This window comes from Odontesthes bonariensis, chromosome 16 (genome assembly GCF_027942865.1).
Source record: "Odontesthes bonariensis isolate fOdoBon6 chromosome 16, fOdoBon6.hap1, whole genome shotgun sequence".
In the NCBI taxonomy this organism is placed as follows: Eukaryota; Metazoa; Chordata; class Actinopteri; order Atheriniformes; family Atherinopsidae; genus Odontesthes; species Odontesthes bonariensis.
In genome coordinates this window covers 7,312,889-7,430,399 of record NC_134521.1, presented here as the reverse complement: position 1 = coordinate 7,430,399, position 117,511 = coordinate 7,312,889, and the positions used below count along the sequence as shown (strand labels likewise).

Genomic DNA, 117,511 nt, shown 5'->3' with positions numbered 1-117,511 from the left:
AAAAGATGATCAAAAATAAAACAAGACTACATTTAGTGAGTATTTGTATTCGCCAGCAGAGGACAGCATTTTGTTTGAAAGAGTGAACATTTTCAGCAAATTTCTCTTTCACACCACTCTGGTCAGAGCGTCCCAGCAGTGCCGGGAAAAGTGCTTAAAAAGAGGAACTCTGTTAGAAAAATATCCAACTATGACATCTACAAGACATGATGGAGCTCGGTCATTAAGAGCCAACAATCTTAAATTCTATTCTGACTGAATTTAACAGGGAACCAATGAAAAGAAGCTAAAACTGGAGAAATCTCAGCCCAAAATTAAACAATCAATAAATGCATGGATGGATGGTCCAGTGTGTGGGTGGAAAATATCACCTTCAGCAGCTAACGTGATCAAATGAAAACAGACGGCTTGGTTAACTCACGAAGGAGTGAATAATGAGGTGGAAGAAGAGGAAGGTGAGGACCAACTCAAGGCCACTTTGTTGGTGGAAATCTACATTTTTAGACAGGGACTGAATCTCTAAGGTTTTTTATGGTGTTTAGGCACATTTATTTCATTGTAAAAAGAAAGTACACATCCCTTAATCCTATTATAGCAACAAGATAAGTTATTTTCTCATGTTTTCTTTAGATTTTAAGCGTGTAGACCATGGATAAGAAGGCACTAGTTGTAGGAAGGCACTGTTGGTCCGTTTCTCTGTGTTTTGTTCCATTTTTCAAAGCTAAGATTATGAGCTGTTTACGTTTAACTGGTGTTTAAATTTGTTTTGGGTTTAAATGGCTGTTGCAGATGCTGCGTACAGTGATGCCCACTGCTCCTTGATTCCTAAACTAAAAGGTGCAACTTACCAGATCAGAGAGATGGGGCCAAAAGAAGGAACTAGGACTGGGCTGAGAGGGAAGGCCGGCACCCTTCCCTGCGTTTTTTTCCAGGGACAACTTGCCCTTTTTAAATGGGGATACAGAAGTTGTGGTCATTTGTGTGTGGTCACCCAAATGGTTTCCACTGTCTCTGTTTAAAGCCTGTTTGATCTTCTCTCATGGGGCATCTTAACCCTGAGGAACAGAAGGATAAGGCCGAGTCAGTAAAGGAGAGGAATTGGGATTTAGAATAAATAACGTCGCTCATAATCAGATGCCTTTTGTGTCTTGTATGTAAACAATGTACATCATTCTGTTACTGGGCTTATTCACATCTTATACCAAAACAAGGCCACGTTTCAACTACTTTTCCCTGTTTGTTTTTTCCCCTTGATATCCGTTTCTTCAGTTTAGTGATGTCACCATGACAGACAGATGTGCTGCTGCTGGGTGGCTGAGTGCGCCTCAACATCACGTTTCTCTCAGAGACCCAAAAAATGTCTTCGGAGAAGGCGAGCTGTCCTTGTGGATCTGAGCGTATCTGGAGTGTGGGACATGAGCTGAGGCAGGGAAAGGAAAACTAGATTCAAGATTCTTCTTCTTCTAAATGAAGACTCTAAGTAAAAACAGAACAACCAACATCAAATATGTGGACTGGGAATACAAAAAATACATTTATTAAAAAAAAAAAAGTTAAGTTATTATATACATAAATATAGGATTAAAAAAAGCACTAACAATTATTTGGGAGGCTTTTATTTGTTACACCCTCACAGGAAGTGATATATCTAATTGCGTATCTGCTAGCTTGACAACCTCTTTGAATCCGCCTCTATACTTCCCTCTGGTGGCCATTAGCTGTAACTACACCATGAACGTCAACATGAACATTGAAATGTGGGAAATCTTTATCAAATGAGCTTTTATGATGAAAGAGATCAGTCATATTAATATTTTAACAACACTGTCATATTTAGTTAAGATTATGAATGCTGGAGTTTTACCACAGCTTACATTTCTTATCATTACTCAGTGAAGATAGATAGATAGATAGATAGATAGATAGATAGATAGATAGATAGATAGATAGATAGATAGATAGACCAAATGGTATATACAGAAAAGGTAAAGTTAGAGATTTTGCAAATGACTGACACTTCCGGTGGTACCTTTCAAAATAAAATAACATTAACAGACGTAATATAAAGCTATTTGATCTAATAACAGCGTAAACTTGTTTTATTTACGAGTGACTGAATACAAATAAATACTGCTTAGATGTTGTCCATGAACTGAACTGTCAGATTAAAATATGTCTTCGGAGAAGGAGAGCTGTCCTTCCGGATCTGAGCGTATGACGGATTTACGAATGATGAGTTTGGTCCATCTCAAGAGGATCTGCTGAGGTTTCATATGAATCAGTTCCCATTAGTTTGTGTACATTTGGTCTGCAGACCTAAGGCCTGTGCTCATATTACTCTACAAATGTTGTTTTCGTATTAAAGTCACTGTTGTTTCTGTTTTGTTCTCTGATGTTTGCAACAAATAGGTGTAATTTAACTGAAGTTCAATGGCAGACACAGACACAGGATTTAAGAAAGAGAGTTTGCTCAGGATGTTGGAGCTGTCAGCTGTCAAAGCTCGTGCCTGAAAAATTTAAGAGTGAAATTCTCTTAGATCAGATGATTCAGGATGCCAAGTCTTCTGAGGCAAGTCTGAAGTCAAGTCTCGAGTCTTCTGAGGCAAGTCTGAAGTCAAGTCTCGAGTCTTCTGAGGGCAAGTCTGAAGTCAAGTCTCGAGTCTTCTGAGGCAAGTCTGAAGTCAAGTCTCGAGTCTTCTGAGGCAAGTCTGAAGTCAAGTCTCGAGTCTTCTGAGGCAAGTCTGAAGTCAAGTCTCGAGTCTTCTGAGGCAAGTCTGCAGTGAAGTCTCGAGTCTTTGTTTGTGTGACTTGAGTGCGACTCGAGTCCCCATCTCTGGACAGCCGCTGTTACGCCTTCACCTGAGTCCATGTTCACTGGCGACCAGAAGAGGCCGCTCAGCTGTCCTGGTCAAAGAACTGTGTGTGTCACGTCCACATCCATGGACGTCGGAACTATTTTCTGAGGGGGGGGGGGGGTAAGCATGCACACTTATCAATGATTAAGGATTTGATTGGAAGTTATTTTATGATAGCATGCAGTTATAAGAGAACTAGAATGGATGCATCTTTATTGTTAAGTAAATGAAACTTTTGAAAATGAATCTGTACATGCACAAAAGGCGGCTCCTGACAAATTTCTCAGTGACCCGTTCAATGGGTAAATTAATAAGTAACATGTCAGTTGTCACTATTTGTTTTTTATCTGGTCAACTCCAGGCACGTCACCAGACACTTTTTACCGGGAGCCATTCTTCATGACACTGATTCTCCTAATGAGACTCTACGGGACATCCTATAGAAAACCTACAACATATTCGATGAAATAGACAGTTTGAAAATATTTTGGTCTTTCTGATTTGAAGTACTTCAAATGGAGTTCAAAGTAACTCCAAACAGCTTATATTACATATAAAAATATCCGTATTTTGTTCAAATTTGCACAATGTTTCGGTCAACTCCAGCTGTTTTTTCAAAGCACAGTAAATAAACTTGATTTCATTTACATTATAAACATTCACAATGAAAGACAATCACTTTACCACCTTAGGAATGATTGTACTTATGAATACCTGACTGCGTAATGTCAAATTTAAAAAAAACACAAGACTGCCACCGACAGCTCTGCTGGTACAGTATGTTAGGAATGAGGTCTTCTGAGTACTCTCTGTTCCTGAGGACGGCAGCTGCTCTGGGATCAGCTCCACGCTTTCTAAACACTGCCATGATCGATGGAGGAAGGAATGAAAAACTGGCCTGAGCTCAGAGTTTTGCATGATTGTTGGAGCCCGAAATCCTCTAATGTGGACCATGCAGAACTGACCAAGCCTATAAATAAAGCTCACATATTTTAGAAGGCAAGAACAAAGAACCTGGAGAAAACAAGGGGAAGCGTTGTGGAACACAGGTAGGCTCGAAGCTCTTTAGCTTCTTGAAAAGTATTTGACAACTGTTGAATCGTGTCTATGAAATGTATCAATAATTTCAGACAAACATTCCTGCATGCCAGTTTTCCCTCAAAGTCATGCCAGTGTTGCTGTTGCTGTATCTGGTGTGGCCAGCCATGACCTCTTCTGCACAGCTCTCCGTATGTAGCTTTCACTACTCTTTAAAATATTTTTGTTTTTCTCTAGAGGATGAAATTGTATGTTTTAATCAGTGCAAATCACAGACGTGCCTGTTGAAGAGTTTTCATTCCTGTAGGGTCAGAGAGCCGCCATAAATAAAGCCAATTGTGCCTGAAGGGGCCTTGTGTTTTCAGCGCTTCCTCTTTGGTCACAATTAGCGGTTTAAAAACAAAATGTGATTAAAAAAAAAATAATAATAAATCAAGATGTTTTTCCTCATTCAAGGCAAAAGACTCATGCGGTCCGGAGGTTGTGGCTCTCAGGAGCAACATAAGGAAACTGGAGGGCAAACTGTTGATCAAGACTTGGCAGGTTGAGCACCTGCGGATGCACAAATACTTCCAGCCGTTTCAGCCCGTTGTTGCTGGCAGTAAACCTCAAATCGACACAACTCCGGGTGTGAGCCACAACGACAGCCTAGATAAGACACTGGTGAAACCACTTCCACCAGCTGGCAATCTAATTGTCCACGACAAAGGTAAGAAATAGATCAAAGATGTGTGTTCCTTTTCAGTTTAGTTCCAGTTTAAGTGTAAACGACACACTTCATGCAGTTCATGGATCTCATGGATCCAAAGTGAAATTTACATCCCTGGAGCAACAATCGTAAAGGTGATATTCAGCCATCTCTAAGGCCTCTCTCCAATGCCGTCTTCCCAGACTGCTCCGAACTCTTTGACAGGCTGAAACCATCAAGCGGTTTCTACCGCATAAGACCCAAATTACACCAGGAGCCCTTTTTAGTCTACTGTGATATGGAAGATGGAGGAGGGTGGACAGTGTTTCAAAGACGACGGCATGGAAAAGTTGACTTCAGCAGGTATTTAAGCAGAAACTGTAAAAGTGAGGGATACGTATGCTGACCATGTAGTAGAAGCTTACACTTCCTGAAATATCAGCTTCATTCTCATTTTAGAGACTGGGTGGACTACAGAGACGGCTTTGGTGATTTCAAACTGTGGAATGATGAGTTCTGGCTGGGGAATGAGCACCTATATTCTCTTCTGTCTGAAGGTTAGAAATCATCACAATCCCCAATACAGCTAAAATGAAACGCGTATAAAAACAGCTTGGTAATTTATTTTTCTCTTTATTTTCTTTGTCTCTAAGGCAAAAACCTGGTGAAGATTGACCTGATGGACTGGGAGGGACAAAGAAGCCACGCATTTTATGAAAACCTTCGGATCACGGATGAGGCTGTATGAAAAAGAAGTTTAAGAAACTCCTCTTTTGACTTAAGAGGTATGATTCTCCCCTGAACACCATTTGCTCCCTTCAGGATAAGTATCGCCTACAGTACGGGCAGTACAGCGGGCAAGCTGGAGACGCTCTGAGTGGTGGTGGAGGGATGGTGGAGCAGTGGTCGGCCTGTCTCAGTGGCATGCAGTTCAGCACCAGAGATCAGGTTAGTCATTTCTCCCCGCTGCGTATGGCTGTAAGATTTATTGACTGCGTGCAGATGTTGATCATGACGACCTGTCGACGGTGATTGACAGGACAACGACCGCTTCATTCAGGGAAGCTGTGCCCGGGAGAATAAGGCGGGCTGGTGGTTCAACAGGTAAGCCCTTTAAAAATCACTTCCTCCCTTTCACTCTTTCACAAGCATTAGAGATCAAGTTTCTGAATTTGCAAAAAAAAAAAAAACAACTTATAACCATATTAACCTTCTATTTACAGATGTCACGCAGCCAACCTAAATGGAAAGTTCTACCGCGGGGGGAAGTACAAGGCCCAGAATGACAATGGTGTGGTGTGGGGGACCTGGAAAGGCCTTTGGTATTCCCTTAGACACACCGCCATGAAGGTGCGCCCTTTGGTTTTCTTGGATACAGTCGGAAGCGGAGCAGGGGAAATTTAAAAGAACCACATTCACCTGTCAGGCTAAAAGAGAAGGGCAAAAACTGCCTACCATGTTTCAGTTCTTGATGTTTGAATTTTCTCCCTTTAGTTTGTTATCAAACAGGAATAGTACATACTCGTCTTCTTTATATTTTCCTGTCTTCATTTCTGTCTCAAAGTGTATATTAATCTGACATTAAAACAAACACCATTTCAGCAACTTTGCCTCACTTATGTTCATTTTACTGTCGACAAACACAAGAACAGTCTCATACTATGAATCTATTTTGTGCACATTTCAGAACACGAACAGCTTAGATCCCACATTCAAAATGTCCTTAAACTGTAAACTGTATCATAGTTAGGAGTGATGCACAGCAGGACTTCACAGCATTACTGAAACAGCAGACTGAGCAGCCTACGTTCGTAGGACTAACCCTTTTTTTTACTGTGGCGTTGTGAATTCTGTCCTTGAGGTGACTTGTGTTTAACAGTGCAGACGGATGAAGGCATAAGGTCACGTTCAAAGAAACTTATTTAGTTAAATACTGTACAGGTAGTGGGTATACAGAAGAGAAACTGACAAAACACAGTGATTTACAAAGCTTAGCACAACCTTGAAATTTTTATGCATTAATGCATTTAAAAGATATGAAATAAAAAAGGTCAATACGATATGTATCGCTCCCCTCTTCAAAGATAACTACAGTAATGCAAAACAATAACAATCAAACTTGGAAAGCGTTCGGTGTCAGATTGGGGGAAACAATAAATGCAGTTCCTCACAGATGTGGTGCTACAGACCTGTGTTCTACTCCTCCTCCTGCACATATACCGGGGACAGATCTAAGTCCAGCATCCTCTGCTCTGCCTCACTCAGCCTATACGGAGAGCCACTGCTGCTGCTGTAGTCTCCGGACATCGGCAGAGAGCGACAGCTACCTTTCTTCTGCTCTGACGACGAAACATTAAAGCTGGCGCTGCGCTTCCGCCCCTTGACAGCAGAGCAGGACTGAGCCTCTTTCAGTTTACGCGCCAGGATGTTCCTCTGGATAGGTGATGGGCCACGGCGGTTCCAGTTCTGCTCAGCCCGATCCACACTCAGCTGGGTCACTCCGTGTGACCTGGCGGGCCCTGTGACTGGACCGCCAATCCCTGAGACTGAGACTGAGGGTCCGCCTCCACCTCCCGGCTCACCGGCCTTTTTTCTTTCCAAAGTACCGATGAGATCTGCTTTAGCATGTTTCTCAGCTGCTGAAAAGCTGTTTGTGTTTGTTCCTGTATGTTTGGGTTCGTTATTGTGAGAAGGAACTGTTGTCTCTGTCCAGGGCATCTTCTGGTCGTTTCTCTGGGATCTGACTTTAGACCACTCTAAGACTCCATGCTCTGGAATGGAGTAAGAGTGGTGTGGCTGTCTCTCCCATCCTCTTTTGGTCCAACAACTACCTTCCGGAAGAGTTCGAGATCCCACCTGAGAAGAAAAGCCAGTTGCCACATGTTTATTAGTCCTGACAACAGAGTACACTAATGCAATTTCTGAAATCCACATGAAATGCAACAAAATAAATCTATCAATAAAGGCAGGATGAGTGACCTGGGTCATGCTCCTTTCTCTGAACTGTCTGGACTGAGCCGAGGATGTTGGCTGGAGTCTGGTGTCATTAAAACTGGAGGTCCGCCGGAAGTTTGGATTCTTATGATATGCGTTTCCCATTGCAGCATCTCTTCCTCCTCCTCTGAGACCTGCAAACCCACTCCTCTCCACCATCTCCACCCAGTCGGCAGTGCGGTCACGCCATTTTGAGCTTCCCCCACTTGCATGAGCAGAAACAGGAGGACCTAAGACCAGTTCCACTCTGGGACTCAGCCTGTCTGGAGTGACCCTTGGAGTCTGAGTTTGCAGCTGCGACAGTGGAGTTGCAATACAAAAATGGTTGTGGTTACCATCGTCCTGCGGGCCCAAAGGGAGTCCAGAATGAGCAAATCCAGTGGGTGTAGGAACAGGGGAGTTGGTGGGTGAGGCAGATGTCTCTACCATTGTGTCATGGACAGGGCTTGAAGATACATGGTACAGCAGTGTGGCTTCTTTTAACCCCTTCTTCTTCATCTCCTTCAACTGCTGCTGTGCCAGCCGGTACCTAGAGGGACAAGGTGTTTTACTACTGGGAAGCGACAAATTACAATTGATAATAATGACGGTAAACAAAAATCTGAACGTACCCGAATAGTGGTGGCAACACTTTCTGTCTCGTGGGAGAAAGCCTCTCTGGGTCCTGTGTGAGTGGTAGCACGAGGCTCTGTGAGAGAGGCTGACTTCCTAAAGAAGGCCGGTTTTTCTGGGCACCCATGCCCCCCGATGGGCCATGACCATCAGACAGGCTGGGCCTTTGGAGGCTGTGGCCACAGATGGAAGCCTCATCCGATAGCTTGCGCCCCCCAGGCGAATGCATTGAGCTTCTGCGGACCGAGCTGCACTGAGGGGTCTGGCAAAGCTTTCTCCACACAGTCACCACAACAGTAGCCATAATCACAGCCAAGCAGAGGGAAATACCAACCACAACGATCATGTTTCCACCAAGGGGTGCAGCTCCCACAGGCACAGTCGGAAGCGATGGAGAAGAAGAAGGTGAAACTGAGGAGGAAAGAGAAGCAAACAGTCTTCAAAACAGATGGAGGGAGCTCATCTTAAAACTAAAAGCTGGATGCACAAATGGAAAAAAGACTGCTTATAGTATAGAGTCGTACATTAACGTCTATAGACAAAAAGAAACAATGAACAGTAAAGAGAAATTGAGACCGGATGTGAAGAAACTGACCAGCGCAGTCCTCCAGGGAGCAGAGGGACTGCTCCTTCACCATGCCAGTGCACTGCAGGCCTCGCACACCGGAGGGCAGTAAGCACTCACGCGCTCGCTCCCTCACCCCCTCCCCACAGCTCACACTGCACACACTCCACGGCTGCCAGGGTCCCCATGACTCTGAAGAAAACAGTGAAAATATCAATGTCAGATTAGTTCGTTACAAGACTTAATCTTGCATAGATACTTTCTGAGTCACACAGATGATCTCATGCCAACAACCATAATAAGCTTCAAGTTCAATTAACATTATTAGATTATGTTCTCTTTTTCCTTAAGGCCTGGATTGGTCACAAGAGATTTTTACTGTTTTTAGAGAAAAATATAGAATATTTTAGGTAACTGAGGCAAAATCATTTGAAAGACTATTTTTTTTGGAACAAACAAGCACAAATAATGGAATAACCATAATTGCAAACTAAAAATGAGGTAAAAAAAAATTCACGTTCATCATTCCTCGACGTTCATCTATAAAATTTTCAACAAGCAGCTGAGTTTTTATCCACTGCTGTGTTTAAACTATCAGGGATAAACCGCAGGAACCTCGGAGCAACAAAAATAAGTATGAAGCATGACAAATGTAGTTCTATAAAACCTCACCTGCACTCCTGTACACCACCAGACAAGTCTGCGCTGGACTAGGGGATCGACTGAAGTTGAAAACAAAGCGAAAGCAATACTTATTCCTTCCTGGGTAAAAGACAGAGCAGTTGAATTCTGTCTCATTCTCTCCCTGAGTCAGCCAGTTGTATGCCAGAGGAGGAGAAGAGGGTTCCTCTGCTCCAAACCCCATCGCTGCAGAAGAAAGAGCCACACCTCTTCCAACACCCTTCTCACTGTACAGCAGAACTTTGCCATTGATGTGAGCACATGGCGGAGTTATCATTTTAACAGTCATTGTCCCCTCACAGCCACTCTTGTATGCGCTGGCATTTTCCACCAGCAGTTTATAGGAAAATATACGGGACAGGTAAAGAGGTGCAGAGCTCTTCACCTCCTGTGCTGTATGAGGGGACCGCAGAGCCACTCTTATGAAGTCTCTCTCCGTGAAGGGGAAGGCACAGGACAGCTCAACGCTCTGGGAACGGAGGGGTTCAATTGGTAGCCGTGTGCGAGCTCGAACCTTGTCGATGCTGTTTCGCCCAATCTGGTTGTACTCCATGTAGCTGACTTCTAAGAAGAGAGCAGAGTCCACACCGCTGGTGCAAGCCTGAAAATGTTCATTAGTGGATATTCCAACCTGAAGAGAGACAACAGAAGAGAAGGGCAACAATGAAATTGGTCAGGACCTTCAAAAATAACACAACATTGACAATGGATTTGTCTCACCTGAAAAGATCCTGAGTGATTTCCTGCTCTTTCCACAGCAATGTGAAAGGTGGGCCATTGTACTTGCAGTTCTGAACTCCACCACCAGGTAGAGCTCTCTGTGCGACCGCTGTCTGTTCCATTATTATGAGAAATGGTGGTGATGCTGGTCTGCCTCAGCAGGAACCGGAAAGTTCCTGTGTACAGGAAGCAGGAACAATCGAACTCCACCCTACCGGCCTCTTGGTTGCTGGGGAGAATCCTGCTCAGAACTGTGTGGTTGGTTTCCATGTTGACTAGAGAGAGGGTCGTGTTGCAGATGGTGCTGCTGTTGGATTTAGTGCTGAAGTCCACAAATACACTGCCATTGCTCAGGGCAACATGGAAGGAGGGCCAGATATTGAGCCCTGCAAAAGCTTCAAGAGAGAGTGTACAAAAGTAGAACATGAAAAACACAAAGAAATGAGAAAGCCAGCCATACCCAAAATGTAATGTGTGGCCTGAATGAAAAGTGGAATTCAAATTAGTACTTTTAACTTTAGTTGACAAATCTTTTAAAGCGCACAGAAAGAACAGTAAACTGAGGTTTTCAGTGGATTATTAGTTCAGTTTGCTTGCCACCTCACCAAGGTGGATCAAATGAACTAAAAATAATTCAATAGTAGCACGGACACGGCTGATTCCCACAAGCAGTTAAGAAGCTGTAGTAGTGGGAAGATCCACACATCATGCAGGCAGCAAGGGAAACAGCTATGGCAACTGCTTATCAGTACACGCACAGTGTTTTAAGAGCGACTTTGCTATGGAATATGCAAATCATCACAGAACAAAGATAACAGAAGAGGAAGAGGCTGGCCCTACATTACATTGTATTCACTCACCAACTTTGTCTCTCTGCTCAGCTTTCCCCTACTGATTAAATGTGAGCTCTCAGAGATAGACCTCCTGACCTACAGCATATCAAAACTGGCATGTATCCCTCCTCTGTTGAATTAAGATTATTGCTGTTTACACATGGACTGGTGACACTCACCATATCCCATGAGCGCTAGAAGGAAGGGCAGCAGTGAGACAGCCTGTGGCATTCCGATGTCTGTGCCTCCTTTTACTTCCACACCACATGACCATCTTATTCCACCATCTGTCACAAAAAATCAGGAAGATAACCAAAAGATAAACAAAAAAACAAATATTCCACATGAAGGCTGCATCTTCGGCAAGGAGGTTATTCTGAGGGATGGGAAACGGGAAGGCTAGAGTATGAAACGGTGAACTTGAGTTTTCTGGATTTATAGGTGCGTCTTCCTCTTCCTTTCGTCCTCACAATGGGTACAAGGAGCTGTCGTCATCACACAAGCAAAGTTTCCCAAAGGGGCATTGTTCAAAACAAAGGGCCAAATGTTTGTTTGGTTGGATGCAAATGTTTTGTTATTTTTATTTCCGTTTCCTCCAAAAAAAAACAAATCCCTCAGGGTCAGACAACTGACCGTGTGTCCCCCTACCACCCAACAGAAATGTGGAAGAAGGGGCTTCAATTGGGAAAAGCTGCAATAACATCCAGGATGATACACGTGTGCCTCCTCCTGTAGCATGTCTTTCTTCGTCATTAGGCCTTGGTCTTTATTGACTATCAAAATATGAGTTAGAAGTTCACGCAACCACAAAATCTTTGTAAGGAAACTTCATTCTCCTTCTCATACACGTGCGATCTGTTTATTACTTGTTGCCCTTGATTGATACTAATTTGCTGGGGTCAAAATGTATTGTGTTCTTTGAAGTGGTCGAGATCTATAGTACACGACGCCTGAAAATCATCTCATAGTCAGACATGTGTGACATGAATGTAAAGAAATACTTGAAGAATTCTTGATGTTACACATCTATTGAGATTTCAGATCGACTTAATACACGACTGTCACTTACTTCAGCAAACAAACAAAAAAACAAATGAGGACAGCAAAGAAAACAATGCCTGTCAGTGTGTTGAGTCAGCCGGACTATATCAAATGACGCTTAATGTTCCAACGAAACGTAGCGCCGTGGATTATTACTAATCAGTACCCATGCTCCTCGATTCATTGCTGTAGTTTATCAAAAATAAATAAAAGAAAGTTGAGTAAAATCTCAACCAACAAGTTGGGTTGCGCAAGCTCACTTTTGTTCCCATTCACCAGGTGAATGCGTGTGGGGAGGACTTTCCTCACCTCTCTGGAAACCTGTCGTTTAAAGTGGACCTAATGGTGGTCCTACTTGGAAAATAAAGTTGTTGTACTCACACGTCGAGTTGACTTCTTCTTCACGGTATTTATTCCTCGCAACTTTTCCCAACGCAGCATCAGTGACAGTCACTCCGTGTCCTCGCAGCACATTGTTTCTTCACCCTGGTGGGCTGCCAGCAGCACATTTCAGCACACAGCCAGCGGAACAAACCCAACGGAGCTCCGAAGCGCGCGCAGCTGAGGCACAGAGCGCGTGCAGCCAAGACCCGCGCGCAGACAGTCACTCAACGATACATAGCAGGGCACAGTGAATCTCTTTTTTTATGATATATTCAAAGTGTAGGCTACGTTTGCTTTTTACCCCTCACGTGAACATTTAGTTATTTTAATTCTGCTTTTTTTTTTTTTTTTAATTACCCATCAGAAAAAATGGATTTTGCGTGAGAAAACTGTTGCACAAAGGCATTATTAACTTTTCTTGTTCCAGCAATTCAAACATTGCGTGATAAGAAGTCACTCATTCAGGAGATTATCAGTTTTACTAGCAGACACTTTGATCATCTTCAGGCGGTGCCTGAGGAAAATGAATGAAATAAGAAATATGCTAAATGCAACTATGTGGTATGAGGTTCAAGTCTGTAAGCTACACTTATCATATTTTCTCACAAATTTACTTGTTGATCTACATAGAAAAATAACTGGGATATTTAAAACGTTCAGCAGATGAGGTGATTCACACAGGAAAGTAAGATAACAATTTTTATAGAATATTCCCCCCACAGAATCAGATTCCTCTCATAAAAGACGACTGATGAGATTTTTTTTAATATACATATAAAACAGACAACATAAAAAGTTGATTTATGAAATAACATTCAGGATGTGAATTCATTTTTAATGCGACACAGAAGCAGCAAAATGATACATTTTGTACCAAAAAAAAAAGGTTCACGAGAAGTTCAACGCCATGCACGAACCCTTGTTCACGACGAGCAGACCTGCCTCAACTTGGCTCTCACGATTTCCTGAGCCAATTGAGTTCATCTACTGTCAATAAGTGAACCACATGGCAGGGTAATCTAATCAGCTCTGCAGGCTTCATTTTTCCTTTGGGGAGAGCCAGAAGAAAACAGGAAGCTTGTCTGGAGATGAAACATCATTTACTGCACAGCTCAGTTCACAGTAGGGAAAAATAACCCTTCTACTGTGTTTGTCAAAGCCTCTCCAGTGATAAAAAAGCACAAAAGCAGCACGCTGAACAGAATGCATATAATTTAGATGTGATCCTTTGATACAAAAAATGCTACAAAGATGCTCACACATTCATTACTTATCATGCTTCATCATATCAGTTGATATGAAGAGTTGCTCTCAAGTCAGCTTTCCAACAACCATGACTGGTATGCTTCTAATATGACTGCCTGACATTTAGCACTGTGTCCAATTATAAATGTGCAATGAGCCTGACTGACCAGAAAGTATTCCATGAAATTATTCCTGAAAGACCAACATGGAAACATGCACATATTGACATGTTCGCACACTCCTCAAAAGATAAGACAGGAGGGCGAGCTTCACCTCTTAACCGTTTATTATAGAAACGTTTGACTTTGGGAAATCTGATCTACTGTAAAAATCAGTAGATGTGAACCTTTCATAGCAGAATGCACTACTTGTAAAGAGATGTTTGAAACCAGCATGACTGCAGTAAATAAATAGGAACTATAGGTCCTTTAGTGGATATAGTGAAATCCATTTATTGCTACACACACACAATGGCTGCTGTACTAGGCCGATACATCTTTGACCGGTTGCTTTATATACAGTATTTTAAGTGTTACTTAATAATGTATGGGATCTGAAGACAGAAGCAAGTCCTGCTTTGATATTAATATAAAAAAAAAATTAAAAAGTCACCAGAAGAAGAATTAGATATGTCAACCAGGCTGAATTTCATACGAGGTGGAAAACACTTTTCGGATGATTGTTTTAATGCACCCTGTAGCTGAAGAGATGTTGCAACATGGTTCTGACACAACAATATTGACTGTAAACAGGTCAAAACAGGTTTGGGTAGAATCTCAAACCCTCAACAGAATCATCTCTACACAGGTGGCCCATCTTCTCAGCCAGCAACAACCTAAGGATGAGGAGGGAATGAACACAAAGAAATTAGGAAAAGGAAAACAAATGACGAAAAATGCATTTACAAATGAATTATCTAAAATTAGATAAGACACTGAGTGGATCACGCCGTTTCAACAATGTTGCCTGATATAGCAGAGAGAAATGATAGCATTTGCTGTTCAAGGATGAGATGGCTCACCGCTCTTTAGACAGGAGAACTGAGAGACCCAAAAGCTTTGCAAACTCCTCTGCTGTCAAAGAGCCTTTCTCCGACACCTGGCAGCGATTTATCCCCACCAAAACAAAAGAGAGAAAAGAAAAAATATTAACAACTGCCTTCTAAACCGAGTGGAACATGCTGTCGTATTATGTTTGTGAAGGTTACAGCTTACGTTATCCAAAGCTGAGGCTATCATTCCCTCCTCACTGTGAGACTGCAGCTGGACCACCATCACGCCGCTGTCAAACACGCGCAGCCTAAACAGAAGACGAGACGCATGAGGGAAAGGGAGTGGGCGCAACACGTCACCGAACTCACTTAGGAGCACGAGAAGGAACCGTCAAGAAAAAAGCAGAATGATAAAACATGTCCATCTGCAAGACATTAGGAAAACACGCAATATGCTCATATCATTGTTAAATACTGTGACGATTATATGACTTGCAATCTTAAGATCTTCTGCACTTGAGCGTCCTACTCCAAGTCAAAATTTCTTTGTTTTACTGATATTGCACATGTTGATATTGCAATAACAATACACGTTCAATATATTGCGCAACCCTACAGTGGATCACGAAGTAAGAACTACCATGAAATGCAAATAAATATATATATATTCTACAGCCTGCATTGAATTCACCATTTCAGCTGCTGATTTTCCCAGTCTCCAAATTGTACGTACAAATGAACAAGAGTTTCCATACAGGTGCTCACAAGCTTCTGTCAAGTTTTTTTCATCCCGACTTTTGCATGGGAAGTGGCCTCTCTCAGGTCCAACTTTCTGTTTACGCAACAATTATAAATGAGGTCCCATGTCAACAAGTTTTAAACTGAGATGCTGTTTGATCGAGCTAACAGTTTAAGGGCACTCGGATCAGCAAAGCAGGCCAATGGGGAAACAGGCCAGTGTTTCTTCTGAATCTCTGGGAAGTAACAGGAAATGACAGCTGCAGTGGCCCTTCCAACAACAGGAAGCCAGGCAGGAAGAGCCTGGCCTCTGTGAGGCAAGCACAAGCCCAACCCTATATAATAAACACATAGCTTGGTTCATAATCACATGAGCGTCGCGCACGCAGACACGTATTTGAACAATACAATGCAAACAAAAATCAAACTCACCTCAGTGGGAGCTTTAGTTGCTCAAACATTTTGCACGCGTTTACCAAATCTTCTGGAGATAAAAGCTGAGGAGAGTGGAAAAACACATAACTAAAAGGCATATGTGTGTGCCATGAATGTGCAGATTGCCACATTGTGTCATATTACTGATCCAGCAATCAATCGAATAAATTCTTATTTTATTTTGTGTGCATATTTAAGGGCGCATCACCTCCATCCCTCTCGCACGGTTGACGAGACAATACACCTCTGTAAGAGCCATCATACCTCCCCGCTCCTGAGAAAGCAGGGAACGGTGGGAAGAGCGATGTGAAGTAATGAAGGGATGAAAGTGGAAGAGAAAGGAGGTCAGAATTATTTAAACTAGCTTCAACACTTTGCAGATGTTGAACACACAATGAATGAAAGATCGCACCCACCTCTAGAGGTGCCTGCAGCATATCTCCCAGTTGTTTAGCCAGTTGCATATGATAATGCGTCCCTGATCCATGCGTTTCCCTGGTAACGGGGTTAGCAATACCCATGCTCAGAAGGTAGGACTTAAACCGGATCGTCTATAACAGAGAACATCACTGCTCATCAAAATCAAGCTAATGTGTGGACATGAAAGGATAAAAACTGTCGTTCAGCACCATGATTATATATCCGATTGCAATTTTACCAGCGTCTTAGATCTCTGACGTGTGTGACAGTTAGTTACGGGCTTTGAACACTCGCTGAACTTTGTTTTTCTTAGTTGAAGTCTTACCTCGTCTTCTGTTATGTCTCCCTGCTTTTCTTTGATCTTGTTGGCGATGGATCTGGACACCTCTACCATCTCTTTGGCCTGCCAGTTAAGAGAGCCATTTAGCAAACTGCACTGTAAGAATCCCACGTCTGGTACTCATTAGCTGGGACGTGTAAACAATAAATTTAGCATGACTAAACAAACTAATTGATCGGTCAAGAATGGTCAAGAATTCGATAGAAAAACAAGGATACGTAAAAATGAAAGCTTCTTTTACCTTCACCATCAGCTTACTGAGGTCCTCAAAGGCCTGACAAACAGACACCAAAGGGTTAATGGAGCTAAAAAATTTTCAGAATTAAGCACACCACAAATACTCCATGGCTACAGATAATATTTAAATATCATTCCATAGAACCCACACCGCATCCTTAGCTGGCTCATGTTGTTGTTGTCAAACTTTTTCCAACAGCCATAAATCGTCTTTTACTTTAATACCATCGGTTTTATGTTGGTAAATCTCTGTTGTTAATAGAACTCAACACATAATCATGACAAACATCAATATATGCAACAGGAGTGTTATAAACGTACTAAAGCTTCCCAATTACCTTAGAAGTGTCACAGTGGTTGAGCTTGAATTCGTGCCTTACAACAAATTCTAATGTGGAAAGTTTTTTATTCAGCAAAATTAAAGACAACATTTCAAAAGCTCATAACGTCTTTTTAAACTACACCAGTCTGTATTCCTGGTAGATTCCAAAGTAATTTTAGTCACAACGACCAAGCTGCAGCTCGATGCTGTGAAGGGGGCCATGACACTGTAAATGAATATAACTTTGTTCGTATTCAACTCTGTGACTCAGTGTCAGAGTGACACCTCCATGGTTTCACTGCCGACTCCTTCCTCGGCCTTTCAGAACTCACTTCAGAAATGTTTTTGTCTGTTTCTTTCCTCTTCTCCTCTATTTTCCTCTCAATGCCAACAATCCCCACCGCGCGTGTCCTTCCTGCCTACATGACCACGAAGGAAAGAAAAACACACACACAGTCAGACGCAAAAGCAGTTGGTAAGGTTGGTAACAAACCTCAAAGGAGGAGGAAGAAAGATGAACGGCGGGGAGAGAGCAACTTTAGTCAATAACTGTTGTGGCAAAAAAGTGAAATCTGATTTTTTACTTTATGGTGGTTTTTCTATTTTTTTTAACAACAAGGAGAAATGTAATTTCATTTTGAGACACGAGACCAAATGCAAGTGAAGTGACCACCAACCCAAAGACATATTCTAACAGACTGTGTAAATAAGAGTCCTACTGCTGTGGAAAACTAATCCTAATTTGATGCATATGGATACTGGAGCAATTTTTGAAGGGCAAAATCGCATTAGAATAAAGTGATAACACTGCCACCCAGTGGTACATAATTTAAACTGTCTGTAACACCCACGTAAAGCACAATAACTACTAAGTTTAGCTGGTACAGTTTGACATTAAAACAGTTCCTATTACCTTCTGACGACAGTGGGAAAGAATAGATTACAATAAAAAGTGGAAGATTGCTTGTTCTGCTTCTGACCTGAGGTCCAGTTCCTGTGGGGATGGGTTGTGAAACTGGTGTACTCTCCCACCTTTTCTGGGTCATCTCCTCTGTTAGTCTCCTGTAAAACTACGAGGAAAAAAATACAACACATCATTTCCGGGTACCCAAGGAGAAAACGTCAAAGAAAGTAACAGAGAAAGACAGCGAAATCCAAAAGCTATTAAGCTTTGTGCATAAGCAGGACTACCTCTATCTGGCCGTGTTCCTTAAAGGACAGCTTGATGAAGGAGTACTTGCTGTTCTGGTAGGGACCTGGCTCCTTGTTGGCTGGTGATGGATGCAGGTGGATGACTATTTTTGCACTTCGGTATAACAGAGAGCAGTAGAAAGAAGAGGTGTTTTAATTCTCATGAACTGAAATGTTTGGGCTTTTTAATAGAAGTTCAATCTGGACTTTGTGTTATCACAAGAAAAAAAAAAATCAGGACTCCAAGTCCATCACATTTCTTGTTCTTTTTTTTTTTTTTTTTTACATAAAGCAAAAAAATAGATATTTTAGTCTAAAATATAATGGATGACAGGGTTGGAGTGCTGCTAAAACCTAAAAATCTTAACTCTGTTGGTAGAAGGACAACCCAGATCCATGTACCTCTTTCCTATTCCTCCAGCCTGCTCCTCAAAGTAGAGGACCTGAGGGAGGGGCATGGCTATGCAGCAGTCCTATAAGATGGGGGAAAAAAATGCAGAAGTCATAAAAGTCAAAGTCAGCTTTATTTGTCAGATCTGTATACGTACAGGACATACACAGGCTTGAAATGACGTTTCTCTCTAGCTCAATAGTTCAGCGCGGCGGTTGCATTTAACTTAAGTTAACACTTTAACACAATAAACTAAACTATGGTGACCGGTAATCAGAGTGACAGCACAATGTGGATATATATATATACAAGGTCTCTGATATTGACATCAGAGTAAAGTGGCGTAGGCAGAAGTAAGTAAAATAAAATAAAATAAATTAAATATGTTTATGTGCTAATATATACAGGATGAGGTTAGAAAGGCAGAGCAGGGAGTTGATCCTCCTGACTGGCTGGTGAACGAAGCTGTCCCTCAGTCTGCTGGTTCTGGCTCGGAGGCTCCTCAGTCTCCTCCCTGATGGCAGCAGGCTGAAGAAGCCGTACAGAGGGTGTGTAAGATCGCCCGCTATGCTGAGGGCCTTTCGAGTGAGGCGGGTCTTATGAAGGTCCTGAAGAGAAGGGAATGAGGTGCCGACAATCTTCTCAGCTGCTCTCACAATGCGCTGGAGGGACTTGCGACAGGATGCTGTGCAGTTGCCGTACCACACTGTGATGCAGCTGGTCATGATGCTCTCGATGGCACCTTTGTAAAAGGTGCACAAGATGGAGGTTGGAGCTCTGGCTCTTTTCAGCTTGCGGAAAAAGTAAAGGCGCTGGTGGGCCTTCTTGGCCAGTGATGCAGTGTTCATACTCCAGGACAGGTCCTCCGAGATGTCTACACCCAGGAACCTGGTGCTACTCACTCTCTCCACAGCAGTACCATTGATGGTTAGAGGAGCATGCTGGGAGGGCAGCTTCCTGAAGTGCACAACCATCTCCTTTGTTTTTTCCACATTCAGAGAAAGATTGTTGTGTCCACACCACTGGACCAGGCGGCTCACCTCACTCCTGTTGTTTGTCTCGTCGTTTTTGTTTATGAGACCCACCACAGTCGTATCGTCCGCAAACTTGAAGAAGAAGTTGGAGCTGTTTGTTGGAGTGCAGTCATGTGTCAGCAGAGTGAATAGAAGGGGGCTCAGCACGCATCCTTGGGGTGCCCCTGTGTTTAACACGATGGTACTGGATGAGTTGCTGCCGACCCGTACTGCCTGTGGTCTTCCAGTCCGAAAGTCTAACAGCCAGTTGCACATTGAGGCACTGAGCCCTAGACTGTCCAGTTTCTGAATAAGTTGTTGGGGAATGATAGTGTTAAATGCCGAGCTGAAATCAATAAATAGCATTCTGACATAAGAGTCCTTAGTGTCTAAATGAGTGAGAGCTGTGTGTAGGGCAGTTGAGATGGCATCATCGTGGAACGATTTGGCCGATATGCAAATTGGAAAGGATCCAGAGTGGCAGGAAGGACGGATTTGATGTGTTGCATGACTAGTCTTTCAAAGCACTTCATGGCGATGGGGGTGAGTGCTACTGGCCGATAGTCATTCAGAGAGGAGGGTGATGCCTTCTTCAGTATAGGGATGATGGTGGTGAATTTAAAGCAGGTGGGGACGATGGTCTGACTCAGCGAGATATTGAAAATGTCTGTGAAGACAGCTGCTAGTTCCCCTGCACAGTCCTTTAACACCCGGCCCGGTATGTTGTCAGGGCCAGGAGCTTTTCGGGCGTTGATCTTGCTGAAAAATCGCCTCACACTGTCTGTGGACAGCATCAGTGCATCAGTGACACAGAACACCATTGTCTTCAACTGCTGACAAACAATTTGTAGGTTTAAACTAGGATCTTTGTTTGGACTGCTCCTCTTTGACAATGCTCTCTTTGAGGTTTGCCATCACCCTTGTCTTTAGTTTCTAACTGATTTTTATAGCCTTCAGGTCAGGACCCTGCAAGCTCTAAATGTTTAAGGTGTTCTGTATTAACCCTGATCCGAGGCATAGTTTTTATCAAAATTTCCTTCAGTTTTATTATAGTGCCCTATTACATGGATCATTTGAGATCTAATGGTAACCGTCGAGGCCATCCTGATGAAATTAAGCGATGGCAGGACCAATATTTCAAGATGGACACCTCATTAGGCTGGTGTCTAACAGCTCTGACCAAGGAGGACTCACTTCTCCAGGAATAGAAAGGCTGGCCGTCTAGGCTGTCTATACGAAAGCTCATCTAGACTAACAGGAAAGCTTTTGTTCATCAACTCTCAAGTTTGATGAGATAAAAAAAATTAGTTGTTTGGAAACAGGGACATGACTATTCTTTGTTGGAGCATTCGGTTCCAGGAACACCATTACTCAATCATAGTGATCTCAGTGGTTTGTTTTTGTATCTTTGTTTATTTATTTTTAAGGGAGAGGGTCTGTCACACTTAAAATCCCCTTTTCAATCAAAATCGAGAATTAGCATGAATAGTTTTAGCCGTATAGCCTACGTTTTTTTTTTTTTTTTGTTGTTGTTGTTTTTTTACTGGTTTCTTACATGATTCTTTATGTCCCTCCAGATCAGCCGATGGGTGCTCAACAATGCAACTCCAACATCCAGTTTTGCCTGTTAAATGATGGGAAGGAAATACAAGTTATTATTAGCTTGTGATAAATTCCTGATTCACAATTACTTCAGACAACACATGTAACCACCTGATTTTATCAACAAATTATGTGTGTGGTCAATATTTCAGTGATGCTGAACTTTCTTTTTATAATCAATATTTCCTATTAGCGGCCATACTGTTTGTCTCAGGGCAAAAATAATAACTATTAGTAAACCAAAGTTTACCTTATCATCACCGTCATATAGTCTGACACCTCGCTGCTGGATCACTAAAGTTTCATTAATTTCTAAGAGGCCATTTGACCACGAAAACCGGTCCATTTTTATTCCTGCAAAAAATATTTTGCTCCGGTCCAACATTCATTTCGTATTTACTTCCTGTACGCTGTTCAAGACTGGCCTAACTCTGCCTGTAGGGAATAACTAAAATGTGATTTAATTTACAAAATATTTCGAATTCTAAAAAAAATTAATGCTTTTATTTTACTATAAATTCAGTCTTTTTGCAGATAATAGAACTAAAACTGACAGCAATTTGTTGTAATTTTATAGAATTTAAACAGGATTTGTTTTCTGACCAGCTACGTTAGAGGGGTCCTTTTGTTGTTGACGTAGTTAGCGCCAGCTGTCAAAAGCTAGCGAGACTTGCATCCGTCCGTGCAAGTTATTATTTTATATGTTTTCATTTTTATTTGTGAAATACTACAATCTGTGATGTGGTATTGGAGGCAAATTATTTGAGCGAAGCTTGAAAAATTTTGCAAATATTTGTTTAACTTATTTCTCCGTCTTTTTGTCTCGCTGTGCCCAGGACAGAGTTGGCTGTAGCTAGCTAGCTTGTTGTTAGCCGACGACAAATCTGGTGCGGACAGGTTTTCCTCTGCAGACAGCTTCTCGTGTTTGGGAATCATTGTTCCTGTTTAGGAAACTTAGTAACTAAAGTAACTAAGGGACTATCCATTTCTTAAATAGTTTACTGCAAATAGATATTGCTTTAAATCATGCTTTTGTGTAATTACGATTTTTTAGTCAGAGATTGGGGTCGGTAAAAATTATCTAGATTTAAAGTCGAATGCATGTTATTTTACCCGACATTATCTGTTGGATTATAGACGGTATTTTTTTTTCTTACTATATACGTGGTATAGTAAGCAGTCATTGTCAGAGAGGTTTGTTTCAACAACAAACATGGATAAGAAATCATTTGACATCGTGTTGGATGAGATAAGAAAGGTACTACAATGTCCGTCTTGTCTAATTTTGGAAATCGTTCCTCTTCAGTCTCTCTTACACTTCACCCTGTGTTTTAGTGCGTCCTGACCGACCAGCGGACCAGAGCCATAGAGCAAGTGCATGGATATTTTTCCAGTGAGCAGGTACTGTCCAGACACCAGCACTATCGTGTAACGTTAGATGTGTTTTTTGCAAATTGTTGTTTTTATTACAACTGACAGGAGAATCCATTTTTTGGGGGGGAAATCATACTGTACCTCACCCTTATCAATTCAAGATGTTTTCAAAATGTTCATGGTCGTCTATTCTTTTGTGCTGCTACAGGTGATTGAAATTCTGAAGTACTTCTCATGGGCAGAGCCGCAGACCAAAGCGGTGAAAGCTCTGCAGCATGTAAGTCACAACAGTTTTGGAGGGTGTAGCCTGACAGCTTATTGTTTGTATTATTACATTTTCTGATATTTTCTTTTAATTATATATATTTCTATAAATATGTGTGTGTGTTTGCGCGTGAATGCATATATTGCCACCTTGTCACTGGCAAGCTCTTATTGTTATTTTTCTTATTGTGTGTGTTTTTCTCCTTCAGAAAATGGTTGCAATTTCTACAATCAATGTTGCCAACATCCTGAACTGCTTCACCTTCTCAAAGGATAGACTTGTTGTCCTGGAACTGATAGCTTTGTGAGTTCAATTTAAAATGCATATGAGTGGCCAGAAGTTGCTTTCTTTTTTTCTTTTTCTTTTTTTCACACCATCAAATGTTGTATTTGAAATAGTCTTGTTTCAGCTGACAGTTTGAGTTGAGCATGGAGTATGTCTGTGTCCACACAGGAACATTTTAGACGCACAAAATTATCGTCCGGTGGAGGACCTTTTTCGTATACACGCGTCTGAGAAGAAGCGTGCTCGAAGAATACTGGAGCAGGTAGGTACACCTTTTTCAGAAAAACCTCTTTGTGTTGTTGTTTATGGTCTATAAAGGATCCGTATCATAAATTCAATAAAGTCACACTGCTTCGTGACTGTGAGATGTGATTTATCCAGTTAAAGATTAAATGGTAAGAGCCTAAAGTTATCATTTTAATGTAAACACTGTGTGTGTTTTGGTTATTTAGCACTTTACAAGCTTAGTTCGATGAGTACTAATATATCGGTGCCCTTAGGTTTGTAAGGTTGGATGCAAGGCACCGATAGAAATGATCTCATCCTGCGGAATGATACCAGGAAATCCATACCCTAAAGGCAGACCCAGCTTGGTCACTGGCACATTCCCTGTAAGTCGACTCTATTCTGAACTTCCTTGACTACAGTAGTACTCTTTTTATCAGTCTATAAGTCTTCCATTCTTTTCAGTTGCAAATTTTTTGGAATGGCAGTACACTTATTTACCTTGTGATTTTTGTTGAAGTAGATGTTGAAAATGTTAAATTGGTATTATAATAAAAAAAAAAAAGCCTGGCTATTTTGTTTTAGAAATGGAATTTGCTTGTGATCACAGGGAATTCCTCCTGTTAAAAAAGAAGGTGAGAAGAAAGAGGACTCCTCGAGCAACATGGAAGGGAAAGGAATTGCTTCCCGGATTGTGGGACCATTCAAACCTGTGAGTGCTAAGATGGGAATTATCGACTGGGAGAATGTATTGGTGCCAGGATGCCCCAAGACAAGACTCATAATGGAGAGACAAGTCCATTAATTACATTACTTACAGTGATTAAACTACAGCCCACGTGTGAAGCCTTGTTATATTAGGAAATGATTGGCACAAGCTCTAAATGGACTTGCTTATGAGTGTTACAGTTTTTTCTATATAATGTAGATATATTAAGGACTGATAATGGCTAATGACCATTCAAAGCAGTTATTTGGTTTTATCATATTTAAAAAAAATTGCATTGCAGACTAATTAGAAACTCATCAGTTCATCAGTGTTTTGTATCTTCGGTCTTTTCTTTTTGTAGTTTCCTTCCACCTACAACCCCCATCGGCCCGTTCCTTATCCTATACCGCCATGCCGACCTCATGCCACCATCGCTCCGAGTAAGAAGCAACCGTAAAACACACTTCAGTCTACCATTACCTGCCGTAGATAATTCTGAAAATATCAAAGATAAGAAAAAACAAAACAAATAACAACTGAGGTATAAATGTGGTTTGTAGTGGTGCACATGATCATAGCAGGACATATTTTATTGCTGCCATCTTGGGATTGGTTTAGATACAGTTAGTAGTGGGATGAGGTGTGTGGTTCTACTGTATGTCTGTGAATGAACGGTGGACACCTTTTAATATTTGCAACTGCTACTCAGGTGCGTACAACAACGCAGGCCTTGTTTCTATGGGAGGGGTAATAACAGCCTGCGTGGCCCCTCCCCCCTACAGCGCTACCCACAAAGTAGCAGGTATGATTCAGTTAAAGCAAGTGTGTGCTTGTGTGTTTGATATCAAATAGACTTCTTGAAGCTTGCAGCCTAACTCGTTGGCATGCTGCTTACCTATGCTTCTCTAGTTCACATCTTTATCAGCTGACAAATTTCATTTTTACATCCATTGGAGCACACTGATTGACCAGAAAAGCACACTGTGCTATTTCACGAGTGTAGATATAGTTCACTCCTCATGATACACGAATAGCATTTTCTGCTTAGTATATTTGTTTTTTTGTAGTAATTCTCCTCCTCAAGATGTGTTTGACTACTGTAAATAATGTTGAAATAAGCAATGCAGTACAAACGCCACCGCGTATTACAAGCTCAGAAGGTGTTCTGGAACAGGGCCAACACATCAACACACAGCTAAATGAGTAGCCTCAATATCCAATCTGTCCCTTTAGACATGCTCTTTCAGATTTTTCTGTTTTCTGGTCAGTCAGTAGATTTTATTTTGGTGATTTGTGAGGATGAGTTTGGGGTTATTATTGGACCAAAAAGAAATCAAACTAATATCAGTAGTCTTTTACTCTGGATTCATGCTTTGTGTTGGCATTTAACCTGCATCGCTTGGGATAACATTGCTGCTTTTTTTTCCTTTTTTTCCCCGCTCTGTTTGAATGCATTGCCTAATTATTTTTTACTATAGAAATACAACCTTGTTTCCAAAAAAGTTGGGACTCTGTGCAATATTTAAAAGAAGGGGAAAAATAACCCCGATAAAACTGCAAACAATTTAACAGTACAAAGATAACATATTAAATGTTAGTTGTTTTTTTGTTTTTTTTTGCCACACAAATCTGTGTCTTTCTTATTTTGACTAATCGAACACAGCAGCGGTCCGCTTTCTCTTTGTCCACTTCAAATGAACTTTGGTTCAGAGGAGGGCGGCGTGTTCACCAAAAGTGGTTTTCGTAGCTGTTTTTGAGGCAGCAACAAGAATTTTTTTTTTCATCGTGGAATCAATTAGGTTTTTGATTCAGTGCAGACTGAAGCCTTCGAGCGCGGAAAGATTCCTCACATTATCACATTGGATTCTTTGCCCTGACCCTTCTTAGCAAGCTGGTTGTATTTACATCTCATTTAACTTGGTGTTAAATGAGAGAATATATTTATTTCTAACTTATATTAAATGAAGAATGAATAAGAATAAAATAATTAAAACACCTTTCCTTAAATTTTTGGAGAAGTCGGACAGCCCTTACCATGGGCCACTACATAGTTGTATGGTATTATTTTCAATTAGATAGGCAATTTAAGATGAGATGCAAATGATTGCTTTCTGTTTCTCTGTCCATTCAACAAAAACCCCTGCTTTTTATGAATATGGAGCTTTATGTCATTTTCTAAACAAGATATCAGGATGAGACTGGCTTAGAGTTAATTTGAAGCTAGCATACCAAATACGTTGTATCAACATTTCCCAAAAGGTAAGGAGATACTGTAATGCAGTAGGTTGCACGTAGGAATGCTCTCTGGCTGTTCCGCCTTGCTCTTTCTTTTCTTCTTTGTATGCAAGTGGATTGGCTCTCTTAGCTTGTTGTGCTTTAATCTATCCTGCAAATGTCCTGGAATGAAATGTGTGTTTAACAATACATTATTGATCATCAAAAAAGGCAGTGAGTTAGTACCAATTTATTTATTTATTTATTTATTTATTTCTCTTTTTGAAATCATATGATTTTCTTAGTTCATTTTAACACTACAGCACATACTAGTCAGAATTTTAGATTTATTAATTCGTTCATCCATTCATTACTTACTTGCTTGTTTTCTTAATTACCTACTAGGTCTAATCTACTTTTACCTCCAGGTTACACCAAACCAGGCAATCCACAGCACACCACACCTGGAGTCAACAGTGGGCCCCTTCTAATTCCTCATGGGTCCACGCCCTCGACTCCTGTTCCAAACCAGTCTTCACCTGCTCATCCGACTCCCACAACCCCCATCACACCAGTTTTCCCTGGCATGATCCCCTCACACAATCCCAATGCCCCCTCACCCTCACCAGCCCCATCTCCATCTGTGATCAAAGTGGGACCACAGACCCCCACTGGTCATGTCACACCTACTCCCCTGTCTGTCATTAAACCCCACACCCCCTCAGGCACCCCTTGCGGAACCCCCTCTTCCCCCTTCAACGCCCTTTCTCGACCAGGCACCCCTGCTACTTCCCGCAGCAACCAAGACTCTCTTTCTCAGACAAACTCCATCGGCTCAGCTCAGCAAAGGGGTTTTTCTCAGTCCACAGACCACCAGTCAGGACTCAACTTCCCTGGCATGCACCCACAAGCAGGTAACCTTTCTGGGTCCGTGATCCGAAGTTACACACCCTCTGGACTGTCATCTCTCACTCCTGGATCTTCCACCCCAGTTATTCAGAACTGTTCCACCCCAGGACTCAGTCCAAAACCCTCCCCTGTTCATCCTGCTCAGGTTGTCATGGTCGGAGCCCTGAATAGACACTCTGGGGGTAGTAACAGTGGCAGTAACAGTCCTGTACCCTCAGCTTTCAAGGGCACCTCTCGTTCACCATCACTTGGCTCACTTGTGGCGCCAGGCTCCGCTCAGGCCGCCCTGGCGCGTTCACTGGGTCTGTCAAACAGCTCAGGTTCTTCCCAAGTCTCTCTCCCTAGTCCCGTTGCTATCGCTGGCCTCCAAGCACTGTCCTCCAGCCCAGCACAATCTCATTATCCGGGCCTCTCCCCATTTCCAACCCTGTCTTCCTCTCTCCCTCCTGCCTCCATCCCTTCATCCATGCCTGTGGTGTCTCCCACCACCAGCATTTCTAACCACCCACCAACCTCCATGTACCCAGGGTTGGCTCCCAATGCTGTCCCCAGTGCAGGCTCCCCTTTTGGTTTAGGCCTCACCTCTGCTCCCTCTATATTCCCAGGCCTTCCGCCTGGGCCTAGCTCCTCTGCATTCCCTGGGCTGGGCGTGTCAGGGGGGCATGGTTCTGGGAGCCCTGTGTTGTCTTCATTCATGGGACTGTCAGGAGTCACTCCGTCATCAGTAGCATCGGTGGCCCCACTACAGGCAGCGGCAGCAGCGGCTGCAGTTGGAGTTCCATCATCATCACCAGTGTTACCCGGTTTTGCGTCTGCCTTCAGCTCCAGTTTCCAGCCCGGGTATGTAAACTTTAAATATTTAATGGCCCACATGAAGACATTATGTAATTATCTCATATAAACAAAATTATCTCTTCATAATGTCCTAAAATAAATTTCATTAGATTTACACAAATTTGAAGAGCAGTTATGTTTGATTTTAGAGCAATTCTATTCTTTCAGTCTTTTCATAGTAATGCCATAGTATAGTAAATGGTGATAAGATACTAGGTCATGTAACATGTGACACTCATTTCGTCTTGCTTTACAAAGGGTGTCATAAATTATATTATATTCATTTTCCAGTTGTGTTTTTGTGTGAGAAGTCAAACGCGAGACACGCGGTGCAAAGTCCTCGTGTTCCGCTACTCTGTGTGTCAGATGTAGACTTTGATTTGTGTTGTCTCTAAAAGGTCATTACCGTCAGTCATATATGTAGTCATATATGTAGTGTAACGTGTGGTGTTATCTTGTAAATTAACAAGTGTTTATTGGAGAATATTCCAGTTTGTGTTAAATGGTATCAACTTTGATGAAACGTACGCATAATTACTGTTGCATATAGTTCTCGGTTGAAATTAGAGGTCTTTTGATGACGTGATCGTGTTGCCCGCCTGTTCTCTTCTGTGGTCATGGCATATCATCTAAAATGGTTTTTCGCAATCATTTGTATGGCAGACAATTTTCTACTAAAATTTCATAATTGTGATAGCCCAAGTAATGCTTTGTACATTATGAACACAGACTGGTAGAAGTAAGAAAATGTGGAGGAGCAAAATGTGTTCATTGCTCCCCTGGAAGAGGAAGATGAGAGCAGCAAGTTCCTGGAACATCTGCTGGTTGTCTGGTAACTGCTCAGTTGTAAAGCAGCAAATTCGTCTTCAAAACAACAAACGTCGTATTTTTTAATGTCAGGTTTAGTATAGATTAAACAACCAAGGTATTACACGTTGATTAATGGGCTTGAAAGCTAAACTATCAATATCAATGGACAGATAGTGGAATCAGTCATCTTACTATTTATTAGTCTTACCCATAATGTTAAAATGTCTATTTAGAAGGCAAGGCAAGTTTATTTGTATAGCACAATTCAACAACAAGGTGATTCAAAGTGCTTTACAGATACATTAAAACAGTAGAAATAAAAAGCATGATTTAAATTTTAAACAAAAAAGAAATAAATAAGAACAATCGATAAAATCAGGAGTTAAAATATGATTAAGTTTTGAAACTCAAGCTTCAGATTTGGAGCTTTATTCAAATGCAGCTGAAAATAGGTGTGTCTTCAACCTAGACTTAAACACACTGAGTGTTTCAGCTGATCTGAGGCTTTCTGGGAGTTTGTTCCACACATGTGGAGCATAGAAGCTGAATGCAGCTTCTCCATGTCTGGTTCTGACTCTGGGAACTGATAGAAGACCGGATCCAGATGTCCTGAGGGGTTTGGAAGGTTCATACTGGGTATGAACCTCCAACAGAGACAATAGTTAACAAGTTCTGTGTGGTGTGACGGCACTTCAATGTGTTCCAGGTTAGGCAGCGGACTCCAGCCTCCGGGAAGTAGTGGGTTTCCTGGATTGCTGTCGTTCCCTGCGGTAGCAGGCTTCTCTCCCTCTGCCGGCCCCGCTGCTCTCGGTGGCCTCCATAACCCGACCATCCAATCCGCTCTGCTGCAGGTAGTTATATACTCGCATTATGTTCTGGTCGAGTTAAGAGCACTTTCATGTCAGCTTGGCAAACTGCTATAAAAACTGCTTTTTTTTTTCTTGAGGCGCATCCTACATCGGCTTTGGAGAGCTTTCCTCCTCAACCCAACAGTTTCACCAACTACCCTCCAGGCCCAGGAAACCCCTTCCCACTCCAACCAGGACTACACCCTCAGCTGGGCTGGCAGTGAAACCTACACTCAGACTTTGACACATTCAGTAGACTTGCCCACTGACTCCTGTGTGTCCACCCTGCCTCACCTGTCAGTGGGTGTGAGGTTGTTTTGCCTTGAATCCTGAATCGCAGAGTTTCATTACTTAAAATGTTACAGGAAAGAAACGGCTTCAAAATATGAGAGACATTACCCTGGATAAGTACATGCTTGTAAATATCAGCTGTCAAAGTTGTTAGGTTTTACAGATGGACTGTGTCTGGTTGTAACGTTAGCTCGGCTTGCCTATTCTTTTTTTAATCATGCTTATGAACATTTATTAATGAATGATGAATTGTAGAGAATCTGAAAATGACATGAAAACACTGAAAATTGACTGTACTCACGACGTACTATTTGATGTCCTGTTGCACAGGAAAGGAAAGAGCAAATTAATGAATAGCCCTGAATTTATGGTTCTACTGTGACATGAACTTTTTCACTGACTTACAGGTTACTATGTATAGTTGCATTTTGACGTGAATATACCATAGATATTTTTAATTGATGTGTCAGGGGTGTAACTGTTCTTAGAGATTGCATTTTGGCAGCTTCTCTCGTGTTTTTCTTCTCTGGTTGAACACATATTTGGCTTCGAGCCGTTTACTGTGATTCCCATTTTGTCTGTTTACAAATTTGACAGCTGTGACACCCCTCATTGTTCCTGCGGTAATTGATTAGACGCACTGTACTGTATGAGGCTGTCTCCTTCTACGCAGTTCATCCTTTTACTGATACGTGGGCATGAAATATACAGTAGTATAAAGCTATATTCCTCAGTTATTTCTGACCCGAGTGAAAACTGTACTTATGCTGAATTTGTAGTACACCTCAATTGTACAGGGATGAACTCAGGTACTGTTACCTGATTGTTTGAGTGTAATAGTCCTTTTGTTTTGTTTTGTTTCCTTTTTGTATTTGCACCCATTTTTATATCCCAGTGAACTGCTGGTTGCTGTAGGTATTACTGTATTTGTAGTCCATGTGAAGCCCTGGCTGCCAGGCACCTCTTAGATAAAATGACTGGGGCTGGATGAATTGTAGAAACAAAGCCTCTTTAAATCACTGAGAATTATGACGGCAACCAGGTGCGCAGATCCCAGATCATGTTTGTCTTTGAAGATTTAAGAATAAAAGAAGGAAAATGTAACCGGCTGAACTGTTTTGTGTAAATTTCTTATAAAATGAACATTAACGCCACAAAGGGACATTCCCTTTGAAATGTGTTAGATAAATAAAGAAGGCTGAAACATGAAGTCAGACATAAGTAACAGACATGATAGGTGATAAATATTATAAACCACAGCATTAAAAATGAACATATAATTGATTCCTATTTGCTGAAGGCCAATATCGCCATAAGTGATTTACACACGTTTACTTTTCATTGTCATCTTTTTACCCAACCATCAGTATGAATAGTTTTACAACCAACTGATTGTTGCCTTAGTGCTTTGTGCTGCGCTTATCATGAACATCTATGTTATTGCTCAACACATAGGTGATCAGTCATGTGTAAATTAGTCATGTAATAAGCCGGTCACAAGATCCCGCTGGAGCAGTTTCCATTTATTCATATTTTCCCAATTCTGTTCCCAATAGCTTCATCAAACCTATCGAGTTATTATCTGGAGTCTCTGATCAGTAGTGCACGTGGGTTTTCAGTTGTTGCAAAATCTGAAAACAGAACATATTTCGTGTTGAGGAACATTGTTTTTTTTTCTAATTGTTGCATGCTTGATATGATATATCAATCCCAAAACCAAAGAAAAGCTCGACTATTGCTATAACACTGAATAGTTGATTATTAATACTTGAATTATTTCTCAACTGAACCCTTCAATTTCTAAAATAAATAAATAAATAAAATACTGACTTTTCCTGTTGTTTGTACCAAAAAATGAGACTTTTTCCCCTTTCCTTGGTTTTGTGCTTTGGTCTCAAAAAGTTATTAAAAAATAGAAAATGAACCCCGTTGTCTGAGGGTTTTAAGATGTTCGCCACAGATGTTGGGATTTCTGAATCGGAATCAGAAACACATGAGTCTCAGTAGGGAACTGTCAAAGTTCAAATGATTCCTCTTTTAGTGGGAAGTGAAATTAGGAAAAGTGAACTGTTTTTTAATGACGAACACCATCAGCATTTCTTTAGAAATGCTCCATTTCTAGGGGGTATCCTGACAGGATACAGGATATCTTGTATCCTGTCAAATACAAGATATTTTCAGTATTTTAGATTATTATATCTAGAGTCCGGTTGACAGGATTTTTTTTTCTATATTACATACACAAAATGTACTCACACACTGACTATTTATCATTTTACAACTTCTTAAATGTTCCATTGCTTGTTAACATCTTGACGAAGGCACTTTGTTGATGATCAACTCAGTGTAATGGCCACACCTACACTATGAGCCACATTATATTGCAGCATTACTGCTTTAAAAGGTTGGGTCACTTCCTCTTGGTTAGGCACACTTCGACAGATACACTTACTGGGAGTACTCACAGCTCTAACCGATACATGGAAATGGAGGACCAAATGGAAAGCCAGAAGACAAGGAGAACCCAGAGCAGTGATGACCTGATATGTAAGCCTCAACGCTTCTCTTTTTTTCTTCTTTTTAGCTCTAGTGTGACACGGCCAGGTGTGTTACTCAGTCAACTATCACTACCAAGATATTTAGTTTTACGTGTACATTAACAGAGGAGCTGTTTACTTTTTCCTTAACCACAAGCTCCGTGTTCAAAGTTTTACTGTCAGTAATAAGATGATTTATGGTTTATTTTTGGTTTATCATGCTTTCTGTAGAGACAACATCACACCTGTGCAGATAGAAAGCAACCACAGAGGCTGGGGCACAATATAACTTCATCGTCATAGCGACTGAAGTCACATGCCACAGAGATAAACAGTCCCAAAAGCATATGACACTAAGTGTTTGTGTGTGTCTGCTTTCATTTTGGTGTCTGTTTACATGGTCAAGTCGAGTAAAAAGGGAGAGCTGCTGACGTTGAACAGCGTGGCCTGTGTGTAAAACCTAGATGCCTAGATTGACCATATTTTCATGTGGAACTGTTGGATAATATCATGTGACATAGTCAGCAGTTCACACATCATTTGCATGCATTTTCAGCCCACATCAATAAAACAGCAATTACTTGCACGGATTACATCATACTTTGTAAATATTAAAAATGGAACAATCCAGAACAATCTCCCAGAAAAGAAAATCATCGAAAAACATACCAAATATAAAGAAGTTTTTCTCAGTATAGGCTCTGATTTTATTAACAGGGAAGTTCACAAGCTTGAAATGACATACCTTTGACTTTTCCTATTAAAAACAATTCATAAAATAAACCAGCAACCTTGGATTTTTAAGGCCTACGATGCAAAATGATTCTTCTTAAGAGATTTTTAGGCAAATGTGTTACTCATTGCAGCTAAACAACAGGAAGCTGGTACTTGTTGTTTTGCTGATTTCCTGTGGTTTGACCCAGAAAGAGTGTTTTTTTTTATATTATATATATCACCACAGGACACAGGAAATAATAACAAAAGTATGACAGTAAATAGGATCAGTGATTGAAATTGAAATTTTATTTTCATCCTCTCAAAGTGTAATATTGCTCTAAAGTGAGGTGTCATTGTATAATAGATTTTCTACAACACAGAATGAGACAAACATGCTCCCCTCATTTCATTTTCTTTAGTAAGAAAGTGACCACACCACAGATCATGGTGCGCGAGTAAACATATTTCTATTTGCATTGTATGGGAGAGTTTCTCTGCATGGAAAACCTCAAGTGCTCTGTTGTGATGTCAAGGATAATGTAAGTACAGCTGTTGACACACCTATTATTAACCATATCAAATGAGCTGATGTGCTCTGCTGTACAACTATACACTTTTCAAAGCTGTGTTGGTATTCTAAGCAGATTGATGATTGAAATATGTCCTTAATATTTCATCCCTTCCACTTCAAAAGGGGTATGAATTAAATTCAAACTTGGTTCTAATTAGTCACCTGCTCTATATAAATATATATATCTATATATATATATATACACAAATATTCATATTTCTCCTCATCGGGATCCAAAGATTCAGATTTATTCAAACAGGCAAACATAACCATAAAAACATTTACATATCTATGTTTACTACAACAAGGAAGCTTTTATTTAATTTAATTAGTTTATGGTCATCGGTTTCACAGGATGTATGATTGAACTGAAGTGAACTGAATTAAACACATTCAAACACACACTGTTGTCTCCATCTTTTGCCTGTAGCTGAACGGACTGGGTCTTTGGGATGTGTTGGCTGGTTTATAGTCATACTGTCTGGCCTCTTCACGTTCATCCTCTTCCCCTTCACAATCTGGTTTTGTTTGAAGGTGAGTGAGCACAGTGGGCTAAAGAGCAGAAGCCACAATGTCATTTCCGCAGATGCGAGCTAACAGTGTGTTGTTTGTGGTTTGCAGATTGTTCAAGAGTATGAGCGATCTGTCATATTCAGACTGGGCCGCATCACAGACAGGAAGGCTAAAGGACCAGGTGCAGTAACAGATCTTTGTTTTTTCTTTTTGGTTAACTGTAAAAAAATATATTTCCTTTTCTCATTTAAAAAAAAAGATGTTTAGATGTGTTTTATTCCCATTTTTGTCCACAGGAATCTTTTTCGTTTTGCCATGCACCGATTCCTTTGTGAAAGTGGATCTGAGAACAGTTTCGTTTGACATCCCCCCACAAGAGGTACTGTATATGGCACATAGAACAGACATGTTTGAATAAAATGTGGACTTACAGCTTTATGAAATGATTTGTTAAAAGTCAAATATCTATTTCTTCTCCAGATTCTGACTAAGGATTCCGTTACCGTTTCTGTGGATGGTGTGGTTTACTTCCGCGTCAGTGACCCCATCGCATCTGTGGCAAACGTGGCAAATGCTGACTTTTCCACCCGACTGCTGGCCCAGACCACCCTCAGAAATGTCCTGGGTACTAAGAACCTCGCTGAAGTCTTATCTGACCGAGAGGGCATCGCTCACAGCATGCAGGTACAGATTCAAAATCAAAGAGATCACATAAGGAATTTTAGCTGTATTGCTTTCTTTATTACTTTTACCTATTTAAATCACTGTGTATTACATTTGAATGTTTGACATTTAAACATGGAATTTATGTATTTTCAAGCAATTTTTTTCCTTGGATAAGGGCTGTTGACTGTGTGCGGTGTGATCCAATATATTGGCATTAAACATGACAGGGATCTCTTTTGATCTCTTGACACTTTTCTGCACAGTACTATACTATATAATCTGCTAGAGTGCCTTGACTATTCATTTGCCATATTATTGGTGTGTGGATTATTGCCTCTGCTTCCCTCCAAATGCAATGCAGAAATCCCAAAGACACCATGCATTACATTAGAAGTTACAGGTGTAGATCATCCTTTTTTCTATCTTTTCCAGTCCAGCTTGGATGAAGCCACAGACAACTGGGGGATCAAGGTGGAGCGTGTGGAGATAAAAGATGTAAAACTGCCACATCAACTGCAGAGAGCCATGGCTGCTGAGGCAGAGGCTTCACGAGAAGCCAGGGCTAAGGTCAGGACAGCTAACGTCACACAGTGTTACAGATACCAATGTGCTCACCCAAGAATTGTTACCTACAGAGAGACACTTATTTGGAATTGTGCACCTTTGGTTTATAATTGCCCTTTGTCTGGATCTGTAACTAGGTGATTGCAGCTGAGGGTGAGATGAATGCATCGAGGGCCCTGAAGGAGGCATCTCTTGTGATTGCAGAGTCTCCTTCGGCCCTGCAGCTTCGCTACCTGCAGACTCTCAACACCATTGCAGCAGAGAAGAACTCCACCATCATCTTCCCGCTGCCCATGGATGTCATATCTCACTTCATGAGGAAGTGAGGCTGCTGAAGCCTCAGTCTGCTGAAGGGGAAGGTGTGCGGATACATTTCTGCTCAGTCAGCATGCAGCACATAACTAAAAATATGTGGGTTTTATCATAAGCAATCATGGGAACATCTTTATTGTTTATATAGTCAAGCTGTGACCAGGCCAGGCCTTTTTAACGAATGCGATTTGGATTGAATCTAGAATCGTTTGTATGTTATTGAGTTAAAATTCTGTAATAAATTATGTCTCATTCATGTTATATAATGAATTCAAATTTGTTGGAACGTTTTAATAAGTCTAAAACAATAAAACAAACAAACTTGAAAAGGTGACTGAATACAAGCTTTGCTTACATTTTCTTCAAAGTTTTATTAGTGTTCTCCTCAGACAGTACAAATAATAGCATCAACATATTGTGCTTACATTACATTGATGGACTTTTTTCTTCCTCGTCTTCTAAGTCTCCTACCCTACAGTTACATTTCAACCGTCACAGATGCAGAGAAGTAAAAGAAGAGAAAGGGAGAACACGAAACAGCAAAGGCAGAGAAAACATGCTTCTATTACTCTGTTAGTGCACTAAGACACAACTCATGTTGTAAATGTATTTACATTCATACGTACAATTGGTGCCAGAACGTACAAAGCTTGTCCCTGGGCCAAAATTCAAAAGGAACAATAGTACAGATTACCTCCATGGGTTCAAATTCTAGAGCCAAAAGTTACAAGCCATCGAAACATTTGCTACGACGGGATTTAAATATCAATACAGGTGTATTTTCCCCTAAAAAAAATGACATGAATTACCCTTGTTATTCTGTGGGGAGGCTCGTTCAAATGCTACGTATTTAATGGCTGCTACAAAGTGGTCAGACAAGAAGTCCTTCAATATTAGACAAAATCACATGAATGACTTGTATAAAATGCAGTTGTGTTACATTTTTAACATTCAGCGCATAGTGAGACAAATATGTCCACAGGACACATTGAAGGGTCATTACAATACCAGTTCACTGTTTAGAAACTGTTGTCCATTCAAAAGTGTATTAATTAATTCAAAATTGAGTTTAGAACTTCACGCTGTCGTTTGTAAACAATAGATTTGTTGCATCCTTGTAGACGGTATTTTTTTGCAACTGAGGTGACCTTTAGGAGAAGCCTAAGGAACTCTTCAGTAATGTGGGTGAACTTTAATCCAAAACATCTGAAAACACAGTGTCTTTCTGACTGGTATATTCTTACAATTGGTCAAAAGACATTCTTAATATCAACGGTGTAGATACAAAATCAGTGACAGTTTAGATACAATTCTCCTCCGCTGTACTTGACATTCTTTTGTTTAAGAGCATTTAACCCTGTGTAAGCATCATACAAAAGGAGTTGAAGGTTCGTGTAAAGACTTCTTTTTTTTTTTTAAATATTTTTAACAAGACCATCAAAAGTGCTGGTGGAGCAGTTGCCAACCGACGTAAAAGTTTGGCGCTGAAAAAACGGGGAACTCAAAATCGCTATTCTCTACATGTTGCTGACCCACTGGGGTGTTTAACATTCGAAGCAGGAGTGCTGGTAAATTTAACTTTGCAGATTAAGCAACCAGGGGAGTTTCAAAATAATTTGAAGGATCTGTGCCACGGCCTCGACAATGAAGCTCCACAGTGCACTTACTTCTTATGCATCTATTGAACTAATAACACTACTTCATTGTTGTTATCCCTAAGTCATGCTCCTATTCACGATTTAACTGCCAACACAGACTTACTCACATTCTTCCTCTCTGACATAGTCTATTTACAGTAGTATATCTCATGTATACTTTAAACAGCTTTAGTTTTGTGAACATATGACTTTATTACACTCTAGACTGTAGCTTTTAATAGTGACTTGTTTAAAGCCAGGGGAAAGAGACCCTGAGGGTTGGTTAGTCAGCAGAGTACAGTACAGGAGGCAGCTAAGACATACTGTATGCATTAAAATAACAATTTCTTTTATATACCAATGGTTGGTCTCTCTGGTGTATTTTACAGAGGTGAACTATTATTTCAGGTCGTATCTTGACAGTGTTTATACTCTGTTGAGCAGCTACACTAAAGAAAATTAAAAGTATTTCTAATCGATAAAAATTTAGAAAAGAACTCCCTGAAAATATCTGTTGTTGCACACCAAGAAGTCGGTGTTGTCTGCAGAAGTACAAATAAAGAGTACAAAAGATCAGTCAGATAAACAAACCCGGATCGTCAGAGGATATCATAATGAGGTTAAGAAAGGTTTAGGGAGGACTACACTAATTTAGTACATGACAAGGAGGTAAACAGAGAGTTAACCTGCTTTTTAAAAACTTACATAGCTTATAGGAACACATATCACTCCACAGTCCTCCGAGCATCATCTGAGCACAGTTATATGCAAACGTTTGTGCATCCATGAACAATTTACATTCATTTGACAAGTAATTTCTTTCATCAAACTACTAAGAATACATACATTTTTCAATTCGGGGCAATTTTTGCTGCCGGGGGTTGTATCCACTTCTTTTCATTTCAATAAATCCGGTAGTTTGTCCAGGGGTGCCAAATGTTTGCATGTAACTGCAAGTGTGACGACAACGCCTTTGGATTATTTGCTTTCTCCAGGGTTTCATCACGTGTTCCGCTTGTGTCCCATGAGAGATATTTTCAAAGTTACAAACACCATTTATTTTCTTCAAGCCTCAAGCTTAATAAATAGATCACAGCAATAAGTTTCACATTTAAACTGGAAGACTTTCACAGTACATGCCTGCTTGAGTTACAAAACACACATAATAAATAAATTAGATAGAAACATCACATTATAAAGAAATGCACAACATTTAAAACAGTGACTCCTGTGCTAGGTTCCCCCCTTAGCGTTGAGCTTCCTCGTATCTGTGTGATTTTGTTGTTGCTGTTGAGACACAACAGACTGCACATTCCCACTGAGGTAAATACAAGATGCCAGGCATAGTTTTTGCAAGTTGACCTGAGGGGTTCCCAGAAGTAAAGAGTAGCTCGTGTAGTATAGGAAGACCTGGCAAGGTTTTAAAAAACAGTAAGTTCTTTGTATTTAGCAGGTAAAATGGCTGGGGATCCAAGTAGGGTTGTTCCATATTTCAGTACTGAACTAATTAGAAGATGGTGAATAGACCTTAAGAAGGCTAAGAAACGCAATTTGATTTGATTTGCAAACCAATTCTTGATCAACTGTCCTGTATAAATAAAACATTGGTCGCTCTCTGCTGGTGAGGTGGCAGGACCGAGAATAAGGCGCTTTGTTAGGGATTTCTCCAAGTGGCAAAAGAGAACTGAGAATAAGAAATGAATCCAAATGACAGGATATAGCTTATTTTTACCAAAGACATGAGTGCGGTTTTACCACACCAGAGTTTCAAATTCCAGTGAAAAAGAGTGTGCTCCTTTCCATCTCTACCATTCTACTGTGTAGGACTCATGAGGATCCATGCAGTGCAGGTCCATCTATCAACACTAGATGTGCCACTATCATACGTTATATACAGTCTACACTGAAAGACTAGATTAATAAAAATGCGTATGGGGGGCAAAGATGCAAAGACAGTATATTTCCCAATTATTGTATTTCTATGTATCACATGATGGGCTAGGGAGCTTCAAGACTGTGTTACCTCAGAACTTTGACAGTGTCTGTACAGTTTGTCCTGTGATGACAGGAAAGCACAGTCTTGATACTTGAGACATGTTTTGCAGTTCATGCTCAAATAGGAAGTGGAATGAGGGCGAAAGGAAAAAGGATTTTAACTCTGCAAAGAGGTAACACAAGTATTTGAGTTACAGCGACCGGCCGATGGTCTGTGAGTGGGTGTTCCCGGGCCGGGGGAGTAATTATGATGAACAGCGGCCCTGTGAGTGGGCGTGGCTGGTCCAGGGGAGAGATTTTGATTGGTGGTAGCTCTGTGGGAAGGGGAGCAATACTGAGCCTGCTGGGGGAAGCCGTGGCAGTGGGTGGGGGAGTCGCACCCTGCGACAGGTGAGGAGGAGAATAAAGAGGAAGAGGGCACGGGGGAGGATGAGAAGGAGCGGTGCAGTGGGGAGGAGGCGGGGGACATGAGGGGGCTGGTCTGGAGACGCCACAGCAGCTCATCGTTATTCCGACTCAGACGCTTCTTCTCAGTGCTCTCCTTCTCGACAGAGCCCTGCAGGTTGGCGTTCTCCTCTGACAGTTGCCTGCAAGAGACACAGCATAGAGAAACTTTTCATGTTTTTGTTGTTGTGTTTTGTCAAACTTAATTTTGCACCATACATACTGTCTTATGGCTCAAAATGCATGTCCACTTTAAGGATCAATTTGACAGAAACCCTACTTATAGTGTGGCATGTATGAAGTACCTAAAGTCTGCAAATGGTTATAAGAACAATTTAAATGATGACACAGATGACTGGGTGTGTCTCACCTGGACAAGACGAGGTTCATTTCAATACGAGCTTTCAGATCTTCATTCTGCTGCTGCAGAACCTGGACCTTCTCCTCAAGGAACACATTCTTTTGGGCCTGCTCAAAAGCAGAGTACGACAACAGCACAATCTTTCATTCACCAGACACACTGACCAATTACGTGTATCTAGAAAAGTGTGCATGTGTGTTTTTTTGTACATGTGGTAGCAAAGATCGTGGACAGATGGCTTATTTGAGCCTACCACTTTCTCCAAGTCAGAGATCTTCTTCTCCTGTTGATGTATCTGCTGGTTCTTCATTTCAACAACTTCCTTCAGGCTCTTCAGGTCTTGCTCAATGTGTTGGTATGGAGCTAAAGCATCCTATTATCAACATGTACATTCACAAGAAGAAATACAGCAACACAGTGTGAGAATACTTACATACACAGGACTGTAGGGACTGCTTTGATTACATACATGATGTAAAGCATTGGTTTTAATGTTGTGGCTGATTAGAGATTAGGCTGATTTTACTCACAATGATCTGGTCATCCGTACTCCTCCTCAAAGCCTCCTCAAAGCGTTTGGCTTTCTCCCTTAAACTCTGGTTTTGAAACGTAAGAGTGTCCACTTGATCCTGAGCACGAGCACACACACACACACACACACACACACACACACACACACACACACACACACACAGAGCAATCTTTATCAAACCAGTATAGGTCTATTTGTAGAAACCAAAGGAAATGTTAAAGTATATTTTCTTTCTAGAAATAATACCTGTAGAGAAAGTCTGAGTTTCTCAAAGTCCTCCTCTAGAAGGGCCTTCTGTTGCTCATGAGCTTTCCTGATGTCTACACACCGATTTGAACAAAAAGAGAGTTAATGCTATTCCAGCAGTGCCTGCACCATAATACTATTTTTCAAATGAGGCCCAGAACTGTACCTCTCATGGTTCGGGCGTGCTCTTCATGCAGTGTTGCCATGGTGATATTATGCATGTCTCTAAGCTCTTGAATGGCTGTCTGGTGGTTGACTGTCATCTCCTCCATCTAACACATCCACAAATACATACATGCAGACACATTGAAGCCATCTGGTGACAGATCAGATGTCTCGTTGAAAATCAGATGTCATCCCATGATGCATCTCTCCCACCTGCTCCTGCTGCTGAGTCCTCAGCTCCTCCATCTCTGACCAATGCTCTGCCTTCAGGTGCTCTGTCTCTGTCATGTGACACTTCCTTAGCCCCTCTTCAATGGCAGCCAGCTCTGCCTCTTGCTGTAGCTGGAGCTCCTGCAGTTCTCTCTCAAACGCCACCTCCAGCGCTGTTTTGTCCCTCTGGAGTCTCTCCCAACGCACTGAGTTAGAAGCTGCACACCCAGAATATTAAATGTTGTAACATTATGTTGTTGGGGATGCAGTATATTCAGAGCTTTTATGCTTGTGCCTCCATGGCTTATTCAGGCCTGTATTGCTATCGTTACCCATTCCTTTTAATTCTAAACATTTAAAATCAACATTTCCATTTACAAGTCAGTGAATGTATTCACTTAATGTAATTAATTCATAAAAGAATAAGAAATCAGCTCTCTAAATCTATTAAACTCATTGTAAATAGTAAATATTTAATCTCTTCGGGGACATATGGGTAGAATGGAGCCCAAGTTATGACATGTGTCTTATTTTAAATTTCTTTATTTTTTACTTAGATGGATACTGCTTTTATACCCAATACTGACACCCTCACATGTCACCAGTAAATCTGCTGATAGTAGAATCATCTAGAACAGTGTTATTTATTGTTATTGGTATTATTTTCTATAAATATTTCTGTCTTTCTTTAATTGTCTCCCAAATTTTGAGTAAGTTACATGCACATTTCTTTTGCTACTATCATTCTTTTAAATGTTATAAATAAATAAAAAATAAGTTTGATATTGAAGACTTTGGATTTGTGTCTCTGACAGATTCAAAGAAAATAGAAATTTTAAACATAAGCTTTGATTGCATTTTAGAAAATGTCCCAATTTTTAAGAAAAGGAGGAGTATCAAAAATGAACTTGAGGAATTCAACTTATCTTTTTCGTAATACTGATTAATGTAATTAGTAACAAGTTTGCCTTTGGTAGAGGTTCATGAACAAATAAGCAGTAAAAAAGAGGTGTCTTGATATTTGCGCTCACTCACCCATCTCTTCTCTGATCTTTTGTATTTCCAAGGACAGTTTCCTTTGACTTTCATCTACACTGTCATTCTGAAAATGAGAAATGAGCATCAGTTCGACAAAGTGCATCATCCAAGCACCATTCATACGATTCATTCCACCTGGGATGAACAATGAAACTGCTGATAACTGTTCGGGATCATATAGCAAGATGAAAGCAAAGACCTCTTTCATCATGTCCACAATAATACATACATGTTGATATTAATGTTTAAAACACAATACAATGAAAAAAAAAAACAATGATTAAAAACGTCCTAAATGAACCTAATCGCCTAAGCTTTAAAAAAATAAAAAAGGAAACCAGAGGATCACAGTACATGACATGGTTTTGAAACTAAATGTGTATTCTGCATGAGCAGCTTAAGCAAAACCCTTGAGTAGATGTAGTTTATTGGCTTTACAGTTGTGTGTGCTTGATGCCAGCAGAGGGGGCCCGACACCAATCAACAGGGCCCACATTTCCACTATCTCTTTTCACTCCTGTATATATGCCCTGTTTGGCCAGTGAGAGCAGCACTCAGACAATGACCATAAAAAAGTCAGACAGTCCCTCGACAGTCTCGAGGCGGTATCGCAGCTTTAGTGCCTCTAAGGCTAAATCGTCCCATCAAAATCAGAGCTGAATGAAACCGGCTAGGTGACACACTGAACTCTTGAAGACCGTTTCCACAGTCACAATCAGTCTTGCGCACCATGCTGAATCTTACCTCACGGTGTTTAATACTGCATGTGTCCTTGAGTTCATGTGTGTGCGCACTGTGTGTGTGTGTCAAACAATCCAGGCTCAAAGTGAATGGAAAGGATGAGGCATTATGTTGTGACTGTACGCAGGATCACAGACAAACCACTAGACAGCCTCTTGTTAATTAGAGGTCACAAATGAATAATGGTGAGGTTGACATTGATGGCGATGGTTTATCGTCTCCAGTGAGGAGCACTTGTTCTGTTTTAGGCAACATAAATGCTGATTAAAAAAACACCCTGAACGCAAGAGCCACTGAGCAAGGAAGCATTGTTATTATGCTGGTATTGAGGTGTTTAAATTTAATGTTAAATTTAATACACTGTATTTTTCCCAATTTGCTACCTTGAGGCAGTAATGCTGAGTCGTGATGATAAAAGCTTCTAGACCTAGAGACGTCTTCCTCAGCTCATTTCTCAGAACTTTCAGCTGCCTCTCCTGCTTTTCACAGCGTCCCTGCAGCCTTTGGACCTGAGAGACAAATGATAAAATAGAATAGAAAAGAAGTACACAGACTCCAAGTAGAGAGGCAGATGTTCTTTTCTCATAACTCACCTCCTCCCTCTCTTCCTCCTTTTCTCTTTCCTCTGCTTGCCTTTCTCTCTCTTTCTGTTGAGCCTCCTCCTTCTCCCTCTGCAGGCTCTCCTGCTGTTCTTGCTGCAGCCTCAGGGGGGCCACGCGGCGAGGTGACCCCGATGGAGCCGAACCTCGCACTGCCGCTGCAGGCCTCTGCCCCGTCTGGACTGTGATGAGAAGAAGGGCAAACAAAGAAAATTACATTAGGATAAAAATGGTCATGTACATGCACGTCCTAATTTCTCAATTCACCTAATAATGGAGCTGATGAGTATTAAATCAAAGGAGGTTTGACCTGACCCACTGTTAACAATGAGTTCACATGATAAATGATACTAAGTTAATTGAATCTTTTCTCCAGAGGAAGCCTTGTGGTTGTTCCTAGTCTGGTGTTACTCCTGATGGACCATGTAATCTCATAATAAATGTTGCTGGTATCAAACTGCAGTCAATACAATTACAATAAACATGGATTACATAATTTATTTAAAAACATGAGTGTAAGTAAAGGCTTCATCCATTAACAATGGAGATGGAACACTTGAAAGCAAATTTTCCATTGATGGGATACAGGCAGCCCATTAACCTCTGTGTGTGTCAGCTTGTAATGTGGTGTGAACCTATTCTACAATACTTAGACATGCAACACCTTTTGAATACACAACATTCTTTTAAAAATTCATGCTCTGTATTTTCACACAGACTGCAGAACCACCCCGTGTGCCTGAACGTCTGCACACACGAAATTAAATCGCTGCACCTCCGCTTCACCTGCCTAAATCATATCATTCAGGCCTACTGAAGCATGGAGGAGCGGTTTCCATGACAACATGAGACAGGGCTTGGGGTGCAGGGTCCCAGGTAATGAGTAAGGAATTGGTTGGAAGAGGGTGGGATTGGGGGATGAAATGAGCTGCTGTGAGATAAACAGAGAAAAGAGTTGACCAATAATACTGAGTAAGGGGCATACTGTATGTGGGCTGGGGCACTTAATCATTGTCATGGTGATAGACTAAAGATGGGAGAATTTCTCCGTGATAAAAGAAAGAACTGAACTTGGCAAGATAAAAAAGGTCAAATAATAATCCTGACGTGGCTTCTAAAATGTGCAAAGCTGCACATTTTGGCAAATATTTCAGGGTTTTCTTTTGGATTTCCCATTTTCTATTCCTCTGTCAATTATGCCAACCTGTCATGCAAACACACACACATGTGCACACATACCTGGACATCAGCATGTTTCATCGAAAAGGTCACAGAGAGGATGCCGAATACTAAATGAGTGTGAAGACGGGATGCAGATGATTGCAGAGGGGTTGATGGATGTGGAATACCAATGCAGACAATGATAAAAGATGTTGGTAGATCTTCTGGGGAGCACACACTGTAGCTGTTTGTTTTATAGAGCGCCCTTAAAGGGACTGAGGCTGAGATATTCCTAAAGCAACTATCAGTTTGTATCAAACACACTGGCATTTTGCTGGCACACAGACCAGAACAACCACAAGTGCAAACACAGATCAATATCTTTAAATCTCAGCAGACAAAAGCTAATGCTGCAATGTTGGGATATAGAAAGAAATTTGAAAAGCAAATGAAGATAAAGTGAGATGCAGAGAGGGGTAAACAGTAAGATTCAAGCGAACCTGCTTTAGAGGTCTGCTGCAATCCCACGAAAAAAATTATTTTACCGGCTGAGGGAGGAAACTGTATGACCAGTGCTCTAATTTTCTTTATTACAGCTTTTGCTGAACTTGCATTGTTTGTTATTGGGCAAATCAGGATAAAGAATTGTTGTCCTTACTATTTTACATGATATGTTTAGGTAATGAAGGGAAGCTTACCTGGGGACTGAGGCTTGGGAGGAACCACTGCCAGTCTCTTTGGGGAAGATGGGAGGGAGCGTGTGACCTCTGAACTCCGCTGAAACTCCTTCCTGCCAACTGTCAATACACAAGGATAATAAATCACGAGATGTCAATATCCTCAGAAAATCCCACAACACTTAACTGGTCCTCACGACTCTAAAATTCAGTGCCTTGCAAAAGAAATCACTCACACATCATTCTTGGCACTTCCGCCCATTTTGTTGCATTATTACTTGCAATTCAAATGGACGCATCTCTGGATTTCATGTGATGGTCCTACACAGAATAGCTCAAATTGGTGGAGAGAAATCATAAGAAGAAAATTCTCAAGAACGTTTCCGGGCCTGAGGAATTGGTTGGAATTGAAGGAATGGGAGGGGTGGTGCTAAGTACTGGCAAATACTCGTCTCCCAGGGAATTGAGACAGAAGCAGACATTCTGCATGGAAACAATCCAAATGATACTGCTAAATACTGCGCTGAAGTGGTTTAGGAAGAAACATTTAAATGTCTTTGAGTTTTGCCTCTGGATACAGACAAAAATCTCAGAGGCTGGACATGCCAGATGTACAAAAATACTCCAAGAGGCTCGCAGCTTCAATTTCAAAGTGGGACCGAAAGTACTGACTTTGGATTGCATGAGTACTTATGCATGCTGAAATTTTCTGTACAAGTTTTTTGATTATTACAGTTGAAAATTATTTTGAACTTTCAAAGGTTTAGCTGATCAAAGGATACCAAAAACTTAAAAAGCAGCAACAAAATATGAAAAATACCAAAGGGGGAGGTGTTGCAAGGCACTGTGCACTCCCAAACTTCAAATCAGCCATCTATCCCTTCCTTCTATTTTTTTTTTCTTTCCATTTATTTGCAGTTTCTTCCTCTCTCCTGACATTTTTTCAATCTTCCTGCCACGCTTTTCCTTTCATCTCTTGTTATCCCCCCTTCTGTGTGGTATAACTATGTCCTTGAGGACCATCTGTCAAAGAGAGCAGAGCATACATGGGACGATGTGCCCATCACCTCTTTGCTCTTTGTGACATTAAAAACTTTATAGTCAATATGGGCAATAATCAGGATTTCTGCATATTTTGGTAATATAAGTTTTGTGCTTACATGTGTTCTCCTGTGTTACATTATGTCTCTTGTGCAGTTGGTGAGGTGTGTGCAGATAAAACGCATGTAGGCTACAACAGCTGATTTGAATGAACTAATGTTAGATGTGTTGCACGGCAACTCAGAATGACGAAAAGTACGGAGGGGGGAAAAACACTGTGAAGAACAAAAAGGTGATGCAAATAAAATTGGAAGTAGAAGGGAAGTAAGTTTCAAGCCTTGAAAAGAAACTAATTAGACCTGTTTTTTGGGGAAAAAAGCCTCTGATCCAAACAAAACCCAATCTAACCCTGGAGAGATGCTTCAGGCCTGCAGAGACACCATTTGTTTCTTCTCTGCATGTGTGTTCCACCGTGCATGTTTTGGTGGAAATCTGTCTCTTAGAGTGACTCATCCACTCAGTGCACACATACTGTCAAACCACACCACTAAAGTGTTACTAAAACTCAGCCCGACTGCCTCAAATTTATCTTTAACATTGGATGGACAACGGGTGTCTGGAGTGGCTCAGAGCATGGTGTTATCATATGTAAAACTATTTTGGATATCACAGCAGAATGATTGCCATTATTGTCAACTTCCCATAATGGTATGTCGTCATATGCTAACATTTTGATGTTAACCAGACCTCACGTCAAAGATTTGCTTTTTCTGGCCAGGACTGCGGGTGTGAGGCAAATGATGTGCATCTCTTTTGTGGACGCATGCAGAAGTTAATTTGAGGGGGATTGAGGAGAATGCCATCCCCACTTATTACAGCAAATAACCAGTTGCTTGATAACCTGCCACAGGCCCACCAAAGCGTTGTTCAGCTGAATATATAAGTGTATATTTTTTACAACTGTACATTCTTCTCTCAGTCCTGCCCCTCAGTCAGTTTTGGATCCACGTTATCAGCTACAAATTGTCAGTTCCATGCAACTGCTTTCCTATATACCCATGGTGACACATTTTTGATTTTGATCAAAGTGACAAGCAGATTCATGTAGCAGCAGATCATAGAGACAGATTGTTGCATATAATTTTCCCATGACATGCATTGATCCAGTAATATAATGCTGAAAATACACCTAGACCCAAGTCATCCTTTTGAAAAAAAATCCCAAAGGGATGTCTACAGCTACATTTCTTTAATCAAACATGAGTTGAGCAGTTAAAAAAAATTGTTATAGCAGTTATACTATCAAACTTTCATTTAAGTTTGATAAATGAGCATTAAAGAATAAGCGTACAGAAATAGTTGCAGCTGCAATTATGAAATCAAGATTTTGGATAATCATGCAGGTCTGATATAAAGTTACCACACAGAAGCATGTTTGGATGAGTTTAATGATGCACATCCGTCAAACAAAAATCAACTCTACCGAGCTACATGGACAAAAACTAAATATATCGCTGGCCGTAAAAGTGCAGGATCTGTAAGATAGCAGGGAATTTCCTCATCAATAATTTAGAACACTTTCAACATCAGCTCAGGGCAAACAAGGTGACAGAAACTCTTTTACTACTACTACGCTGTCTGCATCCTTGATACAAACGGAGAAAACAAAAATTGTTCAGTGAAAGCGCTGTTTGCTCTGTTTTGCTGTACAAAAGCACATTGTTCATATTACATTATAGAAAATATGACAGAATTCTGTGCACATTTTTTCAGTCACAGGCAATGTAAAAGTTTAAACACATCCAAACAAATGTGATTGAGTGAAGTGTGATACTATAGGGCCTCTGGTGTTAGCTCTATGTGTGAAAATACAACTGGGTGTGAAAACCATCACATACTGGTGTTAACCAAGTCAGGTGTGACCCGACAAGAGCCTCACGTTTATATTTCACTGCTCTGTAGCTTCAAAATATAATATTTTGTTGAAGCCTAATCTTTGCATTTCAATATTTCCTAGAAAAGGGGGAAATGCTGTCATCAGGAAGAGCGACACAGCAGAATAAATGGCTGAAGGGAAGGCTTGAAAGGCAGTTCCCCTTTTGGATGTGTGTGAAGTGTCACAGTATCACCCAAAATGACGTTCAACAACCCAAGAGGTGCTCAGTAAGTTGCTGATGAAGCAGGTAATAGCTGAAAACAACACTGGAATAGTTTATGACAGCATTGCAGTGTTCCAAGAGTGTCTCTTCTATCCTGATTTTCCTCACTATTTTTGGCACATTACTCTGTCTATTGATCACACATGGCAATACCACTGTAACCACTGAACAGTGCTCCTCTTTCTGTATCATGTAAATCCGGCCGTTCCTGCCAATACTGAAATGCTGCTGTATTTTTTACAAACTTCCACTGACCTCCGGGGGAGCTCCTCGGCTGGGGTGGCAGGTATCTGCGGGGCAGGGCGGGGGTAGAGGGAGGCTGGAGGCTGGTGTTGCGACATGGTGCCCCTCTCTGAGGATCTGTGGACTGGCCCGTGGTCACTCTGTGAAGAGGAGGCTCCTCGCTCACACTCAGACCTGGAACACATCAAATTACACTTTCACTTTTACTCACTACAGTTTCCCACATGACATTTATGTCAAAATGTGCTCCATGTCTGTTTCCTTCTAATTCTTCTTCTCATAATCATATTTTTTCCCCACAGGACTGTGTAGGCCCACATTATGTCTGAATTTAGGCGCACTGGACTGAGAAATGGTTTGTGACCTCTGTGTCTCGCTGCTGTTTACATAAGTTCAGTTCCACTTGAGCACATACACTGGAAAATACAATGCAAACACATACATTGATCATTGCTCATCCTGGTCTTTAGTGCAGCAATTCTTCCCTATTAAACCACTGGCGGACAGTTTACATTCACCCTAACACACTGCTCTAATACACTGCGTATGTCCTGCTCATCTCCCCACCACTGATCAATAATGACACAACAGATTGCTTGTGCGTATGTGACAAACAGAGATGAGCAATCCAGTGTAAGGCTGCTTGACAGAGGCCATGAGACTGTGAAAAAGCCATATAAGCCAGCTAGAATCTTTCTGCGTCTCTACTGGTGTGAAGACTTGAAAAAAGCAAATACTGTAGTAATTTAGTGCTAAAGAATGTCCTTAGTTCTGAATTGTCTGATGTTGTGCCAAAACCCCAAGGTAATGAGGATTAGGAAGCCTCATCTACTTTGGAGCGTCAATGCCAGGGAACAGTTTTAATTTTTGGTGAGCTGGTGATTCTACCACCTTGTGCTTATTGATGACTGATGATTTTTCTACCTCCCACAGATACTATGCATTGTAGCAATAAAGTGTAAATTTGACAATGCATGTCAGAATGCCTTTGTCAGAGCCCAATGTTAAACTGTTCCTGAAAATGGCAACGAAATATAAATATTAGAAAAGTGAACGTCCAGTCATGTGAAAAAGAAAGTACACCCTCTTTCATTTCTAAGATTTACATATCAGGACATGATAAAGATAATCCGATCTTTACCAGGTCTTAAAATTGGGTAAATATGACCTCAGGTGAGCAGAACATGACTTCACACTGTGTTGTTGTTTATTTAACAAGAACTAAGCCATAATACAGAAGCAGAGTGTGAAAAAGCAGCCAAGTGCTGCTTGTCAAATACCCTTCAATAATCGATCACTAGCAGGTGTGAGCACCTCTACAAAAGTTGAAGTTTTGTCTATTTGCTGGTCTGGAGAAGAGATAGATTAAAAGACATAAGTGAAAATAGCTACCATACAAAATGAAAATGAAAAGGTTACAGCAACTTATGTGCAATAACATACCACAGGTAAGAGAGCTGTGACCATACTGTGTTTATAGAGTCATTTCAGACATGAAAGACCTGATGTTGTTCTGAAAAGTTCAAAAGCAATGTTTTGCAGAACCGTCGCCCATATTAAATAGTAATACATTCCCAAGCCTTTTTGATTTATTTGCAGGATTGAATATGCTATTTGCAACCTAAAAGAACTGCATGCATTTGCTTGTGAAATTTGAGAAGTTCGGGTAACATCTTTTACATATCTGATATGTTTCAATCAATCTTTCATCACGTAGAGCTTGAGTTGAGGCAAAACACTTTTATTTTTCAAAGTTGTAATATCAATACTACATTCATGCTCACATTTACATCGCCACACTGTTGATGTATGTACTTCCCAGAGCTCCTCCACGGGCTGATTGCTGAGGTCATTAACAGTAGTGAGCCCTCATTAACCAGTTCAGGCCAGATATCATCTTGGTAATAGCTCTGCACAAACACCTCTGTAACAACAACTATTCTATGTGGTGACTGCTAGACTTTTAAAGTTGGGAACTGCATGTAGAGAAATAAGAAAATACACAAATTAAATGTTTTTAAGGAGAGAAGTGAAGAAAAAATAATTGACTGCTGCTCTATGACCTGAACTGACACAGATCAACTGGCCGGTTAGACGTGCTCATTTGGCAAAGGTCAAGTGAATGCCGAGAGCACTGAGCAAGGAGGCGAGACAGGAGGAGCACATGATGAGGTTGGGTTGTCAGAGACACAAGATTGAGGGATGCCGGGAATTAAAAGATAGAGGCTGTAATTCATGGGCTTGGGTAAAGAGAGAATGCTTTTCATTGCTGCTGAAAGGCAGCTGATATGCATCTCTGATTGGCAAGCTGCCAGCCGACGATGGACGACAGAGACGGAAGGAAGGAAGAGGCAGGCTGAAAGGAATGAAACAAAGGCTAAGAAACTATTACAAAACTAAGTTAATGAATGGCGTCACACTGGAGCTTGTGGAAGGCTTAGCATATTTGGAGGGCTGATGAAAGATACTGATGATATCAAAAAGGACCATGAAAAGAGCAAAGCAAACAGCTGAGACCAAGAGAAAGGTGGTATTTTACACCTCTGAGGGTGGTCATTTTATTGGAGCAGCTTGCGCCTCTAAGCTAAACTAATACCAGTAGAAAAAGACTGTCTTACAGTATCATAGCCCTCATTTGTTGAGGAGGAAAAAGAAATAGAAAAGTCCCTGTACAATCTCATTATTTGCACTCAGTTGGAAAAATTTAATTATACTTGTTATATTTGGTAAAAAAAAAAAAAAAGGGGGGAAATTCTAATCTTAAAGTTGTTATTTTTCTGCTTGTCAGCTGCATCAGAACATTTACAGTCAGCAAAAGAAACTCGCAAGCTGTGACCTAAAGGAATTGATCAAATCCATCTTAGCTGAATTCAGCAAAAGCAGAACAAATCCAGGTGCACAAACATGCAACACATCTGTTGAAATGAATCCCTGCACAGCTAGCAGTGCTGATGTGCCAAAGAAAAAAAAAAAAAGCGCTTACTCTTCAGTACGTATTCCCTTAGGGAAAAAAGCTATTTTTCCAAATCATATTGTTTATAAACTAAAGCAGCAGCATCTATTAATAATGGACATATTCAAGGAATAGGTTTGGAGGTGCATTTGATGTAGAGGATTGGGGAAGTAAGAGAGGACTTGATTCATTCAGCTATGTTTTATTCGCATTTTTAGATTTATACCAAAAAAAAGATCTCAGATATTCCATTTTAAGTCTGAAACTCAATATTGCACTTGTGCATGGACAACATACTACAAGTAAAAAGATATGATCCCGGATGTGAAGCCCTTTACTAATACTGTTGCGAGTCATTGTGGAGCTAACGCTATCTTATGAAAAGCTTTTTCTTTTGAATGAGTTGACTGAATGTGTTATCATCGCAAGTAATCCTGAAATACTTGAGCCCTAAAATCCTTGAAATGCCAAAAACCTGTTGTTCAGTTCAGTCATAGAGTGTGAAAGTAGAATAGAGGGGCCTTTTTTTTTCTTTTGTACTGTTTTTGCAGTACAAATCAAAATAAAATAGAAAATAGTATTTTTTCTTGTATACCGGTACAATCATTTTAAAGAGTAACAAAGAGTATTTTTCCACACTCCACAAACATTTCACAATGAGTACATTATAAAAAACAGAATGAGAAAATAATAATTGTCACAGATTATTATTATTTTGCTTTTTGAATTAGACCACATATTCCCAAAGACAGATGTCAGCTCTGTTCAGTGCTGCTGAGTGCAACAGACAGTGCGTGTAATTAAGCTTGAAGATTGAATCCATCAGAAACCATCATTTGTTCTGCTTATTAACCGCTGCTTCCTCTCATTTGTTTGAGGCTGGCATTGGAACTGTCTGTCACTTTTCATCCATAAGTCATTAAAGAACAGGCTGCTATTTTGCCACTCAACTTCCAAATGCGTTGCCTGCTCAGATTTAATGTACACATCATGTTGGACGCAGTGTGTTTTGTGCTGTCTACAGAAATATGGAAGCATGTCATGTTGACTCTCATAACTCTTTAATCTGAATTACAGTTGCCCCATTTTGACTACTTGTACTGTTTGTGTGGCCTGAACAGAGGCCTGCAGTAGTTTTAAAGCTATCTTCAACCAGAAAGATAGCAAACTATACTAATTGTAAAAGACGCTGCAGCTGACAGCAGCAGTATCAGTGCTCCTCTCTTCTATTAGGACCCACATATGAAGATATCTAAAAGGTTTATTCCAACTAAAGGGACACAAAGTATATTTTATATCATAATCACACAAGAGAGCGATGCTCCCTAATGACCAACAAGCAATTACAAGAACTAAGTACATTTGCAAACATGTATGGTGGCTGGACAAGAACACAACTTAAAAGAAAGATTAATCTAAATTAGGATTAGCGTAAATTGGTTACTTGTTGAACTGTGTCTTTGAAGTGCCTTGAGATGACACGTGTTGTAATACGACACGATCTAAAGAAAACTGAACTGCATCGGACAATAATGAGAAGTATACATTAGTTCTGGGATTTACATATAGGGCAGCAAGGGACGTACGGAGGTGGCCATCTGTTGGTCACACAGTTTGGGTGCAAAACTCAGCGACAGCCAGAATCATCCCTGCTGAAGTGTCGCTGAACAAGGCACCAACGCCAGATTTACAAACTGCTGTGTGAAAGCTACGGGACATTCTTTCAGTGTGTGGTCACAATCTGTACACAATAATCATCTCAGTTGATGAGGTAACAGCTCACTGTATAAAAAGTGAGTACAAGCAACCTGCATTTATTTTGATTACTGCTTTGTCTCTGTGTGAGTCTCCACTCACAGAGGCTTCCACAGATTAGGCTCATATTCCTCTCACCTGTGAGGGGTAAATGCAATAAAATACTCGCATAACATTAAGTAGACAATTTACTTCTCCAGACAGAACAAAACAAAGCCTGAAAATGTTTTGAAAAGAGAAAAAATAAAATAGATAATTTTTTTATTTTTATTTTTTTAATTCAAAACCTTACATTTGCTGCCACCAGTAAAATTGCACTGTCATCGAGTACTGTCAATTCACATTAGATTAGTGTGATGCTTTTATGTTCCATTTATATTTTTTTGTATTATCATTCAGACAATCTCTCTCAGCTCTGCCATGAAAAGGATATTTACAGATGCCACAAGCTTGTTTTGAAGAAGACACCTGAACCATTTGTAAAATAAATTCTAGTACTGTGAGAAGTTACATGAAGGCTAAATGTGAACGGATTCAAACAAATCTGTTTGTGCTTTTGTGATAAAACAACCGAGAACTGAGATTGAGAATGCGAGCAGTAAGAAAATAAAAAGCCTGCTGTAAATGTGAGTATTTTATTGGAAATAGATAGTAAGGTTGCTCTGCCGAGGATAGAAAAAAAGGGATTTTGTCTCCTGAATATGTAGAAAACTTTGGATCATTTCAAGAAATGCAAAACGAGTGAGTAGACAAAATCAGGATATCATTGTTAGGTGATCCAAAGAGCAAGAAAAGCCTTGCTGGAGCATACACTCCTCTCTGCACTGAGGTTTATCTGTTATCGATCCACGTCCTCTTTGTCAGTGTGAGCCATCAGTTAAGCTCATAAACTCTGATGAACAGCGAGTCGTATGAAAAACACTGAGCGTTTAACAGTTAATGAACAGGCCCATTGAGCCCATCTTCACTGTCTCAGCTTTGCTGCTTTAAAAAGCCTCCGTCTTTCTCAACTGCCACAGAATGGCAGCCATATCTAATTGGCCCATCTAATTCTCTGCTGGTGTGTGTTTGTGTATGTGTACAGTACATACATGTTCGCGTACGACTGTGTGGGCACATGCACCGCAGAAACCATCTGTTCACATTGAGCTGGCATGAGTCACAGACCAGATCTGAGCCTTGCATGGCATCTGGGGTATGGCACCCACTCTCCTCTCTGAACCGATGCTTTTCTTTCCGCTCTTTTTCCCCTTTCACATTCTCCCTCCTTCTCTCCTCGTTGCTCATTTTGACTAATTGAATTAGCTTTTATAGCTGCATCCTTCTCCACCTCCCTCTCCCCGCAGCTGTCTGCTCGGCTCTCCCTTTCATTCGTTTGATTTCTTCCATGATTGCATTATCGCCTAAAAAGAGGACAGATAAGGGCGATGATGCTCAGTTTTTGTTTTGGAAATTGAGTTTCCAACGCGGAGTCGGTGTGGCTCAAAGGCACAGGCTTCATCAGCTGGATTCTCCTTGCAGCTGTGTCTGTCAGCCACAGTGAAATGATCAAAGCGGCCCCATTTGTACTGCATGGATACTGCCACTCTAATGCACACAAACATCCATGCAAAACCCTCAGGAGGTGTCAACAACTGGGCTAAATTGAGCATTTGTTTTAATGAGTAATCAACTGCATACAAGGCCCTGCTTACCTCCATTTGTGGGTCATGACTCATGTGTCTTCCCATATACGAAAATGTACAATTAACTCCAATGCTACCCTGTAATGCAAGTATTGGTGATATCATCCTGGTTTTGTAAATATAGTGTTCAAATTAAATTTATTGTTTTGTTTACAGTTTTGTGTTTTCCTTGACATAAACGTGCACGTCATCACTGTATTCTTGAAAATGTACTTCAGTTACAGTATGTAAACTTTTTTTTTTTTACTTGACAGTATCTTGTTTGAGAGTTGATTTTACGAGCCAACGTAAAATTGAGAGTTAAGCTTATATAGCATGTCTTTGGGCGCTTTCAGAGAGAACTGGTGCAGGCAAAGGAGGAACAGCCAAACGCAGCAATGGATTGCTGTAAACCAATTCTATAAAAAGTCCCACAACCATCTATTTCTTCCACAGATTACGATGCAGTTTACATTATGACACTGCATGACAATACTATAGCGGAATCCTGCAGATTTCACTGAAAATTCACATCAAAGACTGTTTTCACAGGGAATACTTTCTAAAATACTCCTGCCCCATTCCGCTTTCATTCTAGACACACAGCGCACGCATGCACACATGTAACACACTGATCACAGCAGGTTGATGTATAAACTCAAGGGATTTTCTTCTAACCCACTTTACTGGAGCCTTATCGTTTCATCCCTCCTCTCTGCTCCTTAATGATTTCTTCTGTCTCTATCATCCACAGGCCTACAGGAGTCCGTTTTGCCAGCTGATCAACGGGGAAAACGAGCAACTGAGTGTGACCTTTCTTTTCTGTGCACGAGGAGGTAATGGGCGAGCTGCTGCTGTTGCTCCCCTGACATCCTTGATAGCAGAATATGGGAAAACTCAGCTGTCATTCTATCTGTGCTTTGATCCATGTTGGAGCATGTTGAGAAGACGCGAAGATATCCGATTGGAGGAGGAAAACAAGGTATCACAAAAAAAGCATGCAATGGACACAGAACTCTTGGAAATAAGAAAATCACTTATTTACCACTCCCATGGCTGCTCCATCTTACTTCTAATCACATGACTTTTTAAATGGGTGACTACAGTCACATTACAGTTTTTCTCATAGTGCCCCGTTCTGTATAAGGACTTTAAAATGTAATTATTCTTGCATGAAATTTACAAAATTTGAAATTCACATCAAGGGAAGACTCTAAATTCAATGCCAATAGCTGGTAGTGAGCCTGTTTTTTTTTGTTTGTTTGTTTTTCTAACAGTAGCTGACATTTTAGGCCACAAGGTTAATAGTCAAATGCATGAAAACTCAACCCAGGTCCAGAAACATCAAGAACTAACACAGCATTAAAAACTTTCCAAGAGGGCTTAGGCAAAAGGACATCAGACAGACCTGTTTTGAAGGCTCATGGGGGGGGGTTCCAACACCTCACACTTAAAGGTCACACGTAACACAAAGAGTCAAAAACAAAGGTAAACATTCATGCTTTCTTCCTCTGCCCCCTTTAATATCCAACACACACACATAAACCCACACAAACAGAAATGAGCATCAAAGACTCAATCTTTTGCCTCTCATGTCCGTCATCCTTGATCCTGTTTCGGTACCTCTGAGCTGCAGCAGTTTAGCACCAGGGAGCGGAACATTCTGCTGCGGGCTCTGCTTTAAAAAAACATCTGGTCCTCTGTTCGCTGCTGGCAGGCGTTTCTGTTTGCAGGTGTGATATTCAGAAAGTCGGGAAAATTTTACTTTTGAACTACAGGTTGTACGACACCGGGATGGATTTGCACATTAATACTGAAAGCTGCTCATACAGAAACCCTGTTGACAAGGTAGTGGGTAGCTTTGTGTAACATTGACATTGTGTAACATATTAAGCTCAATACGTACAGTGCAGGTGTACGTACAAGTCTTTTTTTCATGAATTCTTGACTTTGGTACTTGTGTGTTCATTATTTGAAAAAATATAGAGCAAACAATGTTGTTATGTCAGAGAATGGGAAGATAATATTGTTTACATTTTTCATGCAGTATGATGTTACTGTACACATACAGGAAAACTACAACATACTACTACTGTACTACTACAGTAGTGTAGCGTACTGTATGTGTACAGTAGCATTAGGAGCTGATGGTGCTCTACAAGCACCAAAGTACGATGAAAGTGTTTTTACACATTAATGTTTGATTTTTGCATATTTATTTTGTTAACAGAAGGTATTTTTGAGCAACTAATGAAATTATCAGAGAAGGGGATTAATAAAGATTCAGAAGAACAAAAGGAAGAAAAAGTTAGAAACAGAAAAAGAGTAAAATATGAAAAAGAAAGAAGACACGAATAAAAAAAAGAATATGTGCACTGTATTTGGCAAGTGGTGAACATCAAAGGCTCTCACAAACAGTTATTTTTCATCATTATTTCAATATCATTAAACGACTGACTGTTTGGTCACAAAAAGCCAAAAACTGCACAATTTATCATAATTTTATCAGACCCCAAGATTCAAACTCATGGCTTGCCTTTTCTGATCTTAACTTCAAATCTCCAAAATATCGGATGGTGATTATTCGATAAGTATTTGCATTAGAAGCTGGGACTACTGAATGTTTAGATTTTTGCTTTTTAACTAAATTAAACTATGTTAAAATAAATAGCTGCCATTTAATGAATGCACATACATATATATATATAGGAACCCACTTTGTCAAATAAAGTACTGTTCACCAATTAATATAGAGAACTGTTTACAGCCAGGATAAGAAGGTCAGTGCTACTATATGAAATAGTTGTGAAAAGCTTTAAATCGATAGAAATCTACCCTTGTATTTCAAAGAAAGAGGTTGTCTCTTTCTTTGAAATACAATTTTAGTTCTTTCCAGCATAGACCATTTTTCCCCTACATCACGCCTCTCAAACACTGCCACCCCAACAACACCAGGCGGTTCATGATCATTTTCAACCAATGAGAGTGAAAATAGGCAGATTTTAAAAAAAATGTATCAGCACAGAAGGGGGGAATGAGGGAAAGCAGCGATGACATAACAGGGGGCCCGTTGTGCGTGAGCCGAGAGTGGAGGTGCTTACGTCAACTGTAACTGGGAGAGCACGAGCAAGCGTTCCCTATGTAGGTCACATTAAATACACATGCAGCTAAAACAAAATTCAGCCAAGTAACTGAGCAGCCTGCCAAGCTGCACTGACATCACAGCTGTGAAGAATTCACAGTCAAGTATTCTGTTATCTCTGTGAATGCTGACATAGCTGCTGCACAAATCTAGTTAGCAGCTTGTTAAATTACTGATGAGTCCAGGGAATGACAACACGTGCCTGTTTTAGTTTTTCTTTTAAACATAAAGTCAAGATCTGCGAAAGCAGGGCCACTTGGATCAGTGGGGATCTGTTTTAACTGTGGGAATGTATGTTATATACGTTTTGTACTGTCCTAAGGTCCCTGCACTCCTGTCTGTAGTACCACACCAACCACTCTATCACTCTTCTGCTGTTCAAAACTCTAGTCCTAAAATCTTTATGGTTTTGACTTTCCAAAATCAAGATCATCAATCAATAATTTGTGACATACACACACACAGTGAAACAGCACAGCAGTAAAACTTTGCCTAATGATAGTACCCAATAATTAATTACACAATCGTATAGTGTTGGTAATCTCTATCACCAGAGATTTCTCAATAATGCCTGGCAACTGCAGCACAGCAGCTGTTAATCACATGAAATGAGAGTATGAAAATGCAGGGTGAAGAATAAATTTTAGCTAAGGTGGAGTTTACTAGGGAAAGCAAAGTGTAATATAATGAATGTAGGAGGGAGCTGTTTATGCTAACTGTATTCATGAGGGGAATACATGAAGGTAATAAAAACTGTTGTTTAACTGAACTGTTATGTCTAAGGGACAGAAATTGGACAAAAACCTAGGTAAACAGAGGGAATCAAATTTCACTTCTAGTACGGGGAGTGTCATAATTTTGGACTCACGATGTGCGGTCCTGCAGGGGTCACTCTGTGTGCTGTCAGCCGAGTGGGCTGAGGAGACAGAGGAGACGCTGGAGCTCCTGACGAACCCAAAGGCAGCAAGGCGGCCTGCGGGGAGACGGCTGGAGCTGAAGCCTGGGGGCCGCAGGCCTGTCTGGCTGGCTTTGGGAAGCAGAGACCTGGAGGATGTGGACTGAGGCTGAGGTGCTGCTGTTGAAACAGGAGGAGGAGGAGCGGGATCATGATGGCTGACAGCCTGGTCATCTGATGATAAACCACAATGGGCAGAAAATCATGTTAAATACTGCAATTCGTAAACTCATTAAACAAAGTTTATGCAGAAGACCTAACATGGCTATCTTCTTTCTTTCCCGTGTGCATCACTCATCATCATGTGTTGACGACGCTGTTCTCTGCTTGCCACAGCAAGTAAATACATTAACTACAACAACCTATAACAGCTGTGTTTGGCTCTGTTTGTACTGGGCTGATAGCCAGCAGTCTCTAATGCAATTATCACTTTCAATATGACACTGACAGTTGAGGACATGGGTGAAATATCTTTGTAATACATGAACGGCATTTGAAATTTGCCCTTATACTATGAACAATTCCTTGTTATTGTAGGCATTGTTGTGGACTAGTCATCCAAAAATAGAATGTTGAAATGAAACCTGTATTACAAAGGAGGAGAAAATGAAGGAGGAGAAAGGAGGAGAAAGAAAAAAAAACAAGGAATCAAGAGTGGATGAAAAACGTAATCATGGCTCCATAATGGCCGCTATCGTCAAAGAACAAAGGGGAAGCATCCTACTGCTCGGTAATCTATCGTTTCCAACTGCAAAAACAGAAGAACTGTACAGGCACGAAAGATTAAACCAACACACACACAGTATGCAGTGGGCAAATCCCCAGGCCTTGGATAAAAGCCCCATCTTGGCTACCCCTGCCTGCAGAACAAGGTCGAGATCCTGCATAGGCGAAAAGCATTTTCCCCTGCTGGCTGCAGAGATAAGGTAGGCAGCTTTCCTTTCCTTTCCATTTGACACAGATATAAAATTCTGAGCATGCTATGGGGAAACCACCACATCAGGACAAGAGCAAAAAACAAAACGTTTGAGAGGGAGAATCCAAGGGCTGTTGGTAGAAAGAAAAAGTCAAACAAAAACAGGAGGAAAAGTCTCTGGTGTAGCTCCCCTTGAGCATCATCAGAACTGCTGCTCACAGTTATCACATCTTTCCTCTATCCCTAATATCTGCATGTGTGCCATACAGTCTTTTTATGAGATTCGAGCTGGCTCCTCTTGAGTGAGAATGTCAGAATCATTAAGGATAAATGTCCTCATTTCCATGTTGCCCTTCCCACCCCCACTGTTTACTCTATCCATCACCTCGGATAGACCAGGCAGGGAAGTAAGCCTACAAAAGCATTCACTTTAGCCTAGATATGACTACAAGTTCCTTGTAATGAAAGTGCACAATATTTATAGGAACCTGAAAGGAAACAGGAAGATTGAATAGATAAAATAACATCCTGTCCGTCTCTCTTTTTGCATCTCACTGTATTCTGTTTGTCCCTCTTCCTAATCCTTTCTTATACGTTTGTCTCTTTTTTTAATGTTGTATGACACCTATTAGAAAATGCTCAATAAATCATAAAGCACAAGTGTTGCATTGGGCCTCAGCCATATTAAAGGTCCTAAACATTATCATTCACAAGCTTTAAGAGAAAGCAAGTCCATTCGCTTTAGATGAATAATGTAAATGAGCCTAGAAAAGTCAATAGGACATGCAGTAGGGATAAGCACTAATGATTCTAATCACAGCCCAAGGTGAGATGCCACAGCCTACATGGATTTCCAGCACATGGTCTTAAATTGCATGTTATCAAATGTAATACTTGAGTGCAAAGTAATAACTGCAGCAGTACCAGAGCAAAGTATGTACTTCGCTGCTATGGAAAAGAGTAGATGAGGGCATGAACATGCTGCTCCAGTACCTTCTACATAATTGTCTTGCCTTTTAAAAAGCTGATCCTTATTGTAATACAGAACTTAAAATCTGCAGTGTAATTATCTGAGCAGTTTGACAGCTACACAAAAGCCATTTCGTACATTTGCCATTATGGGTGCCTGCCAGACAGATATTTTCATTCGCCAAAAGCTAAAAAAAAGTTGTGATTCACAGCGAGAAAATTGAATATTAAGAAAAATAAAAAATAAAATAAAAATGAATATTATGGCTCAGATTTATTCTGAAAAAAAAGGAGGCTATTTATCATACAGGAAATCCCTAAAATACACAAAGGCAAACACTGACGCACACAGTGTTGACCAATGTTATATGAATAATATTTCAGCAGGAGCTTAGCTAGTACGATTCCAGTGAGAAGATATTGGCGTTACTTTGGTGTTAATTGCTTTGCACTTCAAAGCTTATAGAGTTCCCAGAGGGGCAAAAAGTACAGAGACATCATACGTGCATTAGTAAGGATTATGATAACGAGGCCTGGCACATCATAACAGCATACTGATCAATTCTGTATGTGCAGTTTTGGGCCATGTGTGTGTACATTAGTGTACATGTGCACATGTCTGCGTCTCTGTACTTTCACCGTGTGTCCAGGTTATTGCACTCACGGAGTGAGCAGATCAAATATACATGGAAGTGACAAATGCTTCCAGCAGTGTGAAGGGTGATGAGAAAACGTTATACTTCCATATTTCATTGACAGCTGAGCAGTAGTGTAAATCTGAGTTCAGCAGTCTGAGGGGTGATCAGACTCAGAAATCTGTGAGGGATCTATTATTTATTCATTTTTCGTTCGTAAATTTCAGCCTTCTGGAGCAGAATAAGTCCCCTCTGAGAATCTTCCGCAGTCCTCCAATCAGATCTGCCAAAATTAATCTCAGAGAATGCATTTTAATAAGCTGCCTTCATCTCAAGCCAAGCCAAAGGGGGAATAAGTCCCACAACTGCTTGTTGCTGCATGGAGAAAACAGACGAGGCAGCCCTCTATGTAGTAAAAATTTGGGTAGCTGATAGAAAATCTGATGCATACCAAAATTTCAAGAGGTCACATCCATCTGCCATTCTAACTATGAAAACCTACTCAGAGACATAACATAAGGAAAAGTTTTAACTACCTGTGTTCTCTTGGCCTCTTTGGCTAGCTGCTGGGCTGACAGGTTGGACAGGCTGGCTGAAGACCAGTGCTGACCTTTGTCCTTGACTGGGTACTTTGCTCTTGTCTGAGCCTGCAGCTGTCCTGGTGACAGCCCCCAGGCCAAGACGCATACCTCTGCCAGAGCGCAGGAGACTGCCGCTCCCCCCGGCCTGCACAGCTGTCCGGCCCTGCAAGGCATCTTGAGCAGAGCTGCCTTTGAAACTGAGGGATCTTCCCACCTAGAAATCAGAATAATTGAATATACTTACAGGTGCCAAAAGATAATGGACTCAAGTTTTTTTTTTAGTTCAGTAGCACACATAATTATGTACAATTAAATCAAACAGGGGCTTTGAGACTTGTTTTTTAAATATGTATGCATTTGCCACAACTGTGGCCCAAAAAAGAGCGTGAGCATTTATTGAGATTTTCTGCTGGCATGTATTTGTCAACAATATCAAAAACATGTTTTATACTATGAGTGGAGGCAATACACAGTTACATGAAGCACTTGTAGAAGCCTCATGGAGTGGAAATAAAGGCAGAATATCAGGTCAATAATGGATAATTAGCTATGCTGGATCAATAAAATGAAAAGAGAAGCTTTAACGTGGTACGTAATATATATGACACACTATATATCATACAGTCATTACGTGCTGTTTATTGACGAAGGAACCAAAATATACTCCTGACAGTCGATTACACTGGATTGTTTTCTGACTAAAAATGAGAGCGTTGGAAAACTATGATATCAATCAGAATACAAGCTTGATCATCATAAAAATGTGATGTCTGATGCTTTAAATAAAGCCTGTGCGTTACACTTACCTCTGATGGTGCCCTGTAGAAGTTGTCTGCTTTGCTGCCCAGTTTCGGGGGAGCAGTATGGCTGTGTGCATGTGCAGGGGGAACTGTGTTTGTGTGTCCAGGAGCCCTAATACTCCTGCTCTGCATGCCTGATGAGAAGATGTTCACCTGCATCTCTTGGCGGTATTTGTCATAAAGCAGATTGGAGGCACTAAGCACTGGGGCTCCTCGGGTCTCTACATCAGGCTTGGACAGATCTTTAGAGGCATCTTTGCTAGAAGTGGGTGTTTGGCTGTGGGTGTATGTTGAAAGCCTGGATGGCAGAGAAGATACCTGATAAGGACCATCGGCAGCCTGGGGCTTAAACTGGGGATTCTTCCGGACATAGGTAATGATTTTTGGGCGAACTCCTTTAGGTTTAAGTTTAGGCGACGGGGAGCTCTCTTTGGGATTTGAGTTGTGGGAGCTCTGCTGGTTGTTAAGAGGCGCTTTAGGGATTCCACTTGTGCTTATATTAGTTTTAACTGCTGCTCTCAAGCAACTGTTGCCCTGAGCAGATGTCAGTGCAGCAGGGTTGCATCCTGTTGGGATGTGCCTGGTCACTCCAGAGACATTCCTGGAAAGAAGGAACAAGGAGGGTTGCCTGCGCGGTGAGCCCTGGGGTGTCCTGAGAGGGGAGTGGGGAGGGGTAGATGACCTGGATTCAACCCCAGTCCTGCTAGGACTGGAGCAATTCCTTCTGTACGTGAGCTGAGTCTGTGGTCTCCTCTCTATGGTGGTAGGATTTGAGGGACCAGATCTATGTTGTGCAGTTGTAGTTTGCTGTTTTTCCACTGGTGGAACCTCCCTCTGGTATGCCTGGTTGGGCTGTGTCACCTGGAAGACTTCAGCTGCGTGGTACAGGTGGGAGAAATCCGATGGTTCCCGCAAAGATGACTTTGTGAACTTTCCGTTTGATCCATTCATTTGTGATTCTGGAGAGAGATCGAGAGACGAGGGCTGCACAGTCTCAGTTTGCCTTGTTCTATACTCTATTAGGTTCTTCTCTCTTCCCATCTCTGTCTGGCAGAGGGGCCTGACAAGCTGTTGCCGTCGAGGTGGCAACACCCTTTCTTCAAATCCAGCCTTTCTCCTTTGGCCAAGGACACCATCAGAGGACTGACCACTTCTTTCATGACTCATCTCTAGTCTTTGATCCTGGCTGCAGTATTGAGGACTGCCATGTCTCACTTGAGGATGCATCAATGGGGAGTTCTGACTGGCATGTACTGGGGCTGCACTTCTGCTGGACTGGGCTGAGGTAGTGTTTTTGGTATTGGGATAAGGATTGATCTTCGAGCTGGACAGAGAGATGGGCGGTACTTCTCCACTAGAATCCAGGGCACTAGACAGGCTTCCAGTGAGGGAAACAGCCAACAGACTGGAGACGAACACATTTGTCTCAGACTTGGACTCCTTAAGACCTCCCTTTTGTCTATCCCTGCCTGATCTGATGTCCCTTTTCTCTACTGAATATGTCACACATTTGTCCAGGTCTTCAGTGCTGTGACAGGCTATCCTCTTCTCTTTGCCCCTCTCAATTCTGCCTTCAACTTTGTTACTGTCGTTGTCGTTTCTCTTCATGCCAATTGAAATAGAGCTGGCTGTTGAACTCGAGGATATGGACATGGGACCATCATCTTTTCCATCTCTAATACTTCCTCCTTCATCTTCCTCCTCTTCAGTCTCCTCCTGATTCATATTTCCCAAGAATGTATGTATCTCCTGACGCTCCAAAAGCTGAAACTCTCTGAGCTCAGGCTCCATGCATTGCTGCTCTGAACCCCAGATCACCAATTTGTCTGGAGTTTCATTCTGAGAGACCAGTGGAGGAATGGAGCTTGCACTGTACCCTGTGTCTCCAATTAAGTTGCTTCCTTCTTGATGAATTACTGAAGTTAATTGATTTGCATTATTATCACCAGAAGGGATGAATGGGATACTGGTTTTACTTCCAATCTTTTCCTCTTTGTCAACATTGACCCTCAGTCCTTGGAAACTAGTTGGAATGCTCATGTTTGACTGCGTTTTTATGCAAGCTCAGCTGCCGAGGCCATTTGTGGAGTTACAAAAGGATTTTCCTCTTCTTCTTCCTCTTCCAGGTCTATTTGATCAAGGCCCCTCTGTTGAACAATCCAGGGATGAAATAACATCTTTTTTCACTTCAGCTCACAAATGATCTTGCATTTACAGTGGGTTAGCGAAGCTATCTTTGATTGACGTTTGTTCATCTGAAACAAAAGAAAACAAAAAAACTGTAAGAGAGAGCAACGGATATGACTAAAATGCAGCCACTTTAAGGAATCTATTCCCTTTTTGCCTCCTCAGAGCCACTCAAGATGATGGATATTCAGTCTGGTCAGGGAAGCAACAGTTTGTGAAATTTCTGTGTAGCCTACCATCTTGTGTGGATGATCACTTGAAACAAGAGTGGCTATTTATGGGACATAAGGAAACTTCAAGACGTGCGAGTGGCAGGACTACCTTGTTTCTATTTTAGCTGCATCTTTTACTGATACATGCAAATGCTAAGGACATTTTCAATTAAATCATGTGTTAAGTATAAAAAATGATCTGACAGGTAATTGAATGTACAAAAATAATGTATGTTCACTTTACAGCTAAAAGAAAATATATGGAGTGCAGGAATATATGTATTTCCACCGCATGTGCAGGCAGTGGATACTGTATACTTAGGGTCATTATGAATTATGACTGAATGTCAGATATGTGTCATCAACCACAACACAAAGTTTGAATAGATCTCCCACTTTCTAATTACATATGCAGCAGGAGTGCCTGTTCTCATTAGCAGGTGGCCTCTATGTGTTTCTGGTGGCAGCCGTTGCAGTGAACTCACCACTAATATGGCAGCTCCTACTGCCAGTGGCTTATTTGATACAGCTCAAAATGTGCAGAGCTGAATTCTCCCCAAATGCAGTGGAAAGACAAACGAGAATATAATTCTTTATTTCCCGAAGGCCAGTAGCTTTAGGGAACTCAGTGAGCTGAATGTGGTGAAAAGTATTCCTGTATTTAAAGATTGTTGTTTCGAAACCAGTGGTCAAAAAATGTTTAATTGCTGTGAGATCATTATTTATCATAACAGCAGTTTGTTTGCTTGGGATCAAAGTTTATTAAGAAACAAGGAAATTCATTATGCCCGACAAACAGACAAACAACATGTGAAGCAGTACACCCACTGTCAGCCCCACGCTGCCTCTGGGTACACTGCTGAGATTACTCTTAGACTGGCGCACACAATCAAATAATTAGCTGGTTATAAAACACACAAGGGAAATTCAAAGTGGTGGAAAAGGAAAGTCTTGGGAGACAGAGGAACAGTCGTGTTACGGAGCGAGAGTATTCTCTAAGTGGACACGGTGGCAGATCGATTAAGCCACTGATGTAGTACCGAAGCCTGTGCTGATGACAGCAATATTGGGAGGCTGGGCGCTAACCTCGGTCACAGTGGCTGAACCAGAATAACTGCCATTTTGGCGAACTGTGAGGCTGACAAAATCAATTTGGTACAACCACTAACGCAAGAGGACAAAGAGGGGAAAAACCTGTCTGACTATTTGAATAAATGTTACTTGTGGTGACAAAAAGCAAAAGCAGAAGGTGACATATGCTACAATGCTATCAGTAAAAAAGATCACTTGGGAATGAGTGTTTGGAAGCAGATTTTAGGTTCCCTTTGGCAGGCACATAGATCATGAAGTTAAAAATATAAATAATGGAATGGAAATTAGATCAGCCTGTTTACTAATATGCCACAAACCCCTGCTTCTTCAGAAACCTTTGATGTCGACACAGTACCGCTTCCCTTTGGCATCTTTATTTCATTTCCAGGTTACATTTTGAAAAGTTATTTGCCAAACCGTAATATAGTTTTTTTAAACTAGTTTTAGGGCCAAAATGCAATTGAATAAGTTGTAAAATTTAGGAGAACAAAAGATTTTTACTTAGTAATGGAATCTGGAGCATACAACATCAAACAATGGTGATATAATTGTTGCAGGTATGGACAGAAAATAAGATTTTGGACTGGAATGTGTGGGCATGTATGGAATGGACTTTGTTTTCTGAGAAAAAAACACAGGACAGAATTTTACATTCAGAAACACATTTCAGAGGATACAACATTTAAACACACTAAGAAAAAAAACTGTAAGAAAAAAGATAACATTTCAGAAACCCAATAAAACAAAAAACATAAAGATTTCACAAGAAAGGTTGTTTCGCTTTGAAGGTGGGTAGTGTTTTCTTCTTCTATTTAATTTCAGTGTTTCTGGATTTCTCACTGTGTTCTTTGAAATGTTGTTGTTATGAATATTTTTCCGGTATCTGAAATGAAATGTTGTTGTGTTCTTGTTTTGTAGTGTTCCTGGGTCTGTTGCTGTTTTGCACCTCAGAGCCACCTTTAAAACAACTGAAATTATACAACCAGTATTAGTAATCATGAAAATGGCGTAAGCTGGAAAGTAGAGGTCACACGTCCCATTAGGGGAAATGATTGAGAACCGTAGTGCTTTGAAGGTCAGTTTCATGCTTTCACAGCCACAAATAAAGCATACATTCTGCCGTGTGGAACTTTCACATATGAACTCATGGATGAAAATAAGCATGCACACACAGACACAACGTTCACAAAATTCCCACACCACAACAAATAGTTGAGTAAAGAAGCAATCACATCCCTGCAAATGGGTGTATGGAGGCACACATACTCAAATACTGAGAACATAAGGCAGGAGAAGATTACACCTCAGGAGTAATCAGGTTCTGTGAAGGACTTTTGGATTGGACAATTTGTGATATTCACCATGGGCTCTTAACCTATCAAGTGCATCATTTAAGGACAGAGAGCATCTCTCAGAAAGTGGTAAATGACAAGATGAGAACAGTTTGAGCTGAGTTATCTCACTGAAATTTGAAGAAAATTCCTTTTTTTATTTTACTTTACTTTTACTTTTTAAAAAATTATTACTCTGAGAGTGAGGAATCAGTCTGTGTGGGTGAGAGTCTGACACACAGTCCTGACGTGGGAGGGATGAGACATGCAGATGGACACAGAAGAGAAAATAATTGTTGCAGATTTCTAACAAGGCAGATGGGGGGGAAATACGCCATATGAACTTTCCTAGCCCTGAAACACACTATGTTCATCTCTCTAGCCCTGTTTCTGATGAGATATTCAAATATAAAAACAAGACAGGAAAGCTAAATTATCATAGGAAATCCCTCACCAGAAACAATTCTAATTTCTTATGAATTGCTCACATGCTTGCATGTGAAATTGGGAACATGTAATTCCATCTTGTGAATTTATTTTCTCAAGATAGACATAAGTAAATCTAATGGCAGAAGTAATGACACAATCTACGGAAACCTTGTTCTTCTGTTGCGTCCCTAACAGAGTAACAAGCTTTTGGGACAACAGCTGTACTGCTTTGATACTGCAGGAATAGTGATATTCAAAATAACTGAGAAACAGCAGTGAGACAAAAAAAAGTTAGGGGTTTATTTAGCTGTTCATCATTCAGAAAGAGAGAATGTAGCTGAATTCAACATGTTATATTTCTTAGGAATATTTAAGATAGGAACAAGGCAGAGGAGCAGTCCCCAAGACAATAACAAAATCATTTGAAAGTTTTGGTGTTTAACATAGTACAAAAAAAAAAGAAAGAAAGAAAAGTAAAGAAAGAAAAAAATACTCTTATAAATTCCCTGAAAGTCAGTTAGGAACTGAAACACATTTTCTTATCTTATTCCATTGCTAAGTTGGTTTATATTTTCATATATAAATGTAGACCAGACAATGCAAAGGCAGTCACCTGCATGGACACGCACTCATGCCTATAGATGCCTTTCCTCAACATCTTTGTTGTTGGTCCAGCAATACATGTGGCTTTTACAGAAGCCATTTGTCTTTGGCACTTTGCTTTATTCTTCTCCTCCCCCACTGGAGAGCAGACAGGTTTTACTGCTCTGTGGTTCCCAGAGGACACCAGCAACACATGCACACATATAGACGTATTACCCCTGTCCCATGTCTTTCATCCACACATACTTGTACAGAGATCTGAATTCCAGCACTAGAATAGAAGCAAAACAGATGACACAAAGCAATTATGAGCACGTGAGCATAATTCATACGATTAGATTTAGCGCCTGATTCACAATAAAAGGCATTTTTAGCAGTTTTCCAAGAGAAACAGAAAAAACTCTACTTCTTGCTCTACTGCAAGAAGCTGGCTCTTTTCATGTTTATGATAAAGCTGACATTACCCTCGTGCATGTTTTTGTGCGAGAGTGAACATATAAAATCATCCAGCAAAAAAAAGCTTAGAGTGAAATTCTATTCACATATAAGCTAAGCTTCAGTCCTCCCATCTCGCTCCTCCCATCTCTGTCGGCAAGACAACACAGACGGAAGTAGCTGTGAAATGAGCTAAGTGCTTCATTTTCACAAGACACAAAAGATACCCTGCAGACAGAATCTCTCAAGATCATTCACTCTTGTGTTTCTGAGTGTTTGTATGGTTAAACCAAACGATAACTCGTGCTCAGCAAAGGGATTAGCAGTGCACTGATAAAGGCAGTGCTGCAAAACTCCTAAAAATATTCATCCTGTTGCTTGATTTGCACTGATTTTTTTTCTGACCACTTATGAACAACCTTTGCTTCTCCGACAGCATCGCACTATAACCCACAACAGTAATCAGCGAAGCTTTGTGCCGTCAGTGATTCCCACTGTGTTATACCTTCCAAAAAATATCTTTTGTTGCTTCATCCCCACTGCTCCGTCCTTTCATTACCTCCACCTCAATAATACAGTGTTTATAAGGGCAGGGGGAGGTAATCAATCCTATTTCCATCCTCATAGGTGGCACATTAGCAGACTAGAGCTGCCCAAATAATCCCCTCTCAGCTCTCCCCCTCTGCCTATCTGTCTCACTGCACTCCCACGCACACACACACACACACACACACACACACACACACACACACACACACACACACACACACACACACACACACTCTTTGTACCCCAGGGGGAGTCTTTCTGTATCACAAGGGGAACTGTAACAGGATTTCTGCAGGTTCTTGGGCCAGAGTGGGTGGTCATACCTAAATGAATAAAAAGAACACAGAAATCAGATCATCTGCAATAAAAGCCCCTTTATTTTTCTTCTTGCGTGCAAGCACGCTGTCTGTGTTTCCTACCTGCTCAGAAACTCACTGAAAATCACAATATGCCAGTAATGAGATTTATTAGCCGAAGCAAAATTGAAAAATGGCCAAACACAGTCGCACGTTCACATGCGCAGCCGTCCATCAACACGTTCACGCATGAGCTTTGTTTTCACGTCATTCACTGAGCTGATAGGCTGAAATCAGGAAAAGCAACAAACAAAAAGCATCCATAAGCACTGAGACTAGCACTAGTTTCTGCCTTAAGTGTGCCTTCTGTGTCCATATAATTAAACACAAAACATGAGTATCTCTAAACTACAACACACACTCAGGCAGTTACAATCACTGCAGCAGGGGCGCAGACAAAGAGAAACCCCCTCTCAGTGAGAGAAAATCAGACTTAATGATCAAATTTACTCTCTCCAAGCTATTTTTTTTTTCTGTCTCGCTTTTAGCAAGTTCTAGGAATCTGTGTCATTAATATGTGGCTCTGCTTCATAGTTGTTGCTTTTTTTTTTTTTTTGCGCTGTTGCTTGTAAGGATGGAGAATTAAACGCAAAGGTACACGAATAGAAAAGATAAATTACAATAGGGATAAGTTATTAAGGCAGACCAAAGAGGAAATGTAGAAGAGACCAGCATGAGTAAATGAAACAAACTGACTCGTCTGGTCGGGAGGAGATAATGATAAGAAGAGAGACTGCAGTTTAAACACAGGCTAACACATATCCACACAGGGGTGGCATAAAGGAGAGGAGAGAAGAGGGTGTCTGTCCACGCTGGCTGCTGGTAGCACTGCATTGTTATTAGCAAAGCCCCTCCACCCACTACCCTAATGCCTGTCGCAGAGAAAAAAATGTTAACTCTTGCATGGCTGATGACACTGTATGAGGTGGGACAAAGAGGAGAGGAGTTCATTTCACATGCAAAGCTGTGCAGACCCACCCCCCTAAAAAAGAAGAAAATCGAAAAAATTGAAAAGAGTGAATTCTGAGTGGGACTGTGAAGAAGTTGCTCATCAGAACCCAGAGAGACATAAAGAGTCAGACATAATGCTGGAAAGGTGAGACAGCCCAGACAAAGAAAAGCTGAGCGCAACTCAGACCGACTGAGTCACCTCTGTTTATTTTAAGAAAACATGGAAATAGACACAAATAATGCTGCAGAGAGCAAGAAGGAGGTGGGACATTAAAAGGGGTGTGAGAGGATTCTAGTTTGTAATGAAATGTGTTAAATGTGAATGTGTAATGTGCAAACCCCAAGGGTGTGTGGGGGAGGGAGAACAGGCAAGGATCAGCAAGAGGTGACCGAAGAATTGAGCGAATTGAGGGTTCTGGGATGGTGGCGGAGAAAAAAAGTGTAATAAATTAAACTGTCTGTAAAAAACGACTGCTTTTATGCCGTGGACAAAAAAAGGCCGGAGAGTGCTGAACAGGCCAAAGAACTCCTTTGGGATGAGGTTTCGTGTGCTGCTGTTCTGACGAGGGGTTTATTTTTGGGAGCGTGGACAAGGCTGAGAAAGAATGTGAATGTACATTCTGAAGAAATTGCATGAAATGTCAATCGTGTGGACTTCACTAAAGTTAAAAAAAATATATATATATATTGTTGCTCTATGAAGCATGCCTTCACAGTGATTTTCCAGATAAGATAAGTTTACTGATTTAATCTGAATTAATCTAACAAAGCAAACATACATTTGCATACAGAAAAATCTGTAGCACTAGCCTTAAACCAACGAGCAATTTTTCAGCAAAAGGTCATATGCAGGTACAAAAGCAATAAAACAGCTCTCAGATTTACTCCCCACAGGACAGCGACATGTCTGTGTGTGCATGTGTGTGTGTGTCATGAGTGGAGGCGTGCCTCTCTGTTCAAGCTCCGATGTCTTGTCCATGACTGCAGGGGAGGAGCTACAACAGGCTCCCGGGCACCATCCAGACAAAAGCTGCGTGAATTCGAAAACACATGTATTCATGTGTGTTGATGCTTTATTCGCAGACAAGTGCATTCTCACGTGTCTCTATCATACTGAGCAAAGAGGTCTCTTACCTTTTTTTCATTTACGAGCGATCACAACAAAAGGTGATCAAAATAAAAGTAAAAGTTATCTTAACTTATCGGTCCAAGCAAGAGGAAAAGATGGAGCTTGGAACATATTACTGAGAGGCACACTGACATAGTTTTCCTTCACTTTCCTTCAAGTAATTTTTTCCCCCTTCCCCTTTTCCTCCTGTGCTCTGTCCTATAAAATGGGCTTGAAGGTTGAAGCTGTGAGCTGCTCTCATGGGCTTTATGACGAGCTGACTTACCTGCAGAAACACACACACACACACACACACAAATACGGTACACAGCCACTTGAAACCAATCGGTAAAACACACAAAGATACACACACGTGCTGCTATGAGTGGGTTTTCCTAGCAGAGATCTACTTAATTGATCGCTGCTCAGACATCGCTGAGGTCAGATGTAATGAATCAATCACACATGCATCAGCATCTAGAACAGAAACTACAGCAGACTGAGTACAGTTGAAAAGCCATGGGATCTACCACCCTGCTTCGATGCAGTGTCAACCTCCACGTTAACGGGACTGGGAGGCATTGGCAAGATTGAGCAAAATAGACTGTAAGATCCACAAATGTGGGAAGTCTCTGATACTGGGATCAATACCGACAGCAGACAATCTCAACAACACCTTGAAGAGACACACTTCCCACACATATTTTATGTAGAGCATGTTAGTAGAGCAGTTCGGGCAGACCCTAAACAATGTGAAAAGATGCATGGCTGCAAGGCTGAAATTGTTAGAAGTATGACAACTGTGGTTAAGTTGCCTGGATAAAGAGCTTACCTCAAATAAAAACCAGCAAATAACTGTTCTCAGCAGTCTCAAGGACAACCTGCACACCAGACGCTAATCAATTACAATGCGAAATACGCCAATATGAAAGACAGTCACTCAACCTTCATTTGTACCTTCTAACATAATAGTGAGGATGAGCATGTGGGAAGGGTTGGAAATGTGACAAACACACATAGAAATTCTGCTATTTTTTCTTGGGATTCCCCTGGTGTTCCATAAAAGAAGACTGAAATTAGGTCTTATTGAGTGTATTCGGCAAGCACATCCTTCTTTGATAACATGGGTAAAATCATAAATTAGAATAAAAATATTTTCCCAAGGTAAATTTCAAACTTCAAACTCGTTTACATCAAGATAAAACGACAGCACTACAATATAAACCAAGAAAAAGAAAATAAAAAATGGCAAATCTACCAAAGAACTGGGCCATAAAACAACAGACATTTTGTAGGTTTTGGAATCTGACAAAAAAATGCGCCAAATATTTATCAATTAGTAACACTTCGCGAATAGTCAATAAAAAAATCCTTCAAACCCTCTTGGATGTCACCTCTCGATGGAGTGGATCATGGCTTGAGTCTAAAAGTCTAAATCCTATAATCTGTGTTTGATCATTGGCAACACACACACAGACACATGCACCGAGCTTTGACCTGCTCCATCCATCACACCAACCTGTTCTTCTGACCTCACTTTCTCTCTTTCACCACCATTACTTACCCTATTTAAAACCTGCGGCTCAACTTTCATAATATATGCATAAAAAAAAAATGGGGAAAAAAAGCTATTAAAAAAAACAAGATAAAATGTCACGAAACGCCCATCGAAAACGTATCGATCGGATATATGTTTAGCTGAAAACGCGAGTCGGCAGCAAAACCCATTGAAACTGCCAAGCAAATAAATGTGCGACACTTCTTCTGGAGAGCAACGCTGGCCTCCGGAGCATCGCTGTAAAATCGCGACATGGTGTTTTCAGTGGTGCCACTTACTTCCAGGTTTTTCTGCGGCTGATTCGTTGGAGAAACTCGCTGAAAACACTGGAGTTGCACAAGGCAACACGGGCGCATGGCTCGGCTCCCTCCTCGCGCTCTATCTCTCTCTGGCTGGCACAAACGATGCAAGGAGAGAGGTACTGCAGGCAGGAGGAGGAGGAGGAGCGGTGCTGATGCTGCAGCCGACACCTGGCAGGGTATGCTCACACTCAGACGTCCGGTTTTTTAATCCTTCTTTTGCACGTTTGCGCCCTCTGCTGGATCACGTGAGAAGCTGCAGTATAATACCTGGATTTCAGCAAAAACACGCGAACACCCCAAAAAAGGGTTTTAGAAAGCTCTTTATTTACAGGATGATACATGACACACACATACGAATACTTTCCCAAGGTACAGAGGCAAACATATTTATTTCACCTTTTGAGTGTTATTAAACTTTAATGTTGGTATATACAACCAGTTTCTAAGTCTATAAGTTGTTTTTTTCCTTTTCCTTTTTTGGGATAAAACATAGGACAAGTTTGGAAGAACTCACGCTCTGATACAGCCAACAGATGACGCCATGGTTTTGCTTTTCATTGTAAAAAATAGTCCACACTGCATGTTTCAGAGCATGGAAAACTCACTGGTTCATGTGGATACAAACAGCCTGGAGCTATTAAGCAACCCAGAGCTGTGAAAGCTCCAGTTGGAAGCCCCCGGCCTAAAAGATAGATAATGGAACTTGAAATTTGCAAGAGCAATACTTAATATTAACATGATATCTAGTTCTGATGACTGACCTAGTGGAGTGACCACAACAGAGTCAAAGAATGGCAAGACAGAAATAGCAACAAAAAGAACAGACAGAGTGGTGTGATTGCAGCAGAATAACAAGGCTGCAGCTCTGAAGAAGCATCAATGCATCACTCATTTATACAGGTATGTTTACACGTTTATTTAAAAAGTAAACATTGATGTCTGAGTCTGACTCATCATGGAGGACATAACCAGCAGAGAGCTTTTAAATACACTATTCCTTTGCACACTGCGATAATAAGACAGCCTATCTTTCAAACAGGTACAGTTATGAGAAACTGTGTTTTTCAAGTGCTTTGACTGTCTGTGAGGCAAATGAAAAAAAACATCTAGAGCTCAGGTTTAGGTAAATTACAACTTAGTGTAAAAACAAAACCAATCCATGTTCAAGCATGTGTGAGAAGCCTGTCATGTATAGTGGATTATCTAAACATATCTAAAGGGATAGCGATGTCACAGATAGTCACAATATATCTGCTGCATTTTACAGACAGCCCACTATGAGCCACAGTCAAGGCGACGTTGCAAATTTCTTGTTTGATAATTAACTTTTTTTTGTGCGATACCAGTATTAAAAAAAAAGTGAGAAAAGAGAGATTAAGGCATAACTTTAGTCAACCCTGAGTATATCCTGATTTACAATGATCATGTAAACATAACATGAGGCACGCAATAGTTGACCCAAAAAATGAACCTGTAGGCTGAAGAGCCTACACACAACTGCAAGTCATTCAACCACACAAAGCATTTTCTTCAATTTACAAATAATTTACTGCAAGAAATATACACAACATCTTATATACACAGTTCTGATTATACACGTCTCTACTTATTGACCACTACTTTGTTTGACAGGCTTCCCAAAATCACTTAAGAATTGAAAGGATGAGATGAGATCACCTGTTAACACCAGGTTCTGTTTACAAATGCACAGTGGTGCAGAAAAAGTTGCAGGCGGGAGATGCAAAAAAAAAAAGTACAATAGATTGCCTCATGTGCGTCACTTGGGTCAGAGTCCTTCAAGCTTGACTCCCCTATTTCTGTTTAGGCTACATTAACTTGCTAAATTATGGGAGTACACCCTCAAATTCATGAAAATAGACAAGCAAAAAGATATTTACAAGTATTAGATAACTAAATGAACCCCAGTCCCACCCGGTAAAAAAAAAAAAAAATAGAATAGAAATAAATGTCAAGGTGTACCAAATTCTTTAGTTGTTTTTCTTTTAATGTAACTACTACTGGACATTGAGTTAGATTTCAAATTTGAAAAACACTTTTGAAATTACTATGTCTTAGGAAGCGGGTAATAACAACACATCAGTATTCACAGAAAAGGAAGCACAAACATTGAGAACAAAGATATTCCTCTAAACAGGCATACTAAAAACAAACATACATGGTTTTTTTTAAAGAGAAGTTAAATGTTACAAGATGCAAAGACACACAGCATCCAGCACTGTGAAAATCCACAATCATCTATTGTAACCTTACCTGATAATCACCAAATATCAGTTTTTCATCTTCAGTACGAATCAGGATTCAGAAATGAGATTTCTCCCAAATAAGAGTGTATTTTAGCAGCTGTCATCATTCAGACCTATCATAATGTAAAGTCAGAATGTTCTTATTAGGGTTCAGACCAGATTATATGCTCTGCCTGTCTGTGTGAAAATGAGTAGGTTTCTCTTTAAACGGAAATCTGAACGTGAATATCCAGAATCTGTTAGCAAGGGACAGCACATTTGCGCACAAAGCTTTCTGGTTTTGGTTCTTATTTGTTTGTCGTCTAAGTAGAATTTAGCAATCATGCTTGAAAAGTTCAAGTTAAATCTACATAAACAGTCGAGTGGAGAACAAAAGACCTCTTTGACTTTGACCGAAAGCCACTGAAACCACTTTCTATCGTTTGATGACAGCTTTTCTGTTTGTTATTTGTTTTTTAAATTTGTCCTTGTGCAATCATTGAACAGCCCACAGAGTGGGAAGTCTTGGTGTGTGTATCCTTCATCCAGTACCTGGAAAGCTGCTGGCAACTTTGGGAGAGCCAAAACATTGGCCATTGCCCCCTAAAGGTTAAGCCAATACAAAGAAAAAAACATCTTTTACTGCTGAACTTCCTGGCAACCAGACATCAGCTATTGCTTAGTTCTACCGACAGCCATGTAACCCAGACATACTCCAAAGAAGTAAACACTACCCCACATGAATAGTAATCTAACATTGTCCCGCCTTATCTCGGAACCTCCATTAAACATTAGCATATTTCACGTCTCCAGCATGAGCCCTCCCTCCACACAGCCAAGCAACAGAAAGCAGTTGAATCTTCAGGCAAGTTAATGGAGCAACAACCCGCAACATACTGACATTGCAGCACATGTCTATTATGAATTTAGAAGCCTGTTTTTGCATGAGAATTATCACCAGCTATCTGTGTTCACCTCTTGTGCAGTTGAGAAGGGAAAGACAAAGGTTACAAATTTTGGGTTGTTTTTTCTTTATCAGCTTTCCCCAGAAAGAACATCGGCACAGAAGGAGTGGGAGTTACACTGACGAAAACATCCCCACACAGACAGACTATTGTCCGGGCGCGCTGACATGAAGCTGCATGTTCTAAAGCTTCCTACAAATCTTCGTCGTGTTCTTCACTGGCGTCAACGCCATTGCGGAGAAAGGCCTCTTTCTCTGTTGACATGGCTTCTAATTTGCGATCGAGCTTGAAGCCGTTCATCTCTGTCTCTACAGATGAGCGAGCCGTAGCTGCCTCAGCGCTGTGATGGATACCGTAGCAGAAGTAGATCACTAAACCTGCAAGGGAGGAGCGAGACACAACATCGCTTATGAATTATTACATCCATTGCAAGTTTATTCCAAGTTTGTGAAACGTCAAGCCAGTTATTTTGTCCACTGATGTTAGCAGGCTGAGCTTTAACCTGGGGCCTGTACCTTAAAACAGGATTAGCGGCTTAGTGAATTAACATCAGGTTCAGCTCCGGATTATGTGTATCACAAAGCTGATTCACTTACCGGTTTGGAGCAGGTCTCCAGTACAGATAAGACATGAAGATATATAAAAGCACCACCCCCAGACCAATAACTTCTCTTAGAAAATTCAAAACTTAGAAAGAGCTCAGTGGACAATAAGAGTCTCTATCCAACTTGCTTTAAGTCGAAAACTGACTACGCTGTTAGACTTTCACTGAGAAGATTCTTCATGAGAGATATGGCAGCAGAAGAGATTACTCCTCCTCAAACAGAGATTCACTTCAAACAGTTCCTGATGACTTTGAAAGATGTTGAGATAACTTTATTTATTAAAACAATCGCTGAACTATAAATGATTTACTTGCTGTTTTCCCTAAAAGTGAATCTGCAGAGTATCCAACTCACCAAGCGCACGTTTCGTTTTTTAAAAAAAATGCTTTAAAACTAAGCAACAAAACCTTTTTGTTATATAAGTCTAGAGCCTGGAGGATAAAAGAAAATGAACAGCTTTTTCTGTTCATTCTTTATCTAAACTAAAGAGCAACTTAAACAGCCATTATTATAATAATAATAATTACACAAAGATACACACACGTGCAAGCAGTAGTTGGTGCTTAAAATGGCTATTTGGTTATTTCTATGTGGGAAAATCAGTATTATGACCATGCATGATGAGTAATGGAGTGTAGCTACCTATAGCCATCCAAATGGAAAACCTAATCCAAGTGCCTCTGTCCAGCTGCATCATCAGGTAGACATTGACAAACATGCTGATCACTGGAAGGAAGGGCAGCAGGGGGACCTAGGAGGAGAAGCAGGCTTGGGTTAACAAACAGCAAATGTGAACTGTAAGGGGTCTGAGGTAGTGGCGGAAATTTCTCAAATCAAACCTTGAAGGAGAGCTTTGTCTTGCTCTCAGGCTGCCTCCAGATGATGAAGACGAGGAGGAGACACACCATGAAGATGACGCTTAGGGCTACCATGTTCCAGGCAACTATGCCTCCCTGCACCGCCAGTATACTGAATGTCAGGATCAACATTCCTGCAGAGGGACGTTCAACAAGTTTTATGAATTCATGTATAATTCTGCACAAGAGCAAGGCAAATAAAGACTTTTTTTTAAACTTCTCCCATGGCACTACTATATCAGGGGCTCTTTGAGAGTTGCATTTCATGGAACATGGTGCAAAGGCGGAGAGTAGGCGGCAAAGTAGCCTCTTAAAAAATGTTGGTTTGGAATCAGAGTCCCTTTGTTAAAACTGTAAAATCCGTCACTGGGCTTGCCAGTGGCTGCAGTACAGGAGTTACTACTATTTATTGTAAGTAATGACTGTTGTGGTGCTTATGTCTTTTTAATAAAACAGTATCCAGCCCAACAATAAAACCAAGAATTTATTTGTTGTATTGTACGTATTTTAAAGAAAACAATCACTTCTGTGGATATCACGGCGCTGCATCAAACAAAACATTCTCCTGACTGTTGAATTCCAGCATAGTTGATCCTGTTTGGTGAGCAGAGCCTGCTCAGGTCTGTGGAGCTCATCAATCAGAGCACACTGGCCTTTTCTGGAGCAGCTTCTCTATTCTCTGATTTTATAGCAAACACTAAATATGCAGAGGCAAACGGCTTTCTGCCAACTCTTTTCATGGGAACTTTAAAGAAGTTAAAGAAGCACGAAAACGTACCCATGACAGAGGTACAGACGTTGACAGTGAAGCCTGACAGTGTGGATGGCTCAGGATTGCCTGGAAACAGCAGAGCCTGGAAGCTGAACCTCTCCTCCACACCAGGCAGGATGTCCATGCTCGGAACACTAATGCCGTCGCTCATGTCTGCCTCATCTAGGTTATTGGCTATCTGGTATACTGCTGTGGGCTGCTCGGGCTGGTACCTGAAACAACAAACACAAACTCACTAACATGTTTGTCCGTTGCAACCTTTCTCATTACTCCCACCACCAGTCACAATAGCTGATGCCATGCAGTGGAAATGCAGTAATAAAGACGATATACTGAAACAACAATGAACTTTAAAAGCTTAAGTAATGTCCATCAAAATCAACTCTGAGGCCAGCTTTTCAGAAATATTAGTACAGTTCAGTTATAATTTGTGTGGAAACTAAATTATGAGTGAATGAAAACTGCTTTAAATATGAGTGTAACACTGAGTTTTATCGTTCCAAAGAAGAGACAAAAACATACAATAAGAAGGCAGTAAGATGTGTAATGGTAGAATTATTCATTGGAGGTAGACATTCTTCAAATTGCAAATAAAAAAATTCTTTCACAAATTTGATGGGCCAATTTTGGAGTAACAATGATTCAAAACACGCCGAAATGAAACGAAGACACCAGTTTAGACTACATCAACAAAGTCCACTGTCACATGTGCTGAGTTGTTTTGTTCCTATAATCCCTTCATGATTCAGTATGTGCTAACCTGATCACAAATATCATACAGTTCATGCACGAACAAGCACAGGCCAGTTCCAAACCAGTATGTCAAGTTAAACTCAGACTAACCTGAGCACCAGCACACAGGCAGCCACTAACGTGTAGGCCAGCAGGGTGCCGATAGACATGAGGTCCACAAGGTCCTTCAGTTCAAACAGAAATGCCATGATCGCTTCAGTTTTCAAGAAAGAGAAAAAAAAGAGAAATGGAAAGATTAGAGTGCACATTTGATGATGACATTTGTTCCAAAAAAAGAAATGGGGACTTGATGTGTTTCACAATAGTAAATCTGAGTAACATCACCATGTCAGAATGGTCACGGTGATCGTGGAAGATTGCTGCAGTAGTACTGGGACTGCTGTGCAAAGAAATAACACAAGGCTAGCACGGATGAAAACATTTTGTGGTGAGCCTAAAGATCTCTATCATGACATAAACGGGATGTTATGATGTTCTACAGGTTTCTGTTTTGTTCTTTGTTTTAGTTTCGTCATCGGTTTACCTTTTGCACTGAAGTTACTTTAGTTCCTGTTTTATTTTGAAGAGATTTCCAATTTGTGTATTCTGTTGAGTTAGCTGCAAGTTCCACCTTCACACCAGGTCCTTGTTTACTGAATGCCACAGCTACTTTGCTTTTGTCATTCTTCTCCTCAGTATTTATTCACCTACTTTTACTTTGTTTGCCCTCATGCAAGACATTGCCCACGTCAAGTAAGTTACGTTTAGTTCCTCTTTGGATTTACTCTTCGCAGACTTCCTGCATCTTACATTAGGTTTGAATAAAAGTTCTATCATTTCTACACCTGCCTACCTCTTGTCTGCTTTTGTCTGCTTTTGGGTCCTGTTTCTACACAGGTAAACAAGTGATGCAACTCAAAACTAGAGCATGACAAGAATTGGCAGCTAACTTTATTAAACTTTAACACACAACTCTTTACAAATAGAGAGGCATCCATCCATTTTCTATACTCGCTTAATTCAATTCAGGTTCATGGGGGGACTGGAACCTATCCCAGCTGCCATTGGGAGAGAGGCAGGATACACAAGATTTTATTTTATTTTCTAAAAGCTGAAACTGCTCCTGCTTTAATTTGCATCCTTAATTGGCAGTCTGTGGAATGCAGATGGATTTCCAAAATGAATAATGCAGACTGCAATCCCTTTACTTCAATTTAACTTTCACCATTGTTTCATAACTTTTCTCTCCAGCACACATTATTCTCCCTCTCAAACAAACATTCTTTTTCTTATCTCTTCATATTTTACATTCCCTCCTCTTCCTCTTACCAGACATCACCCCGGCTGCAAAAGTGGACGTTACAGGGGCTTTCCTCTCGCTGATTTGGGCCAAGAAGGAGAAGAGCAGGCCATCCCGCGCCATGGCAAAGATGATACGGGGTAGGGGGAACATGGAACCCAACAGACTGGGGAAGAGCGAAGAGGAAAATATCAGATTGGGATGAGAGTTGTGTAGGCAGATGAACAAGGACAAGGGGAAAGGAATGGCTGAGGTCAAGATGGGCCAGGAGAAAAATTTGAGAAAGGAGATGAAAATAGCAAGCAAGGTATGAGTCGCAGACTTGAGGCAGAAGAATGTGAAACTGGATACCAGACTGGCAGCAAACAGGGACAAAATGCTGGGCCAAGGGTCTTTTAATGTCAGCATGCAATGGTACATATGCTGCACATGCTGTTACTCTCCGTTCCAAGCTGAAATGTTGGTTGCATTAATTGTGCGGTTTTGCTTGGTGTTTTTCCTATTACAAGATGCAGGTGGAAAATAGTCCTTCAGTTTCCGGTTGAAGTTACCGTTTGGCGCTCGCATGCTAGAGGGATAACTAAACAAGTACCTGGCCATGAGACAGTTAATATGGCCCTTTTTATGCTCAGGGCTTTTGATTTCTGCTAGGTCACTGAAAAAGACTTTTAAAATAGAACCTGCAAACTAGCAAGACAGAACAATAACCCCAGCAGAGTTCAGTCCTGCAGCATGAACACGTTTCAAGACATGCGTGTTAGTGTCTCACCTGCCCCTGTGCCAGAGGCGAGGGTTGCAATTAGCGGGGTTTTGGTGCGGGGACTGATCTCGGCCATGAACTTGAAAAGCAGCCCATCGTCAGCCATAGCCCAGATCACACGGGGCATAGGGGACATAGCACCCAGCAGGCTACCATGGGAAGGAGACCAGGATATATAGTATCCACACTTGCATCCAAGAGAATGCCGTGAGACATACATGAACAGAGACAGCCGCTCACATATACAAGGAGTATCATACGGAATAAAGCCACTTGATATCAAAACCTTAGAACATAATTGATGGTACACTGAGCACAACATAAGCAGGAACATGCAAAAACATAAAAAACAGTTCAAAAACATTCACCTGACTTTATATATACTACATGTGCATAAGAAATAATAATAATGCATATAATAAATTTAAACATTATAACTTATCACAATAACAATCATTTAAATAATGTGAAATGTACTATAATACCACTAAGTGATTGTTTTATGAACTCATGTTATATAATCACATACACTGATGGTATAAATCATATTCTCAGCTGTGCTTTTATTAAGGGTAAATAAGTCAAATTCCTTCTTAAGTTAATTAAATAGACTCACACAGATTAAAAAAAAAAAAAAAACACTCATACAGATAAACGTCTATACATGTGCATGTCTGCGAGTTTTCTCGAAGAGGGGACAAGAGCGCACGAGCATGCAGAGCAGCTGCGGTGTTAAGTGTCTCAGTGCTTACCTGGTCGACAGAGCACAAAGAGAGCCTACAGCTACAGCATATTTGGCTCCTCCCCAGCCCACATAGTTAAAAGCTACAGGCAGAGGACTGTTGCTGTCCAGAAGATAGTACGGCATCATGAGGGTGAGGGCAGCGGAAACGCCAAAGTAAGCGACGAAGCAGATCAGGAGCGAGGAAACGATGCCGATGGGAATGGCTCTCTGTGGGTTCTTCACCTCTTCACCTAGGGTGCAGACAGAGAACAGACATAAAACTTCACCAGGTGTTATAATATCTTTCATTGGCAACTATTTCAGGGATTCCATTAGATTTTTTTGAAAGGATCAAAATCCTGTTGGGTGGGTTTATAGAGCTAAACATGTCACCAGCTGCTCAGTAAGCAAACATGTCTTATGAAAAGCCAAAAGGACACTTTTAGTAGTAGATTTAATGAACGGAGACAGTCCTCATCTATTAATGCAATCTGCAAGGTGTCCAATATTGTCACTTAAAAAAAACAAAAAACACACATTCTATGAGGGAAATGCCAAAAATTTCAATTTAGACAGGAATTTTCACTCAGAATTGCGCATTTAACTTGATAGTGTTGGCACTATATTCAGACACCAATCGGCAGCAAAATGTAGAAGTTCAAGTTGTCATGATCAACTACGGCCACATTTTCTGCAGTGTCACACAAAACTGCACTGGTTGCATGAATAAATACTTGACAAATTTTTCATAAAGTAACACCATGTTTTTGACGGAGCTTGTAAACAGTGACAGAGGAATACAGAAATCGTTTTGACACAATCACTTGTATGCAACCGTTATTACTTCAGTCTACAATGCCTGCAACAGCTGCTGTTCCTCTGTTGGTAAATAACTTATTTCCACACTGATATCATTCCAGCCAACATATAAAACTCTCCAAACAGCTGTGTTCAAGGCACATTTTCTGTGGTATTTGAACACATAGCTTAGATTCCCTGTGGACCAACCAGCGAAAAACCCAGCTGCAGGCGATTGTGCAACAGAAGTCCTCGGGCAAACATTCAACTCTTTTTTTGCAATGAAATCGCACTGCAATGCAGAAGGATCTATAAGAGATCAATACGTATGTGTTTTTGGGAAGCAAAGGTACGTCTGATTGGCCCAAATAGTTGTAACATAAGGGGGTTTGTAAGCAAGGTGAGGATGTATGTATGTGTACCTGAGTGTGTGTGTGTGTGTGTGTGTGTGTGTGTGTGTGTGTGTGTGTGTGTGAGAAGGTTAGGGGTTTGAGGAGGGTCGAATGGTTTCATGCCTATGGAACTCTAGACAATTATATAACAGCGTAGGGATTCCTGTGAGGGTGGGTCACAGACATGTCTCTACAAGTCAGATTCAAGCAATTGTTTCTGGGTAAACTTCATCTTAGCCAATTAAAATTCAGGAAAAAAGGGGGTGGGGAAAAGCCTGAGGGACAGTGAGCAAGCAAGATGAAAGAAACGTGTAAACTATCCCTTTATTACAACTGAGAGGCCTTAAACCAGTTACAGAGAAAACGTGTGAAGATGAATAGATAGTGCTATTCACAGCCAGTGATTTACACAAATCAGAAGCCTCATATCATCATTTACTCCCCAAACCTGCGTCACAGTGTTTGGCTTTCTGCCATGAGAAGAAGTGGGCCAAATGCATTAAAGTGCAGCTTTTCTTTCTGCCTTGATCCTCTTATGTAATAGTTTTGGAAGTTCAGACAAGCTAAAGACCGAAACAGCTCCAACTCCAGATTAAGTTTCACCCTCACCCCACCCCACCCCAAAACTGAAACATACCCAAGAGGCACTCAAGAGGATCTGTGAAATGCAACAAGGGGGATAAGCCCAGTCACCACAGCAAAACGCTGCCATTTTGCATTTCCTTTAGGTGGAATATGAATTTCTATTTTAATGTGGTGGACTTTTTTTTTTTTTTAATCAATTTCTAAACCAGGAAAATGCTGTTATAACTTGTCAAAAAAAAAATCCTCTGATATCATTCTGTTAATTTTCGGTGAAATTGTCTAAATGCATAATGCTGCCTTTTCTTTGCCAGTATCAGACTACGTTAGCATGCACAGCTAAGCAAAGCTTGACCAGGCCACTGAACAGGACACTTGTCTTTGTTCCAATATAGAAGCGCGGAATGGGAATAGATTTGCTGAATAATGTTTGCCCAACTCTGTGACCACAGGGGAAACATTCTCCCTTTCAGCTTGTTGGTATTCGGCTGTTTCCCTTTTTCCAGTTGAACTGTTATGTAAGAGATGTAGAGATAAATAACTGACATGAGGCTGGTGGCAAATTAGTACTGTGTATAGTGGTGAACTGGACAGCTTTAAACCTGTACGTCATGTCAGTGCAGCATTTGTTTATTTCTTCTTCTTGTTTGTCTTTTTTTTTTTTTTAAATGAGTACATGCCATCTCTTTCGGTAATTTTCTGTTGTTACCAACTTTTTTGTTGCTTCTGGGTCAAAGCCCAGGACAGGAACTGCAGAGCATGTGCAGCGTGCCTCAGTCATTTTGGGTCCAACTGGACACACGGGAGTAAATCTTCTCCCAACTGCATTATCTGTGTGTTACGCCCCATGAATTTTTGTGTTTGGTTTAAGGACTATGTGATAACCAAGCGAGAGACTTGCAAGAGACTGAACTCGCAGTGTGCAAGGCAAAAAAAAAAAACAATCTCACACTGGAGTCAAATTAGATATCTGGGGTAAAGACAAGACAACCTATTAGCCAGCCTTCTAACCATCAAATGCAGACTTGTTTGGTGATTGAAAGACACACATTTGCTGCTGCATTTTAACAAACATACAGAACGGTACAAATAAGCATTTCTAGAAACACAAATAGCAACATTTTAGTGTTTTAAGAGTAGAAAATAAGCAACAGAGTGAGTGTTTGGGGGTTTCATCTATCACTGACCTGTAGTGGCAATGCAGTCAAATCCCACAAAGGCATAGAAACAAGTAGCCGCTCCCGAGAGGACACCAGTGAAACCAAACGGCATGAAGCCCCCCAGTCCTACACTCTCCTTGGTTGGCAGAGTGTCAGTCAGACTGGACAGGGGAAGAAAAGAATAACCATAAAAAAACAACAAAAAGTTAAGCTCCACTCGATGACTAAACTTCTTCGGAGTCAGTTCACCCAAATTGAAATATTGATTAACAAGAGTTGGACACCCTCTTTCATTTTGAAGGTTTTAACTGTCAGGACATGATAGAAAATCATCTGGCCCTCCAGTCCACGTATTAGAACGTCTCAATTAATTCAATAAAAACAACGCCAAAAAACGCAGCAGGAGTGTGCAAACGACTAAGTAGCCCAATAATAAAATAGCTTGTAGAACAACCTTTAGCAGCAATGATTTAAAGTAACTGATTTCATGTGATTGTGGAGGAATTTTAGCCTATTCATCTTTGAAACACTGCTTCAGTTCATTGTGGATTCTCTATTTCTGTCATTTTATCGTGGATTTGCTGCTGTTCTTCGGATTAGTGCCCTGTTGAATTACCTAGTTTGAGTCAAGCTTTAAATGTCTGACGGATGGACTCATGTTTGAATCTAGAATACTTTTGTACACAGAGGAGTTTGTGGTTGACCCAATTAATGCAAGGTGTCCAGGTCCCGTGGCTTCAAAAACAGGCCCAAATCATCATCGGCCACCACCGTGCTTGACAGTTGGCATGAAGTGTTTGTGTTGATATGCAGAGTTTGGTTTTCACCAAACATAGTCCTGCTTTGTCCTGACGAAACATCTCTAATCCTTGCCAACGTCTATATTTTTCCCAAAAGAGATTTTTCCAGAAGACCTGCAGCAACTTTGTAAACCTAATCTGTGCTGCCAGGTTTGTTTTAGAGAGAAGAACCTTTAACACAAGTCATTCTTGTACAATCTTTTTCTAACCATACACTCATTGACTTTAACATTTAACAATGCTAACTGAGGCCTGTATAGTCTGAGCCATAGTTCTTGTATATTTTGCAGTTTCACTGAGCATTGCACAGTCTAATCTTGGGGCAAACTTGCTGGGACATCTACTCCCAGGAAGATTGACAACTACCTTAAATGTTTTCCATTTGTGAAAAATCTTCCTCACTGTCGTGATGGATTCCAAATTGTTTTGGAATGTCCTTAAGACCCTTCCCAGACTGATGGGCAGGAACAACTGCTTTCACTAAGATCATGCCTCTCCTCCTTGGCTGTGTATTGTAAGTGTTGGCTGTCCTCTCCCCTCCCTGATGGACATCTACTCCACCCGGTGCCTCAGCAGAGCTTGCAACATCACCAAGGACAGTTCAAATCCCGGTTCTCAGCTGTTTGAGCTGTTGCCGTCTGGTAGGCGCCACAAATGCTTACAAGCAAGAACAAACAGACTGAGAAACCGTTTCTTTCCTAAAGCCATCAACACCCTGAACTCTCACATGTAAATAATATGCACCGTTACATGAAAACTGCTGCTGCTGTTCTCATTGAGCACTGTGTGCAATACTTTTTAAATACTGTCCACTCTGACATTATCATTGTACAAATCTGTACTTTTTTTTTCTTTTACTTATAATTGTTTTGCACTGAGCACAGGAGAAGCTCTCCAATTTCGTTATACAATGTATAATGACAATAAAGAGCATTCATTTCTATTTTATTCTAAATCTGATTAGCAGCACATGGCTGCTACTTACCCTCTAAATTGATTAAATGATTTTTGGCAAATGAAGCTGTGGTTATGAACTTTTAAGCATTTTATCAGAGCAGCGCGACAGTCTTTAAATTATTTAAACAACCGCCAGCTGTCACATAGTCACAACTTCTGACAGATTTAGGTGTCTGAGAAAAGAAACTGAGAAAAGAAATGAGAGCAACTTCATTGGGAATTAATTTGTATACATTTCTACTTAAAAGATACAAAAAGATGGAATTGGAGGAATTTGAGTGGCATACATACAGGCTTAAATCAAGCTACAACTGAATCATCTGATTGTGTTAGTCTGGTTTGTCAAAACTTGATTTTGTACAATTTCAGCGTGAATAATATGTTTGCATGCATTTCAAAAGTCAGTTTTTATTTGTCACGCTAAAACAATTTTTTTTTCTAGTTCCGTGTAAACGTGCTTACAGATTTTGGCAAACCTAATCTTGACACCTGTTGATGAGTAATTGGTTTTTCATTATGTCCTGATTCGCAAACCTTAAATATGAAAGAGGATGAATCTACTTTTTACCATTACTGTACATCAAAACAGCTTGTCAAAACAACTTGAAAATGTGAAAGCAGAGTGATAATATCTTACTTGTGACTCGAGCTATTTGTATTATTAACACGTAGGACCTCCTCAGGGTCTATCTGCCAGTTTTTCATTGTGCCTTTGACGAGGCCAGAGACCACCATGAACAACAGGACGAGAACGTTGACACACGTAAAAACCTTGTTCACCATCGCTGACTCTTTCACTCCAAATGCAAGCAGACCTTGGAATTGGAGAGAAAAGAACAAAGCAAATAATTAGAATTTTCTCATCCAACAAAGGCTCAAAAAGCCCAACTTTTCATACCTCCCCCTGAAGGAAAATAAGTGTGACAATTGATCAAAGATCACATGTTGGTAACAAGCATAACATGCTCAATGTGCAACACATACATATTATATAGGGCTGGGCAACTATTAAAATGTTTAATCTAATTAATCACATGATTTCCCTGATTAATCACGATTAATCGCATTTGTACGGAAAATCCAAAAATTAATTCAAAAGTAGTGTATAGCTTTTAGCATTTAGTTTTATTTTAAATGTACTACCATATGAATGAAAGTGCCATAACATTTGTTGTGCAAACACACTTTTAACATCAGCATCTTTCTGTAGTTTTTATGTAGAAGCCTCGCTCCACTGTCTGTTTCCTTGAATGACTTGCTGCTATCAGTTGTGTGTTTTGCCTTTAAGTGATATTTTAGACTGGAACTACTACGCTGAGAAGACAATTCAACTTGGCAGTGTTTACAGATGACTTTGGTTCTGTCGACTCCGCCGTCTGGAAGAACTTTAAAATGAAAATGGCCGAGTAAAAGTTCCGTACCCTTCTCCATGTTTGGTGGATCCGCCGATTACTTTCTTTTCCGGTTCCACAGCAGACAGCAACAGACTTTTACAAAATAAAAGCCTGTGTCATTCCCCCTCTCTCTGCCCCCTGCTCCTGTCTCTCTGAACTTTCCTATCCATTAAAGGCACAAAAGCCCACAAATTTTAAATTTTCTTAAATTTAAAAATAAATAAATAAAACCTGCGTTTAATGTGCGATAAAATATTTATCAGTGTTAAATAATTAATGACTTAACGCAATAATAATGAGTTAACTCGCCCAGCCCTAATATTATACAAACGAAAGGGCATGCAGAAAGAGAGAGATTTTCTTACCTGTAAGAGTGAATATGATGAGAACAGCAAACATGTCAGGGTACTCCGCCAATACACCCGGAGCATTCATAGCCATGTGCTCTCTGCAGAACTGCTCTATGCGCTTTCCCACCAACTCATCAAAGGTGGCGCTCCACGCACGGGCCACACTAGAGGTACCTGGCAAGTGCAAGCATCAGCACTCTTTGTGTTCTCCAAAATAAAAGCAACTTCCTGTAGATTAAAGAAAAACTGTTTACCAATGATGTAGGAGAGGATGAGGTTCCATCCAGTGATGAAGGCCCAGAGTTCTCCTACTGTCACATAGGAGTAAAGATAAGCTGAGCCTGTCTTGGGGACACGGGCTCCAAACTCAGCATAGCAAAGACCAGCCAACACTGAGGCTAAGGCAGCTATCAGGAAAGACAGCACAATAGCGGGACCTGGGGTGGCAAAGAAGAGCATACATATGAATAAAAGCTTAAAACGGTCTCTATTTTCTCATCAGCTCCAGAAATGTTAAATCACCAGAATTGTCTCGTGCAACAGCGCCAGCTAGCACGTAAACCCCAGCGCCCAACGTGCTGCCCACACCCAGGGCTACCAGGTCAAACGTGTTGAGACATCGGGACAGGCGGGAGTCCTCTGAGTTACAGTTCACCACTTTCACCCGTAGCAACCGCTTCCCGAAGCGCAGAAGAGTCTCCAGTGCCATGGAGGGGAGAGAAGTTCTTCTGGGGTTCAGAGGTCACAGTTTAGAAGGTGAGAAGCCACACACACCCTAAAAGGGGGCACAGAGGGCGAAAGATAAAGAGTAGTAAATGTAAGTAAACATTTTTTACACACTTATTTTTTCATTGTAGTTTTTTTTCATAACTAGTCTGTATTTGCTGTGGTCAAACCAACCCTGTCTGTTCTACCAAAACATTCAGGTTTATCATTATTATTATTCTTATAAATCTAAAATGTGACACAGGAGTATGTCATGTGTCTGTGTGAATATGTAAAGAGTACCTTTGCAATCACGTCTATAAATACTAAATGCTAGGACATACGTTTAGTGTTACAGATCTAAGAAATGGGTCCATCTATAGATGATAGACTTGCAAGAACAACATGGTTTCCTGGTGTTACGTAATGCAACCCTAATCCGCTATGTGTGCCAACAAAAACATGAGTCTATACAGATAATCCCTCTTACTGCTGGATATTTTGCTGCTGTATTTTACAGAATAGAACACAACTCACAGGAGAGAAGGAAAAGCCCTTGAACAGAAAAATAGAATGATAAAACATGACTGAGACATTTTTCTGATACATGCTTTGGAAGCCCTACAGTTTGCACCATAGTAGATAACCATAAAAATATACTGTAGGAGTATACACCACTGTACAATCTATCTTATACTCTAAATGATTCAAAACTTTATCACCTTTGCATTAATTACTCTGGGTCAAATTCTGAAGAACTCTAAAGTCAACTACCACAGCTATGCAGATGACACACAGATATATCTCACACTGTCTCCGGATGACTGCAGTCCTATAGAGTCATTGTGCGACTGCTTAGAGCAAGTCAAAAAGTGGATGAACCAAAATTTCCTTCAGTTCAATCAAGAAAAAACTGAGGTCATTGTGTCTGGCAACAAAGAGAAGAGGTTTGCTGTCAGTAAACACCTTGAGTCACTGTCTCTAGAAACTAAAGACCAAGTCCGGAACCTCGGCGTGCTGATAGACTCAGACCTGACCTTCAACAATCATATCAAATCAGTCACCAAATCAGCCTTTTATCAACTTAAGAACATATCCAGAATTAAGGGTTTCATGTCCCAAACAGATCAGGAGAAGCCGATTCATGTTTTCATCTCCAGCAGACTTGACTACTGTAACGGTCTTCTGACTGGACTCCCCCAAAAGAGTCTCAAACAGCTGCAGCTCATTCAGAACGCTGCAGCCCGAGTTTTAACCAGAACAAAGAGATCAAATCACATCACCCCAGTTCTCAAGTCTTTACATTGGCTCCCGGTCAGATACAGAATAGATTTTAAAGTTCTGCTACTCGTCTACAAATCACAGAATGGTTTAGGTCCAGAATACATGAACGACATGCTAGCAGAGTATAAACCCAGCAGAGCTCTGAGATCTGCTGACTCAGGTCAGATAGTGGAGCCCAGAGTTCAAACTAGACCCGGTGAAGCAGCTTTTAGCTGTTATGCTGCACACAACTGGAACAAACTACCAGCAGAACTGAAATCAGCCACAACTGTAAGCGCTTTTAAATCCAGGTTAAAAACATTTCTCTTTCGGTGTGCTTATGGTTGAGTTTATAGCTTTCTTTTTCCCCTCTTCTTTGATTGCTTTTAACTGTGTTTTTAATTTATTTTTTTTCTCTTTAAATTGCTGCTTTATGCTGTTCTTTTAAATGCCTTGTCTTTATGTAAAGCACATTGAGTTGCCTGTGGTATGAAATGCGCTATATAAATAAAGATGCCTTGCCTTGCCTTGCCTTACTTCAAAGGTAAATATTATGTTATATCTCCTAATGTGAAAAAAAAAAAACTAAAAAGTAGCAGGTTTTCCATAGCTGAGATTAGTTTTTTTTCACAATACTTCACGTGCCTTTCTTCATTTTCAAAGTAAGACTCAAGCCTCCTTAAAATGGAGAATAAAACCGTTTCTAGAGAAATGATCTGCCATTCTGACGTTTTCTTGAAATACACCATTAGTATCCAATTGCATTTATATCACATGATTGGCTAGCAGATAATGTTTAAACTATTCGTCTTTACAAGTTCATGTGCTTTTGGCAGTGTGCTGTGGATTACACTGGAATATTCTTCTCCCCCAAAACCTCTGGAGACAGTCGTCTTATAACCCCACATTTTGCTTATTTATATCATCAGTTTGGTTCAGAATTTAACTGATTTCAAATGTACTGGGTGGGTGAAATTCTGGTGTATATTGAAAGTTAATCTAAAAAAAACAACAACAACAAAAAAATAAATTATCAGGTTTAGAATTTTGCTGAAATTCAAAGTGTACAGACCAGTCACTACTGAACCAATGCAGGCTGATTTTTTTTTCTCCAAAATCATCAGATTCTTCAAATTCCAAAGACAATAAATCTGCAGTGTCTTTCATTCAATAATCTCCATCCTTTCTAAATGTCATCTTTTATGTCCTCATGTCCTTTTAATAAGCACTTTAACCAGTGAGAGTCATAAGGCTGAAGTTCAGACTCACCACAACTGAACGAGTGAGTGAGCAAGACTCAACAGGTTATCCCCACTATGACTGATTGAGATACCTGAACATGATAAAGACAGAAGTACACAGCCTAGTGCTGTTCTATTGAGTCGGTGAACAAATCTCAGTGAATACATTAAGAGATCTGAATCAAGGGAAATATGTCAAAAATAAATCCTTTTAGTTTTTTAGTATTGTTTTCCAAAGCTGCTCTGGGGTTAAAAAAAATAAAAAATAAAAAATAAAAAAACAGCAGGATAGCTATCACTCCAAATAAGGAATAAACTGGACTTCAAGTGTGAAATCACTGCAGTTGTGCTTTATATCAAAGATGCTGCAATTCTCGACTGGAGCATGCTTATCACTAGTACTACGTCTACCATCACCATCTTTTTAAAGTAAAAGAACATAAAGAACAACAGTAAAACTGTGAAACACTGAAAACAATCAAAAACACAAGGTGAACACACGTAAAATGCATGGTAAAGTTTTGTGTGATAGTGGAGGCTGTTCAGCTTTAGCAGCAGTTACAGCAAAGGCCCAATCTCCTCTACCCTTAATCTGATCCTTGGGACAACCAAATTAAAAAATGATTGAGCCAGGAACAAACAGAAGAAGTAGAAGTAATGGGAAGCCAATGTAGAGAAGACAGTCAAGTAGAAATGTGGTCTCACTAGCATGTGTGTACTAGGAGCTGAGTGACAAAAAACTCTTTCTTAGATGGTTGTTGAGCACATTCTCTTGGTTACTAGTTTGTCCAACATGTCATGCACATTTCTTTGTGCTGAACTCAAAGACTGATATCTAAGAGGAGGAAAAAAATATGGACTCCAGATGAAGAAATTGGAAGAGGGGAAAAAAGAAGGGATGTGGCATAAACAATGTCTTCCAGCAAATAATGTTAGGTTGCAGCAGTCCAACTGAAGGCCATGACATGACCTAGAAAGAAAAAGACTGGGATGAGGTGAGTGACATGTCGCAGCACAACACTATGACACTGGTAGATAATGGCAATTTGTCAGAACCCTCTGACATGAGGACATAAACCCCAAAGAGGTCATGTGGACAGTGCAACAGTCATTTTACACCTCATGGAAACTTCCACATAGGGGGGAGCAAGGGTAACCGTGTAGTCTTTTCTATTGCTTCCAGGAAAACATTCAGGCTCAGATACAATTTTCCATCCTGATCTATTGGAACACATATTGGGAAATGTTACTAAAGTAATTCATGTTGTAAAATATCCGATGAATATAGCTGCAAATAAACATCTGATCCACGGCAGGTTAAGTGCATTGTCTTGGGTTTTCTAGAAAGGCATCAGAGATTAAATCTTGATAGATTAAATCTATCAAGAAATGGAATCATAAGGTGTTTGTCTAATATAAAGGAAAGTGACACCCAATACAATTCTGACATCTGGAAATACTGGAAAAGCCAATTGTATGTGGGCCTATCCCCAATCCGATTTTTATGAAATGATTGTCTCTGTCTGTGTGTGTGTGTGTGTGTGTGTGGGGCGGGGGGTGTATGTCTTTTAATGTCTAATTATTATTATCACACGGAACATACAGATGTGGCTGAACTTAAGTCTTGTCTGATATATCAAATAAAAGAATACAAGCTGGATTAGGGCCGAACTCACAGTACTGCCACAGTACTCATGTCAAAAAAAAAAAAAAAGCAACGGTGATTTTTGCTGAACAAAATAGTACACCACTATTATGTATTACAACCAAAATTACACAAGTCACAATACATTAAAGTCAGTTTCTTGCACTTGCAAACGTATATTCAGGTCACTAACTGTTTACATGGCGCCACTTATAATGAATAGTGTTGCAAGTCAGCAGGGAAGCAAGCTCGATGTTCTTATAAGTAATGTGGAAAGAATTACACAGGTGCAAGCTCTCTTATTACCTGGCATTAACCGACTAAAACATCTGCCTGTGAACACCACACAATCACATTGAGAAAATGATACCAGCAGAGTCAGTCAATTAATAGGAGTCATATTTGTTGACTTATTTACTGCCTAAAGCGAGTATTGGACACTGATAGGTTCAAACCTTTTTGTTTCGGTCATGACACGTGGTACTAACATGAAAGACCTGCTTTGGGTTAACAGGCATTCACATCCCTTTGAAATTGCTCACATAAGATTTAAATTGATCCGAAATTGAAAGTGGAGGCAGGTATAATACTAACTGAGTTTTGCATTAAGTGGGGGGGCGGCCGTGGCTCAGTGACAAGAGTGGATGGTCCAATAACCTGGCGGTTCGATTCCCTGCTCTCACTTCTAAAAGATTGGTGGACTGACAGCTGGTACGGTGACAGTCCGCCTCCTTGCCCTGGCCGAGGTGCCCTTAAGCAAGGCACCGTTCCTCCCAACATCTGCTCCCCGGGCGCTCTAGTGAATATAGTATCTGTCTCTATAAGTGTGTGACCCTGTGCGTGTGCCTGTGTGTGTTCAACAGGTGCCAACCTGGATGGGTTAAATGCGGAGGAGTAATTTCGTGTATCTCTACATGACAATAAAAGTTTCAACTTAACTTAAAACAGTGACGTGAATGTTTAGGAGGTGAAAAAGTACATTAAATACCACGGCTGAATATATAAAGATATAAATATATGACTATATCTTTTACACAAATAATCCACGGTTAAATACTGGAGTGAACCAGCAATGGTAAGACTGCAGAGCTAGTTCTTAATGCTCTGTTCTGCACATTATAACAAGCAGCTGATTATTTCAGCAGCTTACATGCCGCATTATTGTAAAATCTAGGAAGTCTGCAAAAAAAAAAAGCTCAGATCAACATACAATCATATATTCATGGGCAAGTCAGAAAGCTCTTACTGAAAAAACCCCGCACAAACACAGAAGAGAGTAGCCTACACAAACCACGTGACCCCTCATTGACCTGAGTGCACAGGTTATGGAATTGCTGAAGTTTTCTACCAATTCAAGTAACCAAGACCAAAAGAAATACCTCCAGCAAAGAAAACGTGACAACTTAAAGCAACCTTCAGTGTTTGAAGCAACACACATAGTGAGTTACACCTACAGCGAATCATGTCAAAACCCACAATAACCCATTCCTGCATTTGCAAAAGAAGACAGTACTTACTTGAAAGCCCCTACAGCTGTTCAACTGTTGATCAACGTGGAAACTTTAAAAGGTGGAAAATAAACAAAAAGGATTAAAAAGCGTATTTGCTAACTATTCTTTGAGCTGCTGTGAGGACTGCGGAGCGTTTGACCATCAGCGTACTGAAATAGTATATGGAAGAATCACATGGCTAGGCTATTCCAAGCAGCACACACTCATACACGAACTTGCAGAGTCAAAACGTTGTCTCATAAAACCAGTTTATCTACAAGAGGAGCTACATTTTTTTCTTTTTCTTTTTTTACAACAGAAATGCACAGTAGCAACCTATGGTAGCTCCAGGAGAGCTGCTTTTGTTACGTGTGCATGCAAGAGCAAACAGTAATATATCTACAGTTTATTGGAAGTCACTGCAATAAAATGATTCCTTTTAGAGGGCTGGCATAAAAGTAAATATCAGAGTTGCAAAGTGTAGGGATTACAGAAAGCCTGCAAAATGCTGTTTTAGAAAGAATAATCCATTATTATCTTAAAGGGACACTGTGTAATTTCTTCCCCCATCTAGTGGTGCAATTTTATTTTGAAAGGTCGAATGAATGTGCTCTCTAGCGCCTCGCGTTTTCAAATGTGCGTTGCAACTTGTTGAACTACGGCAGGCGGTATGTGTCAAGATTCTCTTTTTCGCTTTTTTGGCGACGAGGATCCCTTCTCCTGTGGCGTGGCATAACTATGGTCTTCCATTGCGAACAAAAGTGCAGGCCGTTCAGGCTGGTTTATACTACAGAATGTCTAATGGCGTAGACTGGCTCTGTTTATACCTGCGTGCAAACATGACGTCAAAATGACGTCATTTCCGCTTGCAGGCCTGGCGTTGAGGAAATCGCGATTTCATTTTCATAGACCGGAAGGACATGGCAGCCTCCATAGAGCTTGCCCGCTCTATGTAGATACAGAGAAGTTATTCTTCGCTCAGGAGGATAAGTGAGATTGTTGACAGAGATAATTTTACACCAATGAGGACTAACTTATGAATGAATATGTTGATTTGAGCTAATAAATGACTTCATATATTACACAGTGTCCCTTTAATGTAAGCACACAGATTCACACACAACCCACAGTAAATGAGATGTCATGACAGACGAGGTAATGCCCATCAGTGAGAGGGTGTAGTTGAACAGGAGAGGGGGTGTGATCCCACGTAGCCAATCAAAACAGTCAGTGCATTTGACATAGTTTGACATTCAGAGAGGTTATCTAATGGTAAAAACAGATTCAAGTTCAACACTACATATAGACAAGTTTACTCTCAGAATAAATTCATCACATTAAAAATCTAATCAATAACTGATGGAGGATCTAAACAGATCATAGTAGATTTATAGGGCTATATTTCAGAGGATCAGTTGGGGTTTCCACTCGTCTCAGTCAGATCTAAAAGTAGGACAATGCAAACACTCACTCATTCCACTGATATGCTTTCTTCTTACGCATACTGATGAAAAGAATTACGAACAGCCAAATTGGTGTAAGAGATACGGCTGCGTACTAAAAGTAAATCATGATCTGTAACTGCCAACAAGCGCACGGCTAAAACACGAAAGAGAGCTTTTACAACCCGTTTCCATCCCAGTGTGTACTTAACTCTGGTAATTAGACATGACTTTATTAAAAGCTTAATCGCTTTTAAGAGAGTAAGTGCTTTCCTGGTGTCACCTTAGGACGCTTCCATAGGTTTTATCCTTTGGTCTATACCAACACCTGTAAACAAAATGTGTTTCTGTCTGACTAACTGAGATCACAGAAGTTTATAGAGAGCTCCACTGGGTCACCTTCAATTCGTCAGATGCGTTGTGCTGAACACTGTATGTGACTCAATAAATCAGTTGGTCGGTCTGTAAGAAGACAAAGTCATAGCCTTCACCTCCTGCATGGACAAAACGGAACAATAGTTTATGAGTGAAGCGCGGAATAAATGTGTCAGGTAATAATGTTTCCTAAATAAACAGGCTGTGTCAACATGACAGGCAAATATGTCCGCAGTGCCTGTGGAGAGCATTCTTAGTTTAGCATGTTTTACCTCGGTAAACTCAAACCTTAATTTAGATCGTGAGATAGTCGCTTCACTGGCGGCCAATTAGTAAATAGAAAAACCAGAACTGTTTCATGGTTCAAAACGTAGTTCGGACGAAAGAAAAGGGGAAGAAAACGTGAAGTTCCTTCTACCTCTCCAAACAAAGAACAATCCAGCAATCTCACCGAAAACAGCAACAAACAAAGCTCGAAGATATAACATATTTTGGGAAACAAAAGCTTGACCCTTGACCTTTACCTCCGTTCACTTCAACCACAAGGACTCCTCTCCGACAACGCTTCAAACTTACAAGTGAACGCAAGAATGAGAAATTCAAAGGCATTTCATTTTGATAATACAGTGAACTTGCGGTGTACATTTGGCTTTTCATTTGAGTGTATTGAAATCAGAAAAGCAATTGCTTAACGGACTAACATATTTTTTAACAATATTGTGACAATTTTCATTTCGAGCAGTTAAAACAGTTTTCTGCTTTTACCCTAAACAAAAAATACCATTTTAATTCAATTAAAAAATGTGCTAAAATGTTTCATTGTCCTAATCTAGACTCCCCTGAGAGAATATGTACATATATTACATTGAAAATAAAGCTGTACGTGTATATGACAGTGTAGCATATCTGTGTGTACTGATTCTGACGGGTTTTTATACCGTTAATTATCAGTTTTCTTTATAAGAGCTCCGTCCATGAAGTGACAGTACGAGTGTGACAACAAAAAGTCTTCTTTCTCAGAAAGTTCTTTCTCAGACCTTGAATCTCTTTCAATTGCAGCAAAGCATAGACCTAAATACAGTGAGCATGTGTTGCAACATCAACTTTGCCGAGATGAAATATGAAGCCGGGAATCTCAGTGAACCTGGAAAGCTCCCGCACACACACAATCCTCTCAGCATTTGTGTGGAACACACACACAGCCCTGTGTTCAGCATCTTGCCCACTACTGACCTACTTTCAGACCAGCTAAAGTTAGACTGACTGAAGCTGGTCAGAACTATTACTATCCAGATCCAAAAGGTCAACTCTGACTCATTCTGTAAAAGGCTGACAGTTTACACTACTCTTGTGGACTGCATGTAGTCGACTTGGCCACACTGTTTCAGATGAATACAACACAACGGACAGACTTTGCAGCTGGAACTTTAATCTCTGTGCGAGACCTCATCTCCCCCTCCCCTCCCCGATTCCCATGTTCATGGCACATATTTTTCTACTTTATGGAGATTTTCTGCCTTGAAAATGCAATTCAAGTGCTGATTTTTCTAATTTAGCAAGCTGTCTTGCAGGCTGCAATCTTCTGACCAAATCTGTCCTCACTTTTTGTAAATGCAACACGAAAGCTTGCAAGTGAAATCAGTAATTTGAACCTGAAAAGCAGCTCCTTGTACAATATTCTGCACATTACTTCAAATGCAACTCACATTTAACATTTAAGGGTTGCATGTATTTACTTTTTGGTACATACTGGGACTACCTTTTTCCCACTACTTCAGATTTACTACATTGGCTTCTGCTAGGCAGCATCTGCTCAGTGAGCACATGTTGCTCTCACTCCGCTGCATATTGCATTCACCCCCAGCCCCGCACAGCAGGGTGCAAAAGTACTCAGACGTGTTTCCAGAGCAGTCCAGCACAGTAGCAGCCCTATTTAAATGTTACTGCTGCCCAGCTGCTTCAGCTGAGTGAAGCTGACACCCCACCCACGTGAAAAATTCAAGCAAATAGATTGATCGGTTAGTGCTCCGTTTGTGCAGGTTTGTGCCGTTAAAATTTTCGTTTGTGCTGCTTTGGTTTCTGAGATATTAAAGATTATTTTTTAAGTCATCCAAAGGTCACCATCCCCCCATATTACTCCAAAACAAACCAGAGTGGTCTACTTTTTTAGTGCTCCGTTTGTGCTGGTTTGTGCCGTTAAACTACAACACATGTTTTCACTATATTGATCAGGAGGCAATGAATTTCATCTGCTGCCGGTTGTAGTCGTTCTGTTTTGTTCCAGTAAGTTCCTTTCGCCAATTCAGTCAGTGGGAAGTTGTCGGATATGTTGCTAACGCAGGAGAGAACAGAATGAACACATATAACCCTTGAGTGACATTCAGTGACGGTAATGCACCAATTTCCTTGCCAACCATCAATAAACTAAATAAAAAAATACTGACTCCGTAAAATACATATAACTTCATTATCAGGCTAATGTCACTGTTATTTGCAGAAAGGGATTTTAAAAAACAAACTTACCTTCTGTTCTCTCCTGCCTTAGCAACATATCCGACAACTTCCCACTGACTAAATTGGCGAAAGGAACTTACTGGAACAAAACAGAACGACCACAACCTGCAGCAGATGAAATTCATTGCCTCCTGATCAATATAGTGAAAACATGTTATCAACTGAAAGTAAAACGTAACTCGGAGACGAAAGCAGCACAAACGCCAGTTTTAACGGCACAAACCTGCACTAAAAAAGTAGACCACTCTGGTTTGTTTTGGAGTAATATGGGGGGATGGTGACGTCATCGGCCGAAATTATAATTCATAATATCTCAGAAACCAAAGCAGCACAAACGAAAACTTAAACGGCACAAACCAGCACAAACGGAGCACTAACCGATCAATCTATTTGCTTGAATTTTTCACGTGGGTGAGGTGTCAGCTTCACTCAGCTTTCTGATTCACAAGCACCACTGTTCCTCTGTGCATACCGCACACAGTAGTCTCCCCTGTTAGCGGCAAATGCATTTAAAGTACCCTCTAGATGCAGAAACAGCCATGCCGAACTGCAAGTACTGGTGTAAGGTACGTAGTAGGAACTTATGTAATTCAGCAGTGGCATTCCTGCGGCTCAGGTCGCACATATAGGCACACTGCAGGAAATAAGTGCATATAACATGGGGTAGGACACAAACAACAATGAGCTTTCAGGGTGCTTTTAGTTGTGGACAAGAAGCGACAAAGGCGCAAATTCTCCTGCTGATGCGCACGACCAGGGGAGTAATCAAACATGACATGTAGTTCCCAACTATGTAAGCGCACGCTGTACAGCAAGTATGCATGAAGATGTAGCGGCACTAAGTTACTTTACCTTGCCAAATCACCGTCAGCGCGCAAGAGATCCAAGATACGATTTCCCTGTGGTCTGTGAATCCAAAAAACCGCATCGACGCAACTATTAGAGGAAGGATGTGCACCCTTGAAGGTGTTAAAGAATAACATATGGTTCAGTGTTGCCCTGTAAATCGCGTTTAGATGGAGGAGGGGGATACATGTGGATGAAAACGTGCAGCTCCGCCCTTTCCTTCCAGTTGAGCAATACCCACCAGACTTTAAGTACTGTACTGGTGTGGTGTACTGGTGACTGAAAACAGTCCCACCTTTATTCAAATGTACAACCGAAAGAATTTAGAACACAGAGCAATAAATAACTCAGAAATATCCATTAAGTCACACCAGTGATGGGTACTGCAGACTACAGGGGAGTTCATTTAGCTATCTTTAGATTGTATAACATAGGAGTAGAATTACTTACCGGTAAATTTAGATTGCTCTTTATATAATCATAGACTTACAGACTTCCTCATGAGGCAGACTTTTCACGCGATTAAAAAAAAAAAAGGAAGAAAAAAAGACAGTCGTAATTACAATTTATATTTTATTCACAGGCAAAAACACTACTAAAACGTATAACTTACAAATCTGTATGGTCAACAGAGCATCCTGGTGTGGCAGAATGAGGCAGAGAACTATTCTATCCATCCCCACACAGACTGCCATTAGACACGTGGAAAGCCAGACGGTGCGCGCGTGCGTGCGACTTCTGCCTTTTGGCACATACGGAAAACATTTGTCTGTGAAACAAGTGCGGGTGGTCAAGCATATTTTACAGTCTGGTTGTGTCTGATGAAAAATGAGGGAAAGGTTGTTTTCAAAAACTTAATCCATGTCAACCAATTTTTCCTCCTGATAAATAAAGCGTTTTAAAATATTGCCGGCACATACTTTTACATAGAAGTCGTTGTGAGCTGACAATACAAGGCCTCTTTTCAGCATCAGTCAGTGTTGACAGCTGTATGACCACACTTTTATAAACATTATTCACAATATTTACAAAAAGAAAAAAAAAAAAAAAAAGAGTCTTGCTAATCCTCTACTTCTCTAAGTCGCGGTTACGACTGCTGAGTTTCATTCCAAGTGCACCGACGCACATTTTATTTTCTCCAGGATCTCCTTCTGGATCTCTCAGCTTCAGATGTGCAGAACAGAACAAAACGTCTATAAAGGTTGCCTCTGTCTGGTCTTCCTCTATGATTTGACTTCCATGAGTAGTTTGATGTCTTTAATGCCATGCTCTGCTGCGACAGCGATGATGTGGTCCAAGGCGTTCATGTTGCCCAACATCTTCACAACGTCTCTGACTTGCTCCCTGTTGACAGGGAGATATACCAGTGACAATACGGACAAAACCCATCACGTCACAACAGTCGCTAATTTGGAACATAGTCATTTTCATGAAGCCATTCCAGCAGGTGGACCTATATGCAAATCAAAGAGCTTCTTACTTTGAGGTGCGTCGCTCAAAATCGGACCCCCCTAAGCCGCTGCGGTGCAGCGACTTCCCCAAGTGCGCAAGGTAGCGACACAGTGGCTCCAACTGAGGCAACGTCTGCTGGCCCTTCAGTCCAGAGAACCAGTGCAATGGCAAACACTCTACCACCTGAGAGGGGGTACAAGAACGACTTCTGTGTGACTGTTTCAATAAATCACTATCTGCAGTAAATTTATCAGCTGCGTAGGTGTGTTTATAAGGTTAAAACTGCAGGCTGTAAACGGCAACGGGAAGTAGTGGGCAGCCAATCACATTATCCGGCACTGACAACGCACATCAGAAATGCAACACATCTCATCAATTGACTAGAAAGTATTATTATTTTTGTCTCTCTGTGTGTGTGTGTGTATATATATATATATATATATATACACACACATATTCGAGTCGCTTTTAAGAAGCCAACGGAACAACAACTGCAAGATAACAAATGTTTTGACATGGTAAGCACAACATGTACCATTAAATGAAGGCCTGCATAAAGAGAAGGGGAAATGGGAATCTCTTAGGAAGAGACGTGCACATTTGTTTACAGGGCTGGTGTCACATGTTTTCCTTTCAACAGAACGATCTGACTGAACAACATCCGTGCCGCTCTCATGATTACAAATACAATGCATAAAGTGTAAGGTGGAGCCAAAGAAATGGGAGTGTCGTGACTCCTGCATGTGGCATGTGAGCGTGCAGGAGCAAATAAAGGTATGTCAGATTTACAGCGAGAATGGTATGTACCAGGATGTACATTGAGCTGACAATGCTGACTCTCCAACTGACTTCCGCCCAAACAATGTACAAAGAAGTGGCAGCAAAAAAACAATATCAATACTATATTTAATAATGTATGTCATAATACATTGTTCACATTCCTAAAATTCATGAGATCTACCCCCAAATTACCTTCTGGCACTTTAGAACATTATCCTCTCCCGTATCTGTGGTCTGCAGTGCAGAGAGGATGTATCTATTGAGAGTGCTGTCCAAAGCCAGGTCCTTCAGACAGGAAGTGGATAAGATACCTTCCCATTGTATGATGTTGCCCAGCAGCTATGATCAGAGGAGACAACAGGGAAATTGTACTTATATGGGGAAGGGGAGCAACTGAAGGGCATATACATGTAATATAGTTCTACTAGCTGTGAATGTTCCAATCTCCTGTTACTGAACAAACTGGCACACGGAGAACATTCCATGCGTTCAAAGAAGCAGAGCATCCAGCATGGCTCAGCAGTTACAAGTCGAGCCACAAATTACATGAGATTATTCCATCAATTAGTCAAATTAGTCTAAATTAATTCCTTGAAAGACAACATGACCCTTGCACACACCTTCACGCATGACCAGAACTGCCGTTGGTAGAATAAGTAGGCACTGCTGTTCTTGTTCTCCATCACACTGTACAGAAGAAAAAGAAAGTTCATTTCAAGCAGCGTTTAGACTTAAAGATGCATTTGTAGTTCTAATAACCATCCAACACACTTTTTAGGATAGAGTGGAAGGAAGACGTCTTCATCCAGAGTCCGCCTGGTTCTTAAGACAGTCGTTTTCAAAAGTTCCTAAAACACAGAATTTGAAACCATGAAGGTTCTGCCAGAAAGGACACGAACAGACAACCTACTTTGCTGAGAGAGCATATTAAGGACAACACGTGTAACACAGAAGGGAAAGTGTCCTACCTGCGTGTAGCTGTTGTCCCCATGCAGCACAGTGGGGTAACCTTTCATGAGTCTGCGAATGAAGCCCACCAGCCCGGCTGTCTGACTGCTGGACAGAGGGTCCCACACTTGCTCTGCCAACACTAACACAAGCACAAGAATACGTGACACATTTTGTACTTGCCTTTATCCCAAGGGAATCTTTCTCGGTATGCTAGATGCAGCTGTGTAGGTTTCAGTACCTGATAATTTGGAAAGGATGACCTTCTCTACAATGGCCGGGAGTAATCCGATATCCCCATCTCCACTCTGCAACGTGCTGTGCTCCTCAAAACCGTAAAACAGCAGCGACTCAAACCAGAGCATGTATTCAAAGTTTGCACACTGTCCCTGCGTAGCAGAAAAAAAAACAAAACACCAAACGGGTTTAAAAATGCACCATCCACGAGTATTCTGTCTCCAACAGCTAAGAAAAAAAAAGTTACTCTGAAAACGTGCACATGCCCCACCTCGAGCGGATTCCATGTAATGAGCTGCAGACGGACTAAGGGGTTGAAGAGCTTGGGCAAACAGAGGCCGATGTAAGCATCCCGGTAGCAGTCGGGGTATTCTCTTCTCCACACTTCAAAATGGGATTTGATGCAGTCAAGAGAATGAAAGTCCTCCACCACATCCTCAAACACCTTCTTAGATTCCCGGATGATGCGATCTGGACGGGACCAAAGGCTTTAATCAGACATGAGCTATTGAATACATAAAATAATGTCATCTCTGTTTTTTGACATTTCGATTCACATCATTCTGTTTGATATCATTTTTTTTTTTTTACAGCATTTCTACGGCATTATCTTTTTACAGCAAATCAGTCATGCACCTTTCTCCATGTTAAAGCTGGTGATGTCAGTGGAGGTTTCCTCATCATCAGATGATAAGCCTTCTTTATGCTCAGCCCTCTTTCCATTTTGCTCTCTAGCTTGTCGCCGCCGCGTTCTGTAACCAGACACAAAGGCAAAAACAGCGGGACTGAAAACGAGAGCTGCGATGGTCGGTTTTTTCCAGCTCGACACCAAAATGCCGCCCGAACAGCCAGAACTTTAAATGTCTTGCAAAGCAAACCTGCTTTGCAAGACATTTAAACCTGAGACCTCAAAAAACTGAGCAGCAGATTGATCAAATGCAGCTTATCCACTTATGCAAAGAACCAGAGGATGATTAGTAAGCTTCATACCGCCGCGCTTCTCTTTCAGCTATCCTCCTCTGACGGCTGTTCTCTTGGTATGCGGCACGGTCTCGACCGAATGAGTCCAGATTAGGAGCCATGACAGCTTTATCTGCAAGAGAGAGGATCGATGTTAAAATGAATACCGACAAGCTAAGACAGCCCGTTACTCAAAAAAAAAACTAATTTTACACATTAAACAAGATTAATCCAATTTAAAATAGTCCAAAATGCTAAAAAAAAAAAAAAAAAAAAAAAACACAAACAAAAAAATAAACATAAGTAACAATCTCTGTATTAACTTACTTATGTACAAGGTAAAACCAGCATTTTTACATAGAATTGAAATTTGAGCATCATTCACTTTCTAGTAACTTACCTGGACGTAACTTCAGACATATTACAGTGAAAGTGACAGATGGCAAGTCACTCTTTTTTTTTTGCCATCTTTACATAGTGGCACATTACTGGAGCCGAGTTACAAACACCCAGCTGTGAGACTAAGTAGCTCAAACAGCTCCTCCAATAAAACATTCCCTATATGCGTACATGCCCACTCAAACAAAATCATGTCATTTGACCTTAATCGTACTCATGAGGGGACTGTAATGGGGTATGTGGGTAATGTAAGGTACGAACATGAGCCACACACACACAAACACACGCTCAGAGAACTATTGAGGCCGTTCAAATAAATCATAAAAACCTTCAAGATGGACTGACTTGAAAGGCTTGCAAACTCCGACGATTCATCTTTAATATCATCCTGTCTTCTCTGGACAAGTCGTGCCGCCCGTTGCCTTAGTAACTGGTGCATGGCAGCCTCCAGCTCCAGGACAGCAGGGACCTGAAAGATATGATGCCTTTTGTGACCTCTGACCCAACAAAAGTGGGACTCCGAGTCACTGGGGTGTCTTGCTGGAGGAATAAAAGGAGCATGACGGACAGCACAACACTGGAGCAAGCTATCACTGTTCTCAAGTGAAAACCTGCCATCTCTAAAATTTCTAAAGCTTGAACATTGCAGACTCCAGTTTAGCTGATAACTTAAACTTGAAAAACAAAGTCAAAGACAAGTTAAATGTCTTGTATAATGAATGCACAGGAGTGAAAGACTTACTCAACACTGACAATACACAACACAATCCAACCATGTTTACACTACATTAAACGACTCCATACTAAGGCATGCTGACACGTTTAGTGTGCTGTATTAATCACAATGTTCTGTGCACTGATTAGTTGTGGAAACACATGCTGACAGCTGGAAGGCCAGTTCTCTCTCCGTTCCGTGTAGGTTTCTGGTCTGCTGCTGCAAGATCAAGTCTACGTTATTCTATCTGGACATGCATGACGCTGCAGATGTATAACAATATAACGTGTGTCCAGGGCATCATCTAATTTTATTCGCCTTTCTGGACACATCATCTTTGTTAAGACAGAGCACCCTAAAAGGTGCAATGACTTATTGTACACTGGTATAAATTAAATCTGTTTGGCAGCTGAAAATGTTTTCAAAATGTCAACAATTATGAATTAAGAGCATTGCCTTAGTTAAAACCATCTTGTTGACATAGCAAAAGTTGAATTTCTGACAAGCACGTGACGTGATCTCCAGGTGACAAAGACTTGCCAGCACTGCAAACTAGCCTTAATAAGAACAGGCTCTTTCTTCTTGGCTGTGCTAAATAATGTTGCAAAACACTTTCCCTCTAAAAAAAGTCACATAAGTTTTTAAGATCACAGACACAAAACAGCTAATCAGACCACGTACAAATTCTCCCTTACCTTTTCACTGAAACACTCAAGCAAGTCTCCAACATACCCTCGCATCTCTTGCAAGAATTTATATTGATCTGCATTGTCATTGGATGAACCCTCCAGCTGCTGTATGGTACTCTCAGAGGCAGCTAGGTCTTCCTTGATCTGTTCGTAGCGTTTGGCATTTGAGTTGTGGCCTGCATGCATCTGGGTGAGCCTACAAACACACGACATAGTAGGTAGAACAAGTAACGGTGAGTTAGAGGGGACACAATTCACAATCGGCATACAGTTAACAGAAATTAATATCTTTAGTCGTGCCACCAATAATAATCATTAAAACTGAGGCAAATTTGGCCTCTCTGGCCCTTAGGTGTGTAGGAAAACTGTGCTGGCTCCTCAGGACCATTGCTCACTGAGATGACAGCAGCCGAGCTGAGGACTGATATTAGACGTTGCTGCACTCTTCCACTGAACCTACCTATCCAGCAGGCGCTTCTTTACCAGATCAATGGATACCGGGGTTAGATCACATATAGGGGCCCCGTAGTGAAGGGAGCCATTGTCGGGGTGGCCGGGTAGCTTCCCAGTCTGTGGAGTCACTGTGCTGTAGGTGAAAGGCATGCTGTATCCGGCGCCATAAGGCTGGGTCTCGTAGCTGTTCTGGTAGTAGATGGTGTTGTCCTCTGGCTGGGTGCTTTGGACCTGATCATTAAAAACGAGGCAAATACAGAACACTTTTACACCACAGCAAAAACTGATATCGCTGCTGCAGTTCAACTCGTGGTAACAGACTAACAATTCATCAGTAAGAAAATCATTTTTAAGTGGACGTCACCACTTTGTTTGTTAGACTGACAGTTCAATTTCAAACTATATCAAACATGGCTGGAGATCAGCCAAAATGGCATTTTGTGGGATAAACGACTATCTAACAATAATGTAATCAAGTTGCAGAAAAGCATATATCGTTTTAGTTTACCTGGGGTATGCTGATTCCTTTCCTGATCTGCTCTTGCTCCCAACGGCTCACCTCTTCATCCTGACCTGTATCCAGAGCCTCGTCATCACTACCCTCAATACCTGTGCGCATGAGAAGGGGGTGTTTGTGTCTCACACACAACTGACCGAGAACAATGCAATATAATCAATGCGCAGTTCGAGCAACATTTGAGTACGGTACCTATCTCCTCAGCTATCTTCTGCCTCTGGCTTTTGTTCTTTACTCCACTGAAGCGTATCCTCTTCTCTTCCTCATCTTCATCATCGCTAGCGTCTTGGTCGTCGCACGCCAGCCGTTTCTTGGGAGTCTCCGTCTCCACCAGGGGAGCATCTCCCCCAAGCTCTCTTGCCAGTTGTCTGCGCTTTCTGGCAGCATGGATAAATGCTGCATCGGGGATCTCCCCTGGTGACATGAGAGACACAGGGCATCAGCAAAGCGTTAGCGCAGTTGCACACGACTTACAAAAGGTCTTTCAGGTACGGAGTATTTAAACAAATGTTGTAGGCTGTTATTCCTGAGAGGGTTTGCAGAATTCGGCGTTTAAAACGTATGACATACAAATTCACCATCTTCTGTAACATTAAACCACCGGACAAGTACAGTGATATCAATAAGACAAGAGTCACTTTCTATGAGAGTCGACTGCACCAGTGATCATAGCTGCATTACTGAACAAGCGCTTCCCTCTGAAAGTATCCACACAATACCTGGTTTCAAGCTGCCGAGGGACGACAGTGTGTTGAATGCTGATCCCATGTTGTTGCCCCTGGATACTTGACCATGGGCTTGACCACCATGACTCCGTGCCTCTTCCACCTGTTCATCAGCACTGTCCACCTCCATCTCCTCCTCTCCGTGGTCACTGCTCGCTCTGCTGGTAGCTTCTTCTTTAATGGTGACTGCAGCCTGAGGTGGAGCATCTGAGGGAGAAGATGGTGAAGCAAGTGGGGAGAATGATCAAGAAACTTACTCTGGAATTACGTTACAGTCATTCAGCTATCATAGTAAATAGTAAAACTGTACAACTGCATTACAATCTGCCTTCAGGGTATTTGGGGAGATTAATGGTATCAATAAAGGATCCTTAATGGCTGTCGTGACCTCTGTCCAATCACCAGGACAGATCTATCATGTGTTTTTTAGCCTAAGAAGGACGTGACGTCTTCATACCAAGGAAGCATCTTTGACTTTGAGGAACACCAATAGTCTACTGTCAGAATTAAAGGGCAGTCTTTCCTTAAAAACTGCAGCTACAAACTCAATTAAGAGTCCTAGAGAATGCAGTATTATCATGTTTGCAGATGTGACATAGTTTATCGACAAACTCACCTGATCTGATTTCCTGTTTGACACTTCCAGTTCTCTCCAAATCCTCCTTGTATTCTTTCTTCAGCTGCTTGACAATCTTCTTGCTGTGATTGGGTTTCTTCACTCGGAACACTTCGGATCCTTCTGTTCATACAACAAGAGTCAGAGATGAGTCAAGACCGTGTGCAACATCCGATTTTAAGCTTGGGGTCACAGGTAGGATTTCCAGACAAAGAAAGTTTAAAGTTCACTTCAATAACTGTGGTACAATAAAACTAAAACAAATGATCGTCTTTGAACTACCAGAACGACACAGATTCTTCAGCTAACGTCACCTGTCTAGTTATCTTAGCATTGGTTTAGCAAGTTACCTTCTTCATCGTCGAAACTCAGCAAGCTAGCTTTCGTCGGTGGAGGCACAGGCACTGGATCTTTTGCCTTCTTTTCCTTCTTGACAGCTCTTACATTGATAAGATTTGCCAGAAAACCGTTACTGTGACTACTGTCCGTGCTGCTCGGTGCACTGGTAGGGGTGTTTATGGAAGTCTCCATAAACGGGATTTCAACGACAGGCCCAAACGATGTGGGCGCCAGCGACTGCGGCTGCGGCTTGGTCTCCTCATGCTCATCCTCGTCAGACTCATTCCTCCGTCGAAAGTTCGCTCTTTTCGCTTTTTTAAACATAATGTATTTCTGTCAAAAATAATAGAGCATGCGCAAGCGTTGGACAACATAAAATTGTGCTTAGAGTCGAGAGATATTGAAGCCACACTGCATGTCGGCCATTTTCTTAAAGGGGATTATTCGTCTCTTTTTCGTTTTCAAAATGAAAAGCGGAGTGCATGTATCGTTGGCACTATACTGCCTCCTACTGGTCAAAATAGATACAGCTGAACCTTACCTATCACGTGGGAGTTACAACAAAATAAAATTAAATAAAATTAAATAAGATTAAATGAAGGCCTTGTGGTGGCAACTGGATGACCCACTGGTAGACATGAGTGATGCCGGAAGGCAAGGTGAAGAAGGAGGTAGAGTAGAGTACTATTTATTAAAGGATAAGACCGTTTTTTTGACATTGGGCCCTTGATTTCACATTATAACATGATGTTCTACTCACCCCTGCTTGTTGTTGAACATTTGGAGCTGTTCCGAAGATATTCGAGAGGCGTCTGGCTGCTCTCTTGAGATATTCGGCCATGAAACGGTTTCCTATGGGCAAGCTTATACAGGCACAAACTATGCTGTTTATAATTTATTAATTACTGTACACTAGCACTGATAACGTGGAGGTGCGTCGCTTACTTAAAAAAATCCGGGTTACTAATTTTGAATTTTAGCCGAATGAATAAATAGGCAGCAGGTCTGTGGGCTGTCTGTGGCAGTAGCACGACGAGGACGTCAGTAACACCCACTTTACGACAAAAAAATCAAAATTACAATAACCCGGATTTTTTTAAGTAAGCGACGCACCTCCACGTTATCAGTGCTAATGTACAGTAATTAATAAATTATAAATAGCATAGTTTGTGCCTGTATAAGCTTGCCCATAGGAAACCGTTTCATGGCCGAATATCTCAAGAGAGCAGCCAGACGCCTCGCGAATATCTTCGGAACAGCTCCAAATGTTCAACAACAAGCAGGGGTGAGTAGAACATCATGTTATAATGTGAGATCAAGGGCTCAATGTCAAAAAACCGGTCTTATCCTTTAATCCCGAAGGAAATTAAGGTGTCCACTAGCATATAAACATATACATATATAAACATATACACATATAAACAAGGCACTATTCACAACATTGCACATATAACAGCCATATAACTCTCCATACATTCATCAAAAAGGCAGATCTCACACACACACACACATACACAGTATGTATATATTGTCCATAGTGAAGAGCAGTAAAAAGAGAAATTGTTCCTGGTTATTGGGGGGGGGGGGGGGGGATTATGCCGTTCAAACACCTATGGCAGTCCCTTTCTGTGTGGTGTTGAACAGCTGGATTGCCCTGGGGACAAAGGACCTCCGTAGCCTGTCTGTCCTGCAGGGAATGGTGCGGAACCTGTAGCTGAACAGGCTTCTCTGGTTGGCAAACACAGGTATTCTTGGCTTGATTGTTCAGTGGGTCACCAGAAGTAGCAGAAGTAGCAAAAGTTAAAACACGAGAGTGGGAAAATTCGGCAAGGTCAATGGGTAGGACTTTTGGTTGGTCACAGTGACATTCCCTCAAACAGTTTAGCGGCTCAGAAAGGGACAGCACCGCTCATTCCAGGTTGTAGCTGGTCAGGATGAACACTTTGAGGCTTTCCTCAATGCGCCCATCACTTGGCAGAGATTGCTGAGGTAAATAAGACACTTTCTGGTGGGTGCCTTGGATGGATGCCCCTTACAACAGAGTCAAACTTGTTTAACTCATCTGCTAGAGAGAGAGAGAGCCCATATTACTCCAGTCTTAAAATCTCTACATTGGCTTCCTGTGTGTTTCCGGATTAATTTTAAAATTCTTTTACTAGTTTTAAGCTCTTAATGGTTTTAGTCCAAAGTGTTTCCCTGACTTGCTTTTAGTTTATGAGCCTCCCAGAGCACTCAGGTCATCGGGGGCTGGTCTCTTATTTATTCTTAAAGCGGGGACTAAAACATATGGAGAAGCCTCTTTTAGTTTTTATGGTCCTCACTTGTGAAACAGCCTTCCTGAAGACCTGAGGGCAGCTGGGAGTGTTGATATTTTTAAGAAAACTTAAGACCTACCTTTTTAATCAAGCTTTTAAAGGGATAGTTCGCCTCTTTTGACATGACGTTGTATGACATCTCATATTAGCAATATCATTTATGAACATTTTCTTACCCCCCGCTGCATCCTGTGAGCAGAGTTCCAGCCTCGTTTTGGCGTCCACGAAGGTAGTCCAGCTAGTTGGCTAGGGTCGCAAAAAAAAAGTTTTTTGCTTCTTAAAACAATATGCGTTCAAAAGAGTAATACATTTGCATCACAAAATCGTTATCCAGAAAAAGTCAGACCTCACAATCGCTTGGCGCTATTTTTGCCTCCCTTCATATCAATGCGTACAGCCACCTAGCGATAGCCGCACCTGTTACGGTGTTTACTGCTCGGAAGCACGGTTTACATAGCCCGTAGTGATACGAAGGAAGAGAGAAATAGCGGCAAGCAATTGTGAGGTCTGACTTTTTCTGGAGAATGATTTTGTGATGCAAATGTATTACTCTTTTGAACGCATATTGTTTTGAAAACGCTTCATTTTCGCGACCCCAGCCAAGTAGCCGGACTACCTTCGTCAACGCCAAAACGAGGCTGGAACTCGGCTCACAGGACGCCGCAGGGGGTAAGTCAATGTTCATAAATGATGTTGCTAATATGGGATGTCATACAGCTTCATGTCAAAAGAGGCGAACTATCCCTTTAATTGAATACCTTTTATTAGTATTCATAGTCAAGTTCAATATTTTACTTACATTTATTTCCTCCTAAACGCTCCTAAAATGGCAGCTATACAGATACTTTCAGGTCATTTAACTCAGTTAGGGTTCCAAAGCCAAATAGACTCTGTCAGGCCCTCCAAATCAATGCACATGGTTCCCAACTGAAAAGGGATAAAACCGTTGACAGAATTCAGTTTTTCAGCTTTGGTTCTTTCTGGGATGACTTTCAAAGGCACTTAGATATTCATCTAGCTCATCTCTTCATTTCCGCTCACTTTCATTCACATTTCATTATCTTTAGCCTATTTCTTCCACTAATGTGACTTCCAAAAGCTTTTTATTTTTCTATTTTTGAACAATCACAGACACATATTGGTACCTCTGAAATTGCACCTGTATGCTACACTACGTACTGCATGTTGGCGTGTTACACACACTTTGGACAACAAGAACTGAGAGGAGCATATGTCTGTGCTAATAGGAATAGATGACATGCATTCTGGACTTCGACAATCGCCTGTGTCTCACAATAGCCAAACGTGGGCCTCCGTTTGCGTGGCTCATCACGGAGCCATTACAGAGACTCAGTGTAGTCGAAGCTGAGGCAGTGATAATAACTGCTGAATTAAAGTGTCACCACAGATGAAGCTGGAGAGATATGCCCTGATTAATTAACAAAAAGATGACCCTGTGCCACTAAGATGATAATTTGGAGATAAATATCTTCCCATTAAGGATAGCATTTAAGTTTTCAAAGCCCTATCTTTCTCCATCATCGAAGCCACAAACATATTCCCATCCGGTTGGGATGTAGTGAGGACTGAGAGGGCTGTCACAGTCGCAAGTGATAAAGGTAGAATAGTCTGGATGATATTTTTGATTATGTTCTGATAACATTGTAAAATAAGCACATACTGTATCTGTCATTGTTTGAAAGCATAATGTGAACATGTTCATTTTTAGAAACTTATTTTGTAAGTATTTTGTGTATTCACGATCAATTCAACTAAAAATAACCAAACCAATCTCTTAAAAAAAAATAAAATAACAGGCAACTATAATGAGAAACCCACTAATGTATTGTACTGGTCATGGATGTACAGCTAATGTGGAACACTTTGTCTGTAATTTCCCAGCTTGGGATCAATAAAGTATATCTATCTTACATTAAAGGGCCTATCTTATGGAGCTGCACATTGACACTTGATCACAGTTTCATAAGAGTTCTCTGTGGCATGAAGAAGACACTGCAACATGTCTGAGTGTGTACAGTTAGATATAAAGTAATATTTCAACAGCTTTCAACAGTAGCAATTTGGATATATCCTATTAAATCCAACAATGTAAGTGGTTCTCCTTTCTTAGGTTGGGCAGTAAAGATCCATTAACTTGTGTTTTAGTGGCCTGATAGTGGTACAGCCTTATACAAATTAAGTAGTCTCAGCAGATGAAACCTTGCCAGAGGGACAACAGTGCGTTTTCCTATGTTCCTTAAAAGTAAAAAAAAAATAAACCAAAAGTAGTCTGATTGCTCTTTTGTGTTTCAATGAAACTCGCCCTTTATCTAAAAACCACTTGGGGGCACTGTGTCACCTTGTCGGAGAGAGACTTGTTTGTGGCTAAGGCTGCTCATAGTTCACTCATGTATAAATGCTAATGAAATACAATGACATTTCCTGATCCATTGAATGTATCTGAAACAAGCCGGGATGAATATAGATGGCATCAATGCTTGCTACTCAAAGGTTTGTGGGGCTCATCAAATCATTTCTCTCATTTTTAAAAGGAAGCTGTTGCTATGTGACTGTTTCAGGTGATTGTTTAAGCGAGAATAAATGCAATAGTTGTTGCAGTTGTTGAGTCATATATCATACCTTGTTTATTTGTTTGTGTGTGCATGATTAAAGAAAGCAGTCTGTGTCTGCCGTCTATAAGTCGAGCAGCAGGAGGCATGTTTAATTGTTCCGGCAGGCGACAGTAATTGTAGATGGCAGCCATAGTTTCAGTGGCACAAACATCAGGGTTGCATGACAGAACTTACTGAATGTTAAAAGAAGACAAGACTTGAACTAAAAAGAGGTGTTATAATAGAAAGACATAAGGATCATACTTTTCACCTTTTACTGATGACTTAATCCAAAGCTGTGAATTCAACACTTTTCAAGGGAAACATTTCATCCCTGTTTGCTTTTGCTTTCATAAATTCAGTCGTACTTTTAACATTAGAAAAAGCCCATTTTATCAAAACTTGGAATTGCACTTGTATATATCCTTCTGCTCTCAGATGATAATTTCCTTTTAAGGCAGACGTCCTTCGAATGAAGGAGGGATTTTGAATTCCCTCATGATCGAGTGAGTTGTGTTGTCAATGATCTCCCAAGGCAACCTGGTCCCATGGGAGGGGCCAGACCAATACGATTCAAAGACCTCGATAGAGAAACACCAGTCAGAGAAAATCCATGATTTCCCTTTTAACTGGGAGAAGGTTTCCAGAGAAGGTAAACCGGGGCAGCCCCTGGAGAGGGGCCTGTGGGGGGGGGGCTTATCTGGCCTTGCCCCAGGAGCCAAGGCTTGGCTGGGGTCATGTAGATGAAGCCACAGGAGGCCACCTCCATGTGTGCTCACCACTTGCAGGGAGGAAAATCAAGGTTGGCTGCTGTCTGCACTTGACGGCAGGCAAAGGCAAGGCATGGGTATGTTGACTTCCGGTGTCTCATACAGGCACTTAGAATGTGCAATATCACCTCACTGTCAAGAGAGAGGCCTGAGGTGGTATGTGAGGTGTAACAGTACCAACTAGATCTAGTTGGATTTACTTGATGTGTCAGATGTGGGGGTATTCAAAAGCCCCCAGTTTAGTGCCTTAGTGTTTTTTTGTTCTCCACAGTGAGACAAAAATTTCTGCTCCATCAATGCTCCAACCTTCACTTATGTTCACAAGATTTAGGCAGTGACGGATAGAATGAGATCTCAGACTCAAGCAGCTGGAAATAGTTTCCTTTGGAGGGTGGCAATGGCTCAGCTATAGAGATGAGGTGGGAAACTCAAATATCTGGGGAGAACAAGGAGTAGAGCCGCTGGTCCTTTGCATAGAAAAATGTTGGCATTTAATTATGTCATTTTAATTATTATACATTTAATTTTTGAATTTCCCCCATTGGGGGATGAAATAAAGTATTTTTCTATTTTCTATTTCTATTTCTATGTCACCTCCCCTTTGAAGGTATTGGGGCATGAACAACTGGGAAGAGACTCCAAATCACAGCCAAAATCCACTGTAATTGCGACATATCCATTAAGGCCCGGAATCATCATGGGATGCCCAAGAGGCGATGAAGAGGGTCGATTGGAAGAGGGATGCCTGGGTTTCCCTCCACAAACTGTTGCCTCCACGACCCAACCACGAATAAGCAGAAGAAAATGGATTCATGGTTGCATCGTATAAACCAAATCTTTTTTTTATTTTTTATTTTTTTGAACCCCTTGACCTGTTCAGCATTATGGCAGCAGAATTGTAATCTAAATACCGTTTATGCCAAACATTTGCTATGCCAAGGGAAGCTTTATGAATGTAAAGCTCCCCTTGATGCCCATCAACTCCTTATTTATTTATTTATTTATGTATGTTACAATACTTAACATGTGATAGTGCCGAACCGGAGCGGGGGACAGAGAGAGAGGGAGAGCGAAGAAGGGAAAAAAAAAGGAACAGAAGTAGGAAGAGACAAACATAGAAAACAATGAAAAATCAAACAACCAGCTGCTACACCTGTAAAAACAAAACTGAAGATAAACCACGGCTTTTGTATAAACCAAATCTAATTGCTCAGTCAATGATGACAAGCTGCCCCCATCCAGAAGCAGCAAAAAATGATCAAGCCATGGAAGTACTACCATCATGTTTCACAAATGGGATAAGGTTTGGAAGACTCTCCACCTGTTGAGCCTCATCAACTTTTATTTGTCTGAGGTTCTT

At 40.9% G+C, this 117,511-nt stretch overlaps 8 protein-coding genes across 12 annotated transcripts; 3 read left to right on the top strand and 5 right to left on the bottom strand.

The window, feature by feature from the left end:
- Nucleotides 1–3,874: 3,874 nt before the first annotated feature.
- Nucleotides 3,875–6,139, top strand: fgl1b (fibrinogen like 1B). Its single transcript, XM_075487579.1, has 9 exons — nucleotides 3,875–3,904; nucleotides 3,986–4,084; nucleotides 4,350–4,602; nucleotides 4,785–4,944; nucleotides 5,041–5,138; nucleotides 5,235–5,323; nucleotides 5,404–5,529; nucleotides 5,621–5,685; nucleotides 5,805–6,139. Exons 2-9 carry the CDS (start codon nucleotides 4,022–4,024, stop codon nucleotides 5,983–5,985), a joined length of 1,035 nt encoding a protein of 344 aa, XP_075343694.1. The 5' UTR covers nucleotides 3,875–3,904; nucleotides 3,986–4,021; the 3' UTR covers nucleotides 5,986–6,139.
- Nucleotides 6,140–6,483: 344 nt separating this feature from the next.
- thsd1 (thrombospondin, type I, domain containing 1) lies at nucleotides 6,484–12,558 on the bottom strand. Its single transcript, XM_075487578.1, has 8 exons — nucleotides 12,409–12,558; nucleotides 11,166–11,273; nucleotides 10,154–10,548; nucleotides 9,425–10,064; nucleotides 8,783–8,944; nucleotides 8,187–8,598; nucleotides 7,561–8,104; nucleotides 6,484–7,437 (listed from the first exon to the last, which is right to left on the bottom strand). The coding sequence occupies exons 2-8, from the start codon at nucleotides 11,215–11,217 to the stop codon at nucleotides 6,778–6,780; spliced, it is 2,865 nt and encodes a 954-aa protein (XP_075343693.1). The 5' UTR covers nucleotides 11,218–11,273; nucleotides 12,409–12,558; the 3' UTR covers nucleotides 6,484–6,777.
- A 601-nt stretch (nucleotides 12,559–13,159) lies between these two features.
- Nucleotides 13,160–21,741, bottom strand: vps36 (vacuolar protein sorting 36 homolog). Its single transcript, XM_075487577.1, has 14 exons — nucleotides 21,587–21,741; nucleotides 21,290–21,358; nucleotides 18,733–18,803; nucleotides 18,331–18,445; nucleotides 18,120–18,209; nucleotides 17,472–17,558; nucleotides 16,822–16,854; nucleotides 16,566–16,643; nucleotides 16,237–16,371; nucleotides 16,029–16,094; nucleotides 15,818–15,882; nucleotides 14,871–14,955; nucleotides 14,678–14,754; nucleotides 13,160–14,491 (listed from the first exon to the last, which is right to left on the bottom strand). Exons 1-14 carry the CDS (start codon nucleotides 21,719–21,721, stop codon nucleotides 14,410–14,412), a joined length of 1,188 nt encoding a protein of 395 aa, XP_075343692.1. The 5' UTR covers nucleotides 21,722–21,741; the 3' UTR covers nucleotides 13,160–14,409.
- A 232-nt stretch (nucleotides 21,742–21,973) lies between these two features.
- Nucleotides 21,974–31,203, top strand: proser1 (proline and serine rich 1). Of its 2 annotated transcripts, XM_075487575.1 has the most exons (12): nucleotides 21,974–22,594; nucleotides 22,672–22,737; nucleotides 22,919–22,987; nucleotides 23,184–23,278; nucleotides 23,429–23,522; nucleotides 23,761–23,871; nucleotides 24,096–24,197; nucleotides 24,556–24,634; nucleotides 24,904–24,996; nucleotides 26,837–28,157; nucleotides 29,668–29,812; nucleotides 29,908–31,203. In XM_075487575.1, the coding sequence occupies exons 1-12, from the start codon at nucleotides 22,550–22,552 to the stop codon at nucleotides 30,031–30,033; spliced, it is 2,346 nt and encodes a 781-aa protein (XP_075343690.1). In that variant the 5' UTR covers nucleotides 21,974–22,549; the 3' UTR covers nucleotides 30,034–31,203. The 2 variants fall into 2 exon arrangements, with proteins under 2 accessions (XP_075343690.1, XP_075343691.1); XM_075487576.1 differs by lacking the exon at nucleotides 24,904–24,996.
- A 1,315-nt stretch (nucleotides 31,204–32,518) lies between these two features.
- Nucleotides 32,519–36,308, top strand: stoml3b (stomatin (EPB72)-like 3b). The gene is made up of 7 exons (XM_075487123.1): nucleotides 32,519–32,647; nucleotides 34,356–34,459; nucleotides 34,547–34,619; nucleotides 34,735–34,817; nucleotides 34,919–35,122; nucleotides 35,537–35,671; nucleotides 35,806–36,308. The coding sequence occupies exons 1-7, from the start codon at nucleotides 32,581–32,583 to the stop codon at nucleotides 35,992–35,994; spliced, it is 855 nt and encodes a 284-aa protein (XP_075343238.1). The 5' UTR covers nucleotides 32,519–32,580; the 3' UTR covers nucleotides 35,995–36,308.
- Nucleotides 36,309–36,336: 28 nt separating this feature from the next.
- On the bottom strand, nucleotides 36,337–74,790 carry mtus2a (microtubule associated tumor suppressor candidate 2a). Of its 2 annotated transcripts, none has more exons than XM_075487573.1 (16): nucleotides 74,689–74,790; nucleotides 63,606–65,854; nucleotides 62,755–63,013; nucleotides 59,612–59,872; nucleotides 49,242–49,403; nucleotides 45,808–45,906; nucleotides 43,943–44,130; nucleotides 43,733–43,858; nucleotides 42,606–42,672; nucleotides 41,574–41,788; nucleotides 41,362–41,467; nucleotides 41,196–41,269; nucleotides 40,948–41,046; nucleotides 40,671–40,790; nucleotides 40,427–40,527; nucleotides 36,337–40,199 (listed from the first exon to the last, which is right to left on the bottom strand). In XM_075487573.1, exons 2-16 carry the CDS (start codon nucleotides 65,637–65,639, stop codon nucleotides 39,770–39,772), a joined length of 4,341 nt encoding a protein of 1,446 aa, XP_075343688.1. In that variant the 5' UTR covers nucleotides 65,640–65,854; nucleotides 74,689–74,790; the 3' UTR covers nucleotides 36,337–39,769. The 2 variants fall into 2 exon arrangements, with proteins under 2 accessions (XP_075343688.1, XP_075343689.1); XM_075487574.1 differs by having other exon boundaries at nucleotides 40,427–40,524.
- A 233-nt stretch (nucleotides 74,791–75,023) lies between these two features.
- slc7a1a (solute carrier family 7 member 1a) lies at nucleotides 75,024–101,800 on the bottom strand. 3 transcript variants are annotated; one of them, XM_075487571.1, is made up of 13 exons: nucleotides 101,631–101,800; nucleotides 90,626–90,878; nucleotides 90,358–90,540; nucleotides 90,119–90,277; nucleotides 88,997–89,174; nucleotides 86,630–86,763; nucleotides 83,699–83,921; nucleotides 82,216–82,352; nucleotides 80,998–81,100; nucleotides 80,161–80,366; nucleotides 79,365–79,516; nucleotides 79,168–79,276; nucleotides 75,024–78,297 (listed from the first exon to the last, which is right to left on the bottom strand). In XM_075487571.1, exons 2-13 carry the CDS (start codon nucleotides 90,810–90,812, stop codon nucleotides 78,113–78,115), a joined length of 1,956 nt encoding a protein of 651 aa, XP_075343686.1. In that variant the 5' UTR covers nucleotides 90,813–90,878; nucleotides 101,631–101,800; the 3' UTR covers nucleotides 75,024–78,112. The 3 variants fall into 3 exon arrangements, with proteins under 3 accessions (XP_075343686.1, XP_075343687.1, XP_075343685.1); XM_075487572.1 differs by lacking the exons at nucleotides 82,216–82,352; nucleotides 101,631–101,800 and adding exons at nucleotides 82,956–83,095; nucleotides 96,475–96,601; XM_075487570.1 differs by lacking the exon at nucleotides 101,631–101,800 and adding an exon at nucleotides 96,475–96,601.
- A 380-nt stretch (nucleotides 101,801–102,180) lies between these two features.
- On the bottom strand, nucleotides 102,181–110,897 carry paxbp1 (PAX3 and PAX7 binding protein 1). The gene is made up of 18 exons (XM_075487569.1): nucleotides 110,466–110,897; nucleotides 110,116–110,238; nucleotides 109,494–109,706; nucleotides 108,967–109,188; nucleotides 108,766–108,866; nucleotides 108,265–108,488; nucleotides 107,811–108,000; nucleotides 106,746–106,869; nucleotides 106,032–106,134; nucleotides 105,678–105,793; nucleotides 105,313–105,512; nucleotides 105,046–105,193; nucleotides 104,825–104,946; nucleotides 104,628–104,704; nucleotides 104,477–104,543; nucleotides 104,049–104,195; nucleotides 103,105–103,259; nucleotides 102,181–102,968 (listed from the first exon to the last, which is right to left on the bottom strand). Exons 1-18 carry the CDS (start codon nucleotides 110,776–110,778, stop codon nucleotides 102,848–102,850), a joined length of 2,766 nt encoding a protein of 921 aa, XP_075343684.1. The 5' UTR covers nucleotides 110,779–110,897; the 3' UTR covers nucleotides 102,181–102,847.
- Between the last annotated feature and the right edge of the window lie 6,614 nt (nucleotides 110,898–117,511).

Coding starts and splice junctions, on each gene's coding strand:
- fgl1b (XM_075487579.1), top strand. CDS start 4,022: ATGCCAGTGTTGCTGTTGCTGTATCTGGTGTGGCCAGCCATGACCTCT. Junction 4,603..4,784: donor TCTAATTGTCCACGACAAAG/GTAAGAAATAGA, acceptor CCGTCTTCCCAG/ACTGCTCCGAACTCTTTGAC. Junction 5,686..5,804: donor GCGGGCTGGTGGTTCAACAG/GTAAGCCCTTTA, acceptor TTCTATTTACAG/ATGTCACGCAGCCAACCTAA.
- thsd1 (XM_075487578.1), bottom strand. CDS start 11,217: ATGCCACAGGCTGTCTCACTGCTGCCCTTCCTTCTAGCGCTCATGGGA. Junction 8,599..8,782: donor CTCCCTGGAGGACTGCGCTG/GTCAGTTTCTTC, acceptor TTTCCTCCTCAG/TTTCACCTTCTTCTTCTCCA. Junction 7,438..7,560: donor GAGAAAGGAGCATGACCCAG/GTCACTCATCCT, acceptor TTTTCTTCTCAG/GTGGGATCTCGAACTCTTCC.
- vps36 (XM_075487577.1), bottom strand. CDS start 21,721: ATGTTGGACCGGAGCAAAATATTTTTTGCAGGAATAAAAATGGACCGG. Junction 21,359..21,586: donor TATATGACGGTGATGATAAG/GTAAACTTTGGT, acceptor ATCATTTAACAG/GCAAAACTGGATGTTGGAGT. Junction 18,210..18,330: donor AGGAACACGGCCAGATAGAG/GTAGTCCTGCTT, acceptor TTTTCCTCGTAG/TTTTACAGGAGACTAACAGA.
- proser1 (XM_075487575.1), top strand. CDS start 22,550: ATGGATAAGAAATCATTTGACATCGTGTTGGATGAGATAAGAAAG. Junction 23,523..23,760: donor CTCGAAGAATACTGGAGCAG/GTAGGTACACCT, acceptor CGGTGCCCTTAG/GTTTGTAAGGTTGGATGCAA. Junction 24,198..24,555: donor TTGTGGGACCATTCAAACCT/GTGAGTGCTAAG, acceptor TTCTTTTTGTAG/TTTCCTTCCACCTACAACCC.
- stoml3b (XM_075487123.1), top strand. CDS start 32,581: ATGGAAATGGAGGACCAAATGGAAAGCCAGAAGACAAGGAGAACCCAG. Junction 32,648..34,355: donor GAGCAGTGATGACCTGATAT/GTAAGCCTCAAC, acceptor TTTTGCCTGTAG/CTGAACGGACTGGGTCTTTG. Junction 35,123..35,536: donor GCATCGCTCACAGCATGCAG/GTACAGATTCAA, acceptor TATCTTTTCCAG/TCCAGCTTGGATGAAGCCAC.
- mtus2a (XM_075487573.1), bottom strand. CDS start 65,639: ATGAGCATTCCAACTAGTTTCCAAGGACTGAGGGTCAATGTTGACAAA. Junction 40,791..40,947: donor GTACGGATGACCAGATCATT/GTGAGTAAAATC, acceptor TGTTGATAATAG/GATGCTTTAGCTCCATACCA. Junction 40,200..40,426: donor ATGAACCTCGTCTTGTCCAG/GTGAGACACACC, acceptor TGTCTCTTGCAG/GCAACTGTCAGAGGAGAACG.
- slc7a1a (XM_075487572.1), bottom strand. CDS start 90,812: ATGGCACTGGAGACTCTTCTGCGCTTCGGGAAGCGGTTGCTACGGGTG. Junction 83,922..86,629: donor TGACTGCATTGCCACTACAG/GTCAGTGATAGA, acceptor TCTGCACCCTAG/GTGAAGAGGTGAAGAACCCA. Junction 83,096..83,698: donor CTTTGTGCTCTGTCGACCAG/GTAAGCACTGAG, acceptor TTCCCATGGTAG/CCTGCTGGGTGCTATGTCCC.
- paxbp1 (XM_075487569.1), bottom strand. CDS start 110,778: ATGTTTAAAAAAGCGAAAAGAGCGAACTTTCGACGGAGGAATGAGTCT. Junction 108,867..108,966: donor GAAGATAGCTGAGGAGATAG/GTACCGTACTCA, acceptor TCATGCGCACAG/GTATTGAGGGTAGTGATGAC. Junction 104,947..105,045: donor CATCCTTTCCAAATTATCAG/GTACTGAAACCT, acceptor TGCTTGTGTTAG/TGTTGGCAGAGCAAGTGTGG.